Genomic DNA, 144179 nt, shown 5'->3' with positions numbered 1-144179 from the left:
CATCTGCCACCCCTAATTTCTAACCAATTAGAGTAAATAAAGTTTTTTTTCCTCCTCCTCTGCTCAGTGTCTGCTTCCCATCCTGTTGGTACAAGCTCAATGGTTGGTGGACTGACGCAAAAAAAAAATGTTTTGATGCTGTAACCATAAACTGCGTTGACATGCATGCGATGGCTGGGTTTCGCTTCACCTGTACGCTTTCCCTGCATGCAGTTGACTTGCAACCTCGAGCAAGTAGTAAGGGCGAACGCCCTTTTAAATGCTCACCTGCATCACAGCGAGCGCTCTTCGCGTTTGCTTGGAGCTTGCTCGCTATACCGTCATCCGTACCATACTAGAACGGGGTAGTAAATTAATGATGCAGGGAACAATTAGGCCTTTTTAGCGTTCCGAATCGTCAACGCATCACCAGTGATGAATCTGTGGCGCCCTCTGTTAACTAGATATCGAACCAGTTTTGCGGCTCCGCGTCGCGTCTATAGGCCTATAGCAGCGTGAAAAGAAACAGCCGATCTCAATAATTACGACAAAACATGCCTCATGCGTTGACCTCAGATTAAGATGATACTTAGCGATGACGGATTTCGCTGCTTGTTTATTGCTGACAGGGCGGAGAGCCAGTAACAAGCGCGAATTCAGATCGAAGTGGGGGGTCGGTGTTGTATGGGTGCTGCCATGTTGCTAGGTAATCACGGTTAGGGCGGCTACCTGTTACGGTTACCGGTGGTAACTGCCACAGTAATTCGGAGTATAAGACGTGCTTTCGTAAAGGTTCTAACTTGTCACGTATCGCTGTACCGTATCATCTAGAAAGGAAAAATACATCTCTGTGTAGTGCCGCCAATAACCAACCAGCTACGTCCGCTGCGCTGCGGACGTAACTGCACGTATTCCGCTGCGCCGTAATATATATATATATATCACAGTGCTGCAAGTTACTTCTGAGATGGTGTATAGAGACACGAAAGACGCACAATGAGTCTACTTGCAAAGGAACGACAAAGCCAAGTCGATGCACCTCTACGTTCCGCTCAAACAGATCTGCAGAGGAATAAGAGCAGCGTTCTGACTTTCGGTTATGGCACGAGCGCTGTGTGCGCAGACACCATATGTATACCCTATTTAGACGACCACTCTCAACTGCCATTGAGGTGATGGCAGTTGACTTATGGCAGTTGATGTCAATGGCAGTTTACCGGGTTTACACGGCAGCTCCAATTGTCATCGACATCTCAACGATCGTTGGCCTCAACGGAGATCGAGGGTCCCAGCTGACAGTCAAACTCTGAGCAGAGACGGCAGCCTCCATGGATGAAGACGTGCTACCCGCAGCTGCCGATGCTGCGAAGCGTTTCGTGTTGACAAGGTCCATGATGGACCAATAGTCGGGTACAACTTTAGAAAAAAGGGGAGGCCCTGCCCAGATGTCCGAAGCGCGATAGCCGATTGCTTCCGCGGGTAAAATAATCCCGCTCAAGAAATTGTGCATTCTGAAACGGGCAATTCTCGGTATAACTAAAGACTTTTGTATTTTTATTGCTGGTTCAGTAGAGCTCTCATGTGCTACAGCACATGCCGGATCGCGACAGAAAAATAACCCCGTGCCTTCCACAACGCTGCCCGTCGTCTGCTCTTTAGCTTTATTGCAAGTGACAAAAGTAGAAAGAGCAGCTTTGCATGGCTTTGGCGCTTGTTTACATGTACACGGCACATTTACTACTCCTTTTCCGAGCTTAAAATTAATCAATTGCTATTGAATAAGTAATTATATAAAACAATGCATTTATCGCAATCATTACAAACATGTGGCGTGAATACTCGAGGCAGGAAAGGTACAAAAATGCTTCATTCATCGATTTAAGTAAACGCTCTTGGTTTTAAATAGCATAAAATTTATATTTATTGGTTTCGTGTTCTCACAATTTTTTTTTCCTTTTCACTTTTTTTTTGCAAGTTTCCAATCTCGCCAGTTCGCGCAAGGCATTCCGTGCAAGTTTTCCGACATGGAGCCCAGCGAGGTGACATCGGAATGCGATCCTTTTTTGCCGAACGAGCCTTGTGTCGCCTCTATGTCAACACCACCAAGGAGTCTCGACGAGAAGAACAAGAGTGGCCACATTCTGACAGCGATTCATGCAACATGATCCTCCACTGCTACACGTATTGGCGTAACAGGGATGCTGAACACAGCGTGGAGGCCACGACCAAGTTTGTCGCCGAGATGCTCGGTGTAAGCGAAAGCACAGTGTTCAAGGTAAGGAAGGAGGTCAAAGCGTCGCATATTTCGGGTCGCAAACTGCTGACGCCCTCGCGAAAGTGCCCACGAAATGCGGAGAAAAGAAGGCGCAGCATGATGTATGACAGCTTCACGTTGTGCGCGCTCAGGTCATGTGTGCACGACTTCTTTCGCCGCAACGAGATACCGACGGTCGAGAAGATAACTAAGGAGTTCTCGAAGCGCAGGAATCTCCCATCACTGAAGCGGTGCACTGTGTGTCGCCTGCTTGTCGAGAGCGGATTCTAGCACGAGAAGTGGAGCCGCGATTCGCTACATATCGACCGGGATGACATCGCTGAATGGCGGAATCGCTACCTTCGTGATGTGGAGCGCTACCGGGTGGAAGGCCGAAAGATCTTTTTCCTGGACGAGACATGGGTGATGGCGAGGCACACATGGTCGATCATGTGGACAGACACCATGGTGCAGAAGCGCGGACGCCTGTACGCTCGAGCAAATGGCCTGTCGACGGGTCTGAAACAACCTTCTGGAAAAGGCCAGCGCCTGATTGTGACGCACATCTGCAGCGAGGATGGCTTCGTCGACGGCGGCTTAGATATATTTCGAGGCCAAAAAACGGGCGACTACCACGAAGAAATGGACGCCAATCGCTTCGAGGGATGGTTCAATGACGTCTGCAAAAGTTGCTGCTGGTAGCGTCATTGTTTTGGACAATGCCCCTTACCATTCCCGGCGAGAAGCGAAATTGGCGACGACAGCTTGGAAGAAGGCAAAAATACAGGAGTGGCTCAAAAGCAAAAACATCACCTTCAGCGAAAGAATAGTGAAAAAGCAGCTGCTTGAGCTGGTAGCATCTGTAAAGCCACGCTTTCTGAGCTACATCGTAGACAATGAAGCTGAAAGGGTCGGTTGCATTTTACTCAGGCTCCCACCATACCACTGCGAATTTAATCCTATCGAGCTCATGTGGGCAAATGTGAAAAATGGCATCGCTGCGGACAACGGAGACTTCAAGCTGTCCGCGGTAGAAGATGTCTTGAGGGAAAAAATCAAGCACGTAACGGCGGAAAACTGGAGGAAGAACATTCACCACATGATGGACCTGGAGGCAAAGTTCAGGCTTGACACGTATGGGAGTGACCACATCCAACCCATCATCATCCAACTAGGTGAAGATGACACTGAAGGTGACTCCGACTGCGAGCTGTCCGGCATTGAGCCACTCGACGAAGCATAACAGCTTCTTATTAACAAAAGAACAGCCCTTATTAGGGCTAATAAAATTTTGCTGGTGGGTTCGCAGCACCCAAGCATTCTCCCGTGGCCTCTCCGTATTCTCCGTATTCTCCGTATTCCATTGTCACGTATATGTCCATTTGGTGACATATTCCTTTTAATGGAAGCTCAATTCTGAAAACGCAATACTGAAAAAGCAAACAGATCGTGCTCAATATGAGTATTGGCATGGAAACGGGCTTAAATGCTGGAAAATATGAATGAAAATACAATTATTAACCTTGCATAACTATTTGGGGCCCAAAATGCTCATTCGGGCTGCCACTGTCCAGCTTCACACAAAAAAGCAGTAGTAAACGTGAAATTGACAGCCACTCTTAGCAGCCTGCATGCCAAAGCACATTCATGTGGTTGCATTGTTTATTTTGGTTATCTGGCTCAGGCAAATAATGTGAATAAGAGAACAGTTATAAACCATCATTGGCTTAGTGAGGCCCAAAGTGCTCCCTCGGGCAGCCATTCTCGAGTTTACAGGCCATATGGTGAAGTAGCAGCAGCCGAGGCGAAATTGACCACCAATGTTAACAGCCTGCGTGTCGAAAGGAAAACAATAGCAGTCGTGTTGGAGTCATCGTCAAGTTTACATAGCCCTAAATGCCAATACCTGCAGCCAAGCAATAACAAAAACACACCGTCTGCTCTGTTTACTCCACCGCACAGTCATTTAATTTCATCAAGTCACTTGAACAAATAAGAGCAATGCAGAGCAAGACGCCTTGTTAGGGAGCCTGCTTCCAAATAGTTGTGCGGCCCCTACTGTTTTTTACAGCCTGTTGAGATGAATAATTCTAGTGTCAGAAGGCCCAAAATACTCTATTGGGCAGCCACCATCGAGCATGACGGGCCCTTTGATGAAATAACAGTAGTCGGGGCACGCTTGAAAGGCATCTTTAGCAGTCTGCATTTCAAAGCGCAGTCATGCGTAGCCATTGTAGGTGAAGCAGAAGTAGTCAAAGCGAAATTCACAGCCACTGTTGGCAGTTTCCATGCGAAAGCATAATTATGTGCTTGCATTATTTTGGTTATCTGGCTCAGGCAAGTAATGTGAATAAGAGAACAATTATCGAACATCATTAGCCTAGTGAGACCCCGAAAACTCATTTCAACCACCGTGGAGCTTGGTGGGCCCTTTGGTGAAATAGAAGCAGTCGGGGGCACGCTTGAAAGGCACCATTAGAAGTCTGCACGTAAAAGCGCAGTCATACCGTTGCCATCGTTGGTCAAACGGCAGTAATCAACGCGAAATTGACCGCCACATTTAGGAGCTTGCATGCAAAAGCACATTCATGTGGTCGCATTCTTTATTTTGGTTATCTGGCTCAGGCAAGTAATGTGGATAAGAGAACAATTATCAAACATTATTAGCTTAGTGAGGCCCAGAAAGCTCATTTGGGTAGCTATTAGTAGCAGTAGTCGAGGGCACACTTGAAGGGCACCGCTGGCAGTCTGCACATCAAATCACAGTCATGCCGCAGCCATTGTTGTTTTTCTTTATCGGAATGGGCAAGTAACACGAATGTAAACACAATTATTCACCCTGAATAGCTCTGCTACCATTGTTTGTACTAAGAAATGCTGAGTAAAATTGAATGTGTTTTATTGAGGCAATTATTTAATTCACAAGCCATCGGCATAGCGACGGCCAGGTTCAGACAATGACATTGGTGAAGTAATAAATGGTGTAAGTTGCAAAAGCTATCAGTGCACTGCTTTGCTGGGCTCCATTCACTGAAAGATGTCTTTGTAACGATGAAAGCATCAGACAGGAAATGACACCCCACTGCATAATGTTATTCGTGTTGAAAATGTTTACCAGCATATGTGATGGGCAGCGAAACCGTCTGTTTACTAAAACTGAAAGCGTGAAAAATGCAACAACATAGCAAGGTGCTGTTTCACAATATGGCACCCTTTCATGTGCGCTTCTGGAGAGTTGCCGCTTGCACTGATGAATAAACATGAACAGAGGTAAGAGGCAAAGTTACTGTGCAACCCACATGACGCTTTTAAGAAAATGTATCTGTAAACCTTTCTGTTTTCATAGGCGATCAAAATTTGTTTTGAGCAAGTTGGTTAATCACATTGCGGCAACAACACAAGAAGCAAGGACAGAAAACACAGCGAGTAGGCAGATTGAGAAGACGAGGTAGACCAGTAAGAAAGGCTTTAATGAGATGGAAGAGGGAATCCCTGCAGTTTACAGGCGTTGGTGCTTTGAATGAGATTGGGGAATGAAAATGTGTAAGAGGACTTTGCTGAAAGAAAACTAGCAAAAACAAATGCTAATATAAAATAAAAGGACAGAAATAAGAGTAAGCGCAAACACGCTGGAAGCAGGCACGTATTCACACACAAACGCGAAAACTAAGAAAGTCTCAAATATACAAAAAATGTGGTAAATAAAAAAAAATGACAAACGCAAGAAAACATGCACACATTTACAAACAGACGCGGGTAGAGGTATTAGGAGCGATTTCACAAGTTGCTTAGCCTACCTTCTCGTATGTTTTTTTTAGCGTTCTATTAACACTGTCTTGGGAATATTTAATTGCAACATATCACGAGAATCGAAAAGCAGCGCGGAGCTGTGTTGTGGGAAACCATATCGAGCGCTGGCAACACAACTTATGCGTGACTGTGCCACAGCGCGCATTCTACAGCTTGCGCGCGCGGTGAGCATTGGTGGACAGCAATCAATCGATGGTGCTACACAACGCTCGAACACCGTCGCTAGACGCTCGGCTATCGCACTGCTGACAACGATCGTTCACGCTAAGTTGACGGGGACAAATCTTTGCGTTGGAGGCTTCTTTTGCAAATATTTTCTGTTGAGACACTCGTAGCTTTGTTTCATGCGCGCACGCTTTTCTCATTTCTCCCGAGAATGGTTTTGCTCTATCACTTCACCCCGTCCGACGAAAAACGCAGCGACACAGTACACGAACACACTCGCCGCTGAGAGTAGGCACCAGACTTTGGCAAAGTTTTCTAGTCGTAAGTTCACCCGGGAGCGTAAATAAAAAAAAAAACATGGAACAAACACGCAGGGTGTGCGTTTGCAGCGGTGGCCGCGGGATCCTGTTTTCAAGCAAAGCGTAGCGCAGCGTCAGCGATGCTCGCTGCAATGTTTCTTCGCCGGATCACGGCTTAGAATAAACGCACGCGGCACAAATGCCGCATCGTATACTCGCAGTAATATTTCCGGCATGATTGACCATCACAAACAGTTTGGGAATTCACTGTGACGAGGGGCTGACGCACACAGCTGACGTGACTTGGCCCAGTTCGAAGCGCGAGCGGCCATCTTCTCCGTCGGCGGGGTCGCCGGCGGTCCAGCTCATGACATCGGTCCAGAGTACGCGCCCATTGGTGGATGCTCGTGTGCATCCGCCTCGTAGGAGTAAAGCCCCCTTTTTTCTAAAGTTATACCCGACTATAGTGATAAATACCTGGGAGGAGCTTTTGACGCAACTGCGCGTTCATAAGCATAATACGCACATTTGTGACACAGTGACGGAGCTTTTCAACAAGGCCGCCGGCGGGACGTCTGTGATGTCAAAGCAGATACGCCACAAAGTATAAAATTGGGGGCAACAGTACAGTTAAGATGATAATTCGCGCGTGCACGGATGTTTGTCTCGCTAGACCTTGGTATGTGCTGTACGCCTTGCGCGCAACAATCCTCGTGCAACGGTATAGGCCTCGTGGTGTTTGCGGCATGTTGACTACGCGCCGCACTCGTCACAATGTCGCATTATCGACGTAGCACATTTCGAATGAATATTGTAGAGAATACTACAGTCATTCTACAATATTCGCACAGTCTGCTTGTAGGCAACCGGGCTGATTAGCTGGTGCCATCAATACAACAGTGCAACAATACCGCCACAGGTATACACGACGAGCATTTAAATTTGGCAGTTCAATTTCTGGAAGACCAGTGCTTAGACGAGATGCGCAAAGAATAACGATACACACATTGCGCCGTTCTTCTTATTCTTCTCTGTGTACCACGTGTAAGCGCTGGTCTTCTAATTTGAACTATGCATACCCCAACCGGCCAATGTTTCTGCCCTACTAATTTTGCACCGCCGCGCACACAAATATCGTATTAATCAAAATTTGCGATCAACTTTTCAGGAAGCTAGGCTGTTGAGAAACGTTCTGGACACTCAACCTTATCATTTGCTGACCCTAATTGTTACGTAATACACGTGAAGGCCCTATTGGTATGCATTCTGTTTGAAAGCTTCAGTTTTACATGTTATGTGCAGGGAAGGACAGCAATAATTGTAATCAAATGTTAAAAAATTGTTCGCAAGCAGTATTTACAGACCAGGCTTTTCGTACCTGTCAACTCGTAAATTGTTATGGAGGGTATTAAAAAAGCTGTGAGAGAACTTTTGAATTCAGAGCTGTGTTTGGCATATTAGAGCTGTGTTTGGATTTCTTGTTTCGTTTTTTTTTCAGACAAAAGGGCAAGACAGCCACTGGGTCAGCATCCGTGAGCTGGCCTTATTATAGCCGCCTGCATATGTTTCTTGGAATCGTACCGGCAAATGGCCTCAGCCTCGTAGAAGAGAGCTTGCAGGTGGGACAACAATTATATGATGTAAGAAGCGTTGGAGTAATTCCTAGGTATCATGATAAACGCATGATGCTCTGAAAATCTGTACTAGTCATCGAAGGCAATGTGTGCACCACATACATGCAGTTTATATATTATTGACGATTGCATTTTTACAGCTCAGACAAAACAAGAACAGGAAGTTGGTTGGCGTAACCGTGCAGGTGAGATTAAAATTAGAAGACGACCATACAGGCGCCGACTTCAAAGCAATGTTTATTCCCGAGGAAAATGACATTTTTAACGGATGTCACTATACCAAACAAATCAACTCAAGCTACAGCGGAGCGCCCACGAAAAATAAGCATCAAAGCAAAAGAAAGCCACATGTATTTGTTGCAGTGACATAGGAAACAAGTTTTCAAGAAAGGATAATTAACTGTTTAGTAAGGTTATTGCTAGCCATTCTTCAATAACTAGGACATGCCTGAGAGCAAACAAGTTGTTTATTTGCATCATAATATTTCAAAGAGAAGGGCTCAAAATGTGCAAACCGGACTAGGGTTTCTCTTTCTAAAACAAAGAACAGCGAGCTGGAAGTTGTAGCCTCAGATAGTAAAGAACAGTTGCTAAGTGCAAATAGCTAATAAATTGTGACATAATGCGCAAGAAGTGAATGTGGCAGCGCTGTGAATATATTGGTGCTCACTGAAGAGGCCCTGTGCTGCAAAGTATGACATATTGTGTCTTTTCCGTTCGTGTGGACATTGTCACAGAAGCCGAGGATGGGGCTCAAATGATAGCCTCTTCGGAGGGTGCACGGCCTGACACATCGCATAGTGTTGCTCCGGAAGATTATTCGGAAGGCTTGCCGGCAAGCCCTCAACCCACTCCGCAACAACGCGTAGCAATGTCCGCAGGAAGCAGCCACACACATCCGCTATTGACAGAGTGACTCAACTGGCTGAAGTTGAGCCTCAACGGGCCAATCAAATGGCAAAGAAAGAGCTAAGGATTGCAAAGAGGGCACTGCAGCTGCAGGAGGAGTCGAATGACCTGCAAAGAAACCTGGTCTTTATTTAATCTGCCGTAAACAAACACAACTGTGGTTTTTGAAAAGTTTGCTGTCTCACAAAGTTTACAGCTTGTGCACATTCAGCTACCTCCTTCAGACAAGGCATGAATTTTTCTTTGTCTCTGAGAGCATGTGTCTGCGTATGCATATGGCTTAAGAGATTGGCAGTGCCTTCATTTTTATCAAATGAAAACTGCCCTTCTTATAGGAGCTTCATTTTTAAACATAAACACCATTAGCCACACACGATAACCTATTTTGCAGTACTGGACTTTGTTGTAATCTATCATCGGCACATACCACGCAAAAATTGTGTAAATGCACGTCGCTACTCTTGCATTATTAACCAACAATGCGATATGGTAAAATTTAGTGCACTGTATGGAATGGCACTGTATTGAACAGTGCCATTCCAGAGAGACCTAAGCATTGTTTGCCGTTTGAATGCCGACAGCGCTGCAGTAAAGGGCTAGTGGGTTACTAGATTATCAACTGCACGCAAGAGTACAACACATGAAAAATTTAGAATTGGCACCCGATTCACATGGGGGCGTAATCAGTCATTTGCCACATCAGTAGCCCACAATGGTCGACATGCCAGCTTTCAAAGTTCATTCGGCTGTAATATTGTCAGGCCGACTAAATGGAGTTCTGGCCTTGAATGTACAGTCAATACACAACTTTAGTCGCCTAGGTTTCCAGCTGGCTCTCGACAGGATGACAATGTCAGGACCTGACAAAGATCGTCGGTCTTTCCACTCCGTGAAGATGGATGACAAGCGAAGCTTATCTTTGTATACCTAACCGTCCCCTTCGCCATCAACTTTATGTTTACTTAAATGTGCCCTTGTAATTAACGAGATGCGCCTTGTGTGGACACTGGTGACATCAATCAAGCCAAGTTGTCAGTGAAACACATGTTTATTGAACATCGGAAACTTCACCGGTCAATTTTTTGCAAGTGGGCGAAGTAGCCCTGTGATCGCAGCAGTATATTCCGAGGGGTTCGGTCATCTCATAGTCAAACATGTCGTTTGCAAATGCCAAATATACACACGTACGTCTCATAATAGTGGGTACGTTCGCCTGAAATGTGTTTGCGTTCTGCATCACGAACACGTTCTTCTGCTCGGGCGGTGGAATCAGCACGGCGGCGACGAGCTCTTTCCCGAGCCTGTTCTCGGCGCCGTTCCTCGTATACCACCTGATTCTGGGGAGAGCGCAAAACTCGTGGCCGTCCCATCTCGATGTCGGCGCAGCTGTGACGCGTGCGACCAGCTTCGGAGAAACCACAGAACACCTATATAAACTAAGGTGAGGGAAACTGTATACTTCCACAGTGCAACTGAAATAAGAGCAGCGGTGGCGTTTTAAACTGAAGTATACGACCAAGAGATGGCGCTCACAAAATCAAAACTAGCGTGGCGCGATATTTTTGTGGCGGATGGACGTGTCTTTAAAGGGCTCCACGGCGGCAACGAAATCATAAGTTTATTTGTGCGTGCTTTGAGCTTGCTTCTATTTTTGGTTTGCTGATTTTTAGCCTTTAAATAATAATTGGGTAGTTTCCGTTTTCTCTCTGTCTTTTTTCGTGTGCGTGGGTGTGTTTCATGTATATTTGGTTTTGCAGGATCGTCAGAGCGTCCTTTCGCACCACGTGCTTCAACACGTGCAATCGGGTGGGAAGTTAAGTCTTTATAGACCTTTTTCATCTGCGATGTGGCAGCAGTGCGTTCATGACCCCAAAGAACTTCCGGTCAGCCATTTTCGAGAGTCCAATTAGCCAAGAAAGAAGAAGTAGTTTGCCGCATAGTATACTGTAGGCACATATTCTTGACATTTTCACATATAAAGGACGTGCACCATGCGTCGAACTCATGTACGGGCTTTTTTTTTGTTGCACATTACAATACAATTCATTGTCAAACACTCCAACTCCCGAACAAAACTGGTGCCAGCTGGAGGGTCCTATAAGTTTATAGAGTATTGTAACTTGCATTGCTCCTGAGGGCTTAACCGGAAGTCTTCTGGGAACTCTGTTTATAAGCATGAAAAGGGTCTATAGCATTTGAGTAGCAGCTTGGAAGTGGCAAGGCTAATAGCTCTGAGTGGTTTTACTGTGTGTGCTTTGGTATCGGGAATATTGATTTGGTAGGAAAGTGAGAGCAAGGCCGCGTGGTTGAACACATGCGAAAACGTGGCATAGCTTAAGTCTGTGCGGCATTGATTGCTTTTAAAACATTGGTGAGAATTACTTTGTGGCATTTTAAGGATTTTGGTACTTGCGTGTAAGTTTTTGTTAGGAGGCACGAGCTCTGCATTATTATAGTATACTATTATAGTTTGTATTATATAATATTATTATATTATATTATATTATAGTAGTATAATATTTAAAGCCCGAATGGCGTACAGTGTGTGGGGGTCCCTCAAGGCAGACGAGGGGACAGATGAGAATGGAGAGGGGATCGAGTTTATCGGCCCACAATGTGATGTCGACGCTAGACTGAAGGAAATTGAGGTTTTCCAGGATGAACTCGTCATACAGGTCGAAGAGCTCAAAAACGAGCTAAATATGGAGCGTGATGCGGGTAAGGTAGTGGGAAAAAGACTTCAAGCAGCCGAGGAAAAGCTGAACAGGGCCGCCATTGTGACCGAGAATGGTTGTGACAATGGAGCGCAGTCCCCAACGTGACAGGAGAGGGAGTGCCAGCAAAGTACGTGGAATGCGTGCAACGTGGTGAGGGGGTAGCTAGAAAGAGCGGCACCCACCTTGAGGCCGCCACGCGAAAAAAGCAGCAGCGCAGGAGTCAATGCCCCTTGTCAAGTCCGCATCACGCGGAAAGGGACAAAGAGAAGCACGGAGAGGAAGGAGATAGTGAAATGGTGATTATCGCAGGCGACTCAAACCTGGCTAGGTGCTCAGAAGCAATTCTGGAGAGTGTGAAAGGCGATAAAAGAGTGGCGGTAAAGACATTTCCAGGGCGGACACTGGGTTCTGACATGGAGCGAGCAACAGCAAAGCTAGCGGAAAATGCCCACGTCCGTAACCTTGCCCTAGTAGCAGGTGAGCTAAATAATGTCCTAAACAGGAAAGGGACAGTACTAGCCAAGCGCTTGGTGAAGGGGGTAGACGACTTGCACGAGCTGTCCCCTCAGGTACAGATCGTGGCTTGCTCGGTGCCGGAGGTGCCTGTACGCGACAGTCAAATACAAAGAGCCGTAGAGGCTGCTAATGAGGCCATATGGAAAATGAGCCGAGAGAAAGGCTTCGAGGTTGTCGAAGTAAACAGGGAAGGGAGAAGGTGTGGTAGTTTTGAACGAGACGGGATCCACTTCAATTACAGGCTTGGACGAGAAGTAGTCTGGCGACTTGCTGGTCGCGCTGTTGCTTTTTTAGTGGACCCACGGGCGCTCAGGAGGCCAGAGTAGGTAGTAATGAAGAAGGTCCTAAAACTTAGAATAGCATCGCCGTCAATAACAGAAAAAGGAGGAAAACAAGAAAGGGAGCTCGCCATGCAATAGGCTACATCGACAGGCTGGGCGGCAGAAGAAAGGAAAAGTGGGTAGAGATCTAGGAGCCGTTAAATAGAGAACAAATAGGGGCGTATGCGATTACAGAAACGCACCTTACTTAGACTCGGAAGTGACGCCAGTGATTTAGAATTATGTTTGGGAAGGGTGTAACAGAACTAAGTCGGAAAGAAAGGGAGGCGGAGTTGGAATGCTCATCCACCAGGGAGTCAAATGGAAAAGAGTAAATTCAAAATGTCAAGTGCATCTTTGGTTATCAGGTACAATGAGAGAAAAAAAAACTTGGCCGGGCGTAACGTATCTGTGGACCGGAAATAATTGCACAGAGAAGAATCAAGAGTTAGTGGAATGCATAAGTGCTGATATTAGGCGTTTCGGGAATGATGCCGAAATTATCCTATTAGATGACATGAATGCCTACATACAGGATCTAGATGGCTATACCGACAACAACGGAAAGGCAATGCTAGATCTTTGTGAGCAACACAACCTCGTTATCGTGAATACAAGGCCTAAGTGTGAAGGGCTGATCACGTGGGAAGTGGGAAACCGGCAATCAATCATTGATTACTGTCTGATGAAAGAAGGAATTCATGATAAGTTGAGAGAAATAGTCCTTAACGAGAAAGGGTATAGCAGCATAAGGAGTGACCATAAGTACATCATTTTGAAAATGGGATATGTAGTTGGCAAAGAGAGCAAGGAGTGCAAAATGGCCAGTCCAAGTTTGAACGCTGAACAAATAACAAATATAGTCACTAGAGTCGAGGAAGAACTTGGCAAATGGCCAAATAAAAGTGGGAATATAGTGAGCTTCTAAGTGTAACAACGACAGAAATACAGAAAGAAAAACATGTTCATTGGAAGGGAAAAAGGAAATCGGAAAGCTAGTGGAACAGGGAGATACGAGAAGCGATCGCCGACCGACAGAAAGCATCCCGAGATCACAGGCAAGGAAAGAAGGCGCAGTTGGCGCAACATGAAGTAGCCAATAAATGGGAAATAAACCGCGAGAAAAAGTATATGGTTCAAATACTGGTGCAAGCAAAGAAAAAAGGTGCAAGTGAACGTTGGTTGTCAGAAATACGTGAGAGAAAGAAGGCCGCAATTAGAATATTTAGGAACCACATGAAATTATTAGGCAGGAAGTCAACAACAATACAACAACATATCGTAGACGAAGATGGAAACAGACTGGAAGGAGAAGCGGCAATAAATTACATCCGAAAAATAACAGCCGAATCTTTCCAAGGCAATGACGAGGTTGTACTTGAAGAAAAAAAAAAAAGAGCGTGAAAGAAACCCAGGTGGAAAAGGAGCTGGTCCTGACAAATTTCAACTGGAAGAAAGCGGACGAGAAAATTCCTAAGCGCGCAGCCACAGGGCTAGGCGAGGTTCCCGTTAGGCTGATTAATGAACTAGGAGATATCAGCGAGATATATAACGAGATATAAGAAACGAAGAAGAAGCATCTGCTTGCTGCGGTAACGCTAGGGAAATGGTGGAGCAGGTTGTATGATAATGTGAAGATATTTGCCCAGCGGTCGATTTAGGCACCACTGGACTCCTTGAAGCCCTTGGGTTCAGCGAGAGCAGGGGCACAGTAAACATGTCCGCTATAGAGATTAATAAGAGGTGATTGAAAGATTGGTTGAAGAAAAGTAAGGAAACGAGAAAAAACAGACACGTACAAAAACAAATTTCATAATAGGGGGTCAGCAAATTTTTTATTGGAACTCATCGTGCGTTTGTTTTTCTTTTTTAACCTAGCTAGGAGATTGGGCATTGTAATAGGGAGAGCTTGGCAGGGCAACCCACCAACCAACCGCCCCGTTCCAAAGAGGACGCTCATAACATCCATCCATCCATCCATCCATCCATCCATCCATCCATCCATCCATCCATCCATCCTAATATCATCATCATTAAGTAGTGAGCAATATGGCCGCTGCGGAAGCGGCTAGTGGGGCTCGTCGCGCTGCTCACTCGCTGGTTTTGGGCGTTATGTTACCGCTTTCGGGGCGGCAATCGTGTGTATGGTATTCGAACATGACTACAGATATCATTATTATGTCGCCAGTGACCGAGAAGCCTCAATTGATAAAAAAAAAGCTGTTAAAACAAGTAAGCTTGTATTCTTTATTGTCAATGGTGAAAGAAGCCGTACGTACTTACAAAGGGTGCATACACTCTTAGAAAAATTTACACCCTTTGGGGCTCATCTTGTACCACGACGATAATCGTCATCTGTCTTGCCCGTGTTTCCTTTCTTTAACGCTGCGAGCCCGGTACTTCCCAGTCACGAACGGCATGCGCGTTATCAGTGTGACGGAGCAATCTCGACAGGAAAGTATTGAGAGCCGAGTTTTCAAAAAAGGAAACGCAAGCAAGGCAGATGACGATTATTGTTGTGGGACAAATATACACATCAAAGGGTGCAACTGTTTTAAGAGTGCATTTGTTTAAGAGTGTAGATTAGGGGTACACTCTAAAAACAGTTGCACCTTTCCCGGTGTGTATTTGCCGCAACACAATAATCGGGATCTGTCTTGCGTGTGTTTCCTTTCTTGAAAACACTTCGCTGGTATAATCGGGATCTGTCTTGCGTGTGTTTCCTTTCTTGAAAACACTTCGCTGGTACTTTCCTGTCGAGAATGCTTTGTCATGGTGATAACGCGCATGCTGTTCGTGACTTGGAAGTACCGGGCTCGCAGCGTTAAAGAAATGCGGACAAGACAGATGACGATTATTTTTGTGTGGCAAATACACACTCCAAAGGGTGCAACTCATTTTAGAGTGTACACTCGAAAAAAGTTTACACCCTTTGTGGTGTATATCTGCCAAACAACGATACACTCTGAGAACAGTTTACACCCTTTGGAGTGCCCCTTCTGCCACACAACGATAATCGTCATCTGCCTTGATGCGTTTCCTTTCTTTAACGCTGCGAGCCCGGTACTTTCCAGTAATGGACGGCCCGCGCGTTATCAGCATGATAGCATTGCCGACAGGAAATGCTATCATGCTGATAACGCGCATGCCGTTCGTTACTGGAAAGTACCGGGCTCGCAGCGTTAAAGGAAACGCATCAAGGCAGATGAGGATTATCGTTGTGTGGCAGAAGGGGCACTCCAGAGGGTGTAAACTCTTAAAGTGTAATCGTCATCTGCTTTGCTTGCGTTTCCTTTCTTGAAAACACCGCGCCCGCTACTTTCCTGTCGGCAATGCTATGTCATGCTGATAACGCGCATGCCGTTCGTTACTGGGAAGTACCGGGATCGCACCGTTAAAGAAAGGAAATGCGGACAGGACAGATGACGTTTATCGCTGTGTGGCAAGATGCGACTCAAAGGGTGTAAACTTAGAGTGTAGTGGGCCAGGGGAGGGGGCGGGAAATACACGCGCGTGAAGCAGAAAATCCGGAAAGGTTTTAAGGCCACGAGGCGGCGCTATCGAGCCTTTCACCACATCTTAAGCTAACGCTTTTCAGAAAGTGGGAATATTTTGTTTTCTTTTTTGAGCGCGCCTACTCGTGCGCGCTTTGTATCCGCAGCTTTGCTTTCATTGCCACGGAAAGTATAGCTTTCCTTCTGTGCAGCTATGAGCATGCAACATCGTGGTGCGTGCAGTGATTTCAGCGCAACGGACAGTACCCACTGCAGGCTACACTCCAAGAACAGTTTACACCCTTTGGAGTGCCCCTTCTGCCACACAACGATAATCGTCATCTGCCTTGATGCGTTTCCTTTCTTTAACGCTGCGAGCCCTGTACTTTCCAGTAACGAACTGCATGCGCGTTATCAGCATGATAGCATTTCCTGTCGGCAATGCTATCATGCTGATAACGCGCGTGCCGTTCGTTACTGTAAAGTACCGGGCTCGCAGCGTTAAAGAAAGGAAACGCATTAAGGCAGATGACGATTATTGTTGTGTGGCAGAAGGGGTACTCGAAAGGGTGTAAACTCTTCTTAGAGTGTACAAACACTGACGGTTTTTCCTTGTGCCTAATCTCACAAACCATTGAGATGTAACGGAGAAATGACGCCTGCTACGCGGGTGTGGTGGCGCTCCTCCCAACGCCAGCGTGCCAGCGCTGTGAGCCGCCTGCCAGCTGCAGGGTGCTGTTTGTACTGTGCACCAGAAGTTGCCTAGCCAGCTGTGTCATGCCGACATATCGCCCTAGCGTATTCTTAGAATACGGCGTCTAAGGAGCTTCAGTGCAACATAAAACCTTGCCAGTTTCAATTCTTCGCACGTCGGGTGAAACTGACCATTCTCTTCTTTTTTTTTTTGTAGTTCGAACACACATGTAACGAATGACCTGTGCCAAATAACGTTTTTTTTTCCCTACCAAGTAGATGTATGGAAGCAGCGAAAATTGCCAGCATGAGAAATGTCAATCTTCATGTACACACACAAACGATGGGTGTAATGCGTTCTGTCGGAGTAATTTAGATTGTCAATGTCCTCACTAGACACGACTGCTTTTGCTTAACGACTTAAATAAAGCTGAGCGAATCTGTATAAAACTTACTTTAGTTTCATTCATGATTTATTGTACTGGGCGATTTTATTTTTCTTTCTTTGTTATACCCGGAGGGAAACTTGCCTACCGAATCTAGAAAGTTTGAGCAGTCACCGGTGTAAAGACACATTTGGGACTAGTATTGTGAGAACGTTTTCCTTTTTTTCTTTATTTATGGTTCATGTATGGTGCAGCCCCGCGGAGGTGATGCTGCAGTGGCATCACAGAACGTCGATATTTGCATGCAGAAACATATGCACCGTCAAATATGTTAGTAGCTACCATGTTTATTATTTTTTCTGGCCTCGCAAACTCACTTAATTAGATCGTGCATTGATTGTATACTTTCTGCTTGTGAAATGGTGAAATGGGTGCGATTATTCTCTATATTGACACGTGTATATGTTTTTCTTTCTCGGGTGACCACGTTTCTCCGCTATACGAAGTTTGTGGAATGTTATCGATGGTTCCATCCGCTGTCTGTCACCGAACCTTGTGTAATCTGATTGCATGTATGCGCGACGCGAATAGTGTAGAACTTTGTGGAAGGCACGCAGGTCCCAGCGATTAGTCTGGAACATTCGACGATAGATGTATAAAAGCCGACGCGCTTGACCCGTTGATCAGATTTTCGACGGTCGCCGACTGTATTCGCCGCTATCGTTGCGCTAAAAGTGTAGCCTGTTTTTGTGGGCACAGGTTCGCCCAATAAAAGCTAGTTTTGTATTTCACAGTATTGCTACTGTGTTCTTCAACGTTACCACCACGTGGCAGTATTATAGACCTTTGCACTGAGGCTTCCACGGGCGCCACCATATTTAGGCTACTGGCGCCGCCTAGTATCTGCTTGGCGGCGATGCCATACTGGACTGTCGTTGCTCAGCCTCAGCCGGCTCAGCGCTACTGTTGCTATCAACAAACAGATCTAAAAACGTTGGTTGCTATCTACATCTGTGTTGCTCCGTATCTCCGGCCTTCGCAGAGTCGTCTTGCCACTTTCGTGCTATTCTCACCAGTGTCGAGAGGCATCGGCTACGCATCGAGACGGAAACTTTCCTGCTGGCAGCGGCCGTACGACTGCGCGCGACTGCCGGATGGCGCCGGTAAGCGTCAGCTCAGCGCTGCAGCTGCTTTCACCTATGATTCTGCGTGTCTTAAGTCTCCTCAGCGTCGTTTTGGACCTTTAGTGTATCACCAGTGTTGAGAGGTGTCGCTTTACGCATTCAGGCGAATACTTTCTTGTTTTGAGCGCCCGTGGCTGCGAATCAGTCCGTGCGATTGCGGAATGGCATCGACGTCAGCCAACAAGGCCAAAACTTGACCTTGTTGGCTCATATTTGCATACTTATAGCCCATCCAAACAATAGGGGCTGACGATGGAGACACACACAGCACATCTTACCTTCCTCGGATTCTCAGATGTCCGCTTCCCGTCGATAAAATGAATCGAGAAGACGCGCGACGACTCCGTAGGGACGAAACCCTTAAGATTTACAGCGCTAATCCAGTGATGCTTCAGTACCGCGTCGGTAGGAAACCGATACAACAGGTATACATGTTGCAGCCGCAGTCCTCTTGTAGAACATTGTGCGTGCTGCCTGTGCACTTTTCTTGCTGCATTGCGCTTCTTCTGGTTGTTCGAACAACCGTACACAGCGCAGTGCTGCCCGGACGTTCGCATAGCCTCTGCGGATAAGCTTAAAATCGCGAAAACGTAGTGCAGTCAATGCGGGAACTGCGCGCGTGACAGTCCAGCAAGAGACGGCAACTATGAGACGCTAGCTACTCTCGCTACCGGGGGCCTGATATCCGTTTCCGACTCTCTGGTTCGAGGGTTCCGGTGCGAAGGTCTATAGACATTGGAAGATGTTTTGATAATGTTCCGCGTCTCACGAGTCCTAATGCTAATACCTTGCGAAAACTTCCTGCCGCCTTTGCATACTAAGTCAATATCGTCCTTTAAACCAGTTCATGTTATTTTCTTTTTGTTTGACTCTCTGTCAACCTTTGGGGGAAACTTGTTCATTCGATTGTTTGCTGTCTCAACCCAGCAGCCACCCCTTCCCTTCCAGAAAGGTTAGCTCGGTGGCTTATATAATAGAATAGAACTTTATATTCACAATTCAAACACGATTGTAAAATATTAAAAAAATAACATCTGGGGAGTGTAATTCCCGTTCTTGTTTTTGTTACAATTCTCTTCATGTGTTGCTTTGTCTTTGTCATGTCATTGTGCTTTCCATTATTCAGAAGCCTGTGTGCACTGTTGGATCCCTCCTAATAGCATGTTTGTTGTAAATCTGGAGCCGTAATAGTTGATAAAATGATTGAATATTACGTTGCATAGCAAGAATAATCTCACATTGTGCTTTATTGACGAACACATGGGACACTCAGCATAAGCTTCTGTAGGAACATATTCCCGTTTACTCCTAAACTTGACCGCTGGACTGCTTTCAAGACGTAGTAGGCGGGAAAACCTACCAGGACACACCCCAGCGCGATTAAGTATTGCACGACTTCTCCTGCTGCCAAGACCGGAACCAGGACAACGGTGAGGGAGATGGTGATGTTGACGAGGATGAGCCACGTGGGCACCCTGATGGGTCTGTGGGCGTCTTTCATGGTCACACGCAGTCTGAGCATTGATACCATCTCTAGTAAAACCGTAAAGCAAAACACTGTCATGCTACCTTGGGCAAGAAAGCGCACAGAGCCCGTGACAGCGAAAAGTATAGCCAGGCAGCACCTGAATGCCATTGCAACGATTGGCAGTGAAGAGTTCATCGTGATGAGTGAGAATGCCCCAGGTAGATGCCTCTTGCGGGCGGCGGCCATAAACAGCCGGCTGTTGCTGAGAAAGCAGGAGCTCATTGTCCCGAAAGAGCAGACACAGACAATCATTGGCACCAGGTAAGCACCCGCCATGCCCCACGTGGTCCGGGCGAAGGTGAAGGCTGTCGCTTCCGAAGCAGTAACGCTGTGAAGGTCCAGGACCGAGAAGTAGGCCGCGTTCGTGAGAACGAGCAGCGTGGTCACCAGGAGAAGACCACCCAGAAGGGACCTCGGGATGATGCGCGAAGGATCTGACATCTCTTCGGCCATGCAGGCAAGCATAGAACTGGAAAGAATGAACTACTTGCATCATCAAGGTATACATCAAGACACAAAGTACGGACGAAGGACCTGAATTATACGAAATAACTTCGCCGTGTATTCTTCTCACTCTTCGTCCCCAGTCTATACCGTACACTAAGATGTCAAACCAACTAACTTCGAAGTACATCGTTGTTTGCAACATTACTTTGTTAGCTCGTTTCGACCCGCCACGGTAGTCAAGTGGCTACCGCAGTCGGTCGAGGCCACGGGTTCTTTCGCGGTCGCGTCGGCCGCATGTCCATGGGGGAGACATGCGAAAACACTCGTGTACATAGATGTGGCTGCACGTCAAAGAACCTGAGGTGGTCAAAATTAATGAGGAGTACATCACTACGGCGTGCCTTATAATAAGTTGGACCCTTTGGCAAGTATAACCCCCAGATTAATTTTTTTCAATTAGCACGTGTTTTCTTGAGAAACATAGTGCCAGAGTATGGACTACTGTGTTTTCTGTTTTGCGGGACTGCAACACCAAAAGAAACCCAATGATTATTCAATCTGTTTTAAGCATAGAGCTTACTTTTTGTTTCATGGGTGTCGCCATACCGCGCAGGAAGTCCCGCCATCTATGGGCGGTTGGCGTGCTGGCTTGGGCGAACGCTTCGCATTGTAAGCTAGGTATACGCGCGGCGACAGTTTCTGGTGGTTGTTTTTGCACTCGCGCGGTATATTTAGTATGTAACTTGAGTCTTCTAAGTGGGAAACGATTTCTACAGTGAAGCTGTATATGGCTTGTCGATTCATTCATCCGTCCGTCGCCTGTACACCGAAAACTCCTCCGACGCAACCACATGTGCATGCGGAAAAAAAAAAAGAGAAAGAGAGGCGCGTGATTGGCTGCACCAGTATTACGTCGTTGCTCTCCGTCACAGCCGAGAGCGCGCGCGTAGCAGTTTCTCACCGGCTGCGAAATGGGTAGGCCACAGTGGTACGTGCTGGGTTATAGATGTGCTTGTTCTACACAGCGCATCGGCGGTCCAGTCATGTGGCATGATCATGCCAGGTCTTACTTCGGTGTTAGCCAGTGCTTTTTTTTTTTTGCGGCACTAGAAGATGAAAAGAGGTTTCGTTTTTGTCGGTCTTGTTCGTCCCGTCTTCTACGACACACTCACCTGTTTTACGTATATTTCATCCTCGCAAATAGCAGTCCAATTCTTTTGATGCGATCTTCTTAGGATATTGCTGCTTTACAGGGCTAAAGCACAATGTTGAAGCACGAAGCTTATATGGGTCATGCTCGTTTGCCAACCGTATAGTGATCGTTGTGTTAAGCAACGCCGTCGGCCTCATACAGGAGGCAAACGCAGACGTAGCATAGTGATTTCAGGTCTACTAGGTTTCAAATGCCTGCAAACAATGCTGCTTGGCTGACGCAAATATTTCATAACGATTGGCGCTTTGCTGTTTGGGCGTTGAGTTGAACGAACATGCCACGCATTTCATATATTTTGTGCAGTTATATAAATAAGTTGTTTTTTGGTATGGCTGTCAATCAAGCAATCTTAGCATTTTATTCTATTTTTCAGGTATTTTGCGTGTCATTGTCTTTGGCATTACCAGTGAATTTTTCCTTTCTTTAGTTGTCATGACTCTCATACACGTCGTCCAGTTTGTGCAATATCTCGGGGAGTATATCAGAAGCTCTTAGTGCGCATATCAGAAGCTCTTGTACACTTTGGTCTTTAGGGAATTTTATAAAAAAAATGTTTATATGTGCACATGAAACGGCCTTCGCGTTTTCTCGAGTTTTCTTTTATTTCACTGTCTGAGAACTTTGGTGTTGATTAGTGGTCATGCACATGTCATGCATTTTTCACTTTTGTTCATTTTCTTAGCATGTATCATACCAAGTTATGCGAAAGTCTTTGTTTTCAGAAACGGAAGTCAATAAAACGAGGCCAAAGATCTGTTGTGTTGAAAGTGGAATTTATGTATGTTCTGGCATATGCTGGCATACTCAAAGTATGAACAAGACCTCGTGCGTTCAAACACGTAAAGAATCCACGGTACACCACGCGCCAGTTCACAAACAATGCCAATGCCTGGCGTAGCACGCGCGCGTGATTAAAAAAAAAAACGCGCCGCGGACAGGCAAAAATAAAGGAAAAGTAAAGGTGCGCGGTGCATGTCGAAGGTTGTAAAGGGAGCGGAGTGGGTAGGCACAATAATAATAATAATAAAAAAAAACTACAGAGAGGAGGCAGCCGCGCGTTTGCTGTTCCTGTTGCCATGACAACGTAAACAATTGTGTGCGCCGCCATTCTGCTAAAGCATCGCCCTCCTGTTAGGGCCGTAACTGAAAGGGACCTTGGCGCTAGCGTCGAATGCGCGTCTGCATTAGAACAGCCAATGGCAGACATGCGGAGATTCACCCCTGGGACCGAGCGCGAGCGCAGCAGCTTTTTTTCCAGCTCTGAAATGTGTATACGCCACGCGTCATACGTACTCCTGAGCAGCAGGCAGCTTTCGATCAGCATCGCCGCCAACAGAACCTGTAATGACCTCATCTACGCCGTGCCGATACTGCAGTCCGGGCACAAGAACAGGCTCGTGCAGCCGAGCGCAAGCAGCAACGGCGTACTGAGGACCCGGCAGCCTACCAACCATCGCATAATGAACTGTCGGGATTAACCCAGCGATAAGCACAGGGGCCGCACGTTTCAGCTTCGCTGGTAAGCCATCGGCACGGAGTGCTTAGACGGTGATTTTCTGCATAAAGCTTGTGAGTTGACGTCTAGCGCTCTGTCCTGCCCCACCCTTTTTTCCGTTTGTCTTGTTCGCGCTAGTAACTGTGTCACAGCTACTGTAGTTACCGTTTCAGCGAAAGGCTACACAGTAGCTCATCGACGACCTCGTATGAACTGACACCGCGTGAATTTCACAGAGAACGAGCTAAAACATCTACAAATCGTTAACCAACTTTCGGCGGCAAGACATTCAAGCAGCGTCGCGCATTCTCGCGCAAGCCATACAGGAGGAAAGCCTCACCGCGCGCCCTTTCCTCCTCGACCGATGAAATAGATCTATACATCACAGTGATTCCGCACGTTTTCCATAAAATCTACGCGGAGGTTAAAGCAACTGCGCGTCAATTACGCGTTCTTTTCTCAATAAAGATACTGAAAACGTATGCCTAAGAATGCACCGGAAAGTTGTGAATCGGATAAGCACGCAGTTAACTGGACATATTTATTTATTTATATAAATCCGTTTCGGCTTCAAAAACATTATAGCGGAGAGGGGAAATATATACAGACATTTCATGCATTTGTAGATGTAAGTACAATACATGCACAATGCCACACAAAGTGAACAAGGCTTTCAAAGCACGTAAAGTAAAGCAAATATCGCTAGAAAGAGAAGAACAGAATGAGGTAAATAACAGAGCGTGCCCTTTCACCGCGCGCCCTTTCCTCCTCGTCCGATGAAATAGATCTATACATCACAGTCACAGAATCTGCACCAACAGTGGTTTCTTTAAGGTGCACCTCAATGAAGTGCACAGGTATTTTCGCATTTCGATCCCATCTAAATGCGGCCGCCGTGGCCGGGATTCGATCCTGCGACCTCGTTTTTAGCAGCCCAACACCATAGACACTAGGCAACATGGCAGAGCTTGAGCCTTAGAAAACGCCTAGAATCGCTCAGCGTCTGCAGTGGCAATCATAGCGGCGACGCTACTTTTGCGGCGATACTCACCGGCGATGTACCTGGCTGCTAGGTTTTGCGTGCGCTCCAGCGAATCGATCACGTTCTGTTGGTAAGGGTCCCACAGCAGCGCTGGGCGTGTATCGTTTACTCTGATAAATCTTTGTACACACTTTGCTGTGAGCTCGCAAAAGCAACACCAGTCACTCTGTGCTTTCGTCGTAAGTAGATGAAGGCCAGGTTCGAAATGCCCTTACCTTCCAGACCCGGTGAACATGGCCACAGCGAATGACTCGACTACCTTTGCAGGTGTCGTGGGACCATCGAACGTAAACTTGTTAAGCAATGCTGGCTCTGAAACAAAAGTTCGAAGCAGAAGATTTTTGAATTTACTAAATGGCCAGCGCTAGTTGCTGTCACAAATAAATTCGCGTACTTGGCAACACCACACCAGCGTGTTTCTTTCACCTATTCCTAAAGCGAACGGTTATTAAAATATAGAGCTGGAAGAGTTGGCGAGTTGATATTCTCGCATTCTGCGCAGTAATGAGGGAAGATTAGATTATGGGGTTTTACGTGCCAAAAACCACTTTCTGATTATGAGGCACGCCGTAGTGGAGGACTCCGGAAACTTCGACCACCTGGGGTTCTTTAACGTGCACCTAAATCTAAGTACACGGGTGTTTTGGTATTTTGCCCCCATCGAAATGCGGCCGCCATGACCTGGATTCGATCCCGCGACCTCGTGCTCAGCATAGCCACTGAGCAACCACGGCGGGTAGTAATGAGGGAAGAAAAAGTAATTAGACAGCCAATGATGAGTGCAGACTGCCATCTGATCTAGATAAAAGTGAACGCGCACCGAAATCAACAGCGCAGTCGCCCTTTCAATTTAAAATTCAGACCTACGGAGTGTTTCTCAGCTGCTCAAGCTTATACACTGTGCGCTCGAATTAAAAGGGGCTATATAAATTTCAGACTATAGGTCGGAAATTTAACTTTAGGGTCAAATCACGTCGACCGTCCTAGACGCGTCTATCGGTCATCTCATACCTTTTTAAAAGCAGTTAATGGCTTTTCTTAGTGGTTTGAGCAAAGTTCTCCAAATATATATTGCTACGAAATATTTTTTTCTGGTCACGTGAACCCTCTGAAATTTGTTTACACGAGTAAAACATGATGCCGCAGGAAAATTTTTAATAGTAATTACGGCAGATCCAACCCAGTTGTTGCACTACATGTTAAGCGAAGCTTTGTCGAATAGTTTCAATTAAATGCTACGCCAATAGACACATAATCTGTACATTTGCATTTTATGTCATTCTTAACACCCGCAAGAACTGTGAGGGAGGCATGTACCTTAGGAGTTACATGCCTTTACTTCCAAGCGTGGCTCCCTTTGTTTCTCACCGGGTTGACTCAGCGATGCGAGAGGGTATAATGCGTGCGTATTGCCTCGTCGAATGAATGCGTCACCAAGACGGCAGAACATGTTCCCGAAGAGCTGTCGTCCAATAAAATATTACGTTTCTGATGGTTGGATTTATACCAGGCTCATCCAGCGGACCAATCCGATGCGCTCGACCCATTGAAGCACGGACGCAAGGATGGGACAAGCGAATAACAACCTTAGGCCTTTTCTCTTTGAGGCTACACTCGCGGACAAATATATGTGACAACGAAGTAAAAGCTACGGCCGCAATGAGCGCGCAAGGAAGAGGTCTCCTGAAGGCAGTCCCACATTTTCATTCATGTTAGTTAAAGCTAGGCTACAAATACCGTGCCAATCTTACTATTAAAATATGTAAAATCCGCCACATTTTACCTAGTTTTTACATTTTTCTCGTCTGCGTTTGCGCAAGTGCGAAACTATCACACGTTGACGCTACGCTGGTTCAGTATCTGTTTCGAAAACCGAAAGACGTTCGAAACGTTTCCGGAATACTCGGCGCAGTAACACTTGGGTTGAAGGTCTACCGCTCTGTTATTCCCTTCGTCGCCACAAAAAGGTGCACGCGAGTTGAGCGCATTAAGACGCTTGGTGCGGGCGTTGCTTCGCATATCAACCATTCACTTATAAAGTGAGAGTGCCAGTTTCCCTTATCTTGATTTTGGCAGCTTCGCTTACTTTTGAAATTATTTTCCATGGTTTCTGCACATTATTTTTACGAGTGGCGCTCACTTGCAGCAATCATTAGATTTGATATGTCGCACTTCCACCGATTTCACTACGTAAGATCCATGCACCAATTAATTGTAGCACGACTTAACTCTGTGGTATGATGTTCCTCGTTGAGACTGCGACGACGTGTCAATGTGATTGCAGGTCGTAGGCGTTATGATTTCTTAGTTTTTTTTCATTGATTAAGTAAGTCACTTGCCGATATGCTTACGTCTGGTCAGCATCGCAGGACCGTCACCAACGCAAGTTGTCCTTCGTAATTTGACAGATCGAGCGAGTTGGCATTCCATGGCCAAACATTTTTAGCGCGCATAAACCGCAAACACAAGAAAGGATAAGACAAACACGAGCGCTAACTTCCAACTAAAGTTCTCCGTAAAAAAAATTTAGTTGGAAGTTGGTGCTTGTGCTTGTCTTGGTTTCTGCGCGCTAAAATACTCCCGCCCTTGGTGCCCGTATGTCAGCTTCTAATGCACGAGTAAAGCAGACCTTCCACTTGTTGCATCTCGCCTGATCTAATCCAGCTGATATTAAGAAAACAACCGTCCGGCTAAATGTACTGCATATTAGACTCAACCGATGCACCTCTCAAATGGAACATTGCAGGGAAAACAACTAAAACAAAACGAAAAAGTTCCTTTCTTAAGTTCAAGTATTCATAAGCTTCCAGTTAAGATTGTTAGTCATTGTTCTCATGCTAATAACTGTTTTGCTATATATAGGTTGCCGGGGCGATATTGAGTTTGAAGATTCCTCGGCAGCTACACTTATCTCTGTTCTAAGCAAATATCACTTTCAAAGTTCATAATAATGATTATGAAAATACTGATAACGCGGCTACGATGCCCAGTTCAATAAACATTTAAATATGCCTACGCTGTCAGGTAAATTTAGGGTATACTACTTGGCAGTGTGTAACTTTTGGTGAAGGAGCCCTCCAGTCCTAACGTGGATGAAAAGTCTAAGAGAAAAGTTCAGTTCGAGCTGAGCACGCTGATTCCAACAGAAAAGGCTAAAGCGGATACATCGACACCACTTTCTATGACTCATTTACCCGTCTGTCCAGTAAGAAGTATTTTTGAAGATATTCGTTTTTTGCTGTAGTTCATTCAGTTACCGTGGTTCAAACATTTTGCGTGTAGCAAACCGGAGCTTTTCTCTTCTTCCTAGTTGATTTGCCAATTCAATAGCGCTAAAAAAGTTAAACATAAATAAACCTTGCTTCTCTAGAAACTTCTGCCAAGTATAGAGGAAATGTTTTATTAGTTCGGAATAAGTTGGGAAGAAGAGTCATTGCAGAACCGCAGTTACTGATCATGAAACAAACGAAAAAAAAGTTCATTAACGCACTTGCCTCGGAAACACCATACGATGCCGGTAACGATGATTGCCAGGAGAATTGAGATTTTTATGACGAAGAAGGCGTTCTGAATTTTCATGGACGTCTTCAGAGAAAACGTGTTCACCGCAGCTGCAAATTCTGCATGACAAAGACACCAGTAAGTCATACTGTTGGTTACAGTCTTGCATTGATGCGGACCACTCACCTATCACAACTACTGTCACCAAGGCTGTAACTGCGTGCGGCGGTGTGCAAGTGCCGTAGGCAAAGATGAGCGCGTAGGTCGTGAAAGTAAGCCCGAGTATGGCGACGATAGTTGGGTCCAAGAGAAGGAAACTCCAGGCGTACAGAAACGACAGGACGTCTCCAGCTCTTCCCATAGTCTCTGCAGCAACGCTAACGAATTCGTAAGGCCCGCCAGCGGATGGTAGCAATGTACCGAGTTCGGCGATACAAAGCCCATCTGAAAATGCAGGTTCAAAAGCATCTTGCTGTGAAAGTTTGCTAGAATATATGATGCTTGCTGCTGTCCTAAAAGGCAAAGATCAGGATGTTGCAAACTTGCGAGCAAAGCACATTGCTCGTTGATGTCACAGTTAACCTGAAGAGCGAGATATGTATTACAGGACGATGGGTTCCAGTGAGCACTACTTTAACGTCTTGTCAACGAACCAACAATTGAACAGATCTTTTAAAGTGAAACTCACTTGGGTTTGTAACTGTAAGATTTGTGGGGTTTTGAAAGCTGTCACAGTGTTGTTCACCACCTGAAATTATTTTCTTGACTATGCGTGTGGCTGTGGGGCAATCGCTGATCAAATTTCCGTCGTAGCTGCGCCTGTCTCGCGCGGCGAGCGCAGCGGAGGAGGACAGTGCGAAAGCTGGGCCACCGGAAGTGGCGTCAACATGGGGGTCTCGTCAACATAGGGGTCTCGTCAGCCTTGTGCCCAACTCGCCAGCTTGGAAGCAACTGACTGCACATACTTTTCGTGTTCCTGTGGGGCGGCTTTCGAAAGCTGTGCCACAGAAACCTGCGCAATGGTGGGCCCTAATAAGTGGTGACGCTTTCAGCCAAATTAATATGGAGAACTTGAAAGCTAACCCTGGCCGGCACCCATCAGGATTGCTCTCTTATTAGCTAAAGCACGTGCAGTGCACAAGGACCACAGGCAACATCTTGGATGGGCAGCGCAAGACGACAAAAAAAGCAGACAGGAAACACACAGGACAGCGGTGAGCTCAGAACTAAATTTATTATAAGGCATACACAAACTTAAGTGCTACAAACTATACCCACGTGCTTTCCCATCGATGGCGTCATTATCAGTGTGCAGGCAACGATGAAAACTCTGTAATCTGATGTTGTTTACCTGTGCACTGATAATGACGCCATCAATGGGAGAGCATGTGCTTATAGTTTGTTGTACTTAAGTTTGTGCATGCCTTCTAATAAAGTTGATTGTGAGCTCAGCGCTGTCCTGTATGTTCCCTGACCTGTTGTCTTTTTCGTTTTGCGCTGCCCTTCAATATGTTCAACCAGTACGAACCTGCCCAAATGTCGCACCTTCTACAGGCCAGAAGCAAACCGAAGCGGTTCAGTGGAAGCCCTGTGAACTTCCTGGACCGAAATGAGATCGCCCATGAAATGAGAATGCGCCTTAACCTGGAAGTTAATTGTAGTCAAAGCCATGGACACATGCTCTTCAGCACCGGAAAACCCCGATCTGTTTCATTATGGGGCTAAGTGATGGCTACTGTCTTCTGGAATTGCGGGGGTCTGTTGCTTGCGAATATTCCGCACAAGGGAGAGACGATGACCGGATAATACTATTTATTGTGCCTTGATCTACCTCGCATGGGATACCATCGAAGTTAAACTACCCACGGAAAGGGGTAATTTTCGGCCAAGACACTGCGCTACTGAGGTAATGGCTCCCATACGTTCCTGCAGTTTTTCTGCGCATCAACGCCGGTCCTATACTCGCCGAATCTCACCAATTAAGACACTCACCTCTTCTTTCGAGTGCACTTTTACAGTGACAGTGACGTCATTACAGGTCGACTCTTTTTAGAAGACCAAGCTTTATAATAAATTAACATAAGTTTTATTTATACGAGGATTCAAGCGCTGAAAATTCGTTGGGCGTAATGTGTCGGCAATCTTGGGGGATTACATTGAAAAAAAAAACATGTGATTAGTTACGTCAGACCCTTTCTCTTCACTGAGGCATTTTCATAAAACAACCCTCTAAATAACAATGTCAGGGAAACTGTTAAGTGCGAGTACCACCGAATGCATGGAACTCTACATATGCCCCGCGCATAAGCGGCGAAAAAGAGGAAAAGCTTTGCGTACCTGACGCGCACAAAAATTAAAAATAAAAGAAACAAATTATGCAGATCCCACGCACTGGGAGACAGGGAACGGTGAAAACGCTGGGAGGTTGACTACAGTTTGAAATGATGTGTGGCGCAAGGTTAAAAACCAACAGAAGAAACAAGAGGAGACAGCAAGGGTGGCAAACTCGCAACTAATTGTATTCCAGGAAGCACGTACCCAATATACTATATTAGGCACAGAATATGCATGTGCAAAACCATTACAGTCGCTGCACGTGCAAGAATGCTGTCAAAATAGTCTGAAATCGCAAGACGAGCTGTAACAAGCCACAGAAGCTGTGAGCAAACCGCATCTAAAGTCGAAACTGCGCAGGCCGACGTCTTACAGCCCACGCGGCGTCGGAACCACGCAAATTAAAGACCTGTCCCATGCCGGGCCGAAATCCTACGAAAATGGTGACGGTCAGAACATTCGATTCCCAGGGACTACTTGCTACTTGGCTAGTCGAACTAGGAACAGTATATTGGTAATGTCTAGTTTGGTTTTCATGTATATTGCTACTTTTGTGAAAATTTTGTGGGTGTATGGGGAGACGACGACGAAGAAGAAGCGCTCGTCCCTAGTCAGAGATTGGCTCCGTGATTGCTAGCCAATTACGCAGTGCTAATTACCTCCAACCAAAGTTTTGCTTGCACCAATGTGTCCGTGAAGGCGAGCGGCATCGACCGATACCAGCTGACCCCAGAGGTACATTTTTCTTTGCCACATTTCGTGACTACTTCTACTGCCGCCGTGCGAAGGATTGCTAGGCTTAGGCGTGTTTCGCGGACACTAGGCCCAACACCGTCGCACCGACAGCGGCCTGCCGTACATCCCGGCGGCTGCCTCTGGTAAGCTCCGAGATGGAGGTGCCCTCTCAAACAACAATGATCAAGGACAATCACATGTGCGTTCAAGTTCAAGGAAAAGAGATATCACCCGAGGAATACCACAACGACGCCGGATGGACGCTCGCGGGGGAACGCATGTCGAGGCTGCGCCAGCAGACCCCCGCTAGCGGCAAGCCCGACGGACCCGGCGGGAGTCAAACAAGCACGAGGTCGAAATTCTACAAGAACTTCAGAGCCTCGGCCATCAAGGCAGCACGCATGCCAGCCATGCCACTAGATGAAAGCAAGATAGTTCTCAGACCCAGAGGGGGACTGGACATCGTCAAGACCGGCACCACCACCGTCGCTGCGGCCATACTCGCTGCGGCCATACTCGCTGCGGCCAAGATCACGAGCGAGGAAAGCGCCGCGGACACCATCTGCCCCAACACGCAACAGAACATCATGGTCGTAAGTACACCGAACGAAGACAACGCGGCAAGGTACGCTAAAATCTAGGAAATATCTATTCAAGGCAAACCCTACGAGGTCAGCGCATATCGCATGGCCCCTCACGACACCGTAAAGGGCGTCATCAGAGGCATCCGCATCGACGCGAGCGCCGAAGAGCTAGATAGAAACATCGTCAACGAGAGGAACCCACTAGCAGCGGCCGCAAAAAGGATTGGAAGCACGACCACTGCGATTGTGGTGTTCCAGGGACCCAAGGTACCGAACTTCGTCCGATACTGAGTCACCCTGATACCGTGCCGCCTCTACAAAAAACAGATCGACGTCTGCCAGCAGTGCGGCCGAGTGGGACACCGCAAGGACGTCTGCCCGACCCCCGCAATCAAGACGTTCCTGGCCTGCGGACTCGCGAATCCTACAGAAGACCATCGTTGTACCCAAAAATGTAAGTTGTGCGGAGACGAACACCCGACCGGAGACCGAACGTGCAAGGCGAAATACCAGATCCCCTACGTAGTGCGCAAGGGACAATGGGAGCGCCGACAGGCCGAACGCCAGCTGCTGTCGGAGAGCGATTTCCCGCCACTCGACAAGCCGCCAGATGCGCGAAAGTCAAGGACCCCATCGGAAAACCGCGCGCCTATATCCAGAGACAGCAGCTGCTGCAAGAGAAGCCTCAGCAGGAAAACGTCACCATCACGTGAGCAAGTGAGCTGGGTCGACGCAGCGAAAGGAAACAATATAAGGAACGCGCAGAAAATCACCGAAACCGTAAAGAAAGAAGATATGAACAAGGTGCGGGAGGCAAATGAGATCCTAAGACAAGAAAACGCGGCGTTGCGAGCGACCATCAACAACCTCACGAAAGAGATCGCCGAGATCCGTCAGTTGCTGCTATGCAACAACGAGCTTCTACAGAGAAACACGCCAAGCACAAACAAGACCGAGGAAACGACAACGAACATCCAGGAGAAAGCCATAGAGGAACCGGCACCGAAGAAGCGAGCCATCGAGGCCACGCGCACGCAAACAGAAAACGATCGCATCGACAGCCTCGAAGCGAAATTCGAAGCGACATTCAGCAAACTCGAACAGCTAATCACAACAAACATTGCAGCAGTGACAGCACTGAAACAAACAATGGAGACCTACCAAGCCGAGAATACGAACAGATTCGCCTACATCGAAAGGACCCTACAGCCGATGGTAAGCCACCCGACGTTTGCGCCCCTCTTCGAGCATCATCCACCCAACCAGGGAGCTCCGTACACGCCGACGCAATCATGGCCGCCAACGCAACACCAGCAGCAGCAGGTGTAACCGCGTGGCAGTGGAACTGTCGTGGCTTCGGAAGGAAGAAGGCAGTCATCCAACAGCACATCGTACATGCCGCGCGCAAGCCAGACGTTATACTACTACAAGAAACACTAACCGACGCACCGTCCCTCCCCGGCTACAGAGTGCACAGGGGACCACCCGACGGCAGAGGCCTGTGCACCCTGGTCAGGAAGGGACTCACGTTCGTCGAACACGAGCTGCACAGCAATATCAAGGTCGAGCACACACTCACCGAAATCATCCCCGGCAAGAAGAGAAAAGGAAGCATATTTTCTGCTCAATGTCTACAGCAACCCATCGCAGAGAAAACAGAGATTCAAGACATTACTGCACAGAGCCAGCACCGCAGCGGGCCGCAATACGCTGATCGCGTGCGGAGACTTCAACGCAATGAACCCTGCCTGGGGCTACAACAAGTACACAGCAAAGGGCCGCGACCTGTACCAAGACGCCACGGAACTCGACTTCACGACCTCATCACGGACCCGACACATCGGACGAGAATTGGTAACTCCGTGTCCCGGGACACCACTCCGGACCTCACGTTCGTCAAGAACGACATCCGGGGTGCGATCCCCTGGAGAAACACGGGGACCGACCTAGGCAGCGACCACACCATCGTGGAAATCGGAATACCGGAACACAACAACACCAGCATCAAAACACACAGATGGATAGACTGGGATGCCTTTCGAGACGCCAGAAGCCAGAAGAGCGACGGGGACGACGAGATCGAAGACATCGACTCGTGGACGGCCGAAATCACCAAGAGCGTACGCGACGCGACCAAAGAGATTGAAACGGGCGCGGAGATCGACAAAGTAGACAGCCGGCTTGCGCATCTCATCGAAGCCAAACAGTCGATACCCAATCGCTGGAAGAAACAACGGCTTAACCGCAGAGTGAGAAAGAAGGTGGCGGAGCTGAACCGAGCGATCGAGGATCACTGCCGCGCTCTCTGCACGCAACAGTGGAACGAGATCTGCAACGCGGCAGACGGGCAGATGCACAGCGGGAAGACGTGGAACCTGCTGCGGCACCTGCTCGACGAAACCAAGACCAAGTCGCACCAAAGAGACAGACTCGCCAGGCTCATAAATCGGGCGGTCTCAGCACACGGCGTCGACGAAGTCACCAGGCGCATTAACGACAAATACCTGCCCACTACACCTACCGAACAACACGCGCCGTACAGCGGCCTGCCTAACGCGAAGCTCGATCGTGCCACCGACGTCGAGGAGGTACCCGCGGCCCTGCACCACCTCAACAGCCGGTCGGCAGCATGCCCGGACCTCGTCACGAACAAGGCGCTCAAGAACCTCGATGACGACTCAATTGAAAGCTCGCAAAATACTACAAGTGCTGGAGAGCGGGCGGGCTGCTGTGGAAGTCAGCCAAGACCATCCTGATCCCCAAGCCGGGGAAGCCGCCGGATACGGATAACCTCCGGCCCATCTCGCTCACGTCCTGCGTGGGCAAGGTGCTGGAGCACGTCCTGCTCAACAGGTGGCACGACTACCTGGAACGAGAAGGGCTGTACCCGGCCACTTTGATCGGCTTCAGACAGCACCTCAGCACGCAGGACGCGATGCTGCAGCTCAAATACCAAATCATCGATGATGGCGGCAGCGCCCGCGACAACAAAGCAATCCTAGGGCTCGACCTGCAGAGCGCCTTCGATAAGCTGAAACACTCGGCGATTCTGTCCCAAGTCTCCAAGCTCAACATGGGCGAAAGATCCTACAACTATATCAAGGACTTCCTCACGGACAGGACCGTCGAGCTACGAGCAGGCGACCTACAGACGCAAGAGAAGAAGCTCGGGAGCACCGGCACACCGCAGGGCTCGGTCCTTTCGCCGATGCTGTTCAACCTGGTAATGATCGGAGTGGCCGAAAAGCTCGGGCACATCGAAGACGTCAGGCACACCATCTACGCGGACGATATCACGCTATGGGTGACCGGTGGCAGCGACGTCCACATCGAGGGCGCGATGCAAGCCGCCGTCGACGCAATAGAATACCAGCAGGAAGGCACCGGACTGAGATGTTCGCCGAGCATATTAGAGCTTCTCACACTCCCACCTACCAAAAACAGCAGAGGCAAGACCAGACAACGCGAAAACGAAAAAATCAGAATCGTCACCAAATCCGGCAACGTGATCCCCGAGGTCGGCAAAATTAGGATCCTAGGCATTGTCATCGAAAAGCACGGAAGAAACGGCGAAACCATCACCCGTCTCAAGGCAAAAGCAACCAACGCGATTCGACTCCTCAAACGAGTCACTTCCCGAAAGGCTGGCATGAGAGAGGAGAGCCTAATTAGGCTCGTCCAATCCTTCGTCATCAGCCACGTCGCGTACGTTGCAGCCTACCGCAGACGGCTGCAACACGAAGGAAATAAACTCAACGTGCTCATCAGAAGAGCGTACAAGACGGCGCTGGGCCTGTTCGAGTCCACAAGCACGACCCGCTTGTTACAACTCGGGATACACAATACGCTCGAAGAAATAGCCGAAGCGCAATGGACCTCTCAACTGGAGCGGCTGTCCATGACCAAAGCCGGGAGGAAGATACTGGACGATCTGGGAATTAGACGCTCGAACGAGGTGGAGATGAGGCTCCCCGTCCCCGAAGAGGTCCAACGCCAGACCAGAATCGACCCCATACCGAAGAATACGAATCCCGAGTTCAACAAGGGAAGAAGAGCGGCGAGGGCCAAGGCTCTCATCGACCAGCATGCCAACGGCGAACACGCGCGGTACGTGGACGTGACCGAATACCAACAGAACGCCTTCGCAGCGGTCGTCATAGAGGCGTCAACCGGCGCCACGAAGACGGCAGCGAGCGTGAGAAGCACCGGAGCGGAACAAGCGGAGGAGGTAGCCATCGCCCTGGCCGACGCAGACTGCCACACGGTGCTGAGTGACTCAAGACAGGCGGTGGGAAACTTCGCCAAAGGCCAAATCTGCAGGGAGGCTGAGAGCATACTGCCAGCGGTCAAACTAGAAGAAGGAAAAGTTCGGCTCAAGTGGTTCCCGGCGCACGCGGGCGACGCGTCGAAACGCAATGAGAACCATAATGAGACGGCACACGCAGCGGCGCGAGCGCTAACCAACCGCGCCCCGGCGACAGACCGTCTGACGTGGTTCGGAACCAAGGACCGCATGACGGATTACAATGAAATCATGAAGGCCTACTGCCTGGCTCGCAGGAATCTCCCAACCCCGCACACGAAACTGAGTCGAGCGGAGGCGGTAGTACTGAGACAGCTCCAGACCAGATCGCTACCGAGCCCGAGACTGATGAATCGCATGTACCCCGAGACATATCCGACATATATGTGCAGAGTCTGCCGGAGGGAGACCGCAGACTACACGCACATCTTGTGGGACTGCGTTAAATATCCAGAAGAAGCAAAATCAAGAACACTCCCACCGCGGCTCGAGGCAGCCGCGAAGAGCTACGACCGAGACGATCAGCTCTGGGCCGTCCAGCAGGTCCACGAGGCGCTGGGAAGGCACGGACCCAGCGAGCCGGCAACGGTGAGCGGAGACCCGCGCCGAGTAACGGCGACTTCGAGGATGACGTAGGCCCTCGTCGGGGCGCGCGAGCGCCCAACTGCAGGCATAAATAAAGTTGTCTCCAATCCAATCCAATGTGGGTGTATAGTCTTTATGATGTATGAGGTTAGTGGGCTGTTCGTTTTTCCTCATTAGAATCTTTTCTTGAGATAAACGTTTTTTTAATATGTTTGCATCGCGTCTCTGTCTATTTCTGGCGAATCCATGAATACTTTGCTCAGCGCGAAGACAACAGACACAAGAAAGACGACCCCCCCCCCCCCCCCCCCAGGACAAGGCGCTACTCTCAACTGACATCAACTTCCTGGATTACTACTGGATGTAAATGATTATCTAGAGGAGTGAACCCAGAACATCTGACGATGTAAATGTGCTCGCCCCCAAAAGGAAAATAAATAAATAAATAAAAACGTCACGTGCTTTCTCACACGGCAGCAAACATGGCCGGCCTAATGTAAACATTCTATTTGAATGTTATTTCTTTCTAGGTTTCGTCAGTCGTGCCGACGTTCTTCCTACGTTATCACCATGATTAGACGGAGTGAACGGTAGATGTTATAATAACAATAGGATCGCGCCAAAAGAATTGCATTATTCCGTCCCACGTGATTATAACGACGCGAGCTCTTTTATGTACTTACGTATTAAAGACGCAGCTCCTGCAGCGATCCATACCAGAAGATCAACGCCTACGGAACCGGCGTCCATGTAAACAATACTTGGAGTGATGAAAATTCCAGCACCTGCAATGTTGGACAGCGTAAAAAAAGCATCTGCGTAAGGCGCTATGAATGCCGTCTCGTTGACGTTGTGCCCTCCTGATAGACTAAATTTTCACAACCGCAGTGCGAGAGGGAATGCACTCCATAAGTTGCACACACCGCGCATATAACGGCAGGCTTACGTATGTTATAAATCATAACACAGCCTATGAACTACACATATCTGTGCTCCTCAACGGTCGTTTACTTTTTCGGTTTGTTGTTGTTTTATTGTTTCGTTATTTCTTCACGGCATTTTTTTGCAAAGAGTTGCCCCTGCATGATAGTAGTTGTTCTCTTGTTCCCGTCTTTATACACACACGCTACTCGGTATCCAACCGACAAAGGCACACACCCGATTATGATGATCCCACGGAACAGAAGATGAGGATCGATCAACGTAGGATGATGACGTTAATATACAGATGAAGAAGACGTGCGTAATAAACGGCCACAATATTGCTTTGTGTCATCAAGCCTTCATCCTGTGCCGTCTTTTTATAGCTCAATTTATCAAAATTTTTGCTGATAGTACATTAAGGCGATTCCTTCCACCATCCTTCCTCACGGTTGCCTTAAAGGCTAACTTTAACACCATTTTAGGCTGCGTAATAAAGCTTGGTTGTAGTTAGTGCGGAACGCAGCAGGCTTCAAACAGAATTTGCCTTTTGAAGTTTGAAGTGCGTGTGGATTCGTGAAGAACACCTCGCAAAACTTGACATCTTGGATACCGCAACTGAAAAAGACCCTCGCCGGAAAGGACGCAGTACCCTTTGACTTTCAGTACCAGAACAAGCACATCTCTTCGGCATGACCTCCGAGATCAGCTGGAGCCAGCGGTGCGCTCAAAAATTTGCTAACCACGAGCTGCTATTTACAGCCAGTTAATAAGGAAATTAGACATCTACCACCCTTGCGTCATTGCCAACATAGCTTCAATAGCACCTACTACTAAATTTACAGCCAGTTTAGCTGAAGTGAACACTCTTTGCGGTTCGGCTTTAACACTGCGCTCGCAGGCACAAATATCCCTTCCCCTCCCTTCCCTCAACGCACAAACACAAGAATGTATTAGTGTAGTAGTGCCAAATTATATAAACTTCTGCAAAATTTCACGGCGAATTGAACATCATCGTGTGTTTGGTGATTTCAATTCAGTTAAAACATTCCTGCGGATTTCTTAAGGGTGCGATCAGATATTTGCTAGTATATTCTCTTTTCTTGAACAAAAATGGCATCGCAAAAAAAGAAACAAATAAAAAAGAAATGCGATACTTGTGAGAAAGGCATATCAATTATGTTTCACTCCTGTGTGTTATAGGAGACCCCCCCCCCCCCCCCCCCAAAATAGGCCTCCGGAAAACATATTTCGCTTCTGCTTGGGCACTTACCAACGCACTGCCCGACGACGACTGCTACGGCACTGAAGAGACCCATCTCCCTCCTGAGATGGCCAACCGGAGAAACTGCGTTGGTACAGTAATGGGTACAGCTTACTTCGGGTGGTCGGACACTACCTCAGTTTAGACCGATACATTATTCTTTCACAAAGGTATTTTCGATAATTTAATAGCATTAGTCTTATTATCATATACGAGCAAAGTGAGGGTCTCCCGCGGTGGAAAATCAGTGGCTACGGAGTTACGCAGATGAATACAAGGTCACGGGCTCGAATCCCGGCCATGGCGGCCGCGTTCCTACGTGGGCAGAATGCAGGAACGCTCGTGTACCGTGCATTCGGGGACATGTTAAAGAACCAGTTTGAAAAAAACTGTTAAATGAACCTTTTCGCGGCCATCCTGCGGATGCTGCCGTGTTTGATCACGTGGTGACGCGTCCATTGCTTGCCTAAACTGCCTCCGTTGCGTCCGCGTTTTCAGTGGGTGTGTATGACGCCGGTGCAGCTTAGCAAACCTCTGTTTCGGGAGATATCGTAGATGGTGACTGGGTGGAAGACACGAAGCTTTAGCCACAGCTTCAGAGAACATGCAAAAGCGCCTTGGAAGCTGGTAAAGCTATATCCAAACGGCGTGAGCAGCATATCTGGTGCTTGTTTTGAAAAACGAGGATAAACATGTATTCCAAGCTACCAAAACTTTCCGCTCATGAATTGAATCAGGATTAGTGTGTTTCGCTCTTCGTTCTTTATTGGGTAAATATTTTGAAGCAGCGGCTTGTCACATTTCTGACTCGGTTATCTAATTATATCTATCTAATCGCTCGTGGGTGTGCTAAATTCCGATAGAATTATCCTTGCTGCGCGCAAGGCTGGAAATGTAGTCGTTTTACACATCGTAATACCTCATAAAGATGTCTTATCGCTACTAACTAGCTTGCTCTTGTGGACAGCCACGAAACATTCAACGATAGCGCACCACACGTGCGCTATCGTTGTAGTCCGGAATATTTGTGCGTATATAGTGGGCATATATTCAAGTATGCGCCCATTCACTTATTGGCACGTTGGCGACAGAGTGGGCGTAAGATACCGTGCCAGTTGGGGTAGATGTGTGTAGATACTGTGCGCGAAACGTATTATAACAGGAAGCGGCACTACTCCCTTTGTCATTATTTAACGAGCGTTACTCACTCTTGCCAACGTTCCGGGGCTTAAACAGTTTCTTTGAAGGTTTGCGATACAACGCTGGCAGATAAGCAAATTTCTATGTTCTCGAAGAAAGCCGTACATCTCGAAGTGCCGGTAACACGTACGAACAGTTGCAGCAACGGTCCGCGAACTTGGCCCCACAGATTCATTCCATTCCTTAATGTGTCAGTCACTAGTTTTGCAGCCCGGTACTGCACACGTCTTCAATCCACTTGATTTGATCCGGCATGATTGAAGCACAGTGCGTTAGCGAAAGCTGAGTTGCATTTCTGACAGCTGATCGCACAGAAGCAAGGTGGAAGCGGCAGTGGTTTCGCATTCGTTCGCTGTCGCTGAGGCGACGTGCGGCGCGCCGCCGAAAGCGCCATCTCGTTTCTCTAGAACAAACTGCTTCGCGAAAGGGGTCGATAGTGCCACAAGTGCTACTGCGCTGTGCAGTGATAACAGTCTGTAGTGACAATGAGCGACTGCGATCTCTATCTATGCTTCCTTTATTCCTCTCTGTCTTTCTCTACTTTCCTGTCACTTCACCTCCCCCTCCCCTCTCTTCCCAGCGTAGACCGGATCTTCCAGTCTGGTTAATCTCCCTGCCTTTCCCCTTTTTTCGGTCTCTCTCTAGGTGGTAAAAATTATTCCAGAATCCCGAACTACTACGTGCCTCAGAGCAGATTGTGTTGTGGCACGTCAAACCTCGAAATGTAATTATTTTTACTCAAATAAATATCAAAGGGCCATTTTATTGAATTTCGCGCCGGAACTTCGGGGTCAGTAGGCCAGTAGGACGTCATGGATTTCAAGTCATTTTTCACGTATTTGGGGACGTTGTGTCTTAGTGCCCGTCTTCAAAACTTGCCAAGTTGATTGTGTGGCTATTTTAGAATAAATTTAGTCAACCTTTACTGATAAAACATTTAATGAGCCAGTGCATGATCCCTCACAATTTGTGATGTCACGAGGCGCTGGAGCGGGAACTCAAGGCGGCGTCACCACTTAACTGTCGTTGCCGCGTCTTTTCTGGCTTATCAAGCCTCTTCGCATAAGACGACTGGGTTTTTTTTTTTTTTTTTTTTTACAGCGAAACTGTTTTGGGCTGGTTCCCCCGGGATCGTGTCCGTGTGTAGACACAAAACTCTCCGTACGTGGGCCGATCCCGAATATAGTGCAATGTCGGGCCGAACGTGGGCCGATCCAGATGTTACCCTTTAAGGGGCCCACATAGCTTCGCTGGTCATCCTTCTTTACAGAGTTGAAGGGCACTGAGTTTCTTTAAAAGATATTTTGGAAGCGTAATTTGCTAATAGAGCTTACTTTCCTGCTTAGTGTACTTTTCGGATGCATTATTTGGCGACTGTAACTACACCTCGAGCTGAAAATTAGTTACTGCTTCTTGCCACTTATAACCAGAAGAAGATAAAACCGACTAACCTTGTCTTTATGAGCAATAAGAAAAACAAGATTATCAGAAATCTTCGCATTTTCTCCTTATAAACGAAAGTTTTGAAGTATAAAATATCTACGCTAAAATCGCCAAAACAAGGTCTCAAAATAAGTTTGTTGGATTAGTATTTGTTTGCCATGTGCAAGCTTTCGTGTTCTTTTTTACAAACCTTAAAAGCTGCCTGTGACAGATAGCATCGTTCTACCTATTTTAGGTGAATTGATAGAAGAGGCGGACGTTTCTTGGGTGATAACTTGCAATGCATGTGCAAGCTGTTAATTCAGAATACCCGTTAACATTGTAATTATTTACTTTTTACTGCACGTGTTGCGAGCACTTGTGAATTCATGTTGACTTAGCTGAAATCGTGAAGCTACCGCTTTAGAGATGTCCGGCCTCATAGTGGGGTGCGAAATACATGGGCGTTCCTAGTAGGAGTTTTCTGAAAGCGTGTGTCAAACACTTAGAGATTATCTTAACGCCACACCGATGCATTTTTAAACAGAATTTGGAGGCGGATGTTTCGAAGGCGGTGTTAGCCTTACGATTATGTTGTTGACGCGAGCTAGCGGGATAGTCTTAGGGTTTGTGGTAAACAGACAAGAATTCACTGCTGCTAGGCTTCCATTGATCAACTGGAACATTTGTGCTAAAGGAAATAATTCCAAAGGTAATTGGCTAATATTTTTAATAAGCCACCTGGACATTGGAAGTTTGTCAACTAACGTCTATCTCTTGGCGATTCGCCTCAACAGGAAGGCTTTCGCTTATGTATCCTGCAATTTTCTGAAGAAATAAAATGTTGGAAATAAAATGAAATATTGCGCAGATATCATCGACGACGTTTATCAATGTTTGCGAATATGGTTGAACGTTTCTAGAAATGTAATCGCTTTACTAAAGGAACGCTGCGTGCTCGAAGGCGTCTGCTTGTTGCGGGCAGGACATTTAGGTACCGCCGTTAACCCGCACATCAGCAGTAGTAGTACAGGTGGCAATACATGCAAGCCGATTAGTCATAGTGTGTGTTCCTTCCAGCGACGTGAGCGCTGGCGTGTTTCAGGCTGTTTCACACGGCGCGATTATCAGTCAGCGACGCAGCGAATTGCGTCGCTCTGCGACCGCCGCGACGTCGTGAGCTCTCCGCGACTGGATTCCAACAAGTCGGTCGCGCCGTCGTTCAGTCGCCGCGGTCGGCGCGATGTGGGAGGGGCAATGTGTGACGAAACAGCGCGCCGTCAAAACAGCCGCTTTCCTGTTTTACCACGCGTTGGTAGCTCTGTGGAGCAATGTCGCGCGCCGGTTTTAGCTATGCTTTAATAGGGCGTCCCCACCAGCGTTTGCGGGTTAGGAGCTTCATAAACGTTTTTCTTTTCTTCGCGCACACAATTCGTTTAAAAGGAGAAGCTGCACGCTATCCAGGTCGGGAGAAGGACGCCGCTTCAACATAAGGCACGTACCCACTTGATCGCCACCGTCGTCAACCTCTTCATCGCTACAAATTGCGCCAGCTGCTTATACATGCACACTCAATAGTAGCTTCTTCTTCTGCGAAAGCAAATACTCATCCCGGAAAAAGTTGTGGCTTACATAGTAACAACGAAACTAGAGTGTACTAAACGGAACCATCCCACCGACGCCGCACAAACCGCACGCTCATACTTGCGGTGTTGTCAGCGCCTCACTCACCGTATCTGGAAGCTGTCGTAATCAACGCTTTTAAATGTTAAAAAATGGTGTACCTATTCTATTATCGAATAATAGTAGACAATTTGAATGTTTGACTAGTTTCCATGTTGTTTTAATTTAACAATGCAGGCATGGATACTTCATGAGCAGGAGGCAACCTTGGAAATCGCGCTGCCGCAAACGCATGTGAAAGGCCTCAAGTCTCAGTTACTAACAACTGACAAAGCAATATCCGATCTTAGCGGGCGCATGACGAACCTGGAGACCCACTACCAAAACCTAATCCCCTTGCGTTCTGATATAGAAAGCGTGAAGAGTGATGCTGCCCGTGCAGCACACACTATGCAGAGGCTGGAAGCGCGTCTTGATGATGCCGAGAATCACTCTCGGCGCCACAATCTAATTTTTTATGGTATTGATGAATCTTCAGGGTCAGAGTCGTTCGCGCAATCGGAGGATATAATCATTGACCACTGTCGCAAACATATGAGCATCACGCTTGACCCAAAGGAAATCGAGCGCGCGCACCGCTTGGGCAGTCGTGCAGCTAATCGTAACCGCCCCATAATAGGGAAGTTCACCTTTCATGAAACAAAAGATCTTGTTCTTTCTAACGGCCGTAAATTTAAAGGAAAAAACTTCAGCGTTGGCGAGGATTTTACACGGCCTGTTCAATTGGCCCGCAGACACCTTGTTTCATTCGCAAAAAGCAAATCGGCACCTTACTCCCTGCGCTTTAAAACTCTGTTTATGGGTAATAAGCGCTATGTTTTCGATGAACGCACACAGAGCGTGAAAGAATTGCAATAGCAGCCAACTCGATGCGGGAAAGCCCCTTGCCCTATACGGTATCGACACGAGCTAACCTCTACTTTTCCGTAATCTTTGCCAACGCAGGCAGCTTCCTCCCTAAACGCGATATTATGTCTAACCTCGTGTTGTCGTCTAACAGTAATTTGCTGATAATAACTGAAACCTGGCTGACTGACGATATTACCGATACTGAGGTTCTTGCTGACTTGCCGAATTTCTGCCTTTACCGGAAAGACCGCGAACTCTCGCGAGGTGGTGGTGTGCTAATCGCCGCGCATCACCATTTATCGTGCACGCTTGCAACCATTGCGACTGACTTGGAAATAACATGTCTAATCTGCCGCGCTTCACCACAGACTGTTCTCTTGGGCGTTTGTTACAGACCACCACATAACACTCCTGATTTTTCGCATAAGCTTAATAACATATTGAGCAAACTTAGTGAAAAACACCCTAATGCAGAAATCCTGCTTTTCGGCGACTTTAATTTTCCGCAAATCAACTGGACTATCAATAGTGCTTTAATCATAGCAATGAAGCTGCTAAAGAATTTGTTAATGTGTGTCTTAATTTCAGTCTAACTCAACTTGTGCTAGAGCCTAGCGGGTTACAAAAGACACATCTAATGTACTCGACCTTATACTAAGCAGCCATCCTGACAGTCTATCATCCATAACTTACCTCCGTGAGGTAAGTGATCATAAAGTAATCCATGCCACCTTCACCTTTCAACCCATGCGACAACAAAAATCCAACAAAACTATATGCCTATATGATAAAGGGAACTACGAAGATATTAATTACGAGTTAGGCGACTTCTTTTCAACTTTTGAGACATTATTTCATATGCACTCGCCTCAAGAAAACTGGACATTATTTAAAAATAAAATTAATGAACTCGTAAAGAAACATATACCAAAAATAACTATGCACACTAATCAAAATAAGCCATGGTTCACCAGAGCTTTAAAGAAGCTTGAAAACCAAAAGAAACGTCGCTTCTGGCTAGCCACGCGTCTTGGAAGCACCGAGGCTTGGTCAAAATACTACGCGGCAGAGAACGCCTTCCTGAGTGCCCTTCGCACTGCTAAAAAATCTTTTTATAACGTCGACCTGCCCCAGCTACTTACTCAAAATCCTCGGCAGTTCTGGCGCATTTTAAATCCCCAAGAAGCTCGTACCATCAGCGTGACGAATGCAGCAGGCGATACCGCCACGGACGCCGAGTGCGCTGATATATTCAACACAGCATTTTTTTCCGTGTTTACAAAAGAAACTACCACTCCAGACTTTCCACTACCTACTAACATAACAGCACATACGCCACCCATTGTATTTTCGATAGATGGTATACTATCAATCATTGAAAAAAAAACAAATTATGTACTTCTTCTGGTGTAGACGAAATTAACTCAAAGATCCTAATGAATACTAAGCATATATCCGCGGCATGTTTCACTCTGTTGTTCACGCAATCATTGTCTACAGGTACTTTACCGGATGATTGGAAAGTGGGAAAGTCGTTCCAGTATTCAAAGCAGGTAACAAAGGCTCCCCCTTAAACTACCGCCCCATTTCGTTAACTAGTGTTCCTTGAAAAATCATGGAACATGTCATATACTCGCATATCATGAACTTTTTAGACTCGGCAAACTTATTTTATCCTTCTCAACATGGTTTTCGTAAAGGGATTTCATGTGAAACACAATTAGCTATCTTCCTTAATGATCTCCACGTTAATCTTGATAACAACGTTCAAACCGATGGCATCTTTCTAGACTACTCTAAAGCTTTTGACGCAGTCCCTCATAACTGCTTGCTAATAAAATGAACTAGATTAAACTTGGATCCTCTTGTAGTACAATGGATAAAATAATTCCTTACTAATCGTTCCCAGTTCGTCCTTGTCAATAACGTCTCCTCCGAACCCCTCTCTGTCACTTCAGGTGTCCCTCAAGGCCCAGTATTAGGACCGCTTCTTTTCCTAATATACATTAACGATCTTCCGCTGCATGTATCTTGTCTTATTCGTATGTTCGCTGACGACTGTGTGATTTATCGTACTGTGACTAACATCTCTGACCAAGCATCTCTCCAGAATGACCTTAATAACGTGCAGGACTGGTGCAACCGTTCGCAAATGGCCTTGAACCCTAACAAGTGCAAATTTATTTCAATTTCCCGCCGTCGTAATCCTTATATGTCTACTTACACAATTGCAAACGTCCCTTTAGAATCAGTTTTAGCCTATAAGTACTTAGGCGTAACCCTGTCCCACGACCTTTCCTGGAATGCGCATGCGACTAACGTAGTCTCGTCAGCGAACAAATCCCTTGGGTTCATGAGGCGTCATCTTCGTCATGCTCCACAGCACGTCAAACTACTCGCATACAAATCATATGTCAGACGACAACTGGAATATGCCGCCGCCATCTGGAACCCTCATCAAACATATAGACCTTTTTCATCTGCGATGTGGCAGCAGTGCGTTCATGACCCCAGAGAACTTCCGGTCAGCCATTTTCGAGAGTCAAATTAGCCAAGAAAGAAGAAGTAGTTTGCCGCATAGTATACTGTAGGCACATATTCTTGACATTTTCACATATAAAGAACGTGCACCATGCGTCGAACTCATGTACGGGCTTTTTTTTTTGTTGCACATTACAATACAATTCATTGTCAAACACTCCAACTCCCGAACAAAACTGGTGCCAGCTGTAGGGCCCTATAAGTTTATAGACTATTGTAACTTGCGTTGCTCCTGAGGGCTTAACCGGAAGTCTTGTGGGAACTCTGTTAATAAGCATGAAAAGGGTCTATATCATCAATGCACTCGAGTCAGTTCAGAATCGTGCGACTAGATTCATCTATTCTTCATATTTATATAACATCAGCATTTCACAATTAGAGGCACAATCTAGCTTGGCATCTCGTGCTTTTCGTCGTCGCATCGCCACGCTCTCTCTTTATCACAAATTTTTTTACTGCTCACTAAGCCGCCCGCCTTACGTCACGCCATCATCTTCACGCATGTCACAGCGCACCAGTCATAAACTCCAAGTATCTCGTCCTCGAACACGAACTGTCACTTTTCAATCATCATTTTTTCCTCGAGCTGCCAAGGACTGGAACGACCTACCCATTAATGTCGCTGCCATCACCCCCCTCCCCCCCATGTCATTCACAATTTCTAGAAACTGTTGAAACTTGTATTTCAATGTAACACCTGCCTTTTCTTGTGTTCGCATGTTAACCACCCCTTATGTAATACCCTGAATGCGGTCTTTAAGGTAATAAAATGAAATTAAATGAAAGCTGTCAGCGAAAATCGCTCTGCGACGTGCGCGGCAGAACGATTTTTTTCGCCCCAATCGCGCCATGTGAAACACCCTGCAGGCGACTCCCATCCTGCTCTCCCGCCGCCGAAGGAGATTATTATGGTGGAAAAAGTGGAAAAATTGGGGTAAAGTGCAGCGCAGTTGCTGTCTCTCAGTAGAGGACACCTCAACCGCGCTGCGCACGGGGGGGGGGGGGGGGGGGGAATGAAAGTAGAGCAAGTGAGAGGGCATCAGAGCATCAAAGGCAGCAGCACGCCGCGGAAAGGCGACGTAGTTAGAGGCGGTCGGCGAGGCCGGCGAAAGTCAGGTGCGCGCCTAGCAACGGCCTGCGTCGTGAGGGGCAGCCCGAGGTATGCAGGACGTCGAGCACGGAGTCGCACGGTAGGTTGTGCCCACGGAAGAAGAGGATGTGATTTTGCAGCTAGCTTGCAGCGTTCTTGGGTAGTGGTCGAATCAATGTGACGTGTGCTTCTACGACGACATACTCTCTTTGTTCTGTACCGTATACGTTCCGCTAAGCGACTCTGTTTTAATGGGCGAAACCAGCGAGACAAACTCGTCCACAGGAGAACACGTGGTCAGGACGTGCGCTGCATTTACAAGGGAAGCGTTGGAAGTTCCGTGCTCGATCTAACCACTTCTCTCGCGTTCGCGTGTTTATGTTTCGTAGGTTTCCTGTTCAATAATTTGCACCAAACAGGACAGCAAGAAATTCTGTTGTAGAAGCTGGGTTTGAAAACAAGGGCGTGGGCCCGTTTACAAGAATATTGCAGAGTGCTATATCTAGGGTTTTGGATACACCCCGTCACTAATACTAAACGTGCGAATAGCAAAGAAAAAACGTGAACGCTACTTTGAAGATTGCAATACTTAAAAGTGAACGCAGAACCTGAGTTACAAACATACCCTGTATAGTGAACCATTATGCATTGTAAAGGTTCAGGTGTCAATGTTTTCTGCTGTTCCTATGTGTGTGTAGCATTTCTGGCTGATCTGTCAGTTGTAGATGATGCAATAATACAAAAATTAAATTATGGGTTTTATGCGCCTAAACCTCTTTCTGATTGTGAGGCACGCCTTAGTGGAGGACTCAGTAATTTGGACCACCTGGGGTTCTTTAACGTGCACCTAGATGTAAGTGCACGGGTGTTTATGCATTTCTCCCACATCGAAATGCGGCCGCCGTGGCCGGGATTCGATCCCGCGACCTCGCGCTCAGCAGCCCAACACCGTAGCCACTGAGCAACCACGGTGGGTTACAGCAAGACGTTCTGGACGGGATGAATGAGTGGCATCAATATTTCTGATTGAATATTTCTTCTATATTGGAAATATAGAAGAACGTACATAGTCAAAGCATACATATCTGTCAAGTTGTTTCGGACGCTAAACACATAGCTTGCGGCGCCTTGTGTAAACCAGCTCGGTATTTTTATGTAGTAAAGTAGAGAGTAAATAGTGCATTTGCACGTAAATAACGCGACCATGAATATATCGCGAGGAGGACTTTTGGTCTCTGAGAAAAATTAAAAAAATTGCTATAGAAATTACTATAGCACCAGGAATTGTTGCTATAAAAGCGGGAGTCAACGCAAAAAAAAAAAAAGAACAAGCTGTCGCACGGTTCCGATACTCCCTAATGCGAAATTTGAGCGCAGCTGTATACTTTTTATGATTTCGCTTTATATTGAGGCAAAGAATTTGAGACCGAAATCACCTCACCGACTGGCAGTATAGGCCAGTGCCGTCAGCGCCTCCGCAGAGGGAGGAGCAATATATTAACGCTGGCATGATGAGCGGCATCGGAGCCAGCTGTGGAAGAAGAGGACGACGAACGCGCGGTTACGCTTAGGGACGGCGACTGTTCAACCAAAAAAATTAAATTATGCGGTTTTACGTGCCAAAAGCACTTTCTGATTAGGAGGCACGCAGTAGTGGAGGACTCCGGAAATTTCGACCACCTGGGGTTCTTTAACGTGCACCTAAATCTAAGTACACGGGTGTTTTCGCATTTCGCCCCCATCGAAATGCGGCCGCCGTACTGCTCAACCCAGGAACTGGCGCCTAATAGCTGAGCTCTAAAAAGCGGATGCGCGCAAAGTCTTATTCATCGTTACATTGAATGGCTGTCGCCAAATAAAGAAAGAGCGAGTGCTGACGTATTCACCCCTGTCGGCGAGAACGCCTTTGTCGTCCATAACATCCACCAAGGTTATTGGACAAACATGTCTTAAGAAATGCCCGGGATACCATAAATACGCAAAGATTTAGGCGGATTGCCCAGAGATGCTCCATGTGACTTCGAAGACAATTCACTCGACGCGTCGCACAGCAGCAGTTACAGTTTCTTTCACGTCATTTTTGGGGGTAAACAGTGATGAATGTTCATTACGCACTCACAGCACACACGCTCAGTTTGTATGGAGATACCATTCATAATTTAACCAAGCTAGGAAGCGCGATTTGGCGAAGCGTTCCGCCGATAGCCTTCCTCGAAGCTTGAGGCAATAAATCGGCGCAGGAATATTTCGTTAACGACAACAGCGACACGCAAGTCCACGGGATGACATAATTTTCAAAGGAGCTCCTTTTTTTTATTTTTCATGACGGGACCGTGGACACAGGAAGCGCCGTTCGTGTATCGCGGCCGCTTGTGCTGGAGCGGCGCTCTTTTGCCTCTAGTAATATGGCCGCCGCCGGCTACACTCGCTCCCGTATATAGGCGGTGGCTGCCGGGACTGCCACTCCAGAAGTCTTATGTAACCTCCTCGATGTATACCTTCAGACGGCCCAAAGCTCTAGCGTGAAACAGCACGTGCGTGCGTGGCCCAGTTTATTCGCTATAGCACCCACAACTACCGATGATGTTTCAAAAGCATGAACAGTTATAACGAAGCCGAGTTCTACTTTCGCGTTGTCGTCCATTGTCTACATTTGCAACTTCCGTAAACCGCCCTGGCCGCCTGAGGAAATCTGACGAGATATTTATTTTACATATGGAAATGCCATATCTACAACTAATGTATAGGCTTGAGGTAACCACGTTCGCATCGGAAGCCTTATTATTATTTTTTTCAATCCGAGATATTCACTGCCCGCGTTCGGCAACAAACGCACCGCGCAACCCGGTTGCGCAAGAGCAGGCGCTCGTTGCATCACTGCCTGCGTATCGGCAGTGAATGTCCAAGCACCGACCACGAAAACGGCCGAAAGAGCCAAAGAACATTAAGCAAAGCAATGAAAGCGGCTATAGTTGGTACACGTTGATGATTACATTGCGCTGAGCTTTACACTGACAACAAAAAGAAGATGACAAAGAAGTATCGTCCATGCGCGTCCTTTTTAGTCATCTGATGTTTTTGCCGGTGTAAAGCTCAGTGCAACGTAATCATGAGCAAAAGGACGCTATTCACTTGAAAATACACACCCTGTAGAAACCTGAAGTGCTAGCTGCCTATTACAGTATGCTGCATTTTCAACAACAATAAGCTTTCTACAAGAAAATGCTGGAAATGACGCAAGCAAAAAAAAATCATGAAACATACCTTTACGTCCGCTCATGTTATTTCGATGGCGCACTTCTCCGGCGCTCAAGATACGTCAATCTCCGGGTATAGCAAAATCTCAAACTGGTAGGTAATTTGACACCACCCAAACGCTATGAAACTGGAATGCACCTGTGAGTACAGGAAAGAAATAAAAAAAAAGACTAGTATAAGAGCAAACAGGGCCAATTTTGTAAACCGACAAAAACAATGTACGTACGCCCGTTGTTGCAGGCCAAGCGCTTTCCTAACTGCAATGCCTAACTCCATACTACGAGAGAAGCGCATGACTGCGATTGTACTGATGAAGTATTTCGTCCGCCACAAGGCCTACAGCTGTACGAGCGTTTATCCGGTAGTTCACCCCTGAGCGTATTGTTTTTAATTATAGCCAAACAATCAACCAGTGTCCTGGCAGCTGATGTCAAGGTGAAAAGCCAACCATTGAAAAGTGCGAGTGAGAATTCCAACTGCGCTTGCTTTTGTGAGAGCGGCAAGGCACACGCTGCTGTGAAATGGCAGGAGAAAATGGCGGGAAGCGCAAAACTATGAGGCAAGTGTTCAAACTGGTGCTCACTACGCGAGAGACGTGCGCGCCCATGCACTTTTGTTATTGACCTACGTGAAAAATTAAACATGAATGTTTGTCTTCGATGGAAGTTATGTTTTAAATGCAAGAAAGGCGAATGAGAGTGGAGGAAATTAAACATTAGCGGTCAGGTTGCAGGCAAACCTAAGATCTTATACGATTTCTGCCGCGAAGATCAAGTGTTACTCGTCGGCTGCTGATTAGTGAGAACCTATATGGACGCTCAACTGCCACGCGCACAAGAAAAATAAATAAATAAAACTGATGTGCCACCAAAAACAGGTTCACAATGACAGCTTTTACAATGGGTAGCCAAGTGACACTTCATTTCTGTTTTCACCAGGAAATAAACGAACACGCAAAATAACTGAGGCTTTGGCTGTAAAAAAGCGGGTGCACGTATATTCGTCGGTGAGCCTTCTGTAGCACTCGCTAAGCAGGTTCATTTGCTGTGAAATTCTCCGCCTGTAGTTCACAGTTGGGGCTTTCGATTGCTTTAATGATTCAGTTAGAACGTTTCAAACATTACTGTATTACCCGATAGCAGTTAGATGCACTGAACTCTGAACGTTGTCGCCATCGTGAATGGGGTGTCCCGAACACCATGCACCAACTAGGGCTAAAATATGTAATGTTTAAGACGCTCAGCACAACTGCATGTTATAGGTGAACATAACGAACGCGCACACGACAGCAACAACAAAATTGATGTGCATCCCACGCACTATGTGGATCGATGCTTTGCGAAGTGTTTACAGCTATAGGTGGATGTACAGTACATGTTGTGGTCCAACGAAGTGCTGCCAGATGAACCAGCGTCGAGCAAGTGGGTGCGTGAGGCGAACGTGTGTAGGGCGATAGCAGCAAGACGACGGCGATGGAATGACTGCTGATATTTTTGTAGTCTAGCAAAGAATGGAAAGTTACAACCTGTTTCCGTTACAAGCGGATGCCGAAGGCTGCAAAATGTCTGCACACAATTTACGCTTACGTATCGATAGCTGTAACAAAAAAAAAAAAAAGGACTGGGGAATGTGGACCGATCCTGATAGACACGCGGTGGACTCTAACACAATCTCGAGGCACGGGGCTGCCGCTCGCTTTTTGCCTGTTGCCAGAGAACGCGAGCTGTGACACCGGCTCATCGCAGCGCGCTTGCTACTCCCAATAAACTTCCTTCTTTTTCTCATTCGTCGTACGAGGCCAAAGAGTCGCCTCACCGAATATGAAACATTTGTTCAGTCAATCAATAAGCAAGGTAGTGCTACGCGACCTGGCGCACGGGAATGCGACGTTTCCCACTTGCGAATCATCTCTATAGTTGCCGTTGGCACGAGGGTGCACTCTCGCGTGCGAGTGTGGCCTAATTACAACACATATATAGCGTTTACACACAATATCAAAACGTTTTTGCGTGCAGACGTCAAGTGAGTTCTTTGTTTTGTGTCAGGCAATAAAAAAGAATAAGCGAGTGCTAATGGTTAGCGCATTAGGCTGCTGTGCGGCGGTGCGGGCAGGGATCGATTTCATCAATGAACTCGTGTACCTTTTTTTTTTTGAAGAGGCCCGAAACGAGGAGAGAAAAGAACCTACAACCATACAGTGCCCGGAATCAGCCAAACAAGGTTTCACACTGAACGAGAAGAAACAAAAATAGCTGTCTGTGTCTACGCTACTAAAAGGCGGGTTGAGAGGCTGTCGCATGAACTAGAAGCCCCGCTGTCGCCTCTTGGGTCCGGTTGCCCAGTTCGAGTCCGCTAGCGCGGTCTGGAACGATACCGCTGGTGTGGTCTGGTCTGGAACAAATTATCATCACGTGTAGTTGGTGTAGTTGCTCATCACGTGTTTTCATTTTTGATGGTGGCCGTTTTTCGCCCGGTTTTATCACGGTTATCAATTCATCGCCCGGTGCAAAACGCACATATTGTACTCGACATTTCTTCAATCTTGTCCCGGTGGAAGCTGTATAGCCTGCTCCGGCATTCAGACGAGCGCCTTTTTAAAGCTGAAATCGACTTACATTCATGTCTTCGACGATCCCTCGCCACTCACCGATAGCCTGATGCTATACTGTGAATTTGTGAGGCCGCAGCCGCTTCATGCGGGCATAGAGGCCGGAGGATTACATGTATTGCTTACGGAACGACCACTCCGAACGAAGTTCTGAAATATGCCAATCAGTCTAATTTTCTTTTCAAACAGAAAAATTTTAAAGAAAATTGCCTGTTGCTAATTGATTCTTTCTGCCTCTTCCTCTGATACAGTTGAAGAAACAAGCATAGCTAGATCGGCAAATCACAATAATATCAACCATTGGACAAAATTGTTTTTGTTTCATTTAAAGACGTTAATTTGAAAGAAGATATTGCAGTTATGGAATTGAAGTCGCTATAACAACGCCGACATGGCACATGCAAAGATCCAATTATTTTGATACTATATGAGCCAGAAATAGCGCTCAAAATTATTTGTGGAGAATGCGTAACTGCATCACTAACATGAATAGAATCAATTACGTCTTACAAGTACTTCGGCTATTTTTCACAAAAACTACTTCTATAGGAGTGTGTTACAAGTGGATTCAACTGGGAGCTCCCATTGCTCTCTAACCGGCTTCAGTGGCTTTATTTCTACAAAACTAAAAAAAAACCCATAAAATAAGCTAAGCTCATCCTGTGAATGAAAGAGCGGGTGGTGTCCCCGTCTAAATTGGCCTACAAGAACAGGCGAGGAAGCGCTAACCGCAACACCTAATTTTAGAAACATTTTTCACTCGAGATAAACGGAAAGAGTCGTGTGAACAGCGTATTAGCACACAGTAAGGTTACGACATAATTTGCTGTAGTGCATGGCACACAAAGCGACGCAATAAATATTGCAAGAGTGACATCGGAGTGCCCGAAATTTGTTTCGCGCTTTCCTAACGCGGCAAAAACACCATTCATAAGGATTTCTCGTCCAAGTTAGGCGTGCGCTAGTTTTTCGCTTTATTTGTTGTGGAACGAGTTTTTTTTTTCAGCGACTAAGCATGGCAAAGTGAAACGTTGATCTGAATCAGCCAGTACAAAAGCAACAGAGTGCAAAATGTTTGCAAAAGATGATCGTCCGGACCCTCCAGGCACGTGTCTAGAGACGTGGGTACGGAACGTGGTGTATATGTCTTCTCGGCAGCAGACGATGCTCAGGACAGTAACTAACACACGACTGCAGTGCTGCTACGTGACGTGACTACCATTTGCGTCTTTTTTTGGCTGCTTAGGGCGGCGTAAGGTGCTGTGAAACAGCGTTTTGTTCTAGTAAAATGTGTCTGTGTTGCGATTTTGCTTCACTCTCACTATGCGCAGGATACGAAAATGAAAAAAAAAAACGCGTGATACAGCCACAGGATGTTATGGTCGACCTTCCAGATGCCTCGTCTGTTTATAGTTTGCGGCCCTAACAGTACTGTCATGACGTCATGTACTTCGGCCAGCGTTCTAACCCGCGCCCCTTTCCACTATGTCGCCTCACGGCCGGAAGGCCGACCACGTGCCGCTTTTAATGCGTTAGCATAGGGACTGCCAAATTTGAAAAAAAAAAGCGTGTGTGAATTGTGGGAAGCCGACCGAATTGCCGCGCGACTGGCCGCTCGAATACACTTTGCGTGTTTTCGCGGGCATTTGTCAGGCTCGGAAAAACACTTTCATGTAGCATGTATTGAGCAACAGAAAGCTCTATCGGGAATTTTTCATGTTGCTCTACAGTGTTGTCATTGACACTACTTATATATTTATAATATTTGAGAAGTGGACTAATTAAGTAAGACTAATTATGTAATTAGGCAGAATGCAAAAATAATCTGAGTGTCTCCAAGCAATGGTAAGCAACATTACGTTGGTTCTGTCCAGCTACGTGGCATTTGGTTGGTGTGGGCACAGGAAAGCGGTAACCATGCAGTCGCCACTAAACCCTTTTTGCTTCTACATGCAGTTCATAGCGCTTCTTGGAGCATGGCTGTATCCCTTGACCTGCGCATGTGCGGTTTCACCAGTGCTCATCTTTAATGACTCACCGACACCGCTGTCAGTCCTGCTATCTGACGCAAGTCAAGATCGTTGGTGCCAGCAAGTAATCCAAGGCGCCATCTTCATACCTTTGCACACGGATTCACAGCAGCCAGGAGCGACATCTCCCTTCTGGCTTTACTTAAGCAGCTGCCTTCGTCCGGCCACTTTCAGTGGACACGGGAAAGCGGTAACCATGCAGTCGCCGCTAAACCCTTTTTGCTTCTACATGCAGGTTTGTAAAGCTCCGTCTCTTTACTCTAAACGTACGAGTAACGTCTGTCTGCTGCTTTTCCCGTGCCCAAGTGTATTTTTTGCCTCGCTGTGAGATTTTGCGTTTGTTGCAAGGCTACTCATCCTATGTGGTGATGTTGAACTTAATCCGGGACCCGCAAATGACACGCAGTATCAAGAACTTCTTGCAGCCATTTCTGCCCTTTCAGGAAAAATAGATTCACGACACACAGAGGTAATGAATGGTCTCGCCGAATTAAAAGAAAAGTAAGCTCAACTAACCAATCAAGTCTCCGATTTAACCACTAGATTAACGACAGTTGAATCGCTTGTTGAATCACTTGAGCTTAACCCGTCGTCAGCTGACATACCTGCAGTTGTAGCTCACGCCGTTAAAACTGAAAATGCCTCTCTCCTGACACGTCTCGATGATCTAGAAGATCGCTCCCGCCGTGATAACTTAATATTTTATGGTATTTCTGACACTCCGTCAGAAACATGGGCGCAGTCCGAGAAATTGGCATGTGAATTTTTGTCTCATCTTAAGTTTGAGATCCCCGAGAATATGGTATGTAGAGCCCGCCGACTTGGCTTGTATACTGCTAATAAAACTCGCCCAATTATAATGAAATTTTCTTGCTCAAAACTAAAGGATAAAATTCTGGCACTAAAATGTAATCTGAAATCCACCGGGGTATCTGTGGGCGAAGCTTTTTGCCGAGCAACGCGCCAGTCTAGGAAAAAGCTACTTGATTCTGCTAAGGCATCCTGTCAGACATACTCAATACGGGTAAACAAGTTATTTTTGAACAGAAAGTGCTACGTTTACTGTTCTACCACTGGCAATGTATGTGAAGTCGACATGCCACGTGCAGCACGCTCTTGAGTTAGGTCGCGTCAACCTATCGAAGGAAATAGTTCGACATAGCTAGCGCATGCGCAATGTAATAACAGCATATCACTTTTTTTCACTAACGTGCGAAGTCTACTAAATAAACGTGCTGCAGTGTCCTCACTGATTGATTCATGTGCTGCTGACATTGTATGTCTCACCGAAACATGGCTCTCTGCACGGATAAAAAATAGCGAAATTTTTTATCGTGAGAAAGTGTATTAATATTATCGCTGCGATCGTCGTGTGCGATCAGGTGGAGCTGTCTTGATTGCAGTTATTGAAACACTCACTTCGAACTCAGTTTCCATAGAAACACCACTTGAACTTGTTTGCGTGCATGTTGTACTCGACAACAGATGTCATTTTTTGCACATGCTATCGCCCTCCAACTGCTTCGACATCCTTTTGCAATGACCTTCATGACGCATTGAACAAATTAGTTGTCAGATACCCTAATGCGCCCCTTTTTCTTCTTGGTAACTTCAACTTTCCCTATATCATTTGGCATAACGACACGGCAACGTCCCAGTCTTCTCAGAGTACCCAGTTTATAAACACTTGTTTGGACTTCCACTTCACCCAGCTTGTACTGAAACCAACGCGCGTCTCTGCCTCTTCATCTAACATACTAGACCTGATTCTCACTACGAACCCTGACAGTTTCCCCAGTTTACTTAAAAGGCTTAAGTGATCCCCTTGAACTCACATTTCATATCAACACACGGGCTCCTGTTCAGAAAACTACGAAGGTGATCCGCGATTACAGCAAAGGCGACTTGGCTTCCATTACCGCTGAAATGGAAAATTTCGCAGCTTCTTACATCGCTAATTGCGATCAGCACTGTGTTGAAGGAAACTAGTGCATTTTCAAAAACAAATTGTTGTCACTAATCGAACGTTTCGTACCGCAAAGAACAGTCGCTTACAAGCCACGGTCCCCTTAGTTCAACCCCTTTTTGAAGCGACTACGTAACAAAACAAAAAAAAAAGCGGTTGTTTCGTCGCGCAAAAGCTTCACGCAGTGACGCTACTTGGTCCGCTTACTACCGCACTGAAAGTGACTACAACGCAGCCGCCGCTAATGCGAAACAGCATTTTTATTCTGTTACACTTCCGTCTATCTTGCAATCTAATCCTCGAAAATTCTGGACCATAGTTAACGGTACTGCAAGCAAAATAATCCAATTAACATACCCCAATGAAGAACCTGTTGCTCGTGAAGAATGCTGTAATATATGTAATGGTGTATTTTCTTCCCATGTTATCGCAATGCCACATAGATTACCGCTTGTATTCAATTCTGGTTTTTCGCCCATGGATTCAATCTCTATTGACTGGGTTGGTGTTAGCTGCCTAATTAACAATCATATAACGTCCTCCTCTGCCGGCCAGACTGCCTGAATTCAAAAATGTTGAAGTGTACTAATGTATTTTCTGCTGTTATTTTGTCGCACATTTTCACTCAGTCATTACAGCAGTCTGTTCTTCCACACGACTGGTGCGTGGGAAAGGTGATTCCAGTTCACAAATCGGGTAACACACACTTACTCAGCAATTACAGGCCTATCTCACTAACAAGCATTTCGTGCAAAATTCTCGAGCATATAACATATTCACATTTGGCTGAGTTTTAGAATCAAACTACTTTTCCAACCCCTGTCAACATGGTTTGCGTAAGTTCTTTTCCTGTGAAACACAGCTCTTATCATTTACTAACAATCTCTTTGCAATTTCTGATCTAGGTACCGACATTGACTGCGCATTTCTTGATTTTTCCAAAGCATTTGACTCTGTGACCGATCATTTACTTCTGGTTAAGCTGACTGAACTTAACTTGGACGTAAATGTACTCGAGTGGATAAAAAAATTTCTTTCTAACAGGACGCAGCTTGTAAACGCTAATATGTGTAATTCTCGGTTTTCTAATGTACCAGCAGGTGTTCCTCAAGGCTCAGTCCTGGTCCACTTCTCTTTCTAATCTATATTAACGATCTTCCGAACTGCGTACTTTCGTCTTCCATAAGGCTTTTCGCGGATGACTGTGTTCTTTACCGTAAAATTACTAATCCTTCAGTTTCCCAAGAGCTGCAGGACGACCTTAATCGCGTAACTGAGTGGTGTTCTATTTGGTGCATGCAACTAAATTCAAATAAATTCAAGGCCATGCGTATATCTCGTAACACTGCCACGCACAGGTACTTTACTAATGGTGCACCTGTGACGTCAGTTACCTCTTACAAGTATCTCGGCCTTCACATATCAAATAACCTTTCTTGGCACTCGCATATTGACTATGTTACTAAAAACGCTAACCGCATGCTTGGTTACTTGCGCCGTAATTTTAGCTCTGCCCCTTCTTCCCTGAAGCTAACTCTTTACAAAACTTTAGTTCGCTCCAAATTGGAGTATGCTTCAGCCATTTGGGATCCGACTCTTTCTTCATTAGTTTCTACACTTGAAAGTATTCACAACCGTGGTGCACGCGTTATCTTATCTAATTATTCTCGCTATGCAAGTATCTCCTCAATGAAACGAACTCTTAACTTACCTGATCTTTCTTCACGCCGCAAATATTCCCGTCTCTCCCTTTTTCACAAAGTTTTTCACTTGAACCCCCTTTTAAAAGAAACTCTTCTTGCCCCTCCGTCTTATATTTCGGCCTGCACTGACCACAGCCTTAAAACCGGGGTGCCATTGTGCCATACAAACCGGTACAATGACTCATTCATCGCTAGGACAAGCACGGACTGAAATCGCCTTCCCGCATCAATCGCACTCATCACCGACTCTACCAACTTCAAGACCGCTGTTCAGAATGCCTTTTGTTAATATTTTTGTTAATACTGTTTGTTTGTATTTTTACTGCATTACTTCTTCTTTTGACTCCACTCCTTTCTGTAACGCCTTCGAGCCTTGAAAGTACGCGAAATAAATAAATAAATTTTCATATATTTAAATCTTGCTGCATGATAGTTAACATATAAAAACGTTGACTGAGATTTCTTCAAGTCTGGACACCAAGCACACGGTAACTGTCTCATGCTAACAAGGGAGACACATACGTACCTACAAACAAGAATAAAGAGTACACATATCGAACACCATCGGTCCACAACATGACATAAAAAAAGAATATTGACATTTCTTGAAATAAATCCTGAAATGGATTTCAGTGCTGCTTGGAAAGTGGACAAATGTCTATGGAACATGTCAGTTCCGTGTGAGTACTTGTTGCTGACCCGCAGAATGCTGCCCAAGAGATTCCTTGAGACGCGAAAAGTAGATACGAGTACATGAAAAGTTCCAAACACCCTAGTTATTTTTCCTGGGCTTCTTATACTGACGTTGTCTAATATCTCTGTACAATCAATGAGGCCTTTTACAAGTTTGAATCGCAAAGTTTAGTCAGCTATCGTGCGTCTGCAGTCCAGTTCTTCTAGATTGAGCGAGGACTGAGTGCGATGCTGTTTACGGCAGACCTTCCTGGAGCGCCTATATCGTTGTATAGAGATAAATTACCTGTGAACTGTATCCACACACTCTTTGTTAGACCGGCTGGTACTGTTCCAAACAGCAGCGGCACATTGCAGCCGAGGTCAAGAGAGGCAGGTGTGCAGTTTAAGAAACACGCCTGCAGATTTGAACCCCCTCGAGTTTCGACCTGCTGTGGCCAGGGTGCGCCGGCCGCTCTTAGGGATGTATTCTCTGTGGGCTGAGAAGGTGAGCCTTCAGTTAAGAATGATTCCAAGGTCAGTAGCTTCGCGAAGCGGTGAACTGGGCTAGTCCCGTCGTCTTCTTCATCTGGTTTCAGTAGCTTCGCACTACCGAGATGGTGTGGCTTTGACCAGACGGCGGTAATGAATACAGAACTCACCCGTCTTGCGTGTATGCATGAGATTAGTTTCCTCTTTTGGCCGTTCAACACTGCTCTGTTTTGAACGCACCCATCGGCAAACGTGGAAATGTCTTGTTGAAGTACAGACTAAACATTTTCACAACCCTATGGGTGTTAGAAAGGGTTTTTCTGTATTTAGATCCACGGTTACACCCTTTTAGCACCCATTTTAGGTTGTCTACCGCAAATAAGGTGCTAATTTGCTCGAACAAGGTTGTTGACAAGGTGTTGAGCATATTGATGCGCAAATCTGGGTGCAAGAACACGTATGTGTCCGCGTACTGAATGTGTCTATGTATTGCATTTTTAATGTGAAAGCATGTTATGTCCCATGAGGCAGAGAAGCTGGAATCGTCTGCAATGAGTGGTAACAAAAAACAATGTGACGTCTTCAGCGTCTTGCATGACGTGAGCATAGTAAAATACAGAATCTAGTAAATGGTATAACAACGTTAATGGGTAGTCATTATGGGTAATTATTGTGAGTTAAATTGAATTAAGGAGAATTATAGTAAAGTAAAGTGAATGAAAAAGTTATAACAAATTATAGTGTGGTTACTTAACGTGGAGTAAAATGAATTATGGTGAAGTAAAATGAATGAAGATGAATTAAAGTTGATTAAGGTGGGTTAAAGTGGATTAAGATTGGCACAAATTATAGCAAGGTGGATAAAGGTGCAATTATGTTAGTACAAATTGGAGCAAGGTGAATTACGGCGGATTAAGGTAGAATTGTGAAGGACATGTAACAATGTATGACGCCACGTATCATGGTTACGTGATAATTGGAAGTGTACTTCAGCGAAGTCATAATGCTTTCGCAGTCTTAAGTGACTGTCAATTTTTTTCTAGCATTCTGATGTTTCTGGTATGGCGGTCACTGCGAAATGTACCATCCAGAAAAAGTACACACTTTCGCTTACAATTTCATTGATTATCATTAGATTTTGTGCTCACAGTAAGAGCACAATGCAAGTGAACACTTCTAGGACAAACTGCAGTAGCAGCATGAAAACACACAAGCAACTTGCGCAATTTTGCAGGAATATTGCAGTGCCCTTAATAGCCAGCCCAACAACAAGTAGCGAAACTAAAAAACCTTTCTGGATACATCGCTCAACAAGCAGGGACGAGCTATTAGACGAGCCTCTCCTGTGCAATGACATCAACATACACTTTCCTTCGCGAAGCCTTAAAGAAGACATTTATAGCACCGAGGTCACGCTGGAAGTTCCTGGATCCACAGTATACGCTCTGACAAACGCAGCCTTAAGCCTCCTGATTTGTTTCCCCAAAACGCACCTGGTATTTCAGTGAAATAGGTGACGTGCTAAAATGAGAAAATTTTCAGGCAAAAGATGGTAGGTAGTATAGGTAGGAAAAATTGAAGACTGGTGGGCCGGGCAGTCGTCCTGCACTAAACCTATAAGACTAGCTGACGTTGATTTCACAGAATGCGTTCGAAAATCCGTAAAATTTCGAAAGATACTATAATTAAGCTACTTCCTCGAGGTTATTTAACCAGGGTGGGATATCGTGTTAAATGCATCGAGGTATATCTCAATACGTTTATTTAAAAAAAGTGCAGAAAGCGAGTGGGTAGAGCCCCTAGTCCAGGGCCCCACTGGCTGGAGCGGTCCGCCGTGCCTGGTGGAGGAGCGCAAGCTGCATGTCCCGATCCTCGCTGGCGAGCCAAGTCTCCCACTGTTCCCTTCCGGAAAGCTTGCCGGCTATTTTTGGCGTATTAGAGAGAGAGAGAGAATTAAACTTTATTGTTAGACCAGGCTTCTTGAGCCCAAAGGTGGGTGGCCTCCTCAGTCCAGGTAGCCATGGCTCGCTGCCGCCGCCCGAGCCCTGTTCACCAACCGTAGCTGGCTGTCAGGGTCCTGCGTCACCAGCAGAGCCTCCCACTGGTCTTCCGATTCTTCCTCTATATCCGCTTCTTCCTGCATGTTATGACCTGGTGGTGATGATGACGGTGGTACCTCGCGGTTATTTCTGCACTCCAGCACCATATGGCGCAAGGTGTTGGGCGTGTCCGGCGGGCAGAACTTGCAGTCTCGCCCGTAGGTGCCCGGATACATGGCGTGCAGCAGTGTTCCATGCGGGTATGTTCCAGCCTGGAGTCTTCTCCAGGTTACCGCTTGCTCCCTACTCATAGTCTTATGCGCGGGTGGGTAGCGACGCCTCTGCTTCCTGTAGTGCGCCAGGATGTCCGAGTACTTCTTGGATATCCGTTCATCATCCTGGTCGCAGTCGTTGGTCCGTGTTCTCTGCGTGTCGGAGATGGCTCGGCGTGCATGATCTCGAGCCGCGGCGTGCGCCGCCTGGTTCCCCGCGAGAAACTCGTGTCCCGGCGTCCAGAGGATTTGTGCTGTTTCTATCTCGGTGTTGGTCAAGACGTGGAGTGCTGCCTTTCCGATTCTTCCGTTCACGTACCTCCTGCATGCTTCTTGCGAGTCCGTCACCACGGTAACCAGGGTCTTCTTGCACGTTGCGATGGCCAGGGCTATGCCCAGACCCTCCGCTGTGCCCGCATCCTTGGCACGTATGGATGTGGCTGTAAGTTGTTCGCCCCTCTCGTCGACCACGCTGATTGCAAATCGGTCGTTTGTTCCGTACGCAGCTGCGTCCGTATATCTCACATTTTCTTCTTTGCTGTTGGTGCGTTCCAGTATGTGCTTGAGCGCCTGTATTCTCGCCTGTCTCCTTTCCTTGTCGTACTCGGGATGCATGTTTCTGGGAATGGTACTTATGTGTAGCTTGTCTCTGATCTCGTGGGGAATACGCTGAGGTAGGTGCCTCTCATCCTTGACTTGGTAGCCCAGATCTTGGAGCAGGGTTTTACGTGCCAAAACCACTTTCTGATTATGAGGCACGCCGAAGTGCAGGACTCCAGAAATTTCGACCACCTGGGATTCTTTACCGTGCACCTAAATCTAAGTACACGGGTGTTATCGCATTTCGCCCCTATCGTGATGCGGCCACCATGGCCGGGATTCGATCCCGCGACCTCGTGCTCAGCAGGTAATAATTTTGGGTGGCCTGTTCTGGCAATCCCACGTAATATGGGCGAGAGTTGGCCGGCCTTCGCACCACGGACAGCGAACGCTGTACAGCGTTGGATGGCATGTTTCAAATAAAGGTTTGGAAATGTGTGCGTCTGTATTCGCCGCCAGTCATACGAGTCCCGCCTGGATGGGTGAGGGTGTGGTGGACTGTACTTTCCTGTTGCTATGGGTGGCAGCGCAACCCGGACTAAAGACAACAGAAAGTACACGATACGAATACAGTAAACCAAATTAACACGGCAAGCTGGGCGAGTTGGTGATTGAACATGTTCCTATGGGTGGGCAGCGCAACCCGACCGAAAGACAAGAGGAAGTACACGATACGAGCGCAGTATACAGCGCAGTAGCGTAGGCAACAATTTTATTTGTCGTTTTGATTTAGCGATTTACTATTTTGTCTAGTTCAATATTTGGTGTGAATTGAGGTCGTGACGCAATTTTTATTTCGATTAATTATAACAGATGGAGATAGAGGTAATCATAATTCACTACGGCTTTATCCATCGCGCTTGTCTTCTGTGTTTTGGTACAAACGCTCATATGTATCAAAGAGACAGCTTCCGCAATGTTTTTATTTCAAGGCAAGATAGGCTTCTTCTGGGTTCTATCGTTGTCAAAGCACCACGACACACAGCAGTAGCTGCCGTAGCTTGGACCGCCGGACGGCATGGCATCAGCACGGTCTGAAAATGTCAATAAGTGCACGCTTCGTTAATTACCAAAAACATATGTACACGTCATAACTGTACCAGGAAACCGCTTTGAATGAATAGCGAACCGATGCACAATATAAAACCACCGACACATCCTGACCTCTGACTCATATAACTAGGACTTACAAGGATACATGTTAAGGCCCCGTACAGGGGTGCTCAAAAGTTCCCAGGCCGCCATCCTATGCAATCCCATGGCATCGCGGCCTGTGAACTTTTGGACACTCCTGTACGTACTCAGTATAAGGAGTACATTGGTAGGCAAAATAGCACTTCACATAAGCGTGATAAAGATACATTCGAAATGTCCAAATAAGAGGCCTTTGTTCAAATGCGCGCCACGCCACGCCTACGCGACAATACGTTGTGCAATGTCTTCTGCCTCGAAAAAATGACAAGGAAGCAAAAATTACTAGAATGCGCAGTACTTCCCAACACGGCCGCCGCAATAAGTACATGCAGTAGTCATTGGTGACTTTTCCCCACCGTTGGGAAGACGACGAAGTGTCTTCTTGGCAGAACAGTTGTTTCTGTGCTCTGTGGTAAAATCTTGGTAAAATCTTCGCCTTTCGAGGTGCCTCGCCTCCCCGTCTTGCGGCCATGGACGCGGAGCACGCCAGAGGCCCGCCTGGCCAGAAGTCATCACGGCCGTCAACCGCAAGGAAGCGAGTTGGCTACCCCAGTGACACCGAAGACACCGAGCTGTACTCTATGTCGGAAGACGACTCATCCGACAACGGCTTCATACCCGTCCAGAGTAAGAGGGCGAGGAGAAAAATCGTGAACACAGCGCCGTCAACTCCTGCGAGCACAACGACTGTGAAGTCAAGGCCTGAGCGCTGGCCACACGTCATCATCTTCATGCCGGAAGAACCATCAAGCAACCTACAATTGCTGAACAGGCAAGCCCTATGGATTTTTCTGGAATGTGCGGTGCCGGATCAAATTAAAGACATAAGAATAAATCCACGCAATATACTCGCCATAGACGTGTACAACGCAAGTGCGCTTGGAAAACTTCAAGAAATCACAGAGATAGACGGAATCAAAAGCGCCCCTTTATCCCGATCGACGATACATCCATAGCCGGTGTGATTTACGACATTGACATTGCCATTCCCAATGATGACTTACCTAGCCTCATCAAGCCGGCATATGAAGGCACGATCATTACGCAAGTGCGCCGTCTTGGGAATACGCGCTGCGTAAAAGTAATATTCAAGGGGGATTGTATCCCATCCCACGTTAAAGTCGGACATTTCCGACATCTGGTTCGACCATTCATCCAGAAGGCGCTTCAATGCCATCAGTGTTTCAGGCTAGGACACGTCAAGGACGTGTGTCCCAACTCGCTACTGTGTCCCCGTTGCGCTGAACCTCATGCAGAACAGACCTGCGGTGCCACGGTCCTGAAGTGCACCAACTGTAGCGGCGCTCACGCGGCTCGTCGAAGGACTGTCCCCGCATCAAGAGGGAGCGCACGGTTCTCAAGCAACTGGCCATAGACAATTCGGCCCACAGGGAGGCAGCCGAAGTAGTCCGGCGTCGGCGTCGACGTAGGCGCCATCGTACGTCTTCGAAGAAGGCGCATGCGCGAAGTGACAGTACCCACTCCACTGCGGTGCCAGTTAGTCGCGCCGCGAAAAGGCCCACCACTTCCACGAAGGAAGCAGAAAAGACTATCTTTAGAGGAATGGCCTACGCTACCGAGCCGCTCCCTTGCGAAGGAACATCAGAAGGTCGGGGCCCCACCTGATCCTTCTCCGGCCATGGATGATTCACCTAAAACAGACCGTCAAGTCATCTCGGTGCTACGTTCTCTCATAAAGGCCATTCGAGCAATTTTAGTGGACATGGGGACACCCTCTGCTCAAAACGCACTTAAAGTGCTGGACGCCTTAAGCCCAGTGCTTGCATCCTTAAACTAGAAAGATGGCTACCCATACCCCATCCTTCCGGAAAGAAGTCAAGGCAGCGTCCGTCATCCAGTGGAACGCCAGAGGGCTAAAATCACAAATTTCAGATTTTCGTCAGTTTGTGTACACCAATGTGTTTCCTCTCATCGTCATTTGTGAGCCCAACTTGTCGAAGCCAATAAGGCTGTCAGGATACGAATTTATAATGTCATCAACAAATGGTGCATGCAGCAAAATCGTCATTTTTGTTCGTCGTGAACTCACCTATGTTTTGCAACCAAGTGCGCCCCACGACGACAACCAATATATATGCATCACAGTTAAAAAGAACAAACTCTTGTTTACTCTCATAGGCGTGTATATATCGCCTTCCAGCAATTTCGATAGCAAAAGATTTGGGGATACCTTGAGTGTTTGTCTTGCCCCATGGTTCATCATAGGAGATTTCAATGCACACCATCCAGCATGGGGAAGTACAAGGACAAATGCTAGAGGACAAAGATTAGCAAGCATCGCCCACAACTATGGCCTTACTCTCCTGAACGATGGTAGCCCCACCTTTCTTCGAGGCCTGAGATACGGCAGCTGCCTCGACCTTGCTTTCGTCTCCAACTCTCTCGCCAGATGTGTGAAGTGGTTTCCAGACACTGAGACACATGGGAGTGACCACATTCCCACCTATCTGAACATCAAAGGCTTGTCGTCTAGATCAGGCCCACGGAATACTATTCGGACGATTCAATGGGCCATCTTCAAATCTGAGATGGAAGATGCCTGCCGCTAGGGCCTACCATCTGGGTTAGAGCAAACGATTAAAACTACGATGCAAAACGCCACTCGCATGATGACGATCTCTTCCACGCGAAATGACTTCGACATAGAATTAGAGCGACTTCGAGCGCTTTGTCGCCGGGCGGAACGTCGATATCGGCGTACAAAATCGATTCATGACCTTAGGGCAGCCAGGAGGATGCAAAAGAAGATTCAGCGTCGTATGAATAGATTAGCGTCGGAACGTTGGGCATCGTTTTGCCAGACACTCGACCCCCGCAAGCCACTGTCTAACATTTGGAAAACGGTGCAAGGTCTGCGTTGCCTTCTGGAACGGCGTTTTCCATTCAAGGCGCTAGCGCTTTTCCAAGGGCGGCAAGACATCGATGTCACAGAAGACTTTTGTGCGCGGATCGCAGACCAAGCGACTCGTCCAGATCCTCCAGTCCGAGCTGACGTCCCCCATTTCCGTGATTGCCGCATGGACCTTCCTTTTACAACGGAGGAGCTCGAAGCGGCTCTAGCTCTTTGCAGGCGCTCATCATCTCCGGGTCCAGATGGTATATCATACCGTGCCTTGTGCTATCTCGGAGAGTCCGCACGGACAGAATTGTTGAGCCTTTACAACTCCTCATGGCAGGAGGGAAATGTTCCTGACGAATGGAAAGTAAGCCGCCTGGTGCCACTCTTAAAGCAAGGCAAATCCCCATTAGAACTCACCTCTTACCGCCCAATAGCGCTGGCCAGCTGTGTAGGAAAGATAATGGAATGGATGATCCTTGGCCGCCTGGAATGGTACCTTGAATACTACAAGATTTATCCGATTTCGATGGCTGGTTTCCGACGTGACCGCTCTTCCATCGACAATGTAGTTGATCTCGTTTCATATGTCCAGCACGAAAGGTCCCGTAAGCGTTTATCTGCAGCTTTATTCTTAGATCTGAAAGGGGCATACGATAACGTATTACATGAGGCCATTCTCGACGCCCTTGCGACGGTTGGCCTAGGTGGTCGAGTTTGTTTGTGGATTGCAAGTTACCTATCTGCAAGATCATTCTTTGTGTTAACTGACGATGGCCCAACTACGCGACGCTATACCAGCAGGGGCGTTCCTCAAGGCGCTGCTCTCAGCCCGACGCTATTCAACCTCGCTCTTGTTGGACTTGCTGAATACTTGCCAACTACCATCAAAATTTCAATATACGCTGACGACATCTGTGTCTGGAGTTCGGCAGTCACACGTCCTCAGATACGTGCGCGACTTCAAAGAGCGGCCACTTTGACAGCGAACTACTTGTGTAAACAGGGTCTCAGCATATCACCAGAAAAATGCGCACTAGTAGCATTTACTCGCAAACCGATGACTCCTTATGTCATCTCAATCAATGGGCGGACCATTTCCTATGTCCGAACCCACAGATTCCTTGGCGTAATTATTGACCGAGACCTCTCTTGGAGCCCGCACGTGGCCTGCATGAAGCGGCGCCTGACAGCAACTTCCCAGTTGTTTAAATACTTGACAGGAAAGACGTGGGGGATGTCAGTAGACGCAATGCTTAAACTCTACAGAGCTCTCTTTCTCGGTTTTTTAAGATATAGTCTACCTGTACTGAACAACACCTGCAAGACAAATATTCGTGTTCTGCAGGCAGCACAAGCTCAAGCACTCAGAGTCTGCCTTGGTTTGCCCAGATGCACGTCAACAGAGGCAACTCTTGCGATTGCTCGGGACCATCCAATGCGAACTCACATTACGGTGGAAGCCCTGAGAACGCACATCAGACATTTTGCACAAGCCCCCTATTACCACTTTGCAGCACTACCTTCAGACAGGCACCAATCATCATTCTCTAAAACTATCATCAAGTACAACGACAAACTTCCCTCGTGCTTCACCGCTGCATCTAAACCATCGATACCCCCTTGGTGTCTTATCAGCCCCACAGTCCATCTCAGTGTACCTGGAATCGGGAAAAAGTCTGAACTGTCGTCGCCTGTGCGGAAACAACTGTCTCTGCTTCTTCTGCACGAGAGGTACGCGGACAGTGAACACATTTATACTGATGGTTCCACAAACATCCAGTGTTCATCCGGTGCTGTGGTTGTCCCAGCAAAAGCTATTACCATCAGCTTTAGGACTGACCACCCAACAACGTCGACATCTGCTGAACTAGCTGCTCTTCGCGCTCGACTTCGTTTCGTCAATCGGGAGCCACCTCGACAATGGTCAGTCTTCAGCGACTCAAAGGCAACCCTACAATCTGTACTATCAGCTCTGCGTCGCGGGCCATTCGAACAGCTCGTATTCGATATTAGATGCCTACTCCATACATCAAGGAAAAAGGACACCACGTGACGTTTCAGTGGCTGCTAAGTCACTGCGGCGTCACTGGAAACGAAGACGCCGATAATGCCACTCGGGCAGTTCTTGAAGACGCACAAGAGGCCATACCCCTTTCACGATCCGACGCAGCTGGCAGACTTCGAGTGCTTGCACAGGAGATCACGCTCTCTCTATGGTGCACACCAAACAGCCAGACCAACCAGAGCAACCGTCAATACCACCTGCCCTCTTTGATGCATCTCTATATGCCAACTGGACTCCGCCGAAGAGAGGCGACTCTCCTTTATCGCTTATGGCTAGGGGTGCCTTGCACAAAATCTTACTCCTTCCGCATTGGAATGGCCGACAACGCTTTCTGCAATGCCTGTCTTTGCGAGGAGACGCTGGAACACATTCAGTGCGACTGTCCTGAATATAATGTTCAGCGACAGTCCCTGGCATCTGTTCTAGCGCACCTTGACACTAGACCATTGTCCCTCGACACGATTTTCACATGCCGCCGACAGAAGACATCGCAGATGAAGGCGACGAAGGGACTACTTCGGTTTTTGAAAGAGACGGGATTGGACAAGTGGCTGTGACAGCGATATCATGTATCATGCCAGATTGAGGGACTACAACGGACGATGTGTGTGTGCTGTGCTATGTGCTCGCTCTCCCTCTCCCCCTTCCCCATCTTTCATCTCCCCCATCCCTCTCCCATGTGTAGAGTAGCAAACCGGTTAAGCTAAACTGGTTAACCTCCCTGCCTTTCCTTCTCCACTTTTCCTTCCTTCCTTCTTTCCTTCCTTCTTTCCTGCCTTCCTTCATTCCTTCCTTCCTTCTCCATCGTTACTTTTCTGTATAAACAATCAGCACGGGCGTATACACCAGCGTCCGTCCGTGCGCCATAGATAAACACCTCGCTGCAGTACAAAACGCAATAAGCTATGCTCGCTATTTATGTCACATGCCATTGTTTGCAAGCAATATCATTACAATATTCAGGAGCCCTTATTACTCTATAAGGGAAACGAGCAAGCAAAGCTTGGCTACAGCGTGCCTAACGTCCTGCTTTTCTTTATTTAGGTAGCGCCCGTTCCTGGAACGCCGTTTTCGGTCTGAATCGGCGTGGCGTCTTTTATGTTCTTTCCAGTGTTCGTCAGCCTCTAGAACGGGCCAACGAAAAGACCGTCAACCGTCACGCGATCATTTAAACGCGGGTTAGGAATTCAATTTTCTCGAAACCGGAATTTTCCTGAAATGTGCAATTCATGATATTGACCTTAAGCGTTGTCCAGCAGATCGTTTTTAGACCGCCAACACGAACTATTTCAATGGAACGCCGATACCGTGGTTATCGCAAACATCGCTGGGCAAGAACGGTTTACCCTCGCAAACCGAGACGCAGCGTCTCGATGGCGTCTCACAAGCTGAGAGTCAGTGCAGTGCACAGCCGTGAACTGGTGCAAGTTAATGGCAGCTTCGCGTTGTTATGATTTTCACGGAACGCAACCAACAAAGATTATTCCGTTCTCGGCGGGGGTAGCAAGAAAGTACATGGTACAGCCCTCTCGCTACGCGTTTCTTGAGGGGGCATGATTTTCGCATTGTTCTCGTCTAGCCGCCTCACATAGAGCCGCAAACTGTTTCTTTAGCGAACCTCACCGCCCTCACAAGTCAGTTACTCCAGACTTCGCTTGAAAACGTGACTCACCTGTCTCACACATGAAAACACCGCCGCAGCCGGCGTTCACGAAACCTTCCCGCTGGCACGCCGCTGGTACACGAATCGTTGATTTTTTTCTCGATGGACTAATGGTGATTGGTGTTGATGGCAGTACGGATGAAGAACAAGAAGCACGGTAGGTGTCTTGGATAAATTCTGTTTTTATGCATAAGAAACACGCCAAATTTGGGCGTATAATTATTATTTTGTAAAACGATTGAGCAGAATTCATTACAACATTTTCGTTTCTTGCGCCTGTGTCCACTGGCTTTTGGTGAAAGCACTAGTTCGTTACGTAGCCGTGACGTAGTTCCTGAGGCCAGATTTCTCGGAGTGTCCGCTCTTAGTCTTTTCCTTTCTCTATGCTGCTGTCGGCTCTGTCTTGGCTCTGTTTCTGGCCGCGCGCTTGCGTTTTGCGTAGAAAAGCCGTAGCGCCGTCTGCGGACGCCGTTTTACTCACTGACGGCGCAACGTCACTATAAGACCATGACCTCACCACTCTTCGATCGGAGGGCGGGCGATTTGAACAGCGCTAGAGGTACGCGGACGCTTCAGAACGATTTTCTCCTAAAGTAAGTCTATTTGAACAGCGCTAGAGGTACGCGGACGCTTCAGAACGCATTTTCTCATAAAATAAGTCTATTCTTCGCATGAAACAAGCGTTTCGAGGTTTCTGGAATGGTATTTCAACAGTCCACGTTGCCATAATATTAACCTTTAGCGTCCCTTTTAACCTGCTTTCGACCGTTTTCGGCCGCTTGCCCGAGCAGCCGGCAATAACCGTCTTGCTCGTCGTTTCCTATTACTACGACCCTTTGGTGCCCATTGGTCGGTGCTTCGCTGAATCGAATATTGCCGCACTGGCACAGGCATACATAATATGGCACGCCCATGAAGTGATATGTATATTTCTGCATAATTTATTATAAATTATTAAAAAGTAAGAAAAATACATTAGGGGTTTTACGTGCCAAAACCACGATATGATTATGAGGCACGCCGTAGTAAGGGTCTCCGGAAATTTCGACCACTTGGGGATCTTTAGCGTGCACGTAAATCTAAGTGCACGGGTGTTTTCGCATTTCGCCCCCATCGAAATGCGGCCGCCGTGGTCGGGATTCAATCTCAGAACAAATTATTCTCCGCCTGGTGTTATGTTCATGTTTACTAGTTCACCTTCTCGTATAATTCTTTATTTATATTTTATATTATTTTGCACACATGCATGGACTATAAAAACAGCTTGCTCGCACACACAGGATACCACTTGTGCAAAAAATGCAATGGAATGCAGTTCGTTCAACTCAAAGGTCAGTGAACGTCACAATAGAGGTGCCCTATAAGCAGGTGAGGGTGTATTGACCGTCGTCGTGGTCTCATAATACTTGAAGCAACTTCCCCTGGCAGCTGAGACCCCTCGCATGCTCTTTGTTACCATGTCACTCCTCGCCCCTAGATTCCATTGGCTGCGGCTTTCGTCTTTCTTCTCTTGTGGAGACGACTGAATGCGCATCTATTGACCTGTGGGTTATTCGTAAACTGCTAATCTGGTTTGCTTTCCTTCGGCTTACTTTTTCTCATAATACCACTGTATGTACGCGCAAGTTTGTTTTAGCGGTTGTTTTCGTTAACTTCGACATGAGTCCAATAAATGTACGCGTGCTTGTAATTGCAAAATACGTTTCTCTCTCTCTCTCTCTCTTTACACACACACACACACACACACACACACAAATATATATATATATATATATATATATATATATATATATATATATATATATATATATATATATATATATATATATATATATATATATATATATATATATATATATATATACACCTAATGCCACTGTGCGTACGCGGAAGTTTGTAAAGCTTATATTCACGGTTTTGTCCTCTCTGTCTCCCTTCTTTATATTTTACGGAGAAATATGTATAAATCGAACTCTGTGTTGGGGGCTTCCAATCGCACTCTTCCCGGTCGAAACGTCAGTAAAGTCTTGTTATTTTTTCCTACGTGCTTCCGTTATTTAAAGGATATATATATATATATATATATATATATATATATATATATATATATATATAGTTGTCGCTAGATGCACAAGCCCCACTAATCAACAATTATAAATAAAGTGTTTCATGTACTGGAATTGGAGGAATGGAATGGCCTTTCCATTCCAGAAGTTGGAATGGTCCAACTATTACAATTTCGAGGAGTTCTAATGATGAGAATTACGGGGATATCGACTCTCCGAACTGGAGTGGGAATGAAATGAAGGACGCTACTCCGCAACTCTGATGAGCAGCACATTGACTTGTCAACATTTTCGTTATTATACAACCTTGTGGCTTCATACGGGGTGTTTCACGTAACTTGAGCGAAGCTTTTAAAAATATGCAAATGCCATGTAGCTAGACCGAACCTTGGTAACGTTGCTTGCCGTCGCTTGTAGATACTTAGATTATTTCTTGCATTGCGCCTGAGTGCATATTTATTCTTAAATAATTAATGAAATAATTAATCAGCTTCTCAAATATTATAATCACATGACATGTGTCAATGAGAAAATTGCATAGAGCAACATAAAAAACTCCCAATACAGCTTTATGTTACTCAATAAATGCTATATAAGAGTATTTTTCCGAGCGTGAAAAGCCCGCGAATACACGCAAAATTGCCGCGCTACTGGCCGCTCGAGGCACTTTGCGTGCATTCGCGGGCTTCTTTCACGCTCTGAAAAAACAGTTTTATGTAGCACGTATTGAGCGACAGAAAGCTGTATCGCTAGCTTCTCGTGTTGCTCTACAAATTTCTAATTTACACTTTTCATCTAACTATAATAATTGATAAGTTGATAAATAATGAAGACTAATTATTTAGTTAGGCTGAATGAAAAAAAATAATTTGAGTCTCTCCAAACGACGGCAAACAACATTACATTGGTTCTGTCCAGCTACATGGCATGTGCATGTGCATGGCATGTGCAGCTTTAAACTTTGGTTCAAATTAAGCGAAACACCCTGTATACTAAAGTTCTCAAAAGGTATATTTTCTGTTTATCATGAGTTGTTACAAATAAGAAAAAAAAATGATTCACCGCCAATCACGGCACTCCATAGTGCGAGTTTTGAGCGCAGATATTTAGGTGTTCAGAATTCGCGATATACTGTGGCAAAGAATTTGATTCTAAGGACAAGGTGCTCTCGGCGGCGGCGCTGAGCCTCTGCTCGGGCGGCTCGTTTAGCAGCCGCCGCAGACGAAGCACTTCCACCGGTTGCGTCGCTCATTGTACAGAAAGAAAGCGTCAACCCGGGTACGCATGGATTGCGCCGCATTCTCTAGCAGCGGCGGTGCAGGTGAAGTAACGCATGTGCAGTGGGTCCGAAGCGCACGCCAGTGCTTTGTTTCCGCGCTCGCCGCATGCCTGGTCGCGGTCATGGAGCACGTTGCGTGCTGCGCTCCGCTTTCCTCCTTCACCTATCCGCCATACTCTCCTCCTCCGCTTTCCTCTTCATGCTTTCTCTGCACCCTCCTCTTCCCCTTTCCTCTTCGCGCTCTCTTAGCTCTCGCCGTCTCTCATCCCCCGCTGATCTCCGCGTTTTATCTTTCATCCTTCGCTGTGTTCGTTCGCTCGTTTACGCCGAGGACTCAGACGCTCAACGCAGGAACGTCTGCGCTCTAAAAATATCCCCGGCCGAAACAACCTTGGATGGATATCGTTGCAAACGATTGTTTGCACATCCCGACCCAAAAGATGTGCTGCAGATTTCAGTGATGAAGGCGTCCCTCAGTACCCGCTGTACATCTTGCAGAGAAAGCAGTACATTTAGTCAGCATTGAAATGTGTGTCATCACAATAGACGACGTGCTTGACCTTGTATAAACGCGCCACAGTATACGATGACACACGCGTGGCGAATGTCGCGGGCGCACCCGTGCCGTAAAAGATGCGCGCGCTCGTGTTTATAATTGTTGCTCTGCGGCGCGACCTAACGCGCCAAGTGACTCAAGCCAACACCACCTAGATAGCACAAGGCCTGTTCACTCCGATCCATGACGTCATGCTACTGGCCCGAAATTTCCGCTGCCAAGGCTGGCGTGACGACAGCAGTGACGTCAAAATCAACGTGGCTCACTCAGAACCATACTCATTAGATTCTATGGCAGACGGGCAAGTAGCAGGACGTCATGGTTGGGAGTCAACAGGCCTTGTGCTATCCGGGTTTGGTTGCTCAAGCGCTGGCTTACACCAGATTATTCCACCCTATCAGGCATGCGTCCGCGGTCCAATTCGGTGAAAGCGTTGGACGTAAAGCCTGGCACAATGAATCACTTGAAAGGCGTAGTAAATTTTTGTTGCCAAAAACTTATCGCAGGCTTCAGCTGATCCGAAAATATTTACGAATTTTCGCAACTTTCGTACGTTCTTCAGTTCTTGAGCCCATGAGGCGAGACAATATGTTTAGCGAATTTTGTGCGGGTGGCCTGGGCTTAGTGGATGTTTGCGTGCGGCAAACAGTGTCTCGTTTCTTCTTTTCGTTGTACTTCGGATCCTATCATTCCGTCGTTCATGCAAGTCACACTTGTTAATGGCTTACCTGATTTAGTTGTTTCTTAAAAATTTTCTTCCCGTTTATGCTGGTGGGCGTTCCGTCAAGAGGTTTACTTGGCAGTTCGTTTCCTGAAAGTTCGGTTTTCCACACAGTATTTGTACTCCGCATCGCGTAAAACCCTACACAAAGATTTACTCTCCATGCTGTTTCACTATACATTGAATTACACTATACACTAAAGCGAGTTCGTAACAATATCTTGGTTTGGGCGAGTTGGCTCATCTTGACAGTTTTCATAAAAACGCGCTAAAGACGAAGGCGAAAGGAACACGTACGACAGGACTGGCGCTAGTGCCAAAAAAAAAAAAAAAAAAAAGGCGACGTTTCTTTCGAGGTATCTAAGGACATGAACTGATTGACCATACAATCGTGTGTATGATCTGATTTATTTACAATCTTTCGGGCGTATAATGATGAGTGCATGATGTACCTGATGCGCAGAGCATAAATAGATAAACCGCTTGTAATAAACGCCAGTTGGAAGTAGTGCCAGTCCTATCGTATGTGTTCCTTTCGTCTTCGTCTTTAGCGCGTTTCTATGAAAACTGTCGAGTTCGTAAAATGGATAATCCGCTTGTTGCAAAACATTTTTTAAGAAACTTCGCAGTGGAGCCTTACCGGTAACAACGTGGCTACAGAAAAAGGGTATATTTGTGTCTTCTGTTAACTGTCGTCTTTCTGATGTGCCTGTGACAGTTGAACATTGTTTTATTAGCTAGAAAGGCGCCATCCTATTTTGGTATGTCCTCCAACGGACTCTAAATAAATACTTTGAAATCAACCCTCGCACTGAGGATACCTGTTGCCGACCTCTGTTGATAATGTTCCTTTTGAGCTGTTTTTTCTAATGCGAATGCACACTTTGTGGAATGCGCGAATGACGAACCGGAACGCCGATTCGACTGTACCTACAAGGGTGCATTTCTTCAAATGGCTGTGCAACTAAAGCATGTTTATGATGAACGTAATATGCAACTGGACTGGAAGCCCATTCTGGCGAGGGGCTTATCCTTACCACCCTTCTAAAGCGGAACCAGCAGTTCCCCCTAAAGTATGAACACTGCCTCTTCTTTGTGTGGCTGTCATTGTGCCCGCCATTCTATGACTATCCACAATTGGTGACTGTTTCATCGGGTAACGTGTTACTATAACAAATACCGTGAAAGAAGAAAAAAAAAAGCGTCAGTGGACTAATGGTTAGAGTGTCGGGCTTCTGTGCTGGGGTCCCAGCGTTCGAAACCAACAATTCGACATCTTTTCATTGATTTAATTTTCTTATAGTGCCGACTGTAGTGATATCTAATGTCCCGTGTCAGCCGTAAAAGTCCAGAAACTAGCCAACCAGGAAGTGTGGAGATGAGCCAAAGAAAGCTATCGCTTTCAACGAGGCTTGGCTGAGTTTTACTAAAGCAGCCTCTAAAACAAATTTGTTCCCTGTGCAAGATATAGGAAGGTGAAAAGGAAATTGTTCCTTAAGAAAAGTCTCGCGCGTTACATATACTACACGCCGAATTGGGTACGCACCATTGTTTCTGAGGGCATCAACCCTTGCGTTGTTGAATGAAAAGAGGAGGACGAAGAAAAGAAGTTCATAATTACTTTTATTGGCGCAGCAATTAAATGGACACCCCAGGCGCAATTCTGCCGTCGTCGTCGCCGTGATGTTCAGTATAATGTAGAAGGGTGATAACATCGTCGTCGGGTGCAGTATGTTATGTGTAACTGGAAGCTGCGAGTCCACAATGTGGCACAGACAGGAAAGAGGGAAGGAAGCGCGCCGTCTTCGGTCGTGCACAAGACACCGGTGGGAGGGGAGAGAGGGGGGTCGTTCTGTTTTGGCGGCAACTGCGTGGGGCGCGACCGCGCGCTGCCACGTGGGCCTTATCTTGAAAGGCACCTGCGATGGGGACAACGGCGCCGAGTGCTGATAGCTTCATGTGCGCTGTGTTCTCGCTGCTTAGTTCGAGTTGTAGCGAGAAGCAGTACGAAGGCCAATTCGGTCGTAGCTGCGGCCGCACCTCCTCACTCCACGTTTTGACACCGAGTGTGCGCGGTCATCGAAGATGTGTTCATGTTTGCTTGTGCGCGTGTGGCACCTTTTGTTAACTTAATTAGTAACGAATGTTTACAAGCTTATACGGCCGATAAAACTACTATCTTACTTCCTATAGCTGTCTACTACTTTTCTGTCGCAATCGATGTTTCGCCTTTCGGGCAAAACAGCGATTTTTTTATGATTGCGAACCATGGCCAATCTCCCTCGTAGGCACGTGCCATAATGTGAAGGCAACAACAACTTGTTTGATTCAGTGTCGTCTTCTATAGCTAAGGCCACGAAATGCTATGCTAGAAGGCCAACGGATGTCTTTTCTGACTCCACTGCGCATCTCAGGAGACCCAGGCGAGGACTTCCGAAAAAAGATGCTGCAAACTGCCGTGATAACCATTGTTTCTGTGGGGGCGGCGTTTGTGGGCGTCATGGTCCTAGCATTCGCTACGAACTGGGAGTGGCTGTTCACTCCAGTCTGTAACAGCACCGCCTGCTCGAGGTACTCAAAAATTCCCCAGACCTGAATGAACCGCTGGATGGACCCGTGCCAAAGCTACACTCGATGCATGTGTGACAGCTGGGACAACTCCGTGTACTCCGTTCGCGAATACATGTACGTAATGACGATCAACTGACTCTCGCAAGCTGTGCAAGGCACGGACGTGCCCAGAAAAGGCCAGACAGTAGTACAGCGCGCCACCGCATTTTACAACAGCTGTGACTCCATTCTGCGCGATGATTGTGACGAACTTGCTTATGTCAAGAAAATGCTGTCCGGCGTAAGCGTGACGTGGCCCAGGCGTGACCAACAAGGCGACAACCTGAGCCTCTTGCTTACGATTTTAGCACTTTAGTTCTTAGCTGGGATTCTACACTATATGTGGGCGCCAGCAAAGCAATATTTATGGGGTTTTACGTGCCAAAGCCACTTTCTGATTATGAGGCACGCCGTAGTGGAGGACTCGGGAAATTTGGACCACCTGGGGTTCTTTAACGTACACCTAAATCTAAGTACACGGGTGTTTTCGCCCCCATCGAAATGCGGCCGCCGTGGCCGGGATTCGATCCCGCGACCTCGTGCTCAGCAGCCTAACACCATAGCCACTGAGCAACCATGGCGGGTGCCACAAAGCAGGCAGATAGATATATACTGCTGACTGCTGGGAAAGCGTTCTGGATCGTGACCTCTAAGTACGAGCGTCTGAGAAGCTACTACCGAAAGCAGCGTTACACTGAATATCTGTGCAATACGTTCTCGCGACGAAATGGAGAAGAATAAGCTTCAGCGAAACAATTCGAGCGTCGGAAGCCATGACCGGCGTGCTGGCCAAGACCGAGGAAATGGGAACTGCCGTGGTGCCCATGGCACGCTCATGGCTTAACGACGTGAAAGTAAGCAAGTCGCAAGCTGGTGCTGCCCTAGCATTCGGCGCTCTCAATTTTACTGAATTGGGAAGTTACCGCAAGGAACACACGAGACGAAGAAAGGTACAACACGAAGCGGTACTGACAACTGATGATTTAATGAGACGAACGCCGAGCTTATATAGATCAGACACACATGTGCACCCGAAAAACAACGGAAAGAATGAATAAAAACACATAGCGATCTGCAACAGGGGAGCGATACAAATGCTAAGATAAACGCTGAAGACTATACTGAGGGACCGAACACGTGTGTATCACATGAAAACAAACGAAAGTTCTTTGTGAGGAACAGCAACTGACGGCGAGCTAACGCAATAACAGTCCTTAAAGCGTCGCCATGGCCACTGCCTCTTCAATCTCTCTTTCCAGCTGACCCTTTTTTCTGCGGATACTCTCAATCTTTCATAACAAAAGAGAGCAGCCCAAGTAACTACGGCAATGAGTAGCCAAGTTCGACCCTCCAGCAGCCCCCAGGGAACGCTCATGCTCACGCAAGCGAATGTTAATGCGCCCACTGGTTTGTCCAATATAGTATCTGCCGCGCTTCAGTGGAATCTTATAAATGACATGTGTCGTGCAAGGCACATGCGGATTCGTATGCTTCATTTCACAGGAAGCCGAGCCTGTGGTTCCCCATGACAACATGCTGCACGAAAAAAAAGGCGGATTTTCCGAGCACTCTTTTGCTTTAAATTGCCGAATCACTGCTTGTTAGCTTCGGAAAAATGACAAAGAACCAGCAATTTCTAATGAACAGGCTAGTAGGAAGATTTCGCAGTACTTCCCTACATAGTTGAGGTTTCCCATAATCTTAAAAAGATTTCTGGTATATATGGGGTTGATGTCCTTTCAGCACCTTGTAAATTTGAGAAGTTTAAATGTTTTAAAGCGAAGCTTCATATGGCTAGGCGAAACGAAAATCCGTCTGTCCGCGCCTGTGCACAGAAAACCATCATCATCAGCAATGGCTCGAGCGTCGGCGTCCACAGCTAGCTCGTTGGCGCCTCTCGGTGCAACCGCGCGAACGCGCTCGTGCCACTGCTCCCGCGTTCGCCATCGTCATCTTCTTCACAGCTGGCTCCGTTGCCGCTCCTCATTCCAGGGTAGAATTTCACTTGTCCACTGTCGTCGTTATGGGGAGGCTGCGTTTATGGAGGTATGAACCATTGCTTAAGGAGATGTGGGTTATTCATAGTCGATGAATCGCAAGCGGAAATGGCGGGCGGATGCTGCTAACCACGCCGCAGAGCAAACTCGAGTCATTGAACGCAAGCGACAACGGCGGACTGTGGGCATACTATCACTGACGTCGTTCTCTCCGTCGTATACGACGCAGAGAACGACGTCAGTGATAGCTGAACGTTTGCGTAACCTCATTATTAACAGAAAACTTCAGTGCCCTTCCACTCTCTGAAGAAGGGTGACCAGCGAAGCTGTGTATGCGGGCCCCTTAATGGCAAACTGCACCTCCGCTACGGCTCGGCCCGGCATTGCACTATCTGCGGGATCGGCCCTCATATTGGGTGTGCTTAACACCTGCTTCACCTCCGCCGTGGGTCGGCCCGGCATTGCAGCATGTCCGGAATCAGCCCACATATGGGGAGTTTTTTGCTTACAGCGACGCGAACATTTCCTTGAACGGTAGAGGTATACAGCTTCGGTGTAAAAGACGTAACCAATTATTGAGAAAGACTAATGAACCATCGGAATTAACCCAGTGATAAACGCCGGGGTCACACGGTTTAGCTTCACTTGTTAACCATCGTTACGGAGCGCTTGGGCGGCGATTTCTTTTAATTGGTTGTACAACGGAAGCTGCCTATGACTAGGATCCGGCGGATCGCGTCTGCCCGTAAACCAACAATTTTTCATACGTGGACCCATCCCGAAGACAGTGCAATACGGGGCCGACCCACGGCGGAGCTAGGTGAAGGAGGCGTTAAGCACTCCCCACACGTGGACCGATCCCGAAGATAGTGCAATGCCGCGCCGACCTGCAGCGGCGGTGAAGCAGGCGTTAAGCACTCCCCACGCGTAGGCGCCCATACCGAAGATAGTGTAGTACAGGGCTGACCCGCGGCAGCGGTGAAGCAGGCGTTAAGCACTCCCCACGCGTAGGCCCATCCCGAAGATAGTGTAGTATAGGGCCGACTCACGGCGGCGGTGAAGCAGGCTGTTGGAATCTCAGTGCTGACGCCCGTTATTGCAAATGGGTCGCAAGCCCCAAGGGTAGCGTTGGCCTGGCGGCCTGGGGCACAACTGGAAGCATCCGAAGGTCCCGGCAAAGCATGAGTCGACTGCTAACAGAACAACTTGTTTATTCTAGCATCGCAAAAGAGCGGCCGGTCAGGTCGACCGAAGTGGAGAGACGGGAGAGCACGTTACTCAACAGAAGAAATCGGAGCCTCTCTCTTGGCGTCCGGGGGCAGCTGCTCTTATACTCTCGGAGTTGAGGGCAAGAGGAAGGCCTCGTGCCGAGGCCACGTGACCGCGGGGCACGGACAGGCTGAGAGACACGTTGAGACGAGTGGAGTGACGCATCAGCCGGGCTGGCGCCGGACAGACCTCCTCGCTTCACACTTGGGGAGTTCCTCTCCCCGGCTGGCGCGCTTTGACAAGCGTGGGCACCACTATGCACACACACACACACGCACACTTGAAGACACGTGGCATCGAAACATGCCTGGACGCGCTTGGCGGGGAGGCGTATCGGCGGCGCTGAACGGGCCAAAATGTCCGCCGCTTTGAACGAAGCCCCGGCGTCCGTTGCATCCGCGCCGGCTATACCGCGCGTTGTAGGCGAAACGTAACAGACCGCCCCCCCGGGGGAAGGAGATCCCGATGGTCAGGGGACTGCATCCGCTGTCCGGAGGGATGTCGCTCGATGATGCTCATAACCGAAGTCGGGCGTCCTTCGGCGTTTCTTGAGCGCAGCGCACAGAGAAGGCCTCGTTCTCACGTTCAGGTTCACCCAGGACACTGCAAAGTGACTTCGGGAGAGTTGCCATTTTTCTCTCGTTCCCAGCAAGCGTTAGAACTACGCCGAAACTCAACGGCTCAGTCAGCAAGCACGACACAACCCTCACTAAGCCCTGCCAGGCTCTTTCCCCTTTTATACTACTGCCTAGTTCCTTACAGTAGTTTAGCAGCATTCAGAACGCGTCCACAAATTGGAAAATTGCACTAGAAAGCACGTCATCACTTTGAAACACTAAACAAAAGCAATATGTTAAAAATCCTGCCTCAGGAAGAAAAACATCAGTAACAAACAACTCTGAGGCTGATTCCTACGTTAGGGGCTTCGACTTAAGCCATCGGCGTTACCGTTGAGACTCCCCTTTTTGTAACGCACCTCAAAGGAATATTGTTGCAAAGCGAGGCTCCAGCGCAGGAGGCGGCCATTTGTGGAAGAGATGGTCTGCAGCCATTGGAGAGGGCAGTGATCCGTCTCGAAGCATGCGAAGCGGAGATCGCAGCGAGCGACCGTACACTAGCTCAGCTGGCGAAAACCCCGTAGCCGCATGCGGCGCGGTCCTTAATGCAAACTTCACCTCAGGCAGACACAGCTCCCAGTCAGTTTGTTGTTCAAAACACAATGCTCTCAACACGCGCTTCATGACGGAGTGGAGCTTCTCAACGGAATTCGACTGTGGGTGGTACACTGAGCTGTGTAACAGCTTTACCCCGCACCTTTCGAGAAAGGCTGTCGTCAAAGCGCTAGTAAACACTGTGCCCTGATCTGATTGGATTTCCGCAGGAAAACCAACTCGCGCAAATATCGACAGTAGTGCATTGAGTATCTCAACTGAGCTGAGTTCTTTAAGCGGCACTGCTTCAGGAAACTTTGTCGCTGGGCAGATCACAGTCAAAATGTGTCTGTACCCCGTGGCTGTTACCGGCAGAGGTCCCACTGTATCAATAACGAGCCGTCTAAAAGGCTCCGTAATGATAGGTACCAACTTCAACGGCGCCCTCGATTTGTCCCCTGGTTTGCCCACCCGCTGACAGGTGTCACATGTCCTCACAAAGTGGTCTGCGTCCCGAAAACACCCTGGCCAATAGTACTCTTGCAAGAGACGGTCCTTAGTTTTCTTAACCCCTAGGTGTCCGGACCACGAACCCCCATGAGACAAGCGCAACAGATCCTGACGGTAGCACTGAGGCACGATCAACTGATCGAACTCCACTCCCCTGCGGTCTAGATACTTCCGGTACAGGACCCCACCTCTTTCCACAAAGCGAGCATTTTTCTTGGCGATACCTTCCTTGGCAATGCAGCGTATGTTTTCTAGGCTGCCATCCTTCTTTTGCTCGGCTATCAAAGCCGCCCGGCTGACTTTTAGCAACCTATTAAGTCCGTCTGACGTAGGCGCGATGAGCAAATCTGCAGATAGCTCTTCTAACTTTCCCGTGTCGGGCATTTCCTCTCCAGTATCTGGTGCCTTCAACGCTACAGGCTCAATTTTATTCAGTTCGGACGTGCTCTGAATATCAGCTTGCTGCGCCTCTGATCCTTTCTCATTGTTCGACAACGTCGGCCCCGCAACTACCGCCTTTGCAGCGAGCTCCCGAACCTTCGATCTGGTTAAGGCCTGAACGCTAGCCTCCCCAAACAAAAGCCCCTTCTCGCGCAGGAGGTGATCGGACCTGTTCGAAAATAGGTACGGGTACTGGGGGGGGGGGGGGGGGGGGCAGCATAGATGACACTGCCGCCTCCGTCTCAAGTGCTCCGAAAGGTCCTTCAATAAGCACTTTTGCTACGGGCAGACACACGCTATGAGCTTCCACGGCTTGCTTGATCCATGCGCACTCGCCCGTGAACATATCGGGTTCTACGTAAGAAGGGTGAACTACATCCATTGTAGCTGCGGAATCGCGAAGCACTCGGCACTCTTTCCCGTTCACGAGGAGGTCTCGCACGTAAGGCTCGAGAAGCTTCATGTTCTCGTCAGTGCTGCATAATGACAAAAACACGACTTTTGTTTTTGTTTCTGGACACTGCGCCGAAAAGTGACCCGGCTTCTGGCACGTATAACAAACGCGCGCTTGCCTCGTCTCGAACCGCTTTCTGCGTTCGGCTTCGGCTGCCGCCGTCTCCTTAGGTTCGGTCGGACACTGCGCCGAAAAGTGACCCGGCTTCTGGCACGTATAACACACGCGCGCTTGCCTCGTCTCGAACCATTTTCTCATGGGTGTGAACTTCGGCCTCTCAAACTTGGAGCCAAATTCACCCTTTTGACCGTCCTTAGCTCCGCGAGCCCGACGCGTCACAAACTCCTCGGCTAGCTCAGCGGCTCTAGCCACCGTACTAACGTCTGGCCTATCCAAGACCCAGTACCGCACGTTCTCACGTAACCGACTATAAAACTGTTCTAGCCCGAAACACTGCAGAACTTTCTCGTGGTCACCAAACGCTTTCTCTTCTTTGAGCCACTCCTGCATGTTTGACATAAGCCTGTAGGCAAACTCTGTATATGACTCACTTCTGCCTTTCTCATTTTCCCGAAACTTCCGACGGAACGCCTCCGCTGACAGCCTGTACTTTTTTAGCAGACTCAATTTCACTTTGTCGAAATCCTCTGCCTCCTCTCTATTCAAGCGAGCTACTACGTCGGCCGCCTCGCCGGGTAACAAAGTGAGCAAGCGCTGTGGCCACGTTTCCCGAGAGAACCCCTGCCACTCGCACGTTCGCTCAAAGTTAACCAGGAACAAACGAATGTCCTCTCCAAGCTTAAACGGCCGCATCAGGTCAGTCATTTTGAACGATACTCGTTCTCCTGCACCGTGTGCCTGACTTCCATTACGAGCGCGTTCCATCTCTATCTCGAGACGCTTCATTTCCAAAGCGTGTTGACGGTCGCGCTCCTCTTTTTCTTTCTCTTTTAGCTCTTTTTGCGTCTTCCTCTCCTCAATGGTCTCAAGGCATTCCGACAGCTCGTCATCCTCAGCTTCTAACTCAAGAATAGCCCTTAGCAGTTCTGGTTTTCTGAGTTTGTCTGAGACATCCAGACCCAACTCTCTTGCAAGCTCCAGCAATTTCGGTTTGCGCAACGACTTCAAATCCATGGCTGCTATGAATGCTGCTTTCTCTACTGCCTACTATTGTCTTGCCGCAAACTAACCCAGCAGCAACGACAACCACAATTACCAGCTCTGTTTCTGACACTAACAAAAGGCTGGCAAAACTCAGAAGAAGAAAGTCCCGCACTCACCAAACCTCGCAGCCAAGAATTCAGCGCAGTCGTTCCGCTGCAGGCAACCAGTCATCACACAGGGCTCGTTGCACTGCTCCCGGATGGTCGTTGTGCTGCTCAGCATACAGTCAACCGCATATCTTCGCTGCTGGCCTCCGTTGTCGCGATCCCACCGCTGCCACCAGTTGTTGGAATCTCAGTGCTGACGCCCGTTATTGCAAATGGGTCGCAAGCCCCAAGGGTAGCGTTGGCCTGGCGGCCTGGGGCACAACTGGAAGCATCCGAAGGTCCCGGCAAAGCATGAGTCGACTGCTAACAGAACAACTTGTTTATTCTAGCATCGCAAAAGAGCGGCCGGTCAGGTCGACCGAAGTGGAGAGACGGGAGAGCACGTTACTCAACAGAAGAAATCGGAGCCTCTCTCTTGGCGTCCGGGGGCAGCTGCTCTTATACTCTCGGAGTTGAGGGCAAGAGGAAGGCCTCGTGACGAGGCCACGTGACGGCGGGGCACGGACAGGCTGAGAGACACGTTGAGACGAGTGGAGTGACGCATCCGCCGGGCTGGCGCCGGACAGACCTCCTCGCTTCACAGTTGGGGAGTTCCTCTCCCCGGCTGGCGCGCTTTGACAAGCGTGGGCACCACTATGCACACACACACACACGCACACTTGAGGACACGTGGCATCGAAACATGCCTGGACGCGCTTGGCGGGGAGGCGTATCGGCGGCGCTGAACGGGCCGAAATGTCCGCCGCTTTGAACGAAGCCCCGGCGTCCGTTGCATCCGCGCCGGCTATACCGCGCGTTGTAGGCGAAACGTAACAAGGCGTTAAACATTCCCCCCGCGTAGGCGCCCATCCCGAATATAGTGTAGTACAGGGCCGACTCACGGCGGCGGTGAAGCAGGCGTTAAGCACCCCCCACGCGTAGGCCCATCCCGAATATAGTGTAGTATAAAGGGCCGACTCACGGCGGCGGTGAAGCAGGCGTTAAACACTCCCATCCGCGTAGGCGCCCGTCCCGAATATAGTGTAGTACAGGGCCGACTCACGGCGGCGGTGAAGCAGGCGTTAAGCACCCCCCACGCGTAGGCGCCCATCCCGAAGATAGTGTAGTACAGGGCCGACCCGCGGCGGCGGTGAAGCAGGCGTTAAGCACCCCCCACGCGTAGGCCCATCCCGAATATAGTGTAGTATAAAGGGCCGACCCGCGACGGAGGTGAAGTTCGCCATGAAGGGGCCCACATACACAGCTTCGCTGGTCATCCTTATTCACAGAGTGGAAGGGCACTGAGTTTTTTCCGTTGCTTTTCAGGTGCACACGTATGTCTGATCTATATAAGCTCGGTGTACATTTCATTAAATCATCAGTTGTCAGTACCGTTTCGTGCTGTCCATTTCTTCGTCTGGTGTGTTCTTTGCGGTAACTTCCCAAATCATGAATCGCCAACTGGCCTACACCCATGCTCTTCTACATGGCAATCTTGCTGTAGATGGCTATGATACCACGATTTCTCAGGGTAGCGCATTTGGGCAAACCATTTTTTGCCTTTTACAACGGCACGGCGAACAAGCGGTGCATACTTGTCCTGGTGCACCATGCAGGTAGCCGCCCTATCTTTTCACCACTTCTGACCTCATCGTGGATTACTACGAAAGTGAAATCCATAGATCGGCCTTTGCCAAGTAGCGACAAGTTCCTCCTCTTATACCACGCTTTCCCTTGCGGCTCGCGTCGGCCGCCATGTTCTTCCTAACGCGCTTTTCCTTCCTAACACGCATTTTGGCAGCAAGAAACGTCCGGAAAGGCACGCCGACTTCCTGCAAACAGCGACAGATATACAGAAGTCATCTTCGCTGAAAATCTGTAGCCGACAGAACTGCACAAGCAAGAAAACAAGCGTGCTAGCGCCGTCGAACTCAGCAGCTGGACTTACCCAGGAAGAACATGGCGGACGGAAGCAGCTCTCAGCCGGAAGTGGGCGCTGTCCAATAAGGTGCGTGGGCGGAGCCGCAACCGTTCTCGGTACTTATCTTTTTGTTTTTAGAAAAGCTCATAAAGGGACTTTACACGGAAGCAGAGAACAAGCTTTTCTCGGGCATGGCGTCTTCTATGTGGCTCGCATCTACGTCCTTCTAAGTGACGCCTTCTTCTTCGACATTACCAGAATAGCACTGAGCAAGAAACCTCGAGTGACTCTTGGATTCTGTACGCCGCACTTAACAACGGATGGAGACGTGGAGCTCTTACGACGTGAAGATGATGGTGGTGACCAACTGGAGCTTGCTTCATACGGTGCCGTCCGGTGTAGCTTCACCGGAACGGGTGGCCGCAACGCGAGGTAAAACCATGCCCGACATGACGGGCTCGTTTGTTTAAAACTGGCTGTTCGCGTACAGGTGTTCACGGCACAGTCTGCTTGGCAGGACAGCCATTGACAACATGAATATACACGTAACGGCGGGTTACTAGGTGTGTGCGAATATTCTAAACTTTTGAATAACGAATCGAATAGTGTCCTATTCGGTTCGGTCTTCGAATCGAATGGTCACTATTCGTAATTGGGGATATTTTCTGAATACTTTTCAAATATTTCAAAACATCACCTGCACCAAAATAAACTTAAAATCGGAGCAAACGTGCGGTAAATCTTCGCCCCCGCGGGCATAGTATAGACATAAAACGTGAGAATTGGCGTTGTGCAGCCCGCTACTTCACTTATGTAGCAATACTGTACAGGCTGAACAGCGATCATTCGCACTCTCTGAATGGGCCTGTTTATGCGAAGAATCTACTTGGTTGCTTCTAATGTTTTAGTCGTGCTTTTAATACGCAACGCTTCAAGACGTTCTAGGAAATGGCAGAAACTTGCTGACTTTAGGAATACTGGAATGTGAACATCGTTTTATATTAATTGTGATAACGGCTGTTCATTATTCGAAAACTATATTAGAAAGTATTTGATATTCGACTCTATTCTATTCGCTTCTGTCACTATTCGATTCGCATTCGATTCGGTCTCAAAAATCCCTATTCGCACACTCCTGCGAGTTGTAGCCGGGTCTTTGTACTTCTGCCACTTGCATTCACACTCCCTCTATACGACGAAGAGCTTCCGGTGCCAATAAAGTACGCCGGTCTCGGCAACATATGCGGCGGAAGCAACTGGGGAGCTGGCTCTCGACTCCGGGAGCGCCGCTATGTTTGAGGTCATCCCGTGTCTCGACAAGGCGCCGTTTTCACAGCAAGAAAATACAGCCCACGTACGTGTTCTACGAGATTTTGTCCGTCAGGGTGTTACTCACAGCTCTGCAGAATAGTTAGCTCGTAACCGTTAAACTTGGGAATTTCGAGAACGACTGCGGATTGCATGGTGCTTCCTTAAGTGTGAAAGCAAGTTTACCTTACTCATTCCATTGTGTGAGACTTCCCTGCAATACATTTCATACTTCGCCATCGAGTTCATGCGTACGCTACAGCAGCCCTTTGAACCGGCATCAGAAGTGCATCGCAGTGATCGCTTCTTAAGTTGGAGCTCGTTTATTTTTACCAATTCATATAGTTGACGGGACGTTATGCGGCATTATATCTATTTTAAATATAAATTTAATTGAAAGTTAACAATACCTAATTGATGCAAATGACGACATTTGTTATCCCCCACGCAATCTTGGTTATAAATTATGCCTTGGCGCTATGCGTCACTGGGATTTTTCTTCCTATCTTTTTTTTTTTCTCGCTTTAACACCACCTTTGTAGGTAGCAACCAGTGGCGTTCTGCACTTCAGTATGATATGAAGATGAGCAAAGCTGAGCGATCGTTAGCTTATGAATGAGTGTCGCATATCTGAGAGCTTGCACTAAGGGCTGGACATGGCCTTAGTTGGAGATCTAATATATGCTGAATGATAATCATGAATTCGCCTGTGACGTTTTACACACAAGTTTGTTTTATTTGTGTAGGTACGTACTTCACACGTTTTCATGACGTCAGCCCCGTAGTTCCTCTGTGTCTCGTGGGATCTCCAGTCGTCGTCGGGCTTAGCGTGGTGCCTGCAGGCCTTATATTAATTTGTGAAGTGCGTTAGAGGAGCTGCAAACTTATTTAGTGACATGCCCAAGAGGTATGGAAAAGAGCGTTTAAAATCGTGCTTAATCGAGTTATTGGCACCGTTCAGCAGCCGAAGCTTTATTATAAAATATAAAATGAAACCGTCACCTGTGTTCCAGAGTTGAAAAAAATGCAGAGACGTAACAAAGTGCTCCGGTGGTTTGAATCGATTTTCGCTCGGAAGTAGAATAGGAAACGCTGAGCCTCTGCATTCCTTTCTAGGCTTGCGGCAAATATGCAAGTTTTTTTCGAAATTGTTCCATGAAGCGTGTGCAAATATATCAGCGTTGATGGGTTCAGTATGGCGGTTAATCAGCGCTTGCATGCAGCTGAGGTGACAAGCCGTAGCATTACTTTAGGTCGTTTTGGGTACGGAACTGGAGCAGCCAATTTACTAGCTCGTGCCTCACCAATTTTCCAATCTTGTTGCGTGGAATTGAATCGACGAGTGTGGCACCACCTTCAAGCTGAAGTTGTTTCGGCACCCTTTCTGCAAAATAAAAAAGTGTTAAAGTTGACGTAAATCGGTGCAAAAGTGAGTAATATACACATATGACTTGCAAACGAGTTTTACCGAAGCTCGCAAAGTGGAGGTAGATTCATAAAAGGGAAATATTGTCAGGTGTCCGACAGTACAGCATGCAGCTACAGGGGAAACCCAACACGGTTTTCTCAGAAAGTCATCTTCGCAGTTAAAACGTATGCGATACTTCTGCTCAAATGACGTGGAATATTCCGCATCCCTCTGCTTCGACACAGTTTCTGTCGAATAATTCGGCCGAGCTCTGCGATTTGCAAGCCTCCTGATTAGCTCAGTGGTAGAGCAAACGCCCCGGAATGGCGTTGGTACCGGGTTCGATCACTGGACGAGGACAGATATCTTTTTTTAACTGCAAAGTTCTATTTCTGGGAAACTGCTAATTCATGAAAATTGGCCCTTTCATATTTGACTCGAGCGGCGCATGGTAGATAAAGTTAAAAATTTTAATCTGAACGATAAGAATAAGGGGATGCGAGGGGCTCCATCTTTTTGTTAGTCGCAGCTACACGAAGGGAGAGATGGGGAAGCCAGAGAAATCCCAGAGCATATTAATTGCTATGTTCAATTGAAATGTAGAAATAATGAGATATGTGGAAGTGGATGAAAAAACTTTCCGCTGGTGGAAGCCGAACGAAGATCCCCAGCATTACGAGTGCTGTGCTTCACAAATTAAACTACCGCCGCGGCGACATAGTTGCGTTAACATTATTGGGTATATATTTGTGAACTGAAGAGCGTGTGTATGAATATAAACATTAACATTATCATATACGCCCTAAACAAACAGCCACGTGACAGATAATGCTTTAGACAAGACAGAAGTTCACAGGAAGATGGAGGCTTGAAGTGATGAGCAGTAGTCGAACAAGGAATGTCGCTGGAGCCAACGTTTCGACAGGGGATTGATTGTCCAGGAGGACTTTTTTCTTGTCGAAACGTTAGCTTCAGCGGCATTCCTTGTTCCACTACTGCTCATCAGAAGAGGCTTTAGTTATTCAGGCCCTAAATGCACTATAGGAAGGACATGCATGAATGATCCCGTTTAAATAAAGTGTTGTTGCGACTGCAGCGGCGTGTCTTTATGCCTCTGCCTTCCGTCATCTGTGCCGTATACTGACATCGAAAATTATTGGTTAATAAATAGTCCAAATGTTAGTCCGCATGTGTAATAGATTGTCAATGTTTAGGTGCTGATATAAGATTGTTGTATCCAACAACGACAACAACGACAAAATTATAAAGAACCAACCCCGGTTGCAATCCAAGAATGTGTTTGGCATGCTTTTAGAAGTGGTTATTTGTGGCACTACCTTGCACTATTGGTTACGGCTGGCACTCCCCCTCACCACCATGCCTTAGTTATTCGAGCGCCACTTCCACAAGGAGAGAGAGAGAGAATAAACTTTAGTCAAGAACTCCGGCGCGAGATCGACCGCTTTGTTCTAATTTATTCATAGTTCTAATTTGTAGTGCTTATGAGGATTAAACGTTTTTTCAGCACCCGAATGCGGATATTTTTTCCAAGATGGTCATATTTTATTCCGACCATTTTTCTTCCTTTGCAGTTCCAGACGGCTGTTAAAACATATTACCGCCTTCCTATGGCTTGTCACTTCAACAAAAGCAAGATGCGGTGCGTGATTTCACGTCTCGTATGTTTGGACATGACTTGGTGCCCAACCACCATCGTCGATTGCCCCACACTTGGGGGGGGGGGGTCGACTGTTTGAAAGACAAAGGACGTATGGTGCACCGTTTTAAAAAGCACGGAGCTATAAAGAAGGCGCTTGTGCTAACCATTGACAAATCTGATGTAGTGCTCCAGGTCAAGGTGCCTACTCTTTTTCTTCGGCACGATCACAGCGTGAGGCAGCTGTCCGGCTTGCGGGTGCGGCAGGCCTACGACAGCACAGTCCTTCACATCAACGCACTGTAGGAGGACGGCTTCAATATCCGCCGGTGCCATCTTTATGCTTCGGCAGTAGATGAACTCGCTCAATCGCTGTACGATGTAGAGCCAGCCTTCATGATCGAAGTAACACTCGTCACCTGTAAGGATGGATAAATGGCAAGCTTAAGGGTAAGTTACCAGGTGTGACTGATTCAGTTCCGTTCGTGAAATAAACTAAGTTGTTTGCGTATCAATGAAGAACTGTCGACAAGATGACCAGACACAAAAAAAGTCCTGAGAAGACCACCGAGCTCTGCAATAATGGACAGAAAGATGAAAAAAAGAAACCGCCGAAAATGGGCCTTTGTTGATACATATATAAAACAAAATGACACTGATACATTTATACAATGCGTGCCAACACAGGACTTACCAGCTTGGTCTCTCCTATCTAAATCTATGTAAAATGAGAATTCGTTTTTCTGGGCAAACACTGTACCAAATTTGGCGAGGTTTGTTGCATTTGAAAGAAAGATTTAAAATCTAGTGACTGTTGGGCTAGACTTTTTGATTTAGGTCATAAATGTTTATTAAAAAGTGGCAAAAATCTAAAATTATCAGAAAACTATCACGTTTAAAACGCTGTAACTCAGCAAAGAACAATGATGTAACAACTATGTGAGTTGCATCTAATAGTATATCTAAAGCGGGCAAATTCGATATGTTACAAATGAATCTAAAAAAATTTAGTAATATGTAAATACAGCTTTTGCAGAACCCTTGTGCACAACGTAACAAAGTCACGTAAGATATCAGACCCATATCAAATTTGTCCGCTTTCAATGATCTAGTGGTTGCCGTTCACAGAACCGCGATATCTGTTCTTGATGCATAGCTATTAATTTATAAATTTCGTGCTTCTATGTTTTTAAGCTTCGGAATTTTTGAAAATCTTTTTAACAAAATTTAGGCCCTAAATCGAAATTCCGCTTTGAGCAGTCACTAGAATTTAACTTTGTCTCTCAAATGGAACAAATTTCATTAAAATCGGTCCAGGGGTTATCTCAACAAAACGTTTTTGCGTTTTACATGTATTTGAATAATCCGCGTCGGAGTTGGGCCCGAGCTAAAGCTTCCTAATAAGGTATGAGGTATGCTCTTCTCGACTAATTACAAAGGACTTACGCACTTTGTGCGCTGACCGTTCAAGCATCAAAGAAGCCAGTGGAATAAAAAATAAAATAGAGAGTCATAAATATAACAAATAGTATTCATTCTGAGCTGTTGGGGTGTCACTTGAGCAATTCAGTGTTTAGCAGAATTATATTTACGAGAGCGCAGGTGCTGCTTCTGCACTTCACGGAGGAGACTGGACTTGAGCTGCTGTACATGATGCGGGGCGGTTGTGCTAGAACATGATGGAAGGCGATCCCAGTTTTTACCAATGAAACTAACATTGGTCGGAAATGTTAGCACTCTGGAGGTTTATGACGCCTTTCGCTTTTCTTTTATTGCGCAATTATATGGACACTCCAGGTGAATTTCCGCCGTCGTCGCCCTAGCCTTTGGCGTGATATCCAATATAAAGCCCAAGTGCGATAAGATTGCGGCCGTGCACCGTATGCTGTACGTGCGAGGGAAAGCTCGCGAAGGTGAGCCGATAAGGATGGCGGCGTAATGTGTTGGTATCTTTTCGCGTGCGCAAGGCAGAAAGGCAGGGAGGGTGTGCGCTGTCTCCTTACGTGAGCACGGTATGGGGGAGGGGCGGTTTCGGGGAGAGGTGCGCGCGCTAGGGGAGAGAGAGATTCTTGTTGAAGGGAAGAAAAATTGGGGTAACGAAGCTGGGGATGGGACAGGTTAGTGGACATCTGGGGCGCGATCGGAGATATTTTGTTCGATACGCGTTCTGTTCAGTTGCTGCAACGTCACAAAGTTGCAGTATGCAAAATTTGTGACAGCGGGGCGGAGAGAGCAGCCAATCAGGAAGCGGTGACCTCCCCGGAAGTTTACCTCCGTCGTTTGTCATCTGCTTGCAAACAGTATACTACAAAGCCAAATGTTTCTCGTCTTCAATTGAATGAAATCTTTATCTAAAAAACTGTATTTTTTCTTCTCAAGCCCAAACACGTTTTCAAATAGTAGTACGTGTGACTACAGCAATTTATAACTATTAGGTCCTTTGCGTCGTCCCTAGGTGGTGTCGCGCACAGCGAGAAGGAAAAAGAAAAAAAAAAAACGACGGGAAGAGTGGCGCACTTTTCAAGAGGCAGCGACAACATCCCAGTGGCTCGCTGGCACCGATGATGTTGTCGATTTCTCTGTACAACCAACGAATTACTTGTTTCGAGAAACAAAAACGACACCGGAATTCACTTTCTGCCATTTCTTCAAACGCGTTTCGCACCGCCACCCGCTCTCCTCCTTCCTCTAGAAACGCCAGCGCAACAACCTAAGTTTCCAACGGAAGCGCCATTTTCTAGAATTAAACTATGGATTGGATTCAAACGTGCCCTTCCGCAGCCGAAAAGGCCGCCTGTTGGATCCAATCCAATCCACCAGACGCGCCATGCGAAGCCGTATGATCGCTCCAAACTTCTCAACTCCCGTCGCGTTCGGACGAAATGCTCGGTGGGCGGATGATTGACAGGAGCGTGTCGTCATTTTGACGTCACTAAAAACGGGGCGGCGCCCCGCGGCTGGCGACGTCGGCGCGGAGTAGGCCAATCGCGCGCGCCGGTAACCGAACGAACGCGCCGAACAACCATCTCCGATCGCACCCCTGCTGCGGCTGCGGCGGCTAAGCGCGGCTGTGCGCCCCTTATCTTGGAGGGTAATCTGCGGTGCGTTCGAAGGCTAGGCGACTCAATATAGCTGATGGCTTCGTGTGCGCTGTGTTATCGCGCACTTCGTTCGCATTGAAGCGAGAGGCAACAGGAAGGGGAATTCGCGCGCCGCTGCTGCCACTCTTGATCACGCCAGCGTCTTGACAGCGAGTGTCCGCCGTCATCGGGTGATATGAGCTCGTGTTTGCCTATGCGCGCATGACAACATGCATGTTAATTTAGTTAGTAACCGAATGTTTCCAACAGTTCATGCACCTGATAATACTACTAATCTTACTTCATATAGCTGTCTAATAATTTGAATCAATTCCTCCCCTTCCGGGTGAAACTGCGAGTTTTCGGGAATTAGCGAAAAGAGTAAGAGGAAGCGATGAGCGAATTTTCATTAGCCCCTACCGTACGTACCAAGAGATACGAGATAAAGTATAGGGGTAGGTAATTGTTATGCTTAATTGAAACGTGAGATTGACTGGGTAAAGGGAAATACAAGTGGACAAAAAGTGAACTTGCGTCAACTAAGAGTTGATTCCATCTCTCATTTTATTTTGATGATTAGAAAGCTTACAGGATGTTAATATACAGACCAGGGGCGTAGCCAGGGGGGGGGGGGGGGGTCTTATGGGGCTTCAGCCCCCGCCGAAATTTTTTCGTGCTGTCAATGCACCGCCAACCAAAGCGACACCCGGTGCCGGAAATCATGCTGGATATTGTTTAGAATGTCTTTTTGGCGCTCGAAAAGACATTTAACCGCGAAGATTGCGAACTCGGGCTGGATTTCGCGGGAACGCCCATACCCCGTGAGTCACATAACGCCAAGCAGTCCAATCCGAGCACTAAGTTTCAAGGGCGTTTTGATGGCGAGCGGGCTCGCCGCGGCATCTCGCTGAGGCCGCAGAATCTATGGAGCGCATGGATATCAATTGCGAAACTTTATGGGTATAAATCTCATAAGCTCTTGATGTGAAAGGTGCATTGACATTTCCAAAGTTGTGCTTTAGATTTTCAATTGCGGAACTTTGTGGGTTTAATGTTGTTATAAAAATTTGACGCCAAAGGTCCATTGACTTTCCTAAAGTCTTACATCGGAACATACAACAAGACAAGCCAAATCAACACACTAGCAGACAAGTTGAGAAAGCACGCAGCGAGGTCCAATGAGACGAAGCGTTGTGGTGGTTCATTTGTGTCGTCATGTCGCATAAAAGATATCAACATTTTTTTAACCTACGCCAGAACATCCATGTCAAGACATTAAAGCCAGGCAAAGTAACAACGTTCTTATTTTTTTTCTACTTTGACTTTTATTCGCGACGACACATTGAGTCTCTTTTTTTTGTTCTCGCTACCCTACCCGCGGGGTGCCAGAGCCAGCCAGAGCGCATACGTATGTTTTTCTCGTATGGCCCCGACCACCGCCTGGCGCACTTCGGTGCGCGTTCGGTTTGCTCTGGCCGAGTGGATTTTCGATTGGCAGAGTTTTGGACGCTTTCTGACTAGCAGACGAGAAAAAAAAAACAATGGTCGCTCGCCGCCATCACTGTGGGGACTCGAAGGATTTCACCGCGTTCGCTTCAGCGGAACCTCTCCGGAAAGTCTTGTTTCACCGGTGTAGGATACTGAGCAGTAAGCGTATTGTTCTCAGTGGACCACGCGTCTCATGTTTTCTTCGGTATTCCTTCCGTAGCCCCATTAGGTGCCCAAAGTAGACATTCATTTCTGGCCAACATACTTTCCTATGCGTCCTTTCTTTTTCATTTCCGTTCCCCCGCCCCACAGAAGAAAAATAAAATACATTGTTGTGGCGCAGCTAATTGCCGCATGGTGAAAGTTAGATTTTATTACTTCTTTTGCGGAATGTGCGACGGGACGCTTCAGTTGCCGGATACGTTTATTATATTATTGCGATAACAATTATATGGACACTCCAGGCGCATTCCTGCCGTCGCCGTCGCCCTCATGTTTCGTATAAAGTCCAAGGGTGATAACATCGTGACCGCGCGCTGCATACTGTATGTGCGAGTGAAAGCGTAGAAGAGGAGGTGGAATGGGTCAGCCTACGATGGTGACAGCCTTGTGTGCGCAAAGGAGAAAAGCGGGGAGCAAGGGCGCCGCCTTCCATCGCGCGCGATACATCGGGGGGAGTGGATGGAATGGGGGCGGAATCTAGGATTCTGTGAATCTATGATTGCGCAACATGTTTATTTGCCTTGTTTGACGCATTATATACAGTTAGTTTTTCTTACATACACAGACTCATTAGAGACGTATACTTAAATATCTTGTTGCGAGGTTTTGTGTATACATGCAGTGAACTTTGTTTCCAGTGACACTTTTTTGTCCTTTATCAAGCCGTATTTTCGCATTTGTATATCCCATTGTATCTTTGCATTTCTAATGTACGAGGGCGAGTCAAATGAAAGTGAGGCTGCCCTAACCGCGCAATAATGGTTCGGTTCATTATCTGCGAAGCATGCGCGTAGGAGAGCGACATGTCTCATTTACAAACGTGACACGCAGGTGTGAGGATAACTATTCTTTAATGCTCCCATACACTGGGTTGAATATGGTTGCGTGACATAATGGACACTTCAAAAGTTGAACAGCTGGGTGTCGCGAAGTTTTTAAAGCTGAAGGTGTTTCCCAAAAAGAAATTAATCGCCGTGTGGCTGCCATGTACGTTGAACATTGCATTTCATTGGCCACTGTGAAGCGTTGGAGCAAACGGTTCAAAGAAGGACGGGAAAGTTGCAAACACATTCCAAGACCGGGCCGAAACCATCGTGCAATCACTCCCCACACAATTTCAAAGGTTGATGAGCTGATGAGACAAGAACGGAGGATAAGCATCGATGAACTGGCAGACCGCGTGAACATCAGTCATGGTTCGGTTCACGCCATAATTCATGAGCACCTCGGTTATCGGCTATTGTGTGCACAATGGATCCCCAAGATTTTGATCCACCGCGAGAAGACGGAGAAGTTTCGCGCTGCCTTGACTCATCTGATCCGGTATCACAATGAGGATGACGACTTCTTGTCTGCAGTTGCGATGGGGGACGAACCATGATGCCACTACTACGAGCCTGAAACACAAAGGCAAAGCCTACAGTGGAAACATTCGAATTGACCACGCCCAAAGAACGCAAAGGCCGTCATTTCCGCCAGGAAGGTGTTGACTTTCTTTTTTTTTCGATCGTCAGGGGCATTACTGATAGTATTTGCTAGATCTTGAGAGACTATCAATTATTTCAGATATTGTGAAATGCGGGAACGGCAGCGTGTCGCAATCAAGAATAAACAACGTAGAAAATGGACGAATGGGGTCATCTTGTTCCACGACAATGCCTGTCCCCACTTCCACATTTTGAGGCAACCGAAAAAACAGCTCAACGGAACCAGATTCGTGCCGGACGATGACGTGAAAGAGTCAGTTACAGACTTTTTGAAGCAGCAACCCAAGGAGTTCTATAAGACGGGAATCACGCTACTCGTTAGTCAATGGAACAAATGTCTAAATTCTCATGAAGACAACTTTTAAATAAAGTGCCCCGTTTGTCACATATTCGAATTGGCTCACATTCATTTGACTTGCCCTCGTATATCTTGCAGAACTCCTGCTTTTTATACGTGCTCTCTGTCGCGACTATAACTTCGGTGAAATTACTCACGATACACGACAGGGGAGAGCTGCTCCTGCGTCATACATTCGAACAAACGACAGCGTCATTGAGATTTTTCACTGGCCATCGCATATATACAAGAATGTAAACACGGTTCTTGAATGACAAAGTTTCATTAACATATTTGTCCTCAACTTGTTCATTTCATTGCCTTTTTATTTTTCATATCAGTGGCATGCACTGCTTTCCTGGTTTCGAGCTGATATAGTTCTAAAGTTCATGTGATATTTTCTTTACTTGATAAATAGACAAAAAATATGGAAGCATTGATATCAGTTATTTTGGGCACAATTTTTGGTACATACGAGTATATTCTTTTATGAAAAAATACATATTTTACTTGTTTTTGGCAGTGCGTAGCGTTCAAGAATTCGTTTGCAGCATCTTTGGCAATGAAAATGCAGTTATTATTCATGTATTTGATCCCTCGACAAATTGTTTGAGAGAAAGCTTTAGTTCGGGCCCAATCCGACGCGGCCTATTCAAATACATGTAAAACGCAGAAACGCTTTTCTGAGGTAATCCTGCTAATCGCTTTTATTCAAATTTGTTGCATTTGAGAGAGAAAGTTAAATCCTAGTCTGTTGGAAACAGAACTTCGATTTAGGGCCTGAATTTTGTTTGTAATATTTTGAAAAATTCGAAAGTTTGAAAAAATAGAAGCACGACGTTTACAAACTAATAGCTATGAATCAAGAACAGATATTGCGGTTCTGTAAACGGCATCTATTATAAAAGTCAAAGCGGACAAGTTTGCTATGTCAATTTGTATCTTAGGTGAATTAGTTACGTTGTTTACAAGGGTTCTGCAAAAGCCGTATTTCCGCAATACTAAATTTTTTTGAGGTTCATGTGTAACATATCTATTCTTTCCGACGTAGATGTACTATTAGATGCAATTTACAGAATTGTGATATCATTTTTCATTGTTGAGTCACAGAGTTTTAAACTTGATAGTTTCGTTTTCTGAGATTTTGTGCTTTTGGCTAATTTTAAATAAAGAATTGACCACCTAAATGAAAAATTTAAAACCAACAGTCACTAGAATTAAACTTTTTCTTTTAAATGCAACAAACCTCGTTAAATTTGGTGCAGTGGTTGCAGGGGAAAACGAATTCCCCTTCTACATGTATTTAAATAGGAGCACTCGAGCTAAAGCTTACTCTTTAGGAGGAGGCCGAGCTGCAACGTGAGCGCCCCCTCCCCCCGAACGAAATTTCTGGCTACGCCACTGATACAGACGGAGGTCCCGAAGTCAAAGACTGCAATGGGACCTCCTTTACAAATTAAGTGTAATAAAGCACAGGTTACAGCAGTTTCAACAATCGTTAACAACGAAGAATTAGAGGTTTTAGTATGAATAATATAACTAAAGAATTAAATGTGCATAAATAAGAGGCTTATAAAATACACTGCATGATATTGTCGCGTATACCCTGCTGGGGTATACAAGCTGAATCAGATACAGGCGGTTGCACTTTACAAAAACGCAAGCGGCGACGCGCGATGCCGAGACGAACCTCGTTCTCCTCTTCTTCAGTCTCTTGCTGCGCCACACCATGTGGCATTACCCCCTCTTCAAAAAAAAAAAAGAAAGAAACAAGAAGGAAAGCATGCATAGCCTTGACCTGAGAGCGCCGAGATGGTTTAGGACGAACACATAGGCTATAGTCACAATCACTGTGCTGTGCGATATAGTCACAAGGCACTGATGGACGAGCAACCACAAAACTAATCGAAGCAGCTGAAAACGTCGAATATTAGGGGCTATAGTACGGTTTCAACCGCACAACGTGCACAATCTCAGATTGCGGTTGTCGACGTCGGGAAGGCTGACTTCCGTCAGGAAGGACTTCGTAGTTCACGCCACTAATTCGCTGCAACACTCTGTAAGGTCCGAAGTAGCGACTCAAAAGCTTCTCGGATAGTCCTTTTCGGCGCACGGGAGTCCAGACCCAAACTTGATCACCAGGTTGGAACTCGACATGTCGATGGCGGAGATTGTAACGGTGCGCATCGATGCTCTGTTGTTGCTTTATGTGCACTCGGGCAAGCTGACGGGCTTCTTCCGCTCGTTGTACGAAAAGTTCGGCATCTTGGGCAAGGTCGAGATGATCGATGTTGTCGCACGGCAGCATTGCTTCTAACATAGTCTGCACTTCACGGCCGTAAACGAGGTAAAACGGCGTGAAGCGTGTTGCTTCTTGCGTAGCAGTATTATAGGCAAACGTTACGTAAGGGAGTATCTCGTCCCACGTCTTGTGCTGTACATCTACGTACATAGACAGCATGTCAGTCATCGTTTTGTTCAGTCGTTCGGTCAAGCCGTTTGTCTGTGGATGATAGGCAGTTGTCCTTCGATGGGTCGTGCAGCTGAGTTTAGAAACGTCTTCAATGAGCTGTGCTGTAAAGGCTTTGCCTCGGTCTGTGATGACGTGCGATGGGGCGCCATGCCGTAGGACGATGCTCTGTATGAAAAACTGGGCAACCTCGGAAGCTGTGCCTCGAGGCAGCGCCTTTGTCTCAGCATATCGCGTTAAATAGTCCGTGGCGACGATTATCCACCTGTTGCCAGAAGATGACAGTGGAAACGGCCCCAGAAGATCCATGCCGACCTGGTCGAAAGGTTTGCCAGGTGGGTCAATCGGATTCAGCAATCCCGCAGGCTTCACAGCTGGCGACTTTCGGCGCTGGCATTCACGGCAGGCTTGGACGTACCGCTTAACACACTCGGAAAGTCTCGGCCAGTAGTAGGATTGGCGCACTCTATCAAGCGTTCGCGTAAAACCCAAATGGCCAGACGGAGGCTCGTCATGACAGGCGAACAAAACTTCAGCACGGAGGTCGGCTGGAACGACTAAAAGGTATGTCTTGTTGGTGGCAGCGGAGTTCTTCTTGTATAAGACGCCATGTCGCAAACAAAAAGACGACAATCCTCGAGCGATATGCCGGGGTATTGTTGGGTTTCGTCCTTCCAGATGTTCGAATATAGGCCGTAGTGCGTCGTCTGCGCGCTGCCGTGTGGACAGATCAGTAACGCTTACGGCCCCAAGGAAAGCGCCGTCGTCCTCAATGTCGTGGTCGGTAGTGTCGATAGGGGCGCGCGAGAGTGCGTCAGCGTCTTCGTGTATGCGGCCCGACTTGTACACGATGGTCACGTCGTACTCCTGCAAACGTAGACTCCACCGTGCCAATCGTCCAGAAGGATCCCGGAGATTTGCAAGCCAGCATAACGAGTGGTGATCAGTTACAACTTTGAATGGGCGGCCGTACAGGTAAGGTCGAAATTTGGCCAGCGCCCATACGACGGCAAGACACCCTTTCTCCGTGGTGGTGTAGTTGGTCTCTGCACGCGATAGTGTGCGACTTGCGTAGGCGATCACTCTTTCAATACCTTCCTGCCGTTGTACAAGGACCGCACCAAGACCAACGTTACTGGCGTCTGTGTGAACTTCCGTGTCCGCCTCCTCGTCAAAGTGGGCCAAAACTGGTGCTGACACCAGACGCTGTCGAAGCTCGGTGAAAGCAGTCTCTTGCTCTGAGGACCAGACGAACGATACATCGTCCCTCGTGAGGCGAGTCAGCGGCTCCGCCATCTTTGAAAAATTTTCGATGAAACGCCGGTAGTATGCGCAAAGGCCAAGCAAGCGTCGGACACCCTTCTTGTAGGTCGGTGTTGGAAACGAGGCTACAGCGGCAGTTTTCGCGGGATCGGGGCTTACGCCTTCTGCGCTGACCACGTGTCCGAGAAACAACAGCTCCTCGTAGCCGAAATGACACTTCTGAGGCTTAAGGGTGAGGTTAGCCGATCGGATGGCTTCGAGAACTTGCCGCAGTCGTTTCAGGTGGTCGTCAAATGTCGCAGAAAAAACAACCACGTCGTCAAGGTAGACGAGGCAGCTTTGCCACTTCAGACCAGCGAGAACGGTGTCCATCATTCGCTGGAAAGTTGCTGGGGCCGAACAGAGACCGAAAGGAAGTACTCTGAATTCGTAAAGGCCATCTGGAGTGACGAAAGCAGTTTTTTCGCGGTCTCGTTCATCGACCTCAATTTGCCAGTAACCGCTCTTTAGATCGAGAGACGAAAAATACTTAGCTCGCCGCAACCTGTCTAAAGAGTCATCGATACGTGGTAGTGGGTACACGTCCTTCTTGGTAACATCGTTGAGGCGTCGATAATCAACACAGAAACGAAGCGTTCCGTCTTTTTTCTTGACTAGAACGACCGGGGAGGACCACGGACTGTGCGAAGGCTGAATGACGCCATCATCTAGCATCTCCTTGACTTGGGCTTGAATTGCCTCACGTTCTTTCGGCGAGACACGATAAGGCTGTTGTTTGATGGGACGTGCGTCGGCGGATGTCGTTATTCGGTGCTTCGTGATTGGCGTTTGGCCCACCTTAGTAGCCCGAGCGAAGCACGCGCTGAATTCGTTCAAGAGTTCCTGCAGTGCGCTCTTTTGGTCATCCGTAAGCTCGGAGTTTACATTGATGTCTCGGAGCGAACCGTCGTCTGTGTCCACCTCAGAAGCAAAGCACTCGACGATGTCCGTTGATGGTTCGGCGTAGGCGATGGCAGTGCCACGAAAAATGTGCCGATGCTCAAAGGTAAAGTTGGTAACGAGGACCGTTGTCTGGCTTTCACGAAGTTCCACAAGGCTTCGCGCTACACAAATACCTTGTGCCGGCAACATAGAAATGTTGCTTTCGACAATGGCTTCACCGTCTTGTAGTTCGTCGGACTTGACCGGAACCATAACACTCGCACGCGGCGGTATCGTGATGCTCTCGTCCGAAACGCGAAGTGCGGATCTGTGTCCAATGGCGTCGGTCTGTGTTGCCCTTTGTGTCGAGAAAGTGATGCAGCGCTCGCGGAGATCAATAATGGCGCCATATTCCCGGAGAAAGTCAATCCCAAGGATTAAATCGCGGGAACACTCGCGTAGAACCAGACAAGTGGCGAGAAAAGCAGCATCGCGAATTTCTACTCTGGCCGTGCATAGGCCAAGCGGTGTGACGACGTGGCCACCTGCCGTACGAACTGGTGCCCCGTTCCAGGGCAACGTAACTTTTTTCAGAACGCTCGCCAGTTTTCCACTAAGAATAGAGTAATCGGCGCCGGTATCTATAAGTGCACTCACTGTTTTGCCGTCGATCAACACAGGTATGTCCAGTGAAATCTTGTTCGAGGAAACTGGTTCTGGCGTCATCGTGTTTTCGTTATTCTGCGGTCGGCACGGTACGAGGTCTTGAGCGCATCGAGTATCAGCGGCCCCGCCTCAGAAGGTCGCTGACGTCAGTTTTCCCGGCGTGGACTTGGTGATCGCCCTTGCGTCGTCCTCGAGGTGGTATCGCGAGCAGGGAAATATCGCCGCGGTGAGGGTGAGCGTGACTGCCGCTGCGATGGGCCCGGTCTGCGCTGCTGTTCGAGGAATTCTGCGATGTCGGGTGGTCTTTGGCCGAACCTAGGTCGAGGTGAATCGATAGAAAAGCCCCGCAGTCCGAGTCGTCGGTAGGGGCACTCCCGATACACATGACCAGCTTCACCGCAGTGGTAGCACAGCGGCCGTCGATCGGGTGCTCGCCAAACCTCTGATTTCCTCGCGGGTGTTCGGCGATCGTCGAAATACGGTAGCGGGGCTGTCGGAGCGGCTTGCGCCGATTGCAACGCGACTGGCGGCGCCGCATAAGTAGGTGCGAAAGCTTGGACGGGGCTCAGTAATGTTTCTGCGTACGTCTTGCGCCGGGATTCGCTTGGCAGAGGTGGTGCTTTACTGCTGGAAATAGATGCCTGCAGTGTCTGCTGTACTTCGTTGCGTGCGGCGCTGGTGAGGGAGCTGACTGGAGGTGGCGACGTGCCGTGGTGCTTCTGCAGCTCGTCGCGAACCACTGAGCGAATCAGCTCGCAAAGCAAGGCGACGTCGCACCCTAAGCCTACCGGCGTATCCGGAGTGCAGGCGACATTTACTTGTCGGTCGTACAAGTTCGACCGTTGCTGAAGGGTCTTCTCCATCGCGGTGGCTTCGGTGAGGAGCTCCGCAACAGTCTTGGGCGTATTCCGAACAAGACCGCCAAAGAGCTGCTACTTTACGCCTCTCATCAGATGACGCACCTTCTTTTCCGACATGCTCGGATCGGCACGCTGCAAGAGACGCGTCATGTCCTCCACGTACATCGTGACGCTCTCGTTGGGCTTTTGGACGCGTGACTGAAGGGCCCGTTCCGCTTTTTCTCGGCGATCCGGGCTGGAGTAAGTCTCCAGTAGCCTGCGCTGGAACTCAGGCCAGGATGACAGGGCACTTTCGCGGTTCATAAACCACGTGCGAGCACCATCCTGGAGGCTGAAGTAGACGTTCCTGAGTTTGGCGTTGTTATCCCACTCGTTAAACGCAGCCACGCGCTCGAACTCCGCCAGCCAGTCTTCCACGTCTTCAAATGTGTCGCCATGAAAAGCCGTCGGCACTTGAGGGTTCAGCAGCGTTAGGTAAGTTGGTGTCACCCGTTCCGTAGAAGTCGCAGTGGTCGCAGTCATCACTTTTTCCTGCAGGTTTCCAAACTCTGGGGCGAGGCCTTGGATTCGCCGGCTTGTGCGGTGAACTGGAGTCAACTCCAACTGTGGGGCGAGGTTCTTGCTGCCCAGTGGGGTCTCCTGCATAAGTTGAGCGTACCCAGCAAGCTCCACCAAATTGTCGCGTATACCCTGCTGGGGTATACAAGCTGAATCAGATACAGGCGGTTGCACTTTACAAAAACGCAAGCGGCGACGCGCGATGCCGAGACGAACCTCGTTCTCCTCTTCTTCAGTCTCTTGCTGCGCCACACCATGTGGCAATATAATGTCCCTAAACACAAATAAATTAACAGTATAAATTACATCACGTACAAAGCACAATTGGCAAACTCGAATACATATGCACGACGGGCACATGAAACAGCAATCTAATGGTATGACAATGAAAATGAAATGAAGGCAAGTTGAAGGAATGGTTATGAGTAGGAAGTAAACATCAGTAGTGGACAGAATATATTACTATAGTTGTTTCTTCAATTCGTGTATTTTAAGTGTTCTTATATCATATGGTAGTGTGTTCCAGAATATGACAGATGAAAAACGGGCGCTCCGCTTGTTATAATTAGTATATATTTTGGGTAAAATGAAGTTCATATTTATGCAAACCTGGTAATATTAGTATTTATTAGAAAATATTGTGGTTTGAAGCAATCGCATCGTCTGTAATTGATTTGTGGGTACGAAAATGTACTGAGGTTCTATTTAACGAGTTTTGTGACGTGGAATCGGCGATGGGTAAAGTCAAAACAAAATACAGTATACTTATGGGCGATTTCAATGCCAGGGTAGGCAAGAAGCAGGCCGGAGACAAGTCAGTGGGGGAATATGGCATAGGCTCTAGGAATAGCAGAGGAGAGTTATTAGTAGAGTTTGCAGAACAGAATAATATGCGGATAATGAATACCTTTTTCCGCAAGCGGGTTGGCCGAAAGTGGACGTGGAGGAGCCCGAATGGTGAGACTAGAAATGAAATCGACTTCATACTCTGCGCGAACCCTGGCATCATACAAGATGTAGACGTGCTCGGCAAGGTGCGCTGCAGTGACCATAGGATGGTAAGAACTCGAATTAGCCTTGACTTGAGGAGGGAACGGAAGAAACTGGTACATAAGAAGCCAATCAATGAGTTAGCGGTATGAGGGAAACTAGAGGAATTCCGGATCAAGCTACAGAACAGGTATTCGGCTTTAACCCAGGAAGAGGACCATAGTGTTGAAGCAATGAACGACAACCTTATGGGCATCATTAAGGAGTGCGCAATAGAAGTCGGTGGTAACGCCGTTAAACAGGAAACCAGTAAGCTATCGCAGGAGACGAAAGATCTGATCAAAAAACGCCAATGTATGAAAGCCTCTAACCCTACAGCTAGAATAGAGCTGGCAGAACTTTCTAAGTTAATCAACAAGCGTAAGACAGCGGACATAAGGACCTATAATATGGATAGAATTGAACAGGCTCTCAGGAACGGAGGAAACCTAAAAGCAGTGAAGAAGAAACTAGGAATAGGCAAGAATCAGATGTGTGCGTTAAGAGACAAAGCCGGCAATATCGTTACTAATATGGATGAGATAGTTCAAGTGGCTGAAGAGTTTTATAGAGATTTATACAGTACCAGTAACACCCATGACGATAAGGTGAGAGAGAATAGGCTAGAGGAACTTGAAATCCCACAAGTAACACCGGAAGAGGTAAAGAACGCCTTGGGAGCTATGCAAAGGGGAAAGGCAGCTGGGGAGGATCAGGTAACAGCAGATTTGTTGAAGGATGGCGGGAACACTGTCCTAGAAAGATTGGCCGCCCTATATACACAATGCCTCATGACCTCAAACGTACCGGAATCTTGGAAGAACGCTAACATAATCCTAATCCATAAGAAAGGGGACGCCAAAGACTTGAAAAATTATAGACCGATCAGCTTACTGTCCGTTGCCTACAAAGTATTTACTAAGGTAATCGCAAATAGAATCAGGAATACCTTAGACTTCTTTCAACCCAAGGACCAGGCAGGATTCCGTAAAGGCTACTCAACAATAGACCATATTCACACTATCAATCAGGTGAAAGAGAAATGTGCGGAATATAACCAACCCTTATATATAGCCTTCATTGATTACGAAAAAGCATTTGATTCAGTCGAAACCTCAGCAGTCATGAAGGCACTACGGAATCAGGGTGTAGATGAGCCATATGTAAAGATACTGGAATATATCTATAGCGGTTCCACAGCCACCGTAATTTCCACAAAGAAAGCAACAAAATCCCATTAAAGAAAGGCGTCAGACAGGGAGATACGATATCTCCAATGCTATTCACAGCATGTTTACAGGAGGTATTCAGAGACCTGGAGTGGGAAGAATTGGGGATGAAAGTTGATGGAGAATACCTTAGCAATTTGCGTTTCGCTGATGATATTGCCTTGCTTAGTAACTCAGGAGACCAATTGCAATGCATGCTCACTGACCTGGAGAGGCAAAGCAGAAGGGTGGGTCTGAAAATTAATCTACAGAAAACTAAAGTAATGTTTAACAGTCTCGGAAGAGAACAGCAGTTTACGATAGGTAGCGAGGCACTGGAAATGGTAAGGGAATACATCTACTTAGGGCAGGTAGTGACCACGGACCCGGATCATGAGACTGAAATAACCAGAAGAATAAGAATGGGCTGTGGTGCGTTTGGCAGGCATTCTCAAATCATGAACAGCAGGTTGGCGCTATCCCTCAAGAGGAAAGTGTATAACAGCTGTGTCTTGCCAGTACTCACGTACGGGGCAGAAACCTGGAGGCTTACGAAAAGGGTTCTGCTGAAATTGAGGACGACGCAACGAGCTATGGAAAGAAGAATCATAGGTGTAACGTTAAGGGATAAGAAAAGAGCAGATTGGGTGAGGGAACAAACGCGGGTAAATGACATCTTAGTTGAAATCAAGAAAAAGAAATGAGCATGGGCCGGACATGTAATGAGGAGGGAAGATAACCGATGGTCATTAAGGGTTACGGACTGGATTCCAAGGGAAGGGAAGCGTAGTAGGGGGCGGCAGAAAGTTAGGTGGGCGGATGACATTAAGACGTTTGCAGGGACAACATGGCCACAATTAGTACATGACCGGGGTAGCTGGAGAAGTATGGGAGAGGCCTTTGCCCTGCAGTGGGCGTAACTATGCTGCTGATGATGATGATGATGGTGACGAAAAAATGCGATTAGTTCGTAAAAAATATGCGGGGTTGTGGTTGTATGGGCTAAATGTAATTATCCTAATAGCCTGATTCTGTAGGCTATTAAATGAGCTTAAATAATATACGTAAGTGTTTGGCCAACAAGTGACGCAGTAGTTAATGTGGGAATGAAATGAAAAGCATAAGGAAAGTAATATTTTGTGCTTAAATACGTTTCGTGTTCTTAAAAGCACCCTGATCCTGTAAGGTAATATTCTGTTTTACGTTGACATTTGTTCAATGAATTTAAGATTTAATTTAAGATTTAAGATTTCTGTCTAATTTTACACCAAGATAACTACAGGAAAAACTTGCAGGGGCAGGACTGGCGGCCAAAAGTTTGAAGGAATGGAGTGAAGTATTCGTTGGTGGGAAGTGAATACACCAAATTTTCTTTCTACGGGTTCATCTGTAGCTGGAGAGTATGGCACTAGTCTAGCATGTTGTATAAACAACCATTAAGGTTAAATATTAGAGTTGTAAGACATTTATCGGAGTTAATGATAGCAGCATGGTCTGCATAAAGTGTACATTTCGAAGCTTACACTGTTGGGCCAGTTTCGAAGAAGAAAGGCAGTTATGCAGATCATTGACGTATAATAAACATAGAAGAGGACCCAATATGGAACCCTGGGGTACGCCAGTATTGGTGAACATGGTTTTGGAATGAACGTCTGAAATAGTGACTACCTGCATTCTGTCTGTTAAGTAATTTTTTTGTGACGGAAGTCCTGGACCGGTAATTCCTAATCATTCAAGCTCATGAAAGAAGATACGATGATGTATTTTATCAAACTCTTTGTGAAATCCACAAATACAGAAACTGTATAATTACGGTCACCGTAGCGAGCTTTAGTTGGTCGGTTAGCGCAACAAGAGCAAGTTCATTCGAGTAATCCGGGCGAAAGCCGTATTGGAATGGTGAGAGAATGTTCAATTTTCTAAGGCAATTAGGTTAGCGGTTTTCAATAAGCTTTTCAATTACCTTGCTCAAAAAAGTTAGTACACAGATGGTGCGATAAGGGGAGATTAAAGAGCGCTCACATTTCTTAAAGAAATGGGAGATCCTGACTTGTTTAGGTTCCTGTGGGAAACTGCCCGATTTAAACATGATGTTGATAATGTCTGCAAGGATATCAGTTATTAAGGGTGAAATTAACTTTTTGTGGCGAGGGTGTAATTTATCAGTGTAGGAGCCGCTTATTTTCATGTTGTTCATAACGTTTGCCGCTTCCAGGATGCAGTCAGAAATAAAAAGAACGACTGTTGCCGGCGGTGGGGCACGGGATTGTCATGCGCAGGTGTGTGTATACAGTTCACTGTTACTGTTCAGTTCACTGTTCAGCTGTTTATTTGGCGGTTTGGAACACCTTGCCCCGATGAACAATTTTTGTTACAGTTTCGCGATTATCTGTCCTACTTAAGAAGGAGCTCACAATTTGTAATTTCTTTTTTGCCTCTTTACCGCATTCCAAGATTTGCCTTTCATACCATGTTTTTTTAGCTTCTTTTTTTTTTCAATGTGGCAGAAAGCTGGTCAGAAATCTTCTTGTACCGAATGGTTAAGTCCTTGTTAAATGGTTGTCGCTTGGTTTTCTTGTAAAGGTTTTTTTTTTGTTTTCGCATAAAGACTAAGAGCTTATCCGACATCCACGGATCCTGAGGCGACGCGAATTTCTTTTTGCACTTAATTTAATGTCAATGTCAATCAAAACAGCACTTAAGAGGAAGCTTTAGCTCGGGTGCTCCTATCTAAATACATGTGAAAGGAGAATTCGTTTTTCTCGGCAACCACTGCACCAAATTTGACGGGGTTTGCTGCATTTAAAAGAAGAACTGAAAATCTAGTGACTGTTGGTTTCTAATTGTCGATTTAGGTCGTCAATTTTTTATAAACATTTGGCGAAAATCGCAATTTTTTAGAAAACGAGACTATCAAGTTTACAACTCTGTAACTCAGCAAGAAAAAATGATATCGTAATTCTGTGCATTGTACCTGATAGCACATCTAAAGCGGACAAAATTGATATGTTACACATGAGCCTCAAAAAATGGAGTAATGTGTAATTACAACTTCTGCAGAACCCTCGTAAACGTAATAAATTCACGTAAGATGTAAACTGACATATCAAATTTGTCCGCTTTGAATGGTCTAATGGATGGCATTTATAGAACCGCGATATCTGTTCTTGATGCAGAGCTATTAGTTTGTAAACTTCGTGCTTCTATTTTTTTCATATGTCTGAATTTTTGAAAATCTTTTTAACAACCTTCAAGCCCTAAATCAAAATTCTGCTTCCAACAGTCACTAGGATTTAACGTTCTCTCTCAAATGCAACAAATTTCATTAAAATCGGTTCAGGGGTTATCTCAGAAAAACGTGTTTGCGTTTTTACATGTATTTGAATAGGCCGCGTCGGAGTTGGGCCCGAGCTAAAGCTTCCTCTTAAGCATAAAGATAAACAGTTGAAAATGCTTTTTGTGGATTATTTGTAGAAAAGATGGGTGACGAGTCAAGATTCGACACGGATTCAAGGAATGAAAAAAAAACTGTTGCGGCAGGCGGATATTCATTATTCAAACGGGTTTTTTATATCTAAAAGCGCATACAGATCACTAACTTATTGTTTCAAGCTTAGTTTACAGCAGGCTGTTTTAGGCCGGACTTTGACAGATGAAGACAAAATAGTACAGCAACAGTGCGCCGCAGACGAGGAGCGAGATTCGGCGCGCGTCAGAGTTTCTGTCCAGTGGTTGCGTGCCCTCTTCCTCCCACCAACGCGAAGCGAAGCGTTCGCTTGTCGGCGCGCGCCGAAGCTTGCCGACGCGTGCCAGTGGTTGGGGCGTAAGACCGTGTGCGAGAGAGAAAATGTGGGGGCCTTTGCTCCTTGAATATGTGACTCTGCCTAGGCACTACAGTGAAGAACTTTCTTTGCGCGTGTTGCATGCGTTTGCCCCTAGGCGTGCGGGCATTGCGAAGTGGGTTGGCTGGCTGCCGGCGCGGTGAAATAGCTGAAGAAACGGGAACTGACGTCCCATTTGGTGATCGTTGTGTGTGAAGGTGCGTCGGACAGACTTTCTCGCGCGTGCGGAGCGCTGGTGCTGAGTCAGTCATGCCGAATTATAACTTTGTCGTGCCTTACGGCACTATAACTCTAAAAAAAAAAAAAAGCACATCACTGATTTTCCCGGAGTAGCGATACGGGCCGTAGTACAGGTTGGACCTACTTCTGGATTTTTCAGGAGCATTTTTGAGTGGTCCTCTTTGAGTGAAATAAACGAACAGCGCCTTAGCAACCACGCTTGAACGCGATTGCTTGATGTCACGTTGTGAAGATTATTGGGTTTGCGTTTCATCCACGTTAGGTTAGAGCAGCTTAGGCTTAGGTTAGGTTACGCTACGTTAGCTTAGCGTAAAAGGCGTTATAGTGGCGTGGCGTATTCTCACAGTGGTTACGCCGTGCTGGTTATTGTCATTGCGTGTCGGCCACGTTATGTTTGGTTAGGTTAACGTTAGTTTAGGTTGGTTTAGGTTAGGTTAACGTCAGGGTAGGCTAGGACAGCGTAAAAGCCATTACGGTGGGGCGAGGCATTTTCATAACGGTTACGTCGTGAGCATTATTGTATTTCCACCTCGTTAGGTTAGGTCAGCGTAAAACCCGTTGAGGGGGCGCAGCGTATTCTCATAGTGGTTGCAGGGGCGTCGAGCGTCACCGGCACCCTTTCAGCCGCTCGCGTTAAACCGCGGTTGCTGTTTCTCCTACTAGATTTTCAATATATGCGGACCGGTCTCTTTCACGGTCCTTACTGCTCCCTAAGAAACATCTGAGATGTTATCACCTGTTTTACCGCGGTGGCAGCCAGGGTCCGAGCGTAAACAAACTGGACCCCATTCCGCAATGCCGGCACGCCTAGCGACAAACGCATACAACACGCGCTAAGGAATAAGGAGCAAAAGCTCCCCCCCCCCGCATTTTCTCTCTCGCACTCGCTCTTACTGGCGCATGCGCGCAAACGTCCGGCGCCTCCGCAAATGCCACGCCCAGCTGTACTTAATAGCAATTGTAAAGCCATGTCCCGGACGGGCTCAGGACTGTCCGAGTAGCTGCGTACATCAAGGCTCATTGACTATCTCTACCCTTTTCTGGACCACGGGACACCGATGCACCACGTGATAGTGCACTATATACCGGGCCGAGCAGCGGTGGAGGTGAATCAGCCCACACGTGGACTGATCCCGAATGTAGTGCGATACGGGGCCGAGCCGCGGCGGAGGTGAAGCAGTCTTTAAGCATCCCCCATACGTGGGCGGAGCCCGAATATAGTGCATCATCGGCCGGACCCGCGGTGGAGGTGAAGCAGGCTTTAAACACTCCCCATAAGTGGGCCTATCCCAAATATTGTGCATTACCGGGCCGACCCGCGGTGGAGGTGGAGCAGGTTTTAAGCGCTGCCCATACTTGGGCCGATACCGAATATAGTGCAAAACCGGGCCGAGGCGTGGCGAAGGTGAAACAGGCTTTAAGGACTCCCCATACGTGGGCCGATTCCGAATATAGTGCATTACCGGGCCGACACGCGGCGGAGGTGCAGTTCGCCATTAAGGGCCCCACATACACAGCTTCGCTGGTCATCCTTCTTCACAAAGTGGAAGGGGGCTAATATTTTTTTTATCAGGTCAGGATTGTGCTCAATACTTATGGAACTAATCTCATCATTCAAGAAGCTGATTTCCGTTCGTCCAAAAATGCACTTTTCTGTATTCAAAGTTAGGACATAGAAAAAGGATTTCAACAAGAGGGGGCACTCGGTGAAAACTGGCAACAGGAAATACGTCACGCTAGTTTTAATGTCGACCGTTTGCTGCCGCGAGCATCGAAGAAAAAAGGATGTGAAAGAAAGTTAACAGACATTGTTGTCTATTTTTATTCTCTGCTGGGAAAACTAAAAGTATCTGCGCATAAATTAAGTTATACTTTGCGACTTACTTTTCTAGCGTTACCTAGCGACAAGCCAATGACGCGCCAGATGCATGCGTCTTGCGTCAGACACGCCGCCGAAGATAGCGAGGTCTGCAGCGCATGTGAGCGTGTTGGTCTGTTCGGCAACCCGTCTACCTGTATTTCTTTTTTTTTTTGGATTTAGCCTTGTTTGCTGGGCTTCCGGCGTATTCTTGCGTTCCTTCTGCACTTGGACATGGCACCACAGCAGTATTGAACTACGGCAAGGTGAGAAATTTTGTTTGATAGTCGGCGAGGCATTTCAAGCAATTAGGCTTACGGCACGGAACCTAGAGCTGTATCGGGCGTACTGCCCACGATGTTGGCGTTCCCTAGTGAAAACAAGGGAACGTATTTACAGCCGCCCATGCGCACAGCGTCGCTCTTGGTTGCGCACATTGTTGCTTTCTTAGTAGCTCGTTGCAGGAGCGCGAGGAGGAAAGCGGAGGAGGAGGGTATGACGAAGCCGTGAGAAGAAAAGCGTAGTGCTGCGCAAGACGGGCTCTGTGGCGACGACCGCTACGATATGGCGCCAGAGTAGAGCGCCATCGTCTGTTCACCGATGACATGTGGCGAGCGCGTCGAACGATCCCATATATGGAATCAAAGCGCTGAGTTGAGTCCTGGGGTTTTACGTGCCAAAACCACGATTTGATTACGAGTAACGCCATAGTGGGGGACTCCGGAATAATTATGAACAAAATTACGCATATGACCACCAGGGCATATGCTTACCACCTTACTACTAAGGAATCTTAAACGTGCTGCCATTGCACAGGACACGGGCGTTCTGCCATTTCACCTCCAACAAAATGCGGCCGCCGCGGGCATGATTCGATCCCGCGAGCTCGTGGTTAGCAGCGCAACACCATAGCCGCTAAACCACCGCGGAAGGTAACAAAGCACTGCATGAGCGGAGTTCTGCCTGCGGCGGCTGCTACGAATCGCGCCCACGCGTCCCCCATGCGTAGCCTCTCACGATCTCCCGATTAGCGAAGCAGTCAAGCCACTCTTCTCTCCGATTGGAATGTGCCTGACGAAACAGATTCTCCACGCCAGCCTATATGTCGCGAAAGGAAAACACGTATAGATTTCGCATTAGGGAGTATCGTAATCGTCGCATAACTTTTTTTATTTTATATTATTTTTTGTGACGCTATCCCTGAGGCATGCATATTTATTTAAGTGAAAGCGTGCAGGCACTGCTCATGCAGAAATGCAACAGTGGCTCAGAGGATTTGCTCCATTAGCCAGTGCCAATAGCTGTCTGTCTGATCAGTTCGTATCTTGGCAGCTCTTAGTATCTTCTCTAGAGTATCCCTTGTTTCCGGACAGAGCCACAACAGGTGGTAAATGTCCGTTGTAGAAGACGGAATCACGGACTCCGCACAGTTCATTGGGTCTTCAGGTGTTGGGCCCCAGGCCTACGTTACGGCATGTGTAAGGGCCGCCCCTGCCCATATTCTCCGAAGAGATACTTTCTCCACTTGGAAAGGATTACGGGGAAGGGAGGGGACACATGGAGGCATTGAGGCACCTGTGTTTCAGCTAAAAGGATAGAGCGGGTATCTGAAGCACGAGTTTCAGGTGGGATTTTTTGGTGTGCAGCGCATCATGCTATATTCCAATACGTTATACATTACCTGTGCCGTACCAGCCTTCAGCGTCGGTGTATGTCTCATCCAGCCTTCCCCAGTACCCTCGCATAAGACCGGGGCCTCGAACTACGAGCTCACCATGCTGCATTGGACCGAGTGGCTTCCTCGTTTCGGTGTCGATAACCTGCAGCGTTGAGCGTGGCGATTATAAGAAGGATCCGTACGCAGTGACATGTTTGTCGTCGCACTCACACAACATTCCAAAATTTGGTAACATGCGTTCAGTACCTCGGGGCAAAAATTTAGGGTACTAATGTTTAGGCTCACTTGGACTAGACTTCAAAAGCCAGTGGCAGGTAAGAAATATAGGTTTTCTAAAGCGTCAATGCTTTCTTGCGCACACACACACAAACAAAAATCACGCAGAAACTTCTCTGGCAGATGTCTGAGTATGCGTGAGCATTGTGCCACTTGTTCATCTCCAAGCAGCCGGGTGTCCTCATCAACGTTATGGAACTTGATCCGACCAGTATAAACCCTTATCAATCCTCATCGGTCGTTCGCTTATCATGTTCGATAGCGAACATGATAAGCAGGTTTAATTAAGATAGAGTTCATTACAACACTTGAACCCACGACCATTAGTGTTAATTAGGGTCAAGTTAACTAGTCACCGTTAATTAGGATATAGTTGATTAAGGCACTCAAACCCTCGACCTTTGTTGGATTCGAATCCACGTTATTTGGTGTTAGGGTGAATTAAGGTTAATTTAGCGAAGCTGTTGCAAAATCACCACTACATTTGGTGAGAGGATTATGCAATGCTTTATTGATTGCTAGGATGCTTGTTTTGAGCTTGTTCTTTGTTAAAACGTATGCTGTTCTGTGTGTTGTATGGGTGATTTCAATGAATTTATGCACTGTTCGCTTCACTTTGCTCTGCGCTTATAGCCTCAGCCTTAGGGCGTAATAGCCATTGCATTTTTGGCTTGCTTACGGGGGTATCAGCCATTCGTTGTCTTACGTGACGGACAAATTTTTCCGTGGCTAGACATAGAAATAACAGTTGAAATTAGAAGCTGTATTGCCTGTGGATAGCTCAGGTCTCGAGGAGGTGCTGCTAAAGCACTTGTCATCTCATTCACAGTAAGCATCGGCCGGCTGCCGATCTTTCGAACAGTTCTTCGGAATGAATGGAAGGGTGTCAAGGTGGGCTCCGATTATCGGCCATGCAATTTACTTACCATGGCTTCAAGGCCCATTCCTAGACGCCCGATTGATGCGAACCTGGGAGGTGAATCGTGGAGGCCTCCGGCTATGAACACGATCTCGGTTTGCCCGTACACTGAAGAATACAATTCAGATATTTGCGAACACTTACTAAGCAGCAACAGTAGCTTCGGTGCTCAAAGCGCTTTTATAAGATCTCCGTTTAATGATATGTTATCTTCAGCTCTAGAGCATCTATAATCGACTGGCGTAAACTACTCAAGCGATTATTGCAACCAGAATTTTCTTTTTGCTGGTGCACATGCACCAGGCCACATTTTATGTCGTTCACTTGTCTGTGCTTTCACCTTAAGGAATGCGTAAAGGCAACGAAAATAGTAAGAAAACAGTAATGCGTCTAAGCAAAAGGTTCGAGCGCAGTTTAAGGAAATACAGTTAATCTGTACCCATCCCTCAGCAGCCAATCAATCAATCAATCAATCAATCAATCAATCAATCAATCAATCAATCAATCAATCAATCAATCAATCAATCAATCATTATTATGAAATAAAACGACTTATAGCTGCAATTATTGAAGGGAAGTCCTCAGTAGCCCACGCCAATGTTAGTGGCGTGGAAAACATCGCAGAGGGATCGTTTGACACCGGTTAAGGACATACGTGAAACTCACTCTGGATGAAGCTCTTGAGGTGTAGCTCGTGGAAAAGTCTCTTTGCGTCGTGTTCGCTGATGTAGTTACTTCCCGTTGCTACGTACTGCAAGCGGCTGAGATCATAGTGACTGCGTTGCGGATGGTCTAGAAGGCAGCGGGCAAGATAGGGCACCGTGCTTAGCGCGGATACCTGTTTATAAGAATTATAAGTATACGAGTTTCGTTGGTCACATTGTAAAGGCCGATAATACCACAATTTGTAAGATGCAGTAGTGACGAATAATATGTGCATTTGCGTACGACTATATTACGACGGCTCGGCTTACGACATTTTTTTTTTCGTTAGATTTACAGCTCCTATTTTCGTATGTATCTTGATTGGTTGGTGTGCGTGCGGACTGTAAGACTATTTACTTGCAGTAATTTTTCTTGAACTTTCCCAACTGGTTGCTATCCCTACGCAGTACTGCGCCAACTCACTTAACCAACATAGTGAGTGCATGGCTTATTACATCACTGTTTGCATCACGTACGTGTCTGCAATGGATGTTCACGGAGAGCTTAAGGGATACCGGAACGCCAGGTTTCCTACGCAAAACAACTCGACAAGCCCAGCAACACCAACCGGCAGCGTTCTGTCATCGTCTAACGAGAACAAGCAAATACTACAACCCGCAATAACGGCACAACAAACGTGTATGTTTCTTCCAGCGTAAGTTATTTTGAGCAAAGAAGTGAGCTACATTAGACCAAGCGGGCTGCTTGTAGTGTTTGCAACATAAATGCGTGCTCACCTTGAACCGTTGGAGCGCTTCTAAAAGTGCATCGGCGCTTCCCTTCTCGAGGAAGGCGCACGTAGCTCCCTGGACGATGGCTTTGCATGCGCAGTCGAACAAGGCGTACACGTGACCAAGCGTGCCAGTGCACAGGAGGACGTCTTCCACCGTCAGACCCATGTGCTGCCGGTGGCTGCAGGAATAACCACGGAGATTTGGTGCATCTTACCTTCGTTCGAGAAGCGGAAAATCAGCGCCAGTCTCAGTTAACGGCCTTCAATGAGCGCATGCAGCCACCAATATAGATGCATATTGACTGGCTTAAACGTAAACCTAAAACGAAGGTGCATAGAGAAGACGCACACGAACGTTTCAGCTTTGGCGTTTCTATGACTCTTGTGTGCCTGTTCTAGTCTCCTTTGGTATTTCGAACCCGTTCACACGCACTCACAGAGTACAACGTCAGCCTTAGTTTTTGTTGGTTGCGTTGCCCTTTTATCTGAGCTGTTCGAGTTGGTGAACAACCTTTGAAAACATGAACAATTTATAAATCAAAGAATTCCCTGTCTCGTAACTGCAATTAAAGGGCAGTTCAGACAATTTTAAAGGGAACACCACCCCGACACAAATACATATATACATAAAGAACATGAGTGGTGCTACAAGGTAAACAGAACAAGTATTTAATTTCAACAGTTTCGACCGGTGGACTGATCTTGATGAAGATCGGTCCATCGGTCGAAACTGTTGAAATTAAATACTTGTTCTGATTACCTTGTAGCCCCGCTTGTAGCCCCGATATGTATATATATATATATATATATATATATATATATATATATATATATATATATATATATATATATATATATATATATATATATATATATTGAAATACCACGGTCGAGACCACGCTTTATTGCAAGAAGGAAAAATGGCGCCGAAGCAAAAACGAACACGAGCCAATGATTGATGATGACTTTGTACAGATGAAGATGAAGTCCGCACAAATGCTTACACTAATTTCCCCCGTGGACGGAAGCGGCCAGCCTGGCCGCACATTAGACAGTGGAACGGAGATGAAAGGGCTTCAGGCGGGAAACGTGCACGATCTCTGCTCCGCGGCAGCGTCGGTCGGCTGGGCCTCAACAGGTGTAACGCGATAGTTCACCGGCGAGGTCTGCTCCATGACTTTGTAGGGCCCAATATATCGAGACTCAAGCTTCTCACATAAACCGGGTGTTCGTGCAGGTGTCCATAGGAGCACATCGTCCCCAGGGCGGTAGGAAACGACGCGGTGAGAGGCATCGTACCGATGTTTGCGATAGTCTTGGCTGGCTGCAGTGTTCATACGGGCCCGACGACGACATTGGGCACGACGAGACACAAACTGGTCGCAAATGAATGGTGAAGCGTTGACGGGGCCAGAGAAGAAAGAAACGTCGAGTGATGAGGTTGGGTGGCGGCCTTATACTAAGAAAAACGGAGAGTATCCGGTGGTCCGTTGAACAGACGTGTTGTATGCAAATGTTACAAATGGGAGAATCGCATCCCAGTTACAATGATCAGGTTGAGCACACATAGATAGCATGTGGCACAGCGTGCGATGAAATCGCTCTGTTAGGCTGTTGGTTTGAGGGTTGTAGCTAGACGTAGCTAGAGGGTGTTGGACGCTTGGAGAACTTGATTAAGAGTGCTTGAAAGAAATGCCTTGCCTCGGTCGCTCAAAAGAACGTGAGGCGCCCCGTGACGTAAGTAGACAGCCTACAAGAAAAAGGCCGCTACTTCTGAGGCAGCTCCTGAGCGTATTGAGGCTGTTTCAGCGTACCGGGTCAAATGGTCAACATCAGTGACGATCCATCTGTTGCCGTCTGGAGTAGGTGGCAGTGGCCCAAAAAGGTCACTGCCAACGAAAGAGAAGGGTTCTGCTGGACAAGGAAGTGGTTGTAGCGTCCCGACCGGAGCAGTAGTAGGTCGCTTACGGTGTTGGCAAAGCGTGCACGAGGCAACATATCTAGCTATGCTCGTGGAAAAGCCTGGCTAATAGAATCGGCTGCGTATGCGCTCGTGTGTTTTGCGGTAACCCAAGTGGCCTGACGTAGGGTCATCGTGTGAGGCCTGCAGAACTGCAGCGCGAAGAGAGCGCGGTAAAACGGGAACCCATCGATCACCTTGCGGGTGAAAAATGTACCGGTAGAGCACGTCGTCTTCAAACTTGAACAGTTTGAGCTGTTTACATAGCCTGGCATTGGGTGGAGATGAAACACCGCTAAGGCGATTGATGATACCATGGCAATAAGAATCGGCGCGCTGGTGAGTGGAAAGCACTGAAGGGCGGTTTGATGGAGTCAAGGAAGAAATCGGTGTAATAGACGAAGCGTCCTCCGTGCGGCCAATTTGACAAGGTGATGTGATGTGCTCCGATGATGGTGGTAATGGGCATCGTGAAAGAGCATCGGCATCTTGGTGCTTCCTTCCGGACTTATATATGACATCGAAATCATATGCTTGTAATCGGAGTATCCAGCGGCCAAGGCACACAGACAAGTTTTTGATCGTCCACAACCAAGATAGGGCATGGTGGTCGGTCACAACCGCGAAATGTCGACCGTGGAGATATGGACGAAATTTCTGAATGGACCAGACAACAGCCAAACACTCTTGTTCGGTTATTGAGTACTTCTTTTCCGCGGAAGTGAGAGTGCGGCTCCCATATGCAACACGATTTTCGCAAAATTCGTGGTTGCGCTGCAGCAGTATGGCACCAATTCCTTGACCGCTGGCGTCAGTATGCATTAATGTGGGCGCCTTGTCATCAAAATGACAAAGAACAGGTGGGGATGGTAGTGCGCGCTTGAGTTCTTGGAACGCGGCTTCACACTGATCGTTCCAATCGAAGGAGCTGGAACTAGCAAGGAGCTTGTGGAGGGGCGAGGCAATGCTGGCAAAGTTCCGGATAAAACGCCGAAAGTATGAGGCGAGTCCAATAAAGCTGCGCAGTTCATTTGCACGAAGTGGGCGTGGAAAGTTGAGCACCGCGGAAATTTTATCCGGATCGGGCTGGATGCCGTCTTTGCTAACGAGATGACCCAGGACTTTAATCGTTGTGCTAGCGAAACGGCACTTCCTCGTGTTTAGTTAAAGTCCGGCATTAGAAAGGCATGTGAGCACTTCATCTAAGTGTTGCAGATAGTCAGCGAAAGTCGAGGAAAACACGACGATGTCGTCGAGGTAACATAGACAGGTTTTCCACTTGAGGCCGCGAAGAACAGTGTCGATCATTCTTTCAAATGTGGCGGGAGCATTGCATAGACCGAAAGGCATTACATTAAACTCGTAAAGACCATCCGGAGTAGAAAAGGCGGTCTTTTCTTTGTCCGCTTCGTGCATTGGAATTTGCCATTATCCGGAGCGAAGATCAAGGCTGGAAAGGTATTGCGCGGCTTGCAAAGAATCATGGGCGTCATAGATACGGGACATCGGATATACATCCTTACGGGTGATCTTGTTTAGCGCACGGTAGTCAACACAAAATCGTACCGATCCATCCTTCTTCTGCACTAAAACTACGGGTGATGACCAAGAACTGGCGGAGGGACGTATGACGTTTCTTTTCAGCATATCAGCGACGTTCTCCTCGATGATTTTGCGGCCAAGGAGACTCGGTAGAGACGACGGCGTACAATAGTCTGGCCATCGGTGTCGATACAATGGAAGGCAACGGAAGTCTGTCCGAGTGACGAAGTATCCATATCAAAGGAGGCCTGGTGCTTCGTGAGCAATTTTAGCAACGCTTCACTTTGAGCAGCAGTAAGGTCAGGACTTATCACGGAAGCAAGGGCAGATGAAGCAGATTTGTCCTGTTGAGGAAGAGCTTGCGAGGCGGCAAGAGGAAGCAGGGATTCTGGTTGGGTATTGTTAGGAATGGCCGTACGGGGTGGCAACGTGCCAGCTATTTCAGCCCGCTGCACGTGTTCCAATCCAACCAGACGGGGCGCACTTCAGAGAACTGCGGATAACCGGCAGCCACGTGGCACGGGGTCAGCTCAGAAATGTGGTACTCGGCAGCGCCACCCTTGACGGAGCAGAGTTCTACGAAGCCCTCTGACTTCGGCTCCGGACCTTTACACCTGTGTGTGTGTGTGCAACACGAGTATGTGAGCCCGCCTCCTCCAAAAGGGCGGGTCATCTTTGGTGACGTCGAACGGTGACGTCGAACGATGACGGGACGAACGTTTCCGTTCGCTTAGAATCAAGGGGGGACAAGTGCTTATAAGCAGCGGTTGTCGGCTGCGAGAGGGTGCTCGTTGTGTGCTCGTCGTAGTGAGCTGAGTGCTCGTTGTCGTGCTCGAAATGTACTCGTGCGCTGTGTGCTCGTAAGCTGTTTGCTGTATGCGTCGTCTTGCGGGCTCCATATGGGAGTCAGGCTAGACTGTCGATGTATGTCTTGTTCAAAATGTTAATATGAAATTAAATCCTGCTCGCCTAGCCCTGTCGCCCCAAGGTCCTCCCAACGACTACGACCGCTCCAACTCTTACAGTATCCACATAACTGGTCACTGCGTAGCCTTGAGGTAGGAGGATTGTCTCAGTGGTCGCGTTTAAAGCGATGATTAACGCAGAGCTTTCTTTGAACTGCACCAAGCAGGAGGCGAAGACAGTCCCACGGGCAAGACAGCGACTGTAAGGAGTGATGAACACGTCGCCATTGGTGATGTCTGTAGAAGAGAGACTTATGACTTGTTCGTGGCCGGGAGGCAGTACAGAATCGGCAGCAGTGAGAAAACGCAGTCGTGGCTCATCGGCACTCCCGCTGCAATGAACTGTCTCGGTCATATGGACTACATGTTGACGGCAAGAGATTAAAGCGGACGCTGACGAGAGAAAGTCCCAACCTAAAATTAATTGATGAGCGCACGGGAATAAAATCGCGAACTTAATGTGATGACGGATACCCCATGAAGACGCGGGCTGTACATTGGGCTGATGGTCGAATGATTGCTCGATTAGGCCCAATCAGGGATGATGCAATATAAGGCGTCTTCACTTTCCGCAGACGAGAGCACAGGTCCGCACGGCTAACAGATATAGTAGCTCCCGTGTCAATCAGAGCTAACAAAGGCACACCCTCCACAGACACCAATAACATGTTCGAAGGACGTTCAGGAGGGCTTGCATCACTTCGCGGCGATGCAGTTTTCCCTCCCAAAACTGCACTAGTTAGTTTTCCGGTCGCTGGACATGGAGTTGGGAGACAGGTCGAAGTGGCGAAACAGAACGCCGGAGCGGTCATGGGGAGCGGCGTCTCGAGGCACGTGTGTTGTATGCGGTGTTGGAGAAGTCGGCCGGAGATGGAGATCGGCGAACGGGAGGATTATCGTCATAAGTGCGGTAAAGGCGAGGAGGTGGCTCATCGCGTTCAAAGGCAGCGTAACCACGACGTTCGTGTTGCTGGCGGTGTCGGCAAAACCGGGAGATATGTCCTCGAAAGCCGCAGTAATAGCAGATAGGCCTCGACGAATGCCAGGCAGAGTAGTAAGGCGGGTTCGGAGCTCGGGCGACTAAAGGTGCCAGGTGATCGTGAACAGGCGCAGGTGGTGTGATTGGAGACGGCGCGGCTGGCATTGCAGCAACCTGGGCGTAAGAAGCCGGTTGTGGGCAAGGAGAAGCGTTCGTATGCTGGGCGTTCTGCAGGGAGGCCAATTCTTCCTTAATAAAGCCACGCAGATCAGTAGAAGTAGGTTGGACGTGAGCGCTGCTGCAATGGGGTGAGCCATGCGCTTGCAATTCCTCACGAATTATGGCTCCAATGATAGACGGGAGCTCAATACTGTTTGCCAGGGGGTTGTCGGAAAAGTCCGGTTGCAAGCGGATTGATTGCAGGGCGTCGAGGCGCTGACAGACGGAGACGACGTCCGACACCGTCGAAGGGTTTTGAGTGGCCAGTGCGTTGAAGGCAGTAGATCCTATACCCTTAAGAAGGTGTCGCACGCGGTCAGTTTCTGACATGGCACTGTCGACACGGCGGCAAAGCGCGAGGATGTCCTCAATGTACGAGGTATACGACTCGCCATAGTGCTGGACGCGCTCAGACAGCCTCTTTTTCGCAACTTCCGAACGAACCGTGGGTGTGCCAAAAATCCGCCGTAGTTGCTCCCTGAAAGACGACCAATCACGGAAGTCCCTCTCGTGAATCAGGAACCATGTCTTGGCTACTTGAGAGACGTAAAATGGTACGTTGTTCAACCTCGATGTCTCGTTCCAGTTGTATTCGCTGACACGATCGTAGTTGTCGAACCAGTCTTCAACGTCCTCACCAGGCAAGCCAGAGAAGATTTCAGGATCGCGATACCGGTTGTTGGCAGGGTTGGGAGTGGGGGTGGCTGGCACTTGAACCGAGATGGTGGACGCTGCGGTCTGGTCTTGCGACATGGCGGCCTCTTGGCGTAAGCGGCGTCCCGAACGTAGCTCCTGAAGAGATGTTGAAGTGGATTGAGGTTGAATGGATCTTAAAGCGCCTCCACCATTTGAAATACCACGGTCGAGATGACGCTTTATTCCAAAAAGGAAAAATGACGCCGAAGCAAAAGCGAACACGAGCCGATGATTGATGATGACTCTCTACAGATGAATATATATATATATATATATATATATATATATATATATATATATATATATATATATATATGGGTGTGTGTGTGTGTGTTCTCCCGCCAAAGCGCATAAACAACCTGTGGAAGCAGGTTTTGTGTAGCTAGCATGGCGTATTTATTACAATCATGTATAGTTAAACTTTGAAGACTTGTATAAGATGTGAAAGTTTAGCAGAAAAAATAACGTCGGGCGCGTCGGCTTTCTCTTATATGTTCGCTTTCGTCTTTCGTACGGCCCACTAAAGGTAAAAATGCTGAACCTTTGCTACATGTACAGCCTTTGTACGAATGTACAAGTAATGTTCTCGGCGAGCAGAAATTCACAAAACTTGCACACTGCGTGATCAATTTACGCAAGCTCACAGTTAATTTACAATTCACAAATAAATTAACAATTTGCCCATAATCAATTTACCATTTACCTAATTACGCTCGTAAAGGTACATAGGTAATCGATTTACGGGGCCTGTCATAGTGCTAACGCAAAAAAAAAGCGAGGATAATTTCTACAAGTGAGCTTATCGCAGCGAACAAACGAAATGCGCACACGCACTGGCAAATAATTGTATTATTTTTTACCTGTTTGCCTGCAGACTGGCAACAAGCGAATCGTGGCAGTGCACAACCATCTTGGGCTTTCCAGTGGTGCCACTTGTCGAGTTCATGTAGCAGATACGGTTCACTTGGTACTCGACGGAGGGAGCTGCCAAACGACATGCGTCGGTGCCCATCCTGATTAACTCGCTCCACGAGACCACGGCGCCCTCCCCGTCGGGTGGCACAGTCGTAGTTTCGCCCAAACAGATGATGTGCTGAAACGTGGACATTTTTTTTTTCGAAAATCACTGCAGCGTACCGCAGCGCAATCGCTTTGTCGCGTCAACAGCAAATATTTCTATCGGACTCAGGTTTAGCAAAATGGCGCGTTTATAAGAACGACATTTGAAGCCCTGCAAATAGGGATCTCACTTTGATGGTCGGTAGCATTGCCTTCAGTTCGAGCGCCGAGTCAATATCGCTGGTCTCACAGCAGATGGCAGTGAACTGAATGTCTTTCATCTTCTCGGTGAGAACATCTGCAAACAAGAAAAAAAAATTATGGGGTCTTACGTGCCAAAACCACTTTCTGATTTTGAGGCACGCGTCTGCAAACAAGAGGTTTGCGCGTTGGAATCGTCATTTGATGAATTTGCATGCTCTCTATGTTAACGCAATCTTCACCCGTGTTTCTGCATATATTTTCCAATTTTCAAATTGTGTCGTATTTCTCATCCCGAAGCATCGTTTTTATGCACCTGCAGAAAGCTTGCAAGAGTGAAAAAAAGACACGAGGCCAATGCTGGCGTGCAAGTCACTCCGTTATGCCTTGACATACGTTGTTGTACAAAAGTACACTTTGAACCCTTCAACTCTATTCCGCATTCGAACCCGGTCTTTAGATAGAACGGTTATCCTGCTGAATTATCCTGCGGTTATGCTGCGGTTATCCTGCGGAATGGTTATCCTGCTGTTTTGCGTTTATTTGTCCATGTCTTTTTTTCTTTCTTTAGCTGCAGTTTACTTTTCGTCCAGGGAAAGATCCCGGATACCTGCGGCATAATGATTGACTTGGCCGTTTTGTTGCTGTAAGCTTGAGATGATTAACGACATACGAGGTACAGACTAGTGGCCTCTTTCCTGCTTTTGTCAACTGCTAATCGGAGTGTGAGTCATACCAACTGCATATCCCGGGCACTCGTAGGCGACGCCCACGTTGGCACAAGCTGCGCCCACAAGCATGGGCAGTAGCTCCAGACGATTGGCCACGATGAGACACAGTCTGTCACCGGCGCAGACACCTAGGCTTTCCAAGGCAGCGTGGACCGCCACCACCTGGTCGGCCAGTTCGCCGTACGTTTGCTCTTCGTGTGACGTGGCATTTATCTGGGAAGCAGAGAAAGACGACAGGCGTACTGTTTGTGCGGTCTCTGGCGCTATACGTTTTGTAAAGTGCGCATGCTCATTAGTGGCTCATTACCGAAGGTACACGAGCCACTAGGTTCGTGACTGACACTCACGCTGTCCCCGTCATGCGGGCCTGTTGCATCGCTGATTCACCAAGTATGGCAAAAATTGGATTTAGTGCTTTGTACTCACAGCCTGTGGCGAGCGCTCGTCACCGGGCACTGAATAAAAAGCTGAAGAGCACTAGGCTGTGCAGTTCAGAGGTCTGCGATAACGTCTGAAAGCGCGGATGGCAGAGCTGGCGATGTTTTATTAAAACAGCTAATAGACCGCGGTTTTTTATTACGTGTCGCAGAGTCATTCTTGAGGACTGGGCTCTTTCTTGACCCCTCCCGCAAGCTCCAGTACTCTACATGTGCAACGGGAGCTGCAGTTCTTATCGGCCTACGTTTGCTAGCGTCGCGGTAGCCCAGTGGCTATGGTGTTTTGCTGCTGAACCCGAAATCGCCTCACTCCGATAAGGGAGGAATGCAAAAAGGCTTGTCCTCTGAGATTTAGGCGCACCTTAGTGAACGCCAGGTGTTCAAAATTTATCCTGAGCCTCTCACTACGGAGTATCTCATAGCCCTTCTTTATTTTTTATCTTTTGATTTGGAGCCCAAAGTCAATATTTCATTTGATTGGATACTTGTTCCTAAAAAAACTGGATTTCAATTGCGTAGCAGCTGGTTCACACTATACTGAACCAAGAATGGTAATTGTGTCCTCGAGTAAAAAGGTTAGTTGTTAACGAAGTGTCACATGTGAAAGATTTGTGAGCAGTGGCAAATTGTCTAAACTTGTCGTTTGTAGAAATTTGGAAGTGTTTTCTGATGGCGCTAAAAGTTCGTCTCCTAGTGAAAGAGCTAGGCGCAATGGTACCCGATGGGTGTAAAATGCAGTAAGAGGTTTCATCTTTCGAGTTCATAGCGTGGGCAAGAAATGAAAGTATGTAGAATAATAGTTCTGCCCACTTTAATTCATCTTGGCATGTTAGGAACACACGCAGTTGCTCATTCAATAGAAAAACTGAGTTGGTTTTCCCTGTTCTATTCCAATCCAACAGAGGACGCCTCCATGGAAGTTGTACCTGTTCCTGCAGCTTCTCCAAGCCCGTAAAACTAGCTTCAGAAAGTGGAGGTTGTATTCCCTCCGTTCAAGATAGTTGAGGTGAGGATATATAAGACCTTTTACGTGCAATTGGTGTCTTGATGGGGTAACAGGAAATTGGTGATTGGCAATGTTCGCTCTTATGTTTCCCCTTATACAAATATGGCTCGGTATGCAACACAGCACAATTTTCCATTCCTTAGGTTTTGGGCACTCAGCTAAGACTTCCTCAGCTGCATTACGTTTCCTGCAGAGCATTTTGCTTGCAGTGCATTCAGAGAATCATTAACTGAATGCATTGAACAATTTCATGATATTTTATGTAGTTTATTGTCATTGATATGGCATAGAGTTCAGCGGTAAAAATGCTTGCTTAGCAATAAGTCGCCAGGCTGACTTGTGATTGTTTTCAACCATGGCACAATGTACCCTTATGGGTCGATATTCTTGATCTGTGAGTAAATAACTGAATAAACGAGTATTGTGTTTATAAAGCGTAACAGACTTGTAAAACTAGTTGCAGTAGAGTGTAAAAAAGCAGGTAGAAATTGCGCAAGTGACACATCCGTGAGTTTGATTCAGAAATACGATATCTGGAAAGTGTTTGTTAGTGTGAATCGAGGTGCGAGCATTGGCCGATGCGCGTGCGTTATGAAAAACAAAACCTTTGGCATATCGAATGTCTGTAAAAATAAACTCGCTCGCCCTGTATTCCTGTGGAGCTGTTAGAACGTCACTGGGTTTCGCTTGACGTTCACAGCTTCGCCGAGCTGGGGGAGAGAGAGCTGAGAGAGAGTGAGAGCAGAGTATAAAAATAGCATCGCACAGCATAGCGAAGCGGCGAGAGGGTGGAGCCTAGCGGGGGAGAAGGAGCGGCGCGGCGGGGACACAGGTACTGTGACGTCATTGCTCTCCGATAAAAAACGCGCGCTAGTTTCGGCGGATTTCAAGAAGCTACCAGGTACACGGCGTCGGAGCTGGCATGCATCAGAGCTAAGGTGCGGCGGTCGCCGTGGCATCGCGTTGGTGCAGCGTCTGCCACACGACACCGATGCATATGGCGTCTCAACAAATCGCTTCTGTTGCGGCGGGCGCCTCAAATGTCGTGCCGTCCCAACCCAAACCTCCCTCCCCCCCCCCAAAAGAAGACGAGATGGATTTTCCTGAAACCTTAACTTCCCGCAGATCCGCTGGTCTCTGGTGTTTGCAATAGCAGAGCCACGCATAATTTTTTACCTGCTGCCCTCTCTGTGATCGCGCTTTCTGTTCGTTCTAAATTCATTATTATTCGTCAATGTATGTCTGCGGAGGCTGGAAATCAAACCTTCCAACTCGTGCTCAGCAGCTGAACGCTGAGTCCCAGCCCTCTAGACACTACACTGGCTAGATTTCACGAGCTGAAATATTTTCGTGGCATTGGGTAACGCATGTAAAATAATAAACATAAGACAAAGGACATCAGAAGTTTCACCCACCGTGGTTGCGTAGTGTCTTTGGGGTTGCGCTGCTAAGCCCGACAGCGCGGGATCGAATCCCGGCTGGAGCGGCTGCATTTCGATTGGGGGCGAAAGGCAAAAACAACCATTTACCACGCATTGGGCGCATGTTAAAGAACCCAAGGTGGTCAAAATTATTCTGGGTTCCTTCAGTATGGCGTGGCTCATAATCATATATTGGTTGCATCACGTGAAACACCAAATTTTATTAATTATTTAAAATGAATCAGAACTATATTCTCTCCGCAAGTACATCAGTGTCCTTAAGTAGTGGGGATTGCAGGACAGAAGCTGCATAAGGGCATAAAAATTGGCACTGCATCCATCTTTTAGAGATGATTGGTAACTTATGTGCTAATAGCAGTCAATCGTATGATTGGTGAGTGATTGTTGATGATGTGTTTTAATAATGATTATTATGAAAGGCAGGTCATACCTAGTGGCATGCCTGCAATGACCCAAGTTGGCATCAGAGAAGTTTATTGAACACAAATACACCCTGATTTGCGGCTACATTGTTGTATATTTACTAATCATTTCTAGTTGGAAACCTCACGATAAAGTGTCTAAAATGAGAATCTTCATTTTTTCTCTGCGGCAGTGTCACAATAATTTTTCGAAACCACTGGCAGCATTGTCTCCAAAAACTTGATGTGATGGCTTCAAATAGCAAAGTAATCTTCCGAAAAAAAAAAAGAACTTTGGACAGAATGTCATCTACGATGACTATCCAGGTATGAAAATAGCCGAAACACGTCACGTATGAGGTGTATTATACCGGCAGGCTCACCTCATGCTTGAAATAAATAACAATAATGATAATTATGTATTGACGTCCCCACTGAAACGGGGCGGTGACAAATAGTGACCTAGTCTGCTTGATTTAATCAGGTATACTGTGCATGTTTTTCATTCTAGCGTTTTTTGTATTAATCTCCATAACCTCCCTTTTCTTCATAACTTTTCTTCCACCTTGTATCGCTACCTCGGCCAGTAACGGATCCGGTCGTATCAATTTCTTCCCTCCTTTATTTTCCACCAATACCCTAAACGTCTCTTGCTTATCTCGAGCAATGACTGGTTGATGCTTCTGCCCACTTTAAATCCAAGCGCTTTTGGAAGGTGTACGTTACCTCTGGGTCTCACCGGGTGAAACCTTTGGCATTGCGCGAGAATATGCTGAGTGGTCTCTGGATTTTCGCTGCTGCATACACATGCCTCATCTTTTCCGAATATTTGCTTCTATATCTTTTTGTCCTTAGACCACCAGCTCAAGCCTCAAATTGCGAGGCACTGCCCTTTGTGTCATCGTACAGATTCTCCCTTATAATTTCTTTCTTCCCTTTCTTGTAACTCTCCATGGTCTTTCTTTTGTTTCCATTCTTTGCATCGAATTCGCTCTCTCTGTTTCTCTCTTTTTATGACGACTCCCAGTTGTCAATTTACGTTTTAATTTACTTTGTACATGGTTGCCAACTTTCTTGACCTCTTCCTTCATTCTGTGTATACGCTTTTCAGGTACAGATGCTTGTGCACTTTAACCGGCCATTTATTTTGATCCATGTTCCTGAGTCTTTCTTCAAACCTCATTTTGCTTTGCTCTTCTCTTTCAAAAGAGGTCCAACCCATGTCACCCTGCACTGCATCATTAGTGGTTTTACCGTGGACTACCCAAAGTCAACCAGCCTACCGATCTTTGCTTACCTACCAACCCCGACAATGTATGCGATTTGAAGCATAGAATAGCTTTTGAGGACGTTAGCGCTGGCGCGATTACTCCTTTCCAGATTCCACGCAACACCTCATATTTACTATAGCTCAAAAGAGCAAACGGGGATATCCGATATCGTAATTGACATTAAGACCCAAAAAATAGAGCTCGGCAGGCCATCTAATGCATAGGATGGATAACCGGTGGACAATAAGAGTTACAGAATCAGCAATGGCGAAGCATTTCGCAAGATAACGCCAAAGGCCACCAGCATGATGCAACTCATTCGACGCATCATCAACAAACACGCGGTAATGCGCGAAGGCAGCGTCATACGACTCATACAAGCCTTCGTCATTTCTCAAATAAAGTACAGGGTAGCGTTTCCCAACTGGACGGTAGTGGAAAGAAACAAGCTCAGCGCCTTCATACGCAAGGCGTACAAATGTGCGTTGGGACTTGCGCCCGGAGTCAGTACCACCAAGATCTTAGAACTAGGCTTACACAATACGCTCAAGGAACTCGTGGAGGCGCAACAAGTGTACCAACTCGAGCGCCTATCCAAGACCCGCCAGGGCAGACACGTACTCGGAAAGCTCGGCATCACATACCACACGCAACGCGGCATCGAAGTAGAAATTCCAAGAACCATACGGCGAGCAACTATACGTACCCCCATTGCCTCGCAACATGCACCCCCAACACCACACGGGGAGACGTAAAGCCAGGGCACAGCACATGAACCAAAGTTATTCCAACAACAAGGAGGCGGTCTTCACCGACGCAGCCCGTTCTCGAGACAGGAAGAGTTTCGTGGCGGTAGTTACTAGCCACCGAGGCAACCACCTCATGAGCGTCACCGTGAACACGGCACATGCCGAAGCGGCAGAGGAAGCGGTCATAGCACAGGCCCTCACACAAACCAAGTGACATACGTTATCTGCGATTCGCAAACGGCAATTCGCAATTTTGCAAATGGGCGCATCTCGCAAGAGGGCTCCAACGACGTCCCATACACCAGGGAGAAGCCGACTTCGATAACCGAAGGCATTTGCTATGGATCCCGGCACACATTTGATTGAGCACCCTCAACGAAGCGGCTCACCACGTTGCTCGAGGCCTCACTCACCGAGCATCATCGGACGAAGAGCCCCCGCGGGGTACTGCAAACGTCTGGGCGTGGGAGGATCGTATGACAAGGTTCCACGACATCACGGCACGCTACCAGCTACAAAGACGCGTACACCCATTCCCCCACGCTAGGTTAGACAGGACGCAAGTAGTACACTTCAGACAATTACAAACGGATTCTTACAGAAACCCCAAACTCTTGCACGCCATGTATCCAGACATGTACTCTACAAACAGATGCACCTCGTGTGGCGAGGTTGCCACACTTAATCACATGTTATGGGAGTGTCCATACTTAACAAACAATTCGGGCAGTGCCGACCCCTCCGTATCTTCCACTGCCAGCCTCCGCTCGCGCTGGAAGACCGCACTCAAACCTGACAGCACAACTCTGGGCCGTCCAGCGAGCCGAGGAAGCCGCTTTGAGACAAGGTCTCGGAACCGCGTCCTCGGCGGGCGTTCAGACCCACTAAAAAGACGCCGGACTCAAACCTTATTAATTTGAAAATAAAGTTCACGCTCTCTGCATCTGTAAATATTTTATATTGTCCTGTAGTAGCACTGTGTCGTCCACATACATCAGTCCGGGGACCTTATATTGCACCATTTGTGCATCACGCATGTATAAAAAATCAAACCCTAATTCACTGTTTCCATTCGTCTTTCTATGCCTTTAACATAAAGCATGAACAACAATGGAGACAGAGGACATCCTTGCTTCAGTTCTTGGTGGATTTCCACCATTGCATTACATTTTCGGTCTTCCCATACAACTTGTACTCGGTTCTCTCTCACCAGCATCAAGAAATTCCCATAGAATATCCCATAACAATTTCCTGGCTACGTTGTCGTAGGCTCGTTTAATATCCAGAAATGCCATTCATACAAGTATATTCTGAGCTACTGAAATTTCTGTGCACCGAGTTAGTAGAAACACATGTTATCCTCTAAGCGTCTGCCCGGTCTGAACTTATTCTGTACTTTCCCCAGTACATTTTTTTTTCATCCATTTCGACAGTTCTAATATTATGGCTTGTATTGCCATTCTCTATATCACCGACGTTACTATAGCTGGCCTTTACGAGCTCGTCTTATAATTATCACCTTTGCCTTTGTAGATGAGGTTCATTTTGCTTTCACGCTATCACACCGGATTTTTGTTTTTGTTCTAATCAATTGCTCCCTCTGGACATGCCACGCGATCTAGCGCCGCTGCAGCAAAGTCCGCGTACACCCAGTGGTCCAAGTTGACGTAACAGAGGTTCATTGAAGAGCAGCACATATTCAGTGGCACACACTAAGTGACCCATGTCTAGTCACCCTAGGGGCCCCTGGGGCACATGTCCAAGTTGGCGTGAAACAGTTTCATGACGAGAACGGCCCATATTTAGACTGCAGATCTTCAGGATCGGTCCACATTTTTTTTAGGCAGCACTCTCTTTGGGATTTCACCATTCTTTAAAGCGAAACTTTTTTTGCACACCCTTCCGGACTTTCCTGGCTATGGCTGCTGGCCAGGCGCTGCCTCTATGCCAATAACTCGCGCACAGGAAAGCACTAGCATCTTTACTACCCTTAGGTACCGGGGCTGCTGGCCTTGTTTTTTATGGAATTACTCGGCGATAAAAAAACGATACCTGTATAATCTCATTGCAACAAATATACATTATTAAGAGCACAATTTCTTCAATAAACCAAACCTTTATAACCTATATATGTATAGTTAGTTATCCATTAGGACATAATGACACGTATATTTCTATCGTTAAAACGCCAACTGGCTCGTTGAAATGACTGCTGTGTGTAGATGACGATGATGTCCGTACCATGGCACATACCCACAACCAGGGATTGGTCAAGAAGCGTGCGCGGTACATACAACATAATTAAGAAGCAACGAAATACGAGAAAATATAAGAGTTAATTGTAACTCGGGTGTGCGAGTGTACAGGTGCGCACCAGTTTCCATTGCACCAAAAGACGCGGCAATGAAATGTGCAAATTTATAGCATTTCATTAACCACCTCACGAAAGCTTCGCCTGACATAGATTACAAAATGCGCGTGGCATCTGCACAATTTGTTTTTTGTAACAAAGATAGATAGGCGGAAAGAAAACAGGTCGGAAAATGCCAACAATGCCATTCGCATTAAGAACTGCAATGTTTCTGACAGCGCATGGTGCATGATCCCTTTTTGATTTCGTTCTGTTTTTTTCGCGAGGAAACTACTCGAATGGCACTTAGGTTTCTTCCGAAAATGATTCCGAGCATTGCAACGCTTTGTTTGCTCAAGTCGAAAATACTTTGCGACGCTCAAATCATGTCGTCATGGCGACATGTTTCAAAACGTGCTGCAAGTTTTTTTTTTCATCACACTTTTCTTGCGGTTCTCATGTTGCTAACGGCTTCACAACCAAATATTATGACAAAACAGTGAATGAAAGCCGAGCTTTACTTTTGCTATAGCTCTTCAATTACCTATACAATATGAGAAGAGCTAAAGGGCACCTTTTTTTCGTAGCTTTTTTTCGAGTAATTGACAGGAGATTATTACTCACCCATTTAGAGCGAGGGTTGAGGCGAAGGTGCTCGAGGATGTAGCCACCGAAATTCTTGTGAAAATCAAGCGCAACGTCGGCGAATGGGCTCTTCAGTATAGTCACCATCTGAAGGCACATGCAAATGTTTGTATTGTTGGCTGTCTCCACTTATGTACAAATTCATTCGTTGGTTTTGGTTATTATTAAACACGAGGGCAAGATACTTCCTCACATGCAATTCGACTGGTTTTATTAGTATCAGCTGAACCAAGCTTATCACTCTTTCGCATGTGCGTTTAGATATGTAAACATGTCAGTTAGCTTTTTACCAAAATCTTAACTTTCTTCTTGGAACACTTGGCGAAAGCGAACGGCTCTTTTTTTTTGTTTTGCACGGTAAAAGAAGAAAGAAAAAAAAACTTTACGTACCCTTTTTGGTTCAACTTGTTGCTGCTCCGTTCCCCTAGCAGGCTCGTCACCCAAGCTGCTCAATGACATGACGTTCTCGGCTGTTGCCCATGCTCTTTTTATTGCGGTGTTGTATTTCAGGCGATTATTATCGCTCCCTTACGTGACTGTGAAGGCTAGGTGCAGCGCCCCAGCAGACCACCTGCATTATCGACGTGTTCCGGCAAACGGATGCTTCGCACTTGGTGCAGCTGGTCATGGCACTTGAACCTTGTATTCAAAACAACCCCATATATCAACCAAGCGGAAAGGGTCTCACTTCGCCGGATGTGCTTTCGAACAACGGCAATCCACAGCCCAAGCTGGACTCGGGCTGCTGTTTGGAAAACAGGTAGGCCACGTTGCTTTTGACTGTATATATATATATATATATATGACAATAGCGTGCGTGCGTGCGCGTGCGCTTCAGGGACCCGGCACAATTTGGAAGAGCTGATGTTTCGGTAGGCAGCACAAGACGCACGTAACGGTGCATGAACGCCGCCACATCCAGTAGAAATTAACATGTGGTGAAATTGTTGCCCTCTGAATGCAGCCAACTGTCATAACCGAGCATTAACCCCCTTGATCGCCCTGAAATATTACATGGAAGCGGTTAGTATGACTGCAGACGTGCTCGGAAACGGCATATGCGTGCCTATAAAATGTCAGCAATTTCACATTTACAGAGAGTAGGGGCCCCGTTACGGGTAATACGTACCGAAAGTTCGAAGTCTGTATTTATATATTTATTTCATTACCCTCAGGGCCCGAGGGCATTACAGAGGTGAGTGGGTACATTCGATAAAGCGGGGAAAAGAAAGAGCAGTGAATTTGTATAAAACTGAAATGAAAAGAAAGGGTTACATCAATACATTAAAGGAAATGAACAATAATAGCGCAAATCACAAGGAGAAAAAAAAAGAAAAAAAAAGCCGCGAAGCATACAAAGCGTAAAGAGACCTTGTCACTAAAGAAAGAAAACAAAAGAGATGACGCTCTAAACTGTAGTATAGGGCTACAAAACAAAGTTTGCTGGGATAAAAAGAAGGCTAAGCAAGAATAAAAAGGATGACAATGCTACAATTTCTTGTGTTTATGACAACAGCAGGTTAGTTAAACCAGCTTTGAACTTTGAATTTTCAGGCATTTCGACGAGAGATCGGGAAAGGTGATTCGAACTTGCTGGCGTACTGGGCAGGAATGAATTGAAAAATATGGTTGTTGTGGCATGGAGGAACACCAACCTTATGATGATGGTAGATGCGAGCTGAAACGTAACGAGCGAGGGTTATGAATTATTCTTAAGAATGGGGTTGTCGTAATACGTCTTATGGAACAGGCAAAAGTGGAATATTTTTCTAAGTTCTGATAGCAGTGGTAATGATAAGCTTGCCTTGATAGTAGTGACGCTGGAGTTACGGTGATAATTAGGAAGAATGAAGCGAGGCGCTCGATTCTGGACAGATTCGAGCTGAGAGATGAGCGTCTGTTCACTGGCGTCTCAGACAGATGCAGCATATTCAAGTTTATTACTAACTAACGATTTATAAAGAAGTCGTTTTACAGAACTCGAAGAAAGATAGAAATTGCGGCGTTTGTAGCCCAGCATGCGATTAGCGTTGTTGATTATATAGTATAAATGCATCTTCCAAGAAAAAGTAGGAGAAATAAATACGCCGGGACATTTGTAACAGGACACAGATTCGAGGTTACTAGCATTAAGATGATATGAGGACAGTGTAGTATTACGGCGAGAAACACGCATGTACTTACATTTGTTAATGTTTAGTTCCTTGTTCCACGTCTTAGCCCAGTGCAGAGCATGGCTGATATCGGACTGAAGACCTATATCGGAGTCACCGTTAATTCGCGGTATATGACACAGTCGTGTGTAAAAAGATTATTTGATGAGCTTAACCTATCTGGTAAATCGTTAATATAAATGAGAAAAAGCAAAGGTCCCTGCACAGAGCTTCGTGGCGCACCGGATTCAACTGTAGAAGTGACAGAGGAAGTGTTATGAGCTGTGACAAATTGTGAACGATCGGTTAGAAAAGAATGCAGCCATTGAAGAACGTTAGGATCAAGGTTAAGTTTACTTAGTTTTAAGAAAAGCAGTTGGTGAGAAACCTTGCCAAACACTTACGAAAAATCTAGGAACATAGAGTCAACAATGGAACCCCGGTCAAGTATGGAATTTAGCTCATGTGTAAATTATAAAAGTTGAGTTTCACAGGAAAATGACTTGCGAAATCTATGCTGATGATCCGTAAAATAAGGCATGTGACTGTAGGAATGATGGAAGGTGAAGGTAAATGACATGTTCCATAATTTTATAGAGAATACACGCAAGTGAAATGGGCCGATAATTATATGACGAATGGCTATCCCAAGACTTGTGCACGGGAATCACCTTCCCGACCTTCCAGTCTTCCGGAATGCAGGCTGTCTGAAGAGATTGCTGGAATAGATTAGAAAGTACTATAACACTGTACAATTTAGTCCTGATTAAAAACTTGGAGTTTATATTATCAACGCCCCATGATGAAGAGACCTTTAACTTTATTAGTATTCTTTTGTATCGTCTTTGATATGCCAGCAACATTTATTTGTGATTATTTAGTATTGGCTTTGATATGCCAGCAATATCAAAGACAATAGGGTCTATCGGTAAAAAGTCAGTACTGGGATAGGTAGGGGTTACAGAACACACATTTTTGGAAAAAGCAGAAACAAATGCAGAGCTCAGAATATTTCTGCATTAATCAAGTGGGATTAGTTGGTTGCTTGAGTCGTTAAAGGTGATAGCTGAATTGTTTCTTTTGTTCACGACGCTCCAAAATTGCCTACGGTTAGTAATTAGAAGAGATGGTACTGTAGTATTGAAAAATGAATCCTTGGCGTGCTTGAGAGCTTTTTTTTTTGTATTCGGTAGCCACGGCTTGATAAGTAGTCCAACGTTCTTGATTACCAGTTAGTTTTGCACAGCGAAAAGTGCGTTTTTTCCTTATTACAGAGCCTTTTTTTTTTGCGATTTAGTGAACCATGGCGATCGCCACTTTGACGCAATGACTATGCGTGGAACGTATTTCTCGATGAGCGATGAAACTTTTTCTTCGAATAAATTCCAGTTAGTGTTCACGGAGCGATCATGAAGGTTAGGCAAGTAATCATCTAAGAAGGCAGATAGCTCATGGTTAATAGCATCATAATCAGCGTGTTTATAGTCACGGATATATATTTTTGTGTTTACCCTTGTGAGGTTAATCGCTAGCTTTAAAAATACCAACTCAAAGCTCATTTTATATACTCATGCATTATGGAATCCGCAAATTCGTCTTCACTGTGTACTCGGTGAACTAAACGAGGTGCATTGTTGATATTTGTTTCAATTAGAGAGCATGTTGTGGTCGACGTTTATTTTTTATAAAAGGCATATGAAAACGTTTATTAGCGTTTATATAACGTTAATAATGCTTATATAGTAGTCTGAAGTGTGTAGGTTATATGAGCCTTTTTTTAAAATATTTATTCGTGAGTTACAGAGAAGTGTACTTTGCGAAGTCATCCAATTGTTATGAAAGAACTCAACGTGCCACAAAGCTGACACTTAAAGAAAATAGGGGGAATATTTTGGGTGACGTTTTATTTATTATTTCTGAACAGAAATTGCTCACGCGCCGCAAGTGGACAAAAATTGCTATAGAAATTAAAAGCATTGTCTACTAATGCGTAACAGTCTTCGCTTTTGCTTACTCGCTTCTCCTAGCTTATGCATGTCTACCCACCGCTTCTCGGGTGCAAAGAGTGCTTGCGCATTAGTAGACAATTATCAGAATTTCTTTATCGCTATTCTTGTATATCATGTCTATCCTGCTTAGACCATATCCTAATGTTCCAAACACAATTCTTTTCCATACAATCACGGGATTACAATCTGCTTTTATTGCTGCGTTCTGTAGAATTTTATTTTTGTTAATTTTGTCCTTTTATTTTCATCATCATCATCATCAGCCTGGTTACGCCCACTGCAAGGCAAAGGCCTCTCCCATACTTCTCCAACTACCCCGGTCATGTACTAATTGTGGCCATGTTGTCCCTCCAAACTTCCTAATCTCATCTGCCCACCTAACTTTCTGTCGCCCCCTGCTACGCTTCCCTTCCCTTGGAATCCAGTCCGTAACCCTTAATGACCATCGGTTATCTTTCCTCCTCATTACATGTCCTGCCCATGACCATTTCTTTTTCTTGATTTCAACTAAGATGTCTTTAACGCGCGTTTGTTCCCTCACCCAATCAGCTCTTTTCTTATCCCACAACGTTACACCTATCATTATTCTTTCCATAGCTCGTTGCGTAGTCCTCAATTTAAGTAGAATCCTTTTCGTAAGCCTCCAGGTTTCTGCCCCGTACGTGAGTACTGGTAAGACACAGCTGTTATACAGTTTTCTCTTGAGGGATAATGGCAACCTGCTGTTCATGATTTGAGAATGCCTGCCAAACGCACCCCAGCCCATTCTTATTCTTCTGATTATTTCACTCTCATGATTCGGATCAGCAGTCACTACCTGTCCTAAGTAGATGTATTCCCTTACCACTTCCAGTGCCTCGCTACCTATCGTAAACTGCTGTTCCCTTGCGAGACTGTTAAACATTACTTTAGTTTTCTGCAGATTGATTTTTAGTCCCACCCTTCTGCTTTGCCTGTCCAGGTCAGTGAGCATGCATTGCAGTTTGTCCCCTGAGTTCCTAAGCAAGGCAATATCATCAGGGAAGCGCAAGTTACTAAGGTATTCTCCATTTACTCTTATCCCCAATTCTTCGCAATCCAGGTCTCTGAATACCTCCTGTAAACACGCTGTGAATAGCATTGGAGAGATCGTATCTCCCTGCCTGACGCCTTTCTTTATTGGGATTTTGTTGCTTCCTTTATGGAGTACTATAGTGGCTGTGGAGCCGCTATAGATATCTTTCAGTATTTTTACATACGGCTCGTCTACGGTGGCGTAGAGGTAGAAAACCCACCTCGCGTGCAAGAGGTCCATGGTTCGAATCCCGGTGCCGCGCAATTTTCCACCGGATTAAAAAAAACACACAAAAAAAAATCCGCGTGTTGATAAAAATTGCATAAACAGGCCTGGAGTGTGGCCTGATCCCGGTGACCAGAACCGGTAACGCACTCCCTCACCAGAGCAGGATTGGCCACCCTGGTGCAGTACTTGGCCACAACCTCCTATGTGAACACAACTATCAAGCCTTTTATTTTAGTTGTTCTTTTATTACGACCTGATTACGGTGAGGCCAATAATTTCTTGGTAATTTTTTAAAAACTACCGACCGTGTACAATTAGACTATTATCACATCTACCAATCAGCTATTCTATGACTTTTTTATATTCCTTAATATCAAATCAGGCTTCTTTACCCGCAAACCAGCAATGCGGGAAAATAACCTTTCAAGGGGTCAAAACGAAAATGGTTTTCTCTCTTTTTTTTTCGTTTTACATTTCTTCCTTATCGGTTCTAAAGCTACTAATCATCTACATTTGCACTACTATAACGATTAAATGTCTTAACTTTGTCAACTATGCATTTATTTTGCAGATAAACGGTGTGACACTTTTCGTGTTACGGACAGACTTTGCTGGGCTCCTCGCCAAAGAATGCTTGCACATCAAAAAAGGTAAACCTATTGAAAAGGAGCGCAAGTTAACCGTTAGATGAAATTGAGCAGCATACAATTGAGCGTTACAAAATAGTTTGTGAGAGAAGTCACAAGTTTCTTGTACACCGTTCGGCAAGTAAATCAACAATTTTGCAAAGCACATGCAATGTTTAAAAGTAAGTAGTGTGTGCCACACATGGACAAATCCATCCGAAATAAAAGGCGGGAACCATGGTGTACTACTCATTTGTAATTTTGGTACGGATACCGCGCACACAATACATGAAAGTTAAATAAACAAACTGCACGTTTCATTTATAGAAATATCGAGTTCATCAGTGTTTGCAATGTCGGCCGAGGAGATCCTTATAATACGCAATAGCTTGCGGCACGGCAAAATGAGTTTACCACGTTTCTTTTCACAAAAATACGTTAAATATGCTCTGGTCGTTTTGCAGACCTCTTGATGTGCGGTATAAACTAGACAGGGTTAAGGATGACTGGTGCTTGCTATGAATTATTTCCTGAAACAAACAGGGTAGTGAAATAATTATGCGCGTTAGTAAAAACGGTAGTGCTCGCATTTTCTTGATATTAGTGACGCTGGACTGTACTCTATGCAGTTTCTGGTGATGAATTGTGGACTGGTTCTGAATCGCTTCAAGGTTCTTGATTAGATGAGCCCCTTTATCGACCAAATAGGGGTAATATACTCAAGGTGAGGGTGAACAAATGCTAAATATATGCAAGATTGCGAACGCTAGTTTTGGGGGAATCGTGAAGATTACATTTTATATGGCCGAGCCTTCATGATGTAATTGTGCTGACTTGAGTTGACCACGTGAGAGTGGCCGGAAGAAGGACATCTAGGTGCTTACACCAGTGTACGCTGGAAATAATGGTTGTTAAAAGCGTAGGTGTACAAAGGAGATCACGGTCTTTCCCGCTCGGAAAAACACTTTTATGGAGAACGTATCGAGCAACAGAAAGCTGTATTGAGAGTTTTTCGTGTTGCTCTGCAATTTTCTCATTGACACTTTTCATCTAATTATAATATTTGAGAAGATAATTAAATAATTAGGATCTATTGTGTAATTAGGCAGAATGAAAGAAATAATCTGAGTATCTCCAAACAATGGCAAACAACATTACCCTGGCTCTGTCCAGCTACGTGGCATTCGCATATATCTAAAGTTTTGGTAAAGTTGCGTGCAATACCCGGTATAAAGCAATGGTATACTTGCCTTGATATGCTTCTGATATACACGTTGAGTACTTGATATACAAATAGCTGAGTATGTGACCCAGTGGTCTAATCACTGTGCAGAAAACCTGTCACGTGCGATGGGCTCGAGTGGACAACCTACTCATCCAAGCTGTTGATGTTTATGTGGCTAATACCGGGGAAACGCAGTCTGGAGGACTAAAAGGAAGGGGACGCTTGTGCATCGCGGTGAAACTTCTACTACTTGAACTCTTTATTGCGACAGCAAGTATATGGACACTCCAGGCGCCTTTACGCCTTCGCCATCGCCGTCATCTTCTGCATGAAGTCCAAGTGCGATAACACCATGGGCGCGCGCCGTATGCTGTGGCTGCAAGTGAAAACGTGCGAGGGTGAGCTGAGGATGGTGGTTTAATCTCAAGTGCGCAAATAAGGAAGCGCGCCGTCTTCCATCGCACGCAAGGCACCGCGAGGGGGGGGGGGGGCTGTCTATTCCGGCGGTCGCTGCGTATGGCGCGGCTGAGCGCGGCCGCGCGTGCTCTATCTTGAAAGCGATCTGCGGTGGGTGCCGAGCCTAGGCGTACCGAGGCCTGATAGCTTCGTGTGGGCTGTGTTCTCGCCGCTTAGTTCGCGTTGAACCAGCCGTGCTTACTTAGCAGCTATGGTGTTGGGCTGCTAACCACGAGCTCGCGGGATCAGATTCCGGTCACGGCGGCCACATTTCGATGGGGGCGAAATGCGAAAGCACCCATGTACTTAGATTTAGGTGCACATTAATGAACCTCAGGTGGACCAAATTATTCCGGAGTCCCTCACTACGGCATGCCTCATAATCGGATCGCAAAATCTGAGACATTTTTTAGTTCGCCTTGCAATGAGAGCCATAACGAAAGTTAGTTCGCTCGCTGCTGCTGCCGCTGTTCCTTAAGCCATCGTTTTGACAGCGAGTGTCCGTGGTCATCAAATACGATATGTTGATGTTTGCCTGTGCGCGCGTGACACTATGTTGGCTAGTTCAGTTAGTAAGCGAATGTTGACGTGCTTATACGGCCGATAAAATTACTATCCTTACTTCATACAACTGTCTAATAATTACTAACGTTACGGTGATGATAAAACAGAATCGCAAAAAAAATCTACAACTGCGATTGCATTTCTACTGACGCACATTATCTAAAGGCAGCGTTTATTTACATACTGGTTTTACAACTTTTTGCTTTATAGCCTTCAGTCTTATAGCCTTTAGCCTTATAGCATTTAAGTCTTATAGCATGTAGCCTTATAGCCTTTAGCCTTATATCTTTTAGCCTAGTAAGCTTCTCGAGAGACGTGATTGTTTAGTGTATAGCTTTACGCCTACAACGGATTATCTGTAATTGTAGTCGGTGTGCTTAACAATTACGGTCGTACTACAGTGGTTCGAGTCCAGCGTTTTGTTATATTAGAGGGGGCATTAGTAGGTTTGTTCCAGGCGTATGGATGCCTTGGCGCTGATCTCAATGGAAACGCAGAACGCTTCTCGTGATACCATAAATAAATAGCAAATAACTCGCTTAACGAGTTCGAAATTTTCCCGAAATCTAATTACCACAGAGTACGAACAAGAGTAGTCGGAACTTACCAACTTACTCACGCAAGCCCGACACGACGCATCTGCTATAAGTCAGTAGCAGTTAGATAAAAAAAAATTGACATTATGAAATTCCCCATGTTTTCTATTCCATTCAATGATTATGCCATTTTATCATCATCTTTACTACAGTAAGCACGATGACAAGGGTTTAGTTGCACAAAGAGTGCTTAAGAACTCAATGTGGATATGCTCTCAGCTGAACCTACTGAAAAATAGGCTATAAAATTGCGTTTCCACATAACAGCTAGCAGTACACCCCCTCGGTTGTTTCTGCAATCGAAAGCAACGTACATATTATGAGGTGCTGCGTGGCCGCAATGAATAAATATCATTGTTTTAGCCGCATATTAGAAAACCAAATCTGTACAATAAACCAGTTGAACCAACGTCTCTGTTGTAATGATCGAGCAGACCGACAAGTGTATGTATGTGGTTGTATAGTTCCTTACTGGCGAAAAAAAAAACATTTAAAGAAATGTTGAGAATTATAGACATCCCTCCTTATATCTGTTTTCTCGGATCCCATTCTATATTTGCTGCTACGTTATAACACGCTTTATGGTCACATTCATGCACAACCACTACACGCCACAAGGGAAAGCTACAAATTACTTTTGACTACCTGATGCTATATGTGTGCGTGCGTGCGTGTGTGTGTGCGCGTGTATGCGTGTGTGTGTTTACGTGTGTGTGCGCGTATGTGCGTGCGTGTGTGTGTTAGTATGTGTGTGTCATGTTCCAATGTGAACCGACTGACATATCAGTAATTTTTCTCATCGAGTTTCTACCATACTGGCTCGGTATCGGCAACAAGCCAAGTCAAGTTTATTTGCAACATGCACAAAGTACAGTGTCGAAGGCCACCCTGGCAAGAAAGCTGTAAACATGCAGCTTGACGAGGCCAGGGGGCCACCACCAGGCAACATCAGCATCGCACACATCCGTAATACACAGTAAGCTTTCGTAAGTAGCTCCATTAATTGAACACGTGGTATATATCCACTTCCCTGGGCATGAATACATCTACACACATGTATACTCATTACGAGCGCACTGAAATTCGATTAAATAACATTAGCGCCAGGAGAATATCTACTGTTGCACTTTTAAAAATCAGCTTTATTAAAAGCAACAATTAAAAGGAAGTTAGGCAACAGTAAAGAATGTGCACGTGCAACTTACAAGAAATGAAATGAATATACACGTGATGAGCACATTCTGAACAGGTATGGACACAAACCAATTTACAAATTTGAAACAGTCAGGTGGAATTTGTCAAAGACAAAGATATCGCGCAATAGCGTGCGCGATAGAACCGTATCTCCATTTACGCACTTCTGCAGTTGATTTAATTGCGCGGGTATTTTGTAGGTCAGCGTTTGCATAAAGTAATTTGTTCGATGGCACCTTAGCATCCATTTTTCCGATCCTCGTTTTACACGGGTGCTGGGTCGTTCTACGAGGGCTGACACATTTTTCAGGAATTGCATGGTTTTTTTTTATTTGCAAATTGTAATTGGTGTAGGAGACGGTATGCGTAAAGAGCTTTGACATTACTTATTCTGCTTTCTTGAAATAACGGTTTTGTTGGATGTAAATAGCGAACATTGTGAATACAACGAACAGCTTTCTTTT

General features: G+C 46.9%; 2 protein-coding genes across 2 annotated transcripts; one reads left to right on the top strand and one right to left on the bottom strand.

The window, feature by feature from the left end:
• The first annotated feature begins 34112 nt into the window (after positions 1–34112).
• LOC126547613 (uncharacterized) lies at positions 34113–36205 on the top strand. Its single transcript, XM_050195510.3, has one exon. It carries the CDS (start codon positions 34175–34177, stop codon positions 36176–36178), a length of 2004 nt encoding a protein of 667 aa, XP_050051467.1. The 5' UTR covers positions 34113–34174; the 3' UTR covers positions 36179–36205.
• A 52557-nt stretch (positions 36206–88762) lies between these two features.
• On the bottom strand, positions 88763–135654 carry LOC126547614 (uncharacterized). The gene is made up of 11 exons (XM_050195511.2): positions 134001–135654; positions 133590–133697; positions 125315–125522; positions 124569–124675; positions 124179–124411; positions 116962–117136; positions 116186–116357; positions 115527–115627; positions 114328–114466; positions 91285–91536; positions 88763–89436 (listed from the first exon to the last, which is right to left on the bottom strand). The coding sequence occupies exons 1-11, from the start codon at positions 134067–134069 to the stop codon at positions 89297–89299; spliced, it is 1704 nt and encodes a 567-aa protein (XP_050051468.1). The 5' UTR covers positions 134070–135654; the 3' UTR covers positions 88763–89296.
• Positions 135655–144179: the final 8525 nt, after the last annotated feature.

Source organism: Dermacentor andersoni, chromosome 1, assembly GCF_023375885.2.
Source record: "Dermacentor andersoni chromosome 1, qqDerAnde1_hic_scaffold, whole genome shotgun sequence".
NCBI classification, from domain to species: domain Eukaryota; kingdom Metazoa; phylum Arthropoda; class Arachnida; order Ixodida; family Ixodidae; genus Dermacentor; species Dermacentor andersoni.
Note: the sequence above shows the minus strand (reverse complement) of the source record. Positions and strands in the feature narration are given on the sequence as shown.

Bases quoted from the DNA above. Each gene is read 5' to 3' on its own strand.
- LOC126547614 (XM_050195511.2), bottom strand. From the start codon at position 134,069: ATGTCATTGAGCAGCTTGGGTGACGAGCCTGCTAGGGGAACGGAGCAG. The intron at 124,412-124,568 runs GTGAGATCCCTA...TCCACGTTTCAG, and splicing joins CAATGCTACCGACCATCAAA to CACATCATCTGTTTGGGCGA. The intron at 117,137-124,178 runs GTAAAAAATAAT...TTATTCCTGCAG, and splicing joins GCCAGTCTGCAGGCAAACAG to CCACCGGCAGCACATGGGTC.
- LOC126547613 (XM_050195510.3), top strand. From the start codon at position 34,175: ATGCTGCAGCTCAAATACCAAATCATCGATGATGGCGGCAGCGCCCGC.